Consider the following 144,179-nt stretch of genomic DNA (forward strand, 5'->3'; position numbering starts at 1 on the left):
CAGCACTTGACTCACTGAAGGAGTAGAGAAAAAATGTATCAAGTGCTTAGCACTGAATTTTTTTAATTATTATTATTTTTTTTTTTTGAGGCAGCGAGAGCTCCCATCTACTGGTTCACTCCCTAGGAGCCAGAAGCCCAATTACTGGGGCCATCCCCTCTGCCTCCTAGGGTCTGCATTAGCAGGAAGCTGGAGCCAGGAGCCAGGAATCAAACCCGCGCATGATGAGGAATGTGGCCTCCTAACTCCTAGGCTGAACACCTACTCTATTTTAGATTTTTTTAAAAGCTCGCCCACAAAAACCTTAGATTTTATCTTGATGGTTACAATACAAAAAGAGAATTGCCTAGAAGTGGGAAATGCTGAAGAGACCTTGCTAATGAAATGATCCAAAACATTTCAGGAGCTGGTGCTGTGGCATAGCGGGTAGAGCCACCGCCTGCAGTGCCAGCATCCCGCATGGGCGCTGGTTAGAGCCCGGGCTGCTCCACTTCTGATCAACTCCCTGCTATGGCCTGGGAAAGCAGAAGATTGCTCCTTGGGCCCCTGCACCCACGTGGGAGCCCCGGAGGAAGCTCCTGGCTCCTGGCTCCGGATTGGCTCAGCTCCAGCCTTTGTGGCCTTTTGGGGAGTGAACCAGCAGATGGAAAACCTCTCTCTCTCTGCCTCTCTGTGACTCTGCTTTTCAAATCAATAAAAATCTTTACAAAAAAATACATTTCAAAGTAGAAGCTATTATTCTATGCCAATTTTTTAAAAGTAGAAATTGGAAATGTTGTATTTTGTACTCTTCTTTTCTTGCAGGATCCTGGACTCTAGGCCGTGACTCCATTTCCCTTTTCAATTGAAATATATTAACAAGCCTGAGTCTGAGAGAGCAGCTCAGACCCTCAGTCAGGTCTCCTGACGCGGGCCAGCTGTCTGCTGGCCCCGTGTTCCTGCGCCTGGTGCGTGGGGTTGAAGGCTGAACTGCCTCCAGCAACTCCAGCACAGTCAGTTTTTGCTTAAATTTGTAAAAGGAGACCTCTCAGAAATGTCCCAAGTAACAGGAAACAATGAACCTGATGATCCAGAATAAAAGGCAGGATTTGTAGGAAAACTGTAATAGTAACAGTACTAGCAACAAATGAGTAACTGAGTAACTGAATCCTAGACACGGGAATCAGTTTGGAAAGATCTCCCAGTTCTACCCTTGAGGGGCGTACTCACTTGTGTAACTGAAGGCTCACACTGCTCTGTGCAACAGACTGTATCCAACTCGGCAGGTTCTATACAAGCCATTTATTTGAAATGCCAACTATACGGAGGATAAAGTCAGTGTTACATGCTTATCAGTAACAGTAGAAAAATAGAACCAGTGAAAACCTCTGTACAACTGCAATGGTACTCAAAAGAGAAATGTATCGTTTTACAATGCTTCACACAGACGAATTCAAGTTTGGAGGTACCTAAATAAAAATACTATATATTTCTTTAAAAAACACTATGTACAATTGAAGCGTAAACAAGTCTTACAAAGTACTGGTTATGCAGGTTGTAGAAAACACTTGCATAGGACATGAAATCAGGTTAAGAAAAATTTCTGAGCCTTTAGCATTGAAGGCACTTGACTTTATACCAGTTAACAGCACAACCACAGAAATGCAGAGTTGAAGACCCCACCTCTGGGAAGTAAGTGTGGATGCGAACGCACACGGCAGGTGGAGTTCAGGAACCTAAATCAGCCGCCCGCCTGAGGGCAGGACTCTGGATCGCCTGCCCAGCTAACTCAGGTGCACGGTCACGGGCAGGAGTGCATGGAGCTTCCCTGGTCTCAGACAGAAGCCACACGAACACAAGAGGCTGTGTTCCAGAGACACACCTGTGAGTGAGCTTTCTACAGAAACAGCCACAGCGTTATAATATTCAGAAGATGGAAGAGGGATGTGTAGTCAGACTTTTTCTAGAGGCAAAAAAAAAAAAAAAGAGAGAGAGAGAGAAAGAGAAAGAGAGAAAGAAGAGTGAGAAAGAAAAAAGAAAAAAAAAAAACCAAAGTTATTGCCCAGGCGGTAACTACGTAACAGTTATCGCGCGAGAGATGACAGAAAAGACAGTGTTTTATAAAAAAACTGTTCATACGACAGGGTTCATGGAGAAGAGTTAACAGTAAAATTCTTTGCGTGGTGTGCACGGTAACTCTCTCAGTAAGATTATCTGTGATGAGGTTTCAAAGCCAATCAGCTAGTGGACGAAGCAGACCACCGCAGACCGGGAACAGCACCCAGCGCTGCTGCTTCCCCAGTGACTGCACAGAGGGGCACGGGAGGCCTTCCCTCTGAGCTCAGCCCCAAGACCCAAGCAGCTCGGGCAACGCGACTCCCAAAGGCGAACCTGACCTCGGGAAAACCTCTATCGTGTCGAGCAGTGACGGAGAAATGTGACTCCTTCAGCCCTCGCACACGGCCTGGAGGTGGGCTTCTGAGCGAGCCCCTGCCCCTCGCCCTCCTGTGCCCACTGCTAGCAGCTGAACCAGGGCTGAAAGAAACCCAGTCAAGGACGCCAGCCGCAACCAGGACAGGACTGGAGGAGCGAGAGACGGGTAGTTTCATAGTGTTTTCTACGAGAACAGCAGAATACTTAAAAACTCACTAAAAACCCTTGAAGCCCAACAAGTGACGGATGTGCTGGGCTGGCTCGGGTCTAGGCACACGTGCCTGGAAAGGAAGGAAAGGGGTGTGGGAGGACGGCGTGGCGCACAGGAAACCCGAGCCCCACGCTCCAGGGCTTGTCTTTCCTGCTGCTGCTTTCTTCCCTGGGAGCCACGGGGGACTCTGAACTTAAATTACTCATCAAAACCACGCAAGGAAAACAAGATTAAGAAAACACCTCCAGCACCTTTAAGGAACCTGGATCTTTGCACGACGGTGTCTAGACAGGTCGTCCTAACACCAGCACGGGGCGGGCACTGGAAGCGGCGATTGTCCCAATGGCCTGATTGTCCACGGCCTCAAAAGGAGATCTGGTTTACTTCTGTGATTTGGTTCCCATTAAATTTCTATACCAGGTAAAACGCCAGTTCCCGGGCCTACACAGTATATTATACGCAGATCTAGACTTCTTAAGGGAGCAGCCTTACTCAGACTTGGCATTTCTCTCTGAACAGCATTTTAGAGAGATGTGATAGGTGGATTCCAAAACCAGAGGCACGTACGTAGCTATGTTCACCTTACCCTATTCACCACACTTCACAAGACCTAGCAGAAGTACACTAACACCTACCCTAAAGCATACAAAACCCACGTGATTACCTTCTGCACGTCACAGCGGCCCACAATCCCCCAGACCAGAGCGGGTTCTCCCTCTATACACAGTTTAGCCAGGTAAACTACTAAGTTATTAAAAGTGAACTTGGTAAGTTAAATAATATTCTAAACAGTGGCCAAAATTTATAAATTTGGGGGACATGAAAGGATATTTAAGGACTTTTCAGAAAAACCAACATGTGAGACCCAACAGTCCTGGTCTAACACACGGGAATAAATCAGAAACAGAGACAGAGCAGGTCTCGCCTGCCCACACCGCGTCGGCAGCACCAGCGCAGCAGTCTGACTCAGAAGAGGAGTCGAAGCTTTGATCAGAACAATTCGCGTGGACACATGCACACAAACACTTATTAAGCAACACAATGGAACGAACAACTTGTGTTTCTGCAGACGGAAACTGGGCTTTCAGAGACACCCGCGTCTGCTGGAGCCAGAGTTAAGCCTCTTCGAACTGAGAACGGAGGCTTGAGTCTTTCTCTTAAAGAAAGAGCCCTGCGGGTGCTGTGCAGCCGACCCTGCGGCGGCTCGCTGTGTCCCCGGCAAGGCCGGCGCTCGGGACGCGAGGTCACCACCGTCCACAGACGCACCCGCGGAGCTGGCGGGGCGGCGGCCGCCAGTGGTACAGACACACTGACGAGTGCCCATCTTTGACACTATCTATTGTCACGCGTTCTTAAAATGTCACGTAATTCCTGAGTGTATATCCACAGGGTAAAGTAGGAAAAGACTGTAAGAGAAACTACAGTTTTGGGAGAAATCAAGAGTTGGTGACACCCAATAGAAATCTATTACTTCAAAGTGCACGTATTTCATGTATGTGGTAGCTTGTAACGGCTCCCTAGCCCTGCATAGTTTGAGAGTGAGTCTGAGTGATTCCGTTTGTACATAAACATATAGAGAAGAGGCTCCAGAATCTTCCTCGGAGCTAAGCTTCTGAAAGTCTCTTTCCTGCTAAGTGCTACGGCTGTGTGTGTATGCGTCTGGAAAATACAAAGTAGGTGCTCAAATAATGTTGAGGTGATTTAAAAACTCAAACACTACCATATTTACATCGGAGTGTTAGGAAAAGAACAGTCCTCAGCTTACGCATGGCCCTTCAAGGGAGAGGGTCTGAGGAGACCCCATGTGCTCAGTGGTTCAGTAAATGCCAAACCAGCATCCCCACTGGAGTTCAAGTAGGACACGCAGTGTGTACCTGAAAACAAATGTCGCCATCTTCTTTTTGTTTTTTGGTGACAAAGCATTACACAACTTTTTAAAGGACACCAAAATTCCGACAAACTTTGGAAAACGTACGGAACACAACATACACTTACAAACACCAAATGACATGGTGAGACTGAAGCCCTTTTGCTTTGCTGTTTTCCCACAGAGAGAGCAAGACAACCGAAGGCAGCAGGCAGCAGGCAGTCCCTCCTCCGGGCAGCTGAGTCCACGCGCAGCAGGAGCCACGCCGGGGCGACCTCTTCCACCAGAGCCTGAGAGTGACGCTCCATCCGCAGCCCAGGGCCCGCAGCGATCCCGACGGCGTCCGTGCTGGGACGCCCGGCCTTGCTCCTCCCTGTCCTTCACTGAGCCAGGACACCTCAGGACCCTGGCTGGCCCCTGATGGAGCAGGGAGGACCAGCTCCCAAGACTTACTGAGAAAGAACGACATTAGGTTTATGGAGATTGAGCACGGGGATCTCTGAACTCAAACAACTACTGAGAAAAGCATTGTGATGTGCTGTTCTTTGGAATTTCTATAATTAAAAAATAAACACAGACTATTTTATAAGAAAATACATCTCGGTGTGCAACCCAATGCACGTGGAAATTGGTAGATGAAAGATAAAATGCAAAAAAGTATGAAAATACAGTCCTTTAAATGTGGCAATAAATTTTAACATACTGATATAAAATCAATACAGGTAAAATGTACAAGTGCAAAAAAAAATCCATCATTTTGAAAAGAGGAAAAAAAGTGCCAGCTTGCTTGCTTGCTTCCCCGAACGATCGCTCGAACACAGACAGGCAGACGCAGCACTCGGCAGCCGCGTCTCACACGCGCACACAGACACAGGTACAGGATGTGGACCGGAGGGGTCAGCTGGCGCCGAGACTGCTCTGCGAGCTGCCGGCTTCCGTCACCCACGCGCACGCCGCGCTCCGCGGGCGCGGCTCTCAGAGGGCAGACTTTCGGTAGAGGAAGTCGGGCTTGCTGGGTGACCTCCTGCCTCTGCTCACCGAATCCTCCCTCTCCAGGTCTGCACTTCGCGGCGCTCCAGGGCCCAGGGCCTCACTGTCTGCCAGTCTTCTACTGGATCTCTCTTCTGGCGCGTCAGAGCTGCTGCACGCAGAGTGTGCAGAAGGTCTGTTGGGAGTGAGCCCAAAGGTCAAGTCTGTTTCTACCGTGGATCGTCCCCTGGCGTGGGCTGGGCCGCTGCCGGCACTTTCTGGGGCCGCCAAAGCGCAGTCTGCCCGCGGGGGAGGCTGCGCGACAACATCCAGGCGGATGGGCTCACTCTTCTGCCGGGGAAGGTGCCCGTCAGGGGAGAGCGGGGACTCTCTCCTAGCTTCCTCCTGCTTCTGCGGAGAGCTCTGGCTGGGTGCGTAGGCTGACTTTAAGCCACTTGGTGATGCCGTGCTGTGGCTGTACAGGTCAGGACCGAAATACCCACCTGGTGAGGGGGAGGGGGTCCGTGTGCCAGGCGCAGGGGTGGAAGGCCTGCAAGCAGCGCTGGAGAAGTCGTAGAAATCCGGGTATTCCTGCTGATGCTCTCGGGCGTCTGCTTTTTGCTCTAGTGTGTGTTTCTTTCGAGAAGTGTGTGCGTGCCTCTGTGACATACATGAGAGAGGCTGAGGAGGCCCGGGCCCTGCTTCGGACACCGACTGGCTTAGCTCCGTGTCCACTGCCAGCTCTGGAAGCCTCCTGTCCTTCAGCGACAGCGTGGACACACCCATGGCAATGTCCGGCATCAGGTCGTTCAGCACAGGCTGTGCACCCTGTGGACACAAACCAAGGGGCAGGGGTGAGCAAAAGGGCGCACGGATGCCTTGCTGGGAGAACGCTGGCTGCTGCTTCCGTTTCCTGATTATAAAAGTGACTCGTGCTTACTTTCAAGAATGACAGAAATGCAGGTGACCGTAAAGAAAGAAAAAAAAACCTACCCTAACCTTCCCTCAGGGTAACCACTGTCGGCGTTCTGGGGTATTTCTCTCATCTTTTATTTCTCTGCACGTATATTAATTTTCACAAAGTTTCACTCTCCTGTTACCGGACACATAGGTGGTTTCCAATTTTTCATTATTATAATCAAAACTACCACGAACATACAAGTAAAATGCCCTCTGGGGACTTTTACTGCAGAACTTGGGCCAGGCCAGCAGGATGGGCACTGGGCTTATCAAACAGTAGCGAGTGCGACTGCTGGGGCGCGGCAGCAGGGAGGGGGGGACAGCAGGGCGGGCGAGGAGGGGAGGGAGGGCCATACCCGGACTCGAGCGTGCACTAGTCCGTGGCTATCAGTAAGCCGCACTTTAATGGGGCAGCCCCTAATTCACAGCTGTAACTTCTGTTTCTCTCTCTATTGAATGCTACTGATAGCATGGGACTGTGTAGAGAAGGAAGACTTAAAAATCATTATTTTTTTTCCAATGTATCATTTAAAACACAAGTCTGACCTCAAATGCTGTGCAAAGTCAGGCGAGGAGGCCTCTCTTCACGTCCCTTTGACCTGCCCTGCATCTGAGCTCCCGGACTAGGGGCTGAAGGCCGAGCAGCCCAGGGGTGCAGCCGAGCACGAGGCCCAACTGCTGCCCATCCTCTGCCCTGTCCTGTCTTGTGCTATCACAGCATCGGTGCGTAGCTTCTACAGAACCGCTGTGCAACAGGTCTGTGCACTTGCTCTACTCGGTGACCCCATTCCTCCTCACGCCGGGCCAGGGACCCCGAGATGGGGGACGCTCGGCTGCTCCCACCGCACACCCCTCACGTCTCTCTCCTGGGCTTTCTTCACGTCCACGTCTGGTTTTCCTCTGTTCTCCGTACCCCTCACAGGGATCCTTTCAATCTCAGGGACACTGCAGAGCACTCCTGAGTCTCGGGGCGGCTCTCGCGCCAAGGGGACCGCTCTGAAGATTCCCTGAACTTCCCGTCTTGGCCAAGTTACTCGAGGGTTCACTTACCACTTGCTTCTCCGCCGTCCCCGCCGCAGAGGCGGCAGCAGCAGCGGCGGCGACTGTCTGTCTCCCCAGCCCGGGGACGGCGGTGCAGTCAGGTGGTGCCGCTTTAACACCTGGCAGGTAGACGGGGGGCGGGCCAGCTTTAGGAGCTGTTCTAGAGTGAGACAGTGATGGATTGCAAGGGTAAGAAAAAGATCGGGAAGGGTGCTGGCTCGGAGGTCTCTGCTTCCAGCCTGCTTTGAGCTGGTTATGGATTGGGGTAGCGGGGGGGTGGTAGGGAGGGGGAGGAGGCGGCAAGGGTGGACGGAAGGCCACGAAAGAGTCCAGCTCTGTAAACATGGTCTCTGCAGCAGGGGTGCTGTTAACACGACATCTCCCGGGCTGTCTCACTGTCAAGAGTGGGCTTTCGTCTCCAAAACGTTCATCAGGAAAGAACTTGTGAGGATTCTGAAAAGATCAAAAACAGTTAGGAATTTATTAGTGGTTTCATAGATGGAAATTTACAGGCTGAGAAAATCAAGAAAAGTATCTAAGAAAACAGTCAGCAAGAGTAAAAGGCACAGCACAGTTTTCTAGGACAGAAGCCCAAGAGAAGATGACCTTAATCACAAGTACAAAGGGACACAGTACAGCCCAGGCAGCAGAGGACACAGCTACCAAGGACAGCTGCTCAACTGAACACCCCGACAATCGGTCATCTCTTGCAAGACTATGTGACAATGCAAAAACAGGCAATAAATCCTAATTCAGGAATGTCTTTGCTAAGAGAATAAGACTGACATTAAAATCAAAGAAAGAAAAGGTGTGCCACTGAGGACCCCCCAGAAAGTTTGACAAGGATCCATAAACACTCTGTCCACAGAACACTGTTCCTTACCTATGACATGGTTGATTGCTGTTTTGATAAACATTGTAAGAATAGCTATCTTCATACAATTTAAGACACCAAATTAAGATACAATTTAAGATGGCAAAAGGAATAAAATGAATTGAAAACCAGAGTATGTAATGTATTTTAGAGATGGAAACCATAGCAAAAACAAAAATTAAGAACCTAAAAATGGGCCAGTGCTGTGGCGTAGTGGGTTAAGCTGCTACCTGCGATGCCAACATCCATATTGGGTGCTGGTTCAAGTCCCAGCTAATCCATTTCCGATCCAGCTTCCTACTAAGGGCCTGGGAAGGCACTGGAGGATGGCCCAAGTGCTTGGGGCCTATACCCATGTGGGAGACTCAGAAGAAGCTCCTGACTCCTGGTTTCAGGCTGGCCCAGCCCTGGCCATTGTGGCCATTTGGGGAGTGACCCTAGTGAATGGACGATTTCTCTCTCTCTCTGTTTCTCCCTATCTCTGTAACTCTGCCTTTCAATTAAATAATTAAAAAAACAGCCTAGTGACTTGCCAAACAACACTGTATTCACACTCACCCTTTGAAAACGTAAAGGCTAAAGGAATGTGAAGTCAGCAGCCAGAAAATTGTAGATTCTGTGACTGGATGAAATTCAGCGGCCGTGACCAGCAAGCTTATCAGTTCTATTTTAGTTGTAAAGGACAGTTCTCGCACTTACACCTAATCATTACTACAAACGAAAGGAAACCAAAAACCCCACCCCTTCCTTGATTCTCATGCTTGGGTTTGACCCTCGCTGCAGCAGTTCTTCCCTGGGAGAGAAGGGGAAGGGTGTCTGGAAGATGTCCACGGGGAGGGGACCAAGTCCGAGCCCAAGTGAGCACTCCAGCGACAGCAGGGCAGGCGCGGCGTCGCCTGCGAGACCCGCACACCAGGAACTTCTCAGCAGTCTCCATTTGCGTGCTTGTCAGGCACAGGTACAGCGGCTCTAGACAGCGCCTGGCATGGTCCTAACAACCCACTTTGCAGTGACTCAGTTACTTATTCTCAGTTCACCCAGCAGTAAGCAGCCAGGCTGGCTCGTGCTGCAGAACTGTGTCCTGGTCACTCCACTGTACCGTCTCTCCCCAAGAGGCCCCCACAGTTATGAAAGACACTAGAGGAGTCAGAGGGCCCCCTGTGATGTCTCAAACGCTGCCGGGCTGCCGGTCAGGGCTCCCTGCAGGGACCGGCTCAGAGTGTGTACTACCTGCAAGAGCTCTGCGGCGGCATCTGCAAGCCCAAACTCCCGCAGCACTCGGATCTGAATCTCATAGCTGACGGTGGCGCCTTCCCCGCAGTTGAGCGCGTAAGCTCTCTGCACCTGCTCCGTGTGCCGCAGCTCCTGCAGCCTTCTGACCATGTCCTTCATGATGAGCAGCCGAGGAACTGGAGGAGAAGACAGTGAGCGGACAAAATCTCCATCTCCACAAAGGACCGCCCAAGCAAGCGTGAGGAAAAAATCTTCCTATATATATTTTTATATAGTATTTCAATTTCCTGGCAACACATTAATCTATATGCCTCTGATTTATTTCTTAAGGTTTTAAAACTTCACTGTGCTAATGGCTCAGAACAGCTCCTGAGTTGTATTACTTCATCAGGGTGGCGAAAAGTCCAGCCCGTGGGCCATATAAGGCTTACAAAATCATTTGGTCTGGCTCTGCTAAGGCAACCAACTGCGGGCAGGAATTCAACAAATCTGTAACAAGCTAATTTTAAGCTGACCATTTTGTATGGCCCATGAATGATGTTATAAATATACAATGGCCCTTGCCAGAAAGCAGGTCCCCCACTCCGGCTTTAGTTCATAGCTCAAGTGAACTTTTCCTTTTCCTTGCACATAGTCTCTGAAGCTCAGGGTATTTACAAAGTCTTTTAAATATATTTATTATTTTTTAAACTAATTTTTGGAGCCTGACTATGCACCAGGGATGAATCTGGGCATTAGTTGTATGGAATGAAAAACATAATCCCTGGTCTCAAAAAGCCGTGGCTTTGGAGCCAGCACCGTCGCATGGCGGGTTAAGCTGCCGCCTGCGATGCTGCCATCCCACACTGGAGTGCTGCTTTGAGTGCCAGCTGCTCTGCTTCTGATTCAGCTCCCTACGAATACGCCTGGGAAAGCGGAAGACGGCCCACGTGCTTGGGCCCCTGCCATTCCCAAGGGAGACCAAGATGGAGCTGTGTTCCTGTTTTAGACCTGGCCCAACCCTGGCTGCTGCGGCCAATTGAGGAGTGAACCAGTGATGGAAGCCGCCCCCGCCCCCCCCATGTTACTCAGGCTTTCAAATAAATTAAAAAACAAAACAAAACCTCTGGCTTTGGTGATGTGATGAAGTAAACGAGAACAGTACAACGTCACAAATGTGCATGGAAAAATCTATACAAAGGATCCTAAAATGATCTGGAGGAAGAGGCACCTTGTCCAGACTGGGGGTAGAGAGGAGGGACTTCCTAGGTAAGGTGGACCCAAGCACACCCTTGATGAAGGAGAATCAGGCACACAGGAGGTGCAGGTATGTGTGAAACACGCAGGGGAAAGACAACAGGGCCCAAGTAGCTGACACAGGCAGGAGAACTCAGGAACAGTGTTCAGAGAGGAGGCCACAGAGACGGGCAGGGGAAAGATTACACATGAAGAACGTGAAGGGCATCCCATCTGCACAGGTGGTTGCTTGTGCAGGCGATGGCAGGGTCAGAGCGTGAGTCAGGAAGCGGACTCTGACACTAGGTGCAGGGCAGGGAGGGCAAAGTGGCCAGAGGGAAATCAAGCCCATCCCTACCTCCATGGGCAGCTTTTCTCACTCATTAGCTAAGAATTGTCCAAGACCACTGCCTGAGAGTTTAAGTAGTTGCAGTAGAGCCTCTATGGCTCACAAAAACTAAAATAAGAATTCTTTGGCACTACACAGAAAGTGTCCAACCCCTGGTGTAAAGTTCAGAATGGAAGCGAGTTGACGAGAGGCAGCAACACCAGTCAGGAACCTGAGCTAGGGCTGGGGCAGAGGGGAAGAAGTCCATATATATTTATGACAACAGATTTGGTGACTGATTATTATTTTTTTGGGGAAAACCAGAGCTAGCACTTTTTATTTTAAAGATTTATTTATTTTACTTGAAAGTCACAGTTACCCAGAGAGAGAAAGAGAGGCAGAGGAAGGAGAGAGAAAGGTCTTTCATCTGCTGGTTCACTCCCCAGATGGCCGGAGCTGCACTGATCCAAAGCCAGAAGTCCGGGTCTCGGACATGGGTGCAGGGGTCCAAGGACTTGGGCCATCTTCTATTGCTTTCCCACGCCACAGCAGAGAGCTGGATCGGAAGAGGAGCAGCCAGGTCTCGAACCGGTGCCCATATGGGAAGCCAGCACTGCAGGTGGCGGCCTTACAGCTACACCACAGCGCCAACCCCGAAGCTAGCACTTTTTGAGGCCTCACTGTGTGCCAGGCCATCTCCTAAGCATGGTGATCATTCAGTGCTCACGGCAACCCTGGAAGGGAGATACCGTGCCCACTCCACCGATGAGGAAATCAATGTTCAGGGAAGAAAACAGCTTGGCCAAAGTCGTACAAATGAAGTGGCAGCAACAGGATGTGAGTCCGGGGCTTCTTGGCCTTTCATTAGAGCATGCTGGGCAAGGACATGAGGAGAACCTGGGATGCCGCACAACAGATACGGGCTTGTTTCCCTGAGCACATCTGCTCTGAGAGTCTTTAGGTTTTGGAGGCTAAGTTCTAAGATTAAATCCTGCTGATATTCAATTGCATTAATTCAGGCTAAAAAAATAAAAAAACCAGTGCTCATTAACAAAGTTTCAAAATCTGCACAAATCAGCTAAAGAAATACTTCTCTTCATACTGCCACTCAATGTCTCCTTTAAGCAAACATGTAGTGGCCAAATCTGATAAGGCAACAGCTGATGAAAGACATCAGTCTGAATATAAAGTGAATACATTCGATGAAAAATTGTCATGTGTCCTATTTTTATTTTTTAGTTTATTATTTTTTAAAAAGATTTATTTATTTATTTAAAAGTCAGAGTTACAGAGAGAGATGGGGAGACTGAGAGAGGGCTTCCACTTGCTGGTCACTCTGTAATGGCCAGGGCTGAGCCCAGCGAGGCCAGGAGGCAGCAGCTTCATCTGGGTCTCCCACATGAGTGGCAGGGGACTAAGCACTCTGTCCATCTTCCGTTGCTTTTCCCAGGCCATTAGCAGGGAGATGGATTGGAAGTGGAGTAGTCGGGACCTGAACTGGAGGCCAAATGAGACACTGGTGTTGCAGGTGGCGTTTTTATCCACTACACAAAATTCTGGCTATCTTTTATCTTTAATTAAAACAGACATTTAGAGCAGAAATGAATGGTGCTATTTACACTGCTGGGATTTGCTGGTTTTATTTTTTATCTTACAATAGTAGTTGTCAAGAGCTATAGAGTTCTAACCACCAGACACCTGTTTTCCTGACTTTAGAAATTTACAGTCGGAGTTCTTTGGTTGAAGTCAACATTCACTGGTTCTCAGATGTTTCTGGACATGACAGTCAAGCCTCTACCTCAGGCAATTCCCCCAGAGCTCAGCAAACTTCACAGAGATTGTGTGGATCTGGACCCCTAGGGAGCCATCACGACCACACCTGGGGCACAGGCAGACACGAGTGCAGGCTCGTCCTGCCCTCCCAGGCTCTGATGTGAGAAAAGCCCCTGCGACAATGAACAATCTGAATTCCTCTCAAACAGTGTTTCTCAACAGCGATGATTTTGCCCCAGCAGCACATCTGGCATGTCCAGAAATAGAAAAACCTTTCCAAACGGCTGTTACACAGGGGCAGGCCTACGTCTCCCAGCAGAGTGCCTGGGTTTGACTCCCAGCTTCCTGCTAATGCAGATCATGGGAGACAGTGATGATGGCTCAAGTAACTGGGTTCTAGCGAACCGTGTGGGAGACCTCGACTGAGTTACGGGCCCGTTCCTCAGCTGTTGGGGGGCATTTGCAGAACAAATCAGCAGATGAGAGCTCTGTCTCTCTGTATAAGCCTCTCTCTCTGCCTCTCCAACAAATAACAGAAATACAAGTGAAAAAACACGGGGGGTGCTTGGCACAGCGGTTAGGTCCCTGCTCGGGATGCCGACATTTCACATTGAGTGCTAGGTTTGAGTTCCTTGCTTCTCTGCCTCTGAGCCAGCTTCCTGCTAATGCACGCCCTGGGGGACAGCAGGTGACAGCTCAAGTTCTTGGGTCCCTGTCACCACAGGAGACCCAGACGGAGTTCTGGGCTCCTGGCTTTGGCTTGGCCCAGCACTGGCTGTTGCAGGCATTTGGAGAGCGAATAAAGATAGAAGATCTCTCTCTCTCTCAATCTGCCTTTCAAGTAAAACAAATAAATACAAATTTAAAAAGAAAAGACAAAAAGAATTACTCAGCTTTTAATTTTCAATAAGGCTAAAGTTGAGAAAACCTGGGCTAAACCTTGAAAAACTATGTTCATTTATGTACATTAACATAAAATAAAAACCAATATTCTTAACGTTACAACTATTCATTCCTTAATAACAATGCATCTGAAAGGTGGCAAGTTAGCATATACAAAACAATTATAAAAAACAGTAAGATTATTCATTTAAATGCAAACGCCTGATAAATGGCGACTGTCTCACCTGGGATTTCATTGGCGACCACGGAAGGAGGGCTGGACTGGTTGCTACTGATCTGCTGGTGGCTGATCACGTGACAGCACTGTGGGACAGCATTGTTGACCATGTACAGCGTGTCTGGCACATTGGACATTCTGACCATTCGCAAACGCACCAGATCTGTCTGCTCCACCATCATTTCATCTAGCACCGACTGAAACAGCCAATCAACAGACCCCGTCAACCCCCGTAGTGAAGCGCATGTGGGAAAGATGGCTACCTTCACCACATAAAAAGGGAATCAAGCTACTCTTTCTAACTTTTGAAGTTCAAAATTAGCAGTGAAAGAAGAAAGTATCACTGCTTCTTTAATTTTTTATCTTTTTGGTGCATCCTTGAAAAAATATAAACATCTTTTGAAAAGTTGGCTTTTAATCAGAAGTATTTGGAATTTTAAAGGAAGACACAAAATTAAGAAGAAACCAAGTATTATAAGGAAAACAACCCATACATGTGCTAATTATCAAACCTAAAAAATCAAAATACACAATATTTTTCTGAATTAAATACAAGGTTCAATTTGGATCGAGTCTCAGGTTTTAAACAAAACCAAAAACTATTTTTCCAATATTACTTTTTATTTTTTATTTTTTTTATTTTTATTTATTTTTTTATTTTTTATTTTTTGACAGGCAGAGTGGACAGTGAGAGAGAGAGACAGAGAGAAAGGTCTTCCTTTGCCGTTGGTTCACCCTCCAGTGGCTGCCGCGGCCGGCGCGCTGCGGCCGGCGCACCGCGCTGATCCGATGGCAGGAGCCAGCAGCCAGGTACTTTTCCTGGTCTCCCATGGGGTGCAGGGCCCAAGCACCTGGGCCATCCTCCACTGCACTCCCTGGCCACAGCAGAGGGCTGGCCTGGAAGAGGGGCAACCGGGACTAGAACCCGGTGTGCCGGCGCCGCTAGGCGGAGGATTAGCCTAGTGAGCCGCGGCGCCGGCCCCCAATATTACTTTTGCCAGCTACTATGGAGATATTTTACAAGAGATCATGGCTTTTCTTTATTTTATGAAGCAAGACAAAAATGTCTACCATCTTTGAGAACAGTCCACCATCCTCAAGATCACAACACACTCAGTAAGACGTAACCATATGTGCAAGGCAAACAAGATGAGGAAAATGTAAAACGCATCTCAGTCTGACTCAGGTTTTAAACATGCTTGATAATGGAACAACTCAGAAAACCACTCTGTCGAGTAGTCGAACCATTACTTATTTTCATTTTCCCTATCACTGGGTATTTAGGCTTTTTCCAGTTAAACACTTCTGGGCACGGGTTCAATGACACTGTCTAAAGTACTCAAATGGCTTTTGTACCTTTGCTTCTTCCACGTAGGGAGAGAACAGTCGAGGACGAACATAAATGCCGGCATTTTTTTGCCGTAACCAGGCATTTGACTTTCCACCTTCGGTCGTAGGAAGCATATCTGATGGAGGAGTACTAATCAAGCCTCTTTTCATCTTAAAAAAAAAAAAAAATTGTTTTGATAAACTAGAGATCTGTGTAGACTGCAGTACCATTAAGATATCAGTTGGGAGCATACGGAGATGCAAGCCACAATACCTAAGGGAAGGCTCAGTAAGACAAAGCAGCTATTCAACAACAGTTTTCCAAAATGACTTGTGCTTGACACCAACTGGGCTAACCTTATTACATCATTTCTTAGAGTCTATGATATACAAATAAAAACATTTTCCTTGTATCTTAAAAGACTAAGATACAAATACAATTAAAAATGCACAAAATTTACCAATTAATAAAAATTTAAGAACATATGTGACATTCAAAAATACCTTAAATGTTTACTAGTATTTAAAGGATTTAGCAATAAAAACATATTGTAACTCCAAGTTTTCTCTAAATAGAGAAATGTTTTTAAAAAGAGACCTGTTAATTAAAATGGAATTAGTCTGACCAACTTTCAGAACGTGTAACGAAACTTGATTTTTTATTTTTTTCCTGGCTCATCTAGAACTGATTTCATCGCCGCCTTCGCCCTCCACCAAACGAAGCAAGAACATCTGACCAGGCTCGTGTCTGCACGAGAGCACAGCGCTCAGCAGTGTGGGCTTCAGAGGAAGGCAGACTTGGCTTCATTCCGACTCCCACTCAACAGCCAAGTGACCACGGGCATCTGGTCTTAGCTGGGCCTCACTCTATGAGCTCCTGCGTGGCCCTGGACGCAGGGCACTCACAACTGAATGTGGTGGCCCTGATGCTTCCTCATGGATGGTAGGACAACATAAATCAAGTCCTATGGTTCCCACAGTGGTTTTAGGCATTAAGGTGAACAGTCATTATGAGCAAACTTCTCCTGGGGACTCACTGGGCTAGAAAGGGATGAAGAGCAGAGAGGGGTACTTTCTGGCCATAGTTCTAAAATATTTTTCTGAGCAAAATACAAGGTTCAATTTGGATTGAACCACACATTGTTTTCCCAATATTACTTTTGTTAAATATAAACAGGGGCTGGCGCTGTGTTGTAGTAGGTAAAATTGCCACCTGCGGTGCTGGCATCCCATATGGGCACCAGTTTGCATCCTGGCTTCTCCACTTCCAATCTGTCTCCCTGCTAATGTGCCTGGAAAAGCAGTGGAAGATGGCCTGAGTGCTTAGACCCCTGCAGCCAAGTGGGAAACCTGGAAGAAGTTCCTAGCTCCTGGCTTTGGATCAGCCCAGCTCCAGCTGTTGCAGCCATTTGCAGATTGAACCAATGGTTGGAAGATCTTTGTCTCTCCCTCCCCTTCTCTCTCTCTGTAACTCTGCCTTTAAAATAAATAAATAAATCTTTATGAAAAAAAAATCATAAACATCGGCCAGCGCCGCGGCTTAACAGGCTAATCCTCCGCCTTGTGGCACCGGCACCCCGGGTTCTAGTCCCGGTCGGGGCGCTGGATTCTGTCCCGGTTGCCCCTCTTCCAGGCCAGCTCTCTGCTGTGGCCCAGGAGTGCAGTGGAGGATGGCCCAGGTCCTTGGGCCCTGCACCCCATGGGAGACCAGGAGAAGCACCTGGCTCCTGGCTTCGGATCACCCCACTTGGGGGGTGAACCAACGGAAAAAGGAAGACCTTTCTCTCTGTCTCTCTCTCTCTCACTGTCTAACTCTGCTTGTCAAAAAAAAAAATCATTAAAAAAATCATAAACATCAAGTTGCTGAATTAAAATTATTTTTAATAAAACATAACATTACATGGTATTTAGAAAATAGAAACTCAATACCCTTATTATAACTGTAATAATAATAGGAGCCTGCACTGTGGGTCAGTAGGTTAGTCTTCCGCCTGCACCGCTGGCATCCCATATGGGTGCTGGTTCTAGTCCCAGCTGCTCCTCTTCTGATCCAGCTCTAAGCTGTGGCCTGGGAAAGCAGTAGAATATGGCCCAAGTCCATGGGCCCCTGCACCCGCATGGGAGACCAGGAAGGGGCTGGTCTGTTGCTGTCTCTATAACCATTGTTCAGAGCAGCAAGGTATTCTACTGAACACTTATAGTATAATTGTTTCTGATTTCTCGTTATTCAGAATTTTGCCTATATCCAAACAGTGAAATAATGCTAAACATCTTGTATACACACACAAGAGGTGAAAAATGAAAATTTATTGTTCTATTTGCTTTCTTCGGGGTGTGTGCTTATTAACAATGCTGAACATTTTTTCTAATCAGAGACTCCGTTAATACTTGTTTTCCTTTTGTTTCTGCATGTTTAAATTTAATACATAATTCTTCATTCTAACAGGGATTAATTTTTTGTGCAAATGCAACTTTAAATGAATTTCCTCCTCTCCCACTAATCAATGAATCTAGTACCACGCTTTTTAGTGACAGCTTATTTATGTTTATTATATTAATTAAGACTTTCTTCTGAGCTGTTTTGTCTTCTCTAGTATGCTAGCATTGCAGATTAAATATAAGTGTTTTACAGTAGTTTTTATATTCTAGAAGTTACGCTTCTTCATTATGTCTTTTAAAAATTTTTTAAAAGGATTTTATTTACTTATTTTAAAGTCAGAAATACAGAGAAGGAGAGAGAGAGAAATCCTCCATCCACTGGTTCACTCCCCAAATGGCCACAATGGCCAAGGCTGAGCCAGAATGAAGCCAGGAGCTTCTTCCGGGTCTCCCTCACGGGTGCAGGGGCCCAAGGACTTGGGGGTCATCTTCCACTGCTTTCCTAGGCGCATTAGCAAGAAGCTAGCTGGATCAGAAGTGGAGAAGCTGGGTCTCAAACTGGCACCCATATGGGATACCAGTGCTGCAGATGGAGACTTAACCTTCTATGCTACAGAGCCGGCCCTAGTTATGTCATTTTAAAAGAACTTAAAAAATAAAACTTGTGAGTTTGTTTTCCCAGATGACTTCCATAATGTTTCTATGCAGTTAAAAAATTGTACTATGATGACTGCAAGCATCATATAAGATTCATAAATCAATCAGTGAAGAACTAATATTCTGTCACACTTTAATTCAATCAATTATACTAGTCACCCAACCATATTAGTTTTTAAAACTTTAATTTTTTTAAAAAAATATAAAAGTAGTATGACCAGCTTGATTTATTTTCAGGTGGGTCTGAACTACAACCACAAGATCCATACACTGCTCTAAGACTGAATCAATAAGCCTTATGCTTTCTGACCCAGTGCATTCTTGAACAGTCTCCAAAAGTATAAAAGACTGCATTCACCTCCCGAGAAATGATGCTCCTGCAGAAGGAAGACCTCCCTATCCCTCGACCCACTCTCCTCCACCCACCATTCATCTGTGCGCTGTGACAGACACCTGGGGACACAGGATTAGACAAAACACACCCGAGTCCGTCCTCGTGGAATTTATAGCTTTGCAGTACTTCATTAGCAGCACAAATTATTTACAGTGACTAAAAGAAGAGGCAAGACTGGCATTTTTCTTTTCATGAGAGGAATAAATGAAGAAAGACGACACTTACTGCATCACTGAAGATTTCACTGTTTATAGGTAAGATGTGTTCAATTCGCACAAAGGGCAAGAGAGAAGAAAGGATCTCTCTCAGCTCTTCGATGTCCAGGTCCCGTCTTTTTACTCCTCTTTTGTTCACACTATGGGCAGTGCCACTCAGTAAGTTTGGCTCTAAGACCGAAAAAATGAAAATTCTCCAATCAAATTCAAATACCCAGAGACAGACTTTCTTCCTTCCCTTGTGCACACATTCTTGGCACCACTCTATATACGTCAGTACACCTGCTTTAAGAAAGATCACACATCAGCTCCTTTCCAGCCACAGGAAGTTTACTGAACAGAGGTGTTCTCGGAGAAAGAAACCATTGTAGCAGCAGTACACTAACATTCTTTTCTGATTGTTCTGCACTAAAGGATAAAGGATTCTTTTCTGGACACTGACTCAAAGGAGAAGTGATAACTTGGTAGTTAATCTGATCAAGGGTTTTTCTTAAACTTTTCAAATTTTAACAGTTTTTAGTACAATAAGGGCATGGCAAGGCATATGCTGTTTTCTGGTCACTATAGGTTATCGACATGTTCATTAAACTATTTTATGCTTAAAAGCAATTTAATGTATTTATCACTTGGTGCCCAAAGCAGCACAACCTAATGTGTACTCCAGTTTTAAGATTTTGATTAAGTCTCCTAAACTTCTGTGACATGGAAATATGACTGCCTAAACGTAGACCTTTTGACCTTTGAAATGTCCTGTATGTCCCTCCTGCAGGCCAGAAGATGAAGATTTCTTCACTGGGGATTAGTGCAAGAAGAGCTGAAGTATTCATGTGCTTATTGGATATTGAGGGAGGAAGAAAAATCACACAATTTTGAAAATTCTTGACCATGTTTTTAATCTAGAAGGCAGCAATGTTTTCTCAAAAACAAAGAAAAAAAGAAACCAAAACCACTGAATAAGATAATCATTCACAAATGCAAATGCTGGAGTTCTGCAAATATTCTATAGCCAAACTGCTATCCCCTTAAATCATGTGACTGACATACAGACATACATATACATACATATCTATACACGTACATATAAAATATACACATACATATAAGATAAATATATATGCATATATATAAGATTATATATACAGATAAATATAAGATATCCATGTATCTTAAACTGTTTTTAAAAGCTGAACATATTTACAGGGTACCTTGTATTGTTCAATACATGTCTGTTTTCAAGAAGTGAAGTTTATTCGGAGTCATTCAAAATAAAATTGTTCAAAGCATGTGGAAATTGGACTTTTTCCTTTGCCTTACTATGATTTAGTTTAATACTTACATAAGGCATTACCTTTTTTAAAAAAACTTTTTTTTTAAAGTAGTGGCATCCTGTTTTCATACGATATATCACACAAAACTCCCAAATGTACAAGTAAGGTCAAAACCTTTATATCCAAAGGTGATTGACACAAAGGGGTGGCTTGATGCTTTTAGCTTCATTATTATCCCTACAAAACCTACCATTCTAACCCATTTTGAAAAATATTATTATTATTATTATTTTTTTTTTTTTTTGACAGGCAGAGTGAACAGTGAGAGAGACAGAGAGAAAGGTCTTCCTTTGCCGTTGGTTCACCCTCCAATGGCCGCCGCGGCCAGTGCGCTGCGGCCAGTGCGCTGCAGCCGGCGCACCACGCTGATCCGAAGGCAGGAGCCAGGTGCTTCTCCTGGTCTCCCATGGGGTGCAGGGCCCAAGCACTTGGGCCATCCTCCACTGCACTGCCTGGCCACAGCAGAGAGCTGGCCTGGAAAAGGGGCAACCGGGACAGAACCCGGTGTGCCGGCGCCGCTAGGCGGAGGATTAGCCTAGTGAGCCGCGGCGCCGGCGAAAACTATTATTTTAAAAGAAACTTTATCACTCTAAGGATGCTTGTTATCTGCCCAAAATAAGTATAACATTTCATAATCACCAACCTTACACCAATGAACAAGTCTATGGCCTGTAATGATTATTACATTGTATTAATCAATTGTATACAATCAATTCTTGCTATTGCAGCAGTTACATTCTACAACGCTGACAAACAACAGAAGAGCAAACATGAGTGTACTTCAAATAGTTTGTAGAAAATGGAATTACAAGGTAAGTTTATTTTGGTGCAAAAAAATTTGAATCTGTCCATCTGAGGGCTCTTGAAATAGTTCATGGAAAACATATACTATGACAAAACTATGCACAGATTTCAAAATTTTTTATACCAAAATAAAATTACTTTAAAATATATACATATACTTATGTATTTGGAAGGCAGAGTGACATAAAGTGAGGGAGAGACAGAGAGAGAAAGATCTTCCATCCATTGGTTCACTTGCCAAATGGCCACAACAGCTCGGGTCAGGCCAGGCTAAAGCCAGAAGCCAGGAACTCCATGTCTTCTACCTGGGTGGCAAGAACTCACGCAACTGAGCCAACATCCGCTGCTTAGCAGTGAGCTGGATGACAGGTTAGCCGGGACTCACCAGTCTCCAAACAGGATACGGCTGTCCCAGGCTGCAGTTTACCCAGCTGTGCCACAAGATCTGCCCCTAAACTTACACTTTTTTAAAAAACAACAACAACAACAAAAAACACATAATTTATTTGAAAAGCAGAGTTATTGAGAGAGAGAGGGAGACAGAGATAGAAATAGAGAGAGAGAGAATTTCATCTGCTGGTTCACACCCCCAGTGACTCTAATAGGCAGCAGGGGTCAGACCAGGACAAGGCCAGGAGCCTGGAACTCCACCAGCATCTCCCACGCAGGAAGCAAGCGTCCAAGGACTTGGGACATCTTCCACTGCTTTCCCAGGCACACCAGCAGGGAGCTGGACTGAAAGTGGAGCAATCAGGCCTTGAACCAGTGCTCTGATAGGGGATGCCAGCATCACAGGCAGCAGCTTAACCTGCAATGCCAGAGTGCAGGCCCCTAAACTTCCATCTTTTAATTCCACTTTCCACTTTGATTTTTTCAAAGCATTCTCATATTGGCATTCAAAATACTTTCCAAATTAATTGTAATGGTTTTTATATTTCAAAAAAAGTTCAAATCTGAGAATTGCTAGAGGCTTTTGCAGGCCACAGAAAAATGAATCAGGAGAAATAAAATTGACAGCACAGCTCTGTAAATGTACTAAAAACCAGTGACTTGAATACTTTAAATAGGTGAACTTTGTGGTATGTAAATTACACCTAAAAAAGCTACTGAAAAATGTCAGGAAAGGGAAATCTGCACTTGATTTTTTCTAATTAAAAGCTGATGGTAGCGCCGGCGCCGCGGCTCACTAGGCTAATCCTCCGCCTAGCGGCGCCGGCACACCGGGTTCTAGTCCCGGTCGGGGCGCCGGATTCTGTCCCGGTTGCCCCTCTTCCAGGCCAGCTCTCTGCTGTGGCCAGGGAGTGCAGTGGAGGATGGCCCAGGTGCTTGGGCCCTGCACCCCATGGGAGACCAGGAAAAGCACCTGGCTCCTGGCTCCTGCCATCGGATCAGCGCGGTGCGCCGGCCGCAGCGCGCCGGCCGCGGCGGCCATTGGAGGGTGAACCAACGGCAAAAGGAAGACCTTTCTCTCTGTCTCTCTCTCTCACTGTCCACTCTGCCTGTCAAAAAAAAAAAAAAAAAAAGCTGATGGTCTGGGTTCAGTTTGTAGAAGAACACAATACTACATGAGGGGAAGAAGGAGTTGGGCTAACCCTAGACACAAATAAAATCCTGGTGATTCCGAGATGATATGACTTGGATGTGATCCCACCTGCTGCTGTGCAGCAACGCCAGCTGAGGTCAGAAATACTGTTTCCCTGTCACCTCCTAAAACGTGTGAAACAACGCGATCCTTGGTTTTTAAAAATATTCATATATTAAATTCACCACTTCACTCATATCAGAGGCTTTTAGTACACTGACACCAAAGTGCAACCACCACTAACTCCAGAATATTTTCATTAACAAGGTGCTTTATAAATCTTCAGTCATTATACCAAATTCTTCATTGTGATACTTCCATGAATCAGTCAACATACCTTATTAGACACATAAAAAAATAGTGAAATTTTCCTTTTTAAGGTTATCAAAGCTTCTGATCTATTTACTTTAACAAACTATACCTCTCCAGCGAATTTTCTGAGCTTACCTCTGTCTGCTATTCTTTTCATCAACTGATGCTCTCCCCATTTAACCAGATATTTAAGGATATCTTGTTCACTTGCCTACAATAAAAAAATGGTTGATATTTGTTTAGTGAAAGTAGATAAATGGTAATTCCGTTAATGACATTTCCTGTGCCCTTATGTAGACAGAGAACGCAGCTCACCACATTTTACTCTTTACACTGAGAGTTAAACCTGTGGTCCAACAACAGCCAACACACACAACACTGTGCTACATATGCTTTATCCATCAACCTCACTCTCAGCTCCAACTACATTTTTATTCTTAATTCCACCTTTTTTAAAAATCCTGTTCCCTTCTAATCATAAATCCATTTTATCTTACTGTAAAGTTTCTACATATTGCCTTAAGTTCTTTCTTTTGGAATGAGACAGCGAGAGATAAATGAGACAGGGAATGACAACTCTCTCCTGGAGAATGAGACCCGCAGCTTGTCCTGGGAGAAGACGCCTCCACTGATGGTGCAGGACCTGGGAGCACACCTGTGAAATGGCACAGCATCCGTGCTTCGCTGTGCTTTACGGAAAATCTTAGCGCAAACCACTCTGCTCTTCGGGTGTTCTCTACTCTCTAAGAAAGAACGCAGAGCTCCTAAAGACAACAACCTGAGAGAACTGAGAAGTCCTAACTCCCAGAAAGCCTCCAGTCTTGATCAGGATAGTGCAACAGGTCTGCTAATAACACAGACCCTCCACAAACCAAGCCCAAGGGTGGTAACATGTGCCCTGCAACCAAAGCAATCGACAAAGGAAAAGCACAGCTAGCTGTTCAATGGATTCTTAACTCTTAATTGCATTTTGGACTGGGATGGTAGCAGTTTATAATTTTTATTGTACAAAGAAATGATAAATTATCAATGGGTTTATAGCTTTTTCAGGAGCAGGTGCTTAGCCTAGCACTTAGGATGTCTTTGTCCCACACCAGAGTCCCTGGGTTTGATACCTGCCTCCAGCTTCCTGCTAACGCAGAGCCTGGGAGACAACAGTGATGGCTCAAGAAATGGGTCCATGCCCCTCACCTGGGAGATCTGGATTGAGCTCCTGGCTCCTCCCTCCAAGCCCTTAGCTTGTCGCTATGAGCATGTAGGGAATGAACCAGTGGGTGGGAGTTCTTTGTTTCTATGTCTCTAAAAAAATTTTTTTTAAAATTGCTATAGCTTTTAGCACAAAATTCATGCAGCCAATGTAAGAGAAAATTAAGCTTGAAAACATAATTTTCCTGAAAGCTTTTTTCTGCAATATTTAAATCTAATTACCAAATTAGATTAACATATAAAAGCCAAGGACACAACAATCTGCTAAAAATGACTTCTGATTAAAAGTAAGTAGTTGAAAACATTATTATACCTTGGCAAAAACACGTGTGATCCTTACTCAGTGCTGCTTAAGCTAATGTCTGCAATTCAAGTACCTGAGACCCCACCAAAAGGAAAGAAACTGCGTCAGCAAATACACATGAGGAAACCAAGTGGATCACCGTTGGGATGTGTTTCTGACCCTGCCTACTGCCTCAATCTCACTTGGGTGTAGCTGGTTACGACCTGGGCTTGTTCACAATCAAGTCATGGTAGCAGCGTGCATGGAGGGCCAGTGAGTCGCAAGGCTTTTGCTGTATAAGTATGAAGAGGGCATTCACGGGTGGTTCGATCACTGTCTGTTTCGCTCCCCCTGCCTTGCCCTCGCTGGAAGAGTAAGACACAGATGGGCTTCCTGGCGCACATATGAATGACAATGAATTTGAGAGGTGTATAAATGATTACCTGTAGGTAGTCAGACTGGATAGCAGTAAGCAGATGGTCTTTGCTGAGTTCATAAAAAACATCCGAAGCCATGACCTGGGAAAATTCCTCACAGAGGAAATGCAGCGCTTGTCGGTGGACCCATTTAGAGCCGTATGGATGAGAGCTCCACTTGAGGATGGCAATTAAGGTATCTAATGAGATGCTCTCAGCAATGATATCCTCACAGCCTGAAAGAGAAGGCAAATAACTTCTTGAGATTAATCATAAATATTACTTTTTGAACATTAGAGTGCTAGACACTATATTTGAAAGTAGCAGTAGTTAAAAAAAACTCAAGATAAAATAAAATCCATGGAAATCACCAAGACTTGGTAGGATGAGGTTACTGTAGATTATGACATCCATGGAAATCTACTGCCCCACAGACAGACCAATAGAAAAAGGCAGTGAATCTTTCCAATTGGTCCAGGAAATAAATATCTTTGTACAAGTCCAACAATGTGAGTGAGATCCTAGCGTGGAAAGCAATGGACGAAGCAGGAAAGGAGGTAGGCAGAGCTGACATAGCTGTGGAGCTGGCCAGAGGAAACGGAGATGACAGCTGACCGATGGAAGAACCCGCACCTGAGCAGACAGGTGGGCTGCCGATACAAAGACATATCTGTTCTTTGTATGGTCCTAATAAAAACATAATGCTTTGCACTGGTTTTCATTAATCCCGTAGGAAACAGGCAAAATATCAAAAGTTTCATGCTCACCTGGGCTTAATTCTAGCAAACATGTAAAGAATAAATGGTTTAAGGGAAATGGGCCAGGATCCTGGAAAAAGAAACTACAGCATTCTAAGTGCTCAAGAAGCAAAGAAGAAAATCCGAGGTAGTTAGCTATTGTCTTTAGGAAAGATCGTTTCAAAAGACAAAGATAAGATAGAAGTCAACCCTGAGGGACAAACATTGTGGAGGGGAAATGTCTGGGCAGCAGTTTTTCATTAATGTGAGCAGAAGTTTAGCCTCCACCAGCAGCAGCAACAATGTGGCTCCACATACTGCTAACAAGCTCAGAGCTTTAAGACACGGCTGAAAGAACGGGCACCCACCAGTGCCAAAGACTTTCAGAATCCAAATTTATACGTCCAGCCATGAAAGATGGGAAGAGAAAGGGGGTGAAATCCAGCTTCAGATGATATAAGATTGTCAGTGGCCAATATAAGTAATGCCTCATCCCCTTTTACGAAAGGTACCACATACAAAGCATCACAGGTGTCTAGCATTGTAACAGAATGAATGACAGAAATCTGACAGGGCTAGGCCGGCATCGCGGCTCACAAGGCTAATCCTCTGCCTTGCGGCACCGGCACACCGGGTTCTAGTCCTGGTCGGGGCGCCGGATTCTGTCCCGGTTGCCCCTCTTCCAGGCCAGCTCTCTGCTGTGGCCAGGCAGTGCAGTGGAGGATGGCCCAAGTGCTTGGGCCCTGCACCCCATGGGAGACCAGGAGAAGCACCTGGCTCCTGGCTCCTGCCATCGGATCAGCGCGGTGCACCGGCCGCAGCGCACCGGCCGCGGCGGCCATTGGAGGGTGAACCAACGGCAAAGGAAGACCTTTCTCTCTGTCTCTCTCACTGTCCACTCTGCCTGTCAAAAAAAAAAAAAAAAAAAAAAAAAAATCCGGCAGGGCTGCCATAAAAGCTGAAGCAGTCTCAGGCTTTCAAGATTCAGGCATTCAGTCTTCATCAAGGGGCCAATGCTGCCCTGCTCCCCCGTGGAGTGCTGTGTTGTTCTGGGCACTGATGAAACTGCAGGATCCTCAGGAGGGCACAGGAAGAGCAGAGTCTGAGACATAAGCCAGGAGGAGAGCGCCAAGCAGATGAGATTACCTGTCTTTATGTAAGGGAGGCTGGGGACACACATAAGAGCTTTTACTGTCTGATGGAACTGACATCAATGCCAAGTCCCGGGAAACAAATGTTACAAGTAGGGAGACTTTCGCCTCAGTGTTGGGGAGTTTCTAACAATGAGCAGGTCTCTCTTCTCTTCTGTTATATAAAGGACCCTCTAGAGAAGTGTAGGTGCAGAGGCTGGCTCTCCACACTAGGGACGGAGGACAAGAACCTGATACTGAAGGTTAGAACCATGGCCAGAGACACCCAGGCTGCTTTTGTTACAAAACATAACATTTTTGCAAAAACAGTAACAGAAAAAAATGCAGGATTAATTTATTTAGTCTAAACACTAAAACATTTGTATAAGGAATTCTGAGAGCACCGCAGTGACACCCAAAGGCACACGTAGGCACTGGGGAGAGGAGGGAAGCAGCGGCGAGCTCTGACGTCCGAGCCTGAATGCTGAGCGGAGGGCTTCCGCCGGTCCTGCTGTCTCAGAGCGGCCACTGGAGAAGCACCGAGTGGGAGAGTCAGTCTGGGAGGAAAGGCGATCTCCCAAGATGTGTTTGCAATGCTGATGAAGAGGAAATTTAGATAAAAGGGGGTTATTTAAAATGATAGGTCACATTCCTACTAAACCAGTATATTGGCAGAGGTAAAGAAAGAGAAGTAAACACCATCACACATTCAAATTTCTGAGGTTTAACAAGCAGCAGGATGTGGAAGGAAAAATTGGGCTTTGGAATTAAACACCTTGGACTTGAAACTCCATTCCTGTATGTCACTTAGTAGCAAAGTGACTTGGGCAAGTCACTTAATTCTGAGCCTGAAGTTTCCTCATCTGTAATGGTGGGGCTACATTTCCTAACTCACAGGGTTGTCAAGAGATTTATCAAACTGCACCTGGCTCCTGGCGCAGTGCGCTGGCCGTAGCGGCCATCTGGGGAGTGGGCCAGCGGAGGGAAGACCTTTCTCTGTGTGTGTGTGTGTCTCTCTCTCACTGTCTAAAGGGATGCGTCTTATTTATTCAAATTAATACTTGGACATCATGATAAAGGGTTTCAATAATGATGATACGCCCTTTGTCAAGGCTATTGATAATGGAATGAAGACATCAATACAGCAGGAAGGCAGGAGGGGTGCTGGCAGGGAAAGGCCAGCAGGCGGGATGCCCAGGGCTTCAAACAACGCCACCTTCTTGGTCCATTTGGGTCCAGTTTTGTAGGTCCAAAACATGATCAACACGTCAGAGATGTTTGGATTCTTCGTGACAAAGTGATGTTAGCAAATGTGTCAAGACCAGTGCACACATCAGCACAGCCATCTAGTAAGCAGAGTGCCATAAGTCCTATCTCAGCACTTCTCAAAGTCTCTTGGGTTTCTTTCTTTCCTTCTGTCATGGGCTTGTGACACTTCAGTAAAATTTGGCATGAATGCTGCAAGGTCAAACTGCTCGAAAAGTTTCTAAATGCTACCACTCTCAATTCCTGTACTTAGCTCACCGAATAGTGCTGCTCCACCTGAAGTCCCCTCCTTTTTTGGGAACAGGGCTTTCCCTCTTGCTTTCTGCCATAGACAGAACGTGCTGTGGCCGGCCTGTTGGTCAGAGGAGGAAAACAAGCAGCACTGGAGCAGAGCCACTAGAGTGGAGGCAGCTGCTGCACACTGATGTAGGGTGCCTCAGCAAGTTCTGAGAAGTAACTGTTCACTGCCAAACGCCCTGGAGGTTCGCAGGTGGTTCATTACACAGCACTGGGTGACCAATAAACCATCTAACGTTCTGGAGAGCCTCAAAAGCTTTTATTCACAATTTCCTTGTAATAGAAAAATACCACCCGTAGCGAAAGCATTTATGAATAAAGGGCAGCTTTTCATCATTACTGCTGTGAAGATGGCACAAGGTATGAAGTCAACGTCCTCAAATTCCTTTTGTGGGGTGGGCATTACCCTTGCAGTTAAGGGGCTGGTGAAGACACTTACATCACATGTCGGAGTCCTGGGCTCCATACCCAGCTCCCGCGCCTGATTCTACCCCCCCCCTTTTTTTTTGACAGAGTGGACAGTGAGAGAGAGAAACAGAGAGAAAGGTCTTCCTTTGCCATTGGTTCACCCTCCAATGGCCGCCGTGGCCGGCACACCACACTGATCCAAAGGCAGGAGCCAGGTACTTATCCTGGTCTCCCATGGGGTGCAGGGCCCAAGCACTTGGGCCATCCTCCACTGCACTCCTGGGCCACAGCAGAGAGCTGGCCTGGAAGAGGGGCAACCGGGACAGAATCCGGCGCCCTGACCGGGACTAGAACCTGGTGTGCTGGCGCCGTAAGGCGGAGGATTAGCCTAGTGAGCCGCGGCGCCGGCTCTGATTCTACCCTCTTAAAACACAAATCCTGGGTGACAGCAGTGGTGGCTCAAGTACCTGGGCTGCAGCCACCCATGGGGGAGACCCGGATCACGTTTCTGGCTCCTGACTTTGGCACAGCCCAGCCCCAGCCACTGTGATAATTTGGGAAGTGAACCAGTAGGTGGGAGCTCCCTTTCCATTTCTCTGTCTCTAAAATAAATACAACTAAAAAGGTGGAAATAAATAAAATTCCTTTTGTTTGTGTGATAATCACACTGTACAGATATACCTCCTACTTGCTTAAACGCTCTCTTCTATTCTCTTTCACTGAATATTTTTTCTAATTCTTAATGTGGGCAAAAATGTCTTTCAAAATGTTGAGCTATATAACCATATGAATGAAAAATCAAGGCTGAGATATAAAGAAATAAAACAAATTAATTTGGAATTTAGTAATACAAATGATTGTTACAGCTGCACATTAAATATGGTCACTTTCTGGTTTTATCAAAATTTTTGTTTTTCTCCTCATCGTGTTCCTCTGGTAACTAAAACAAGCCTCCATGCTGCCAGCTCTCTGAATACACCGTCAGGATCCATCTTTCTCCCCCCACGCTCTTCGTAATTCCTAAGCACCCTACTTGTTTCACCAACGCCACTGGGAAACCGCTTTTCAACAGCTCATCAGGAAACGTGTAAGGCTCCCAGGTTCAGAGTCTCACCCTGGGGCTGAGCTGGGAACAGGAGGAAGGAGACAGGAAGTGAAGCTGGCAGGGAATGGCTGGTGGTGATTCTCTCTCACGTGATGTGCACAGCATCACAGCGTCACAGGCTCACGGCACGGTCAGCCTTACATGGGTATGGTGATTCTCTCTCACGTGATGTGCACAGCGCCACAGGCTCATGGCATGGTCAGCCTTACATGGGTATGGTGATTCTCACACGACGTGCACAGCGTCACAGGCTCACGGCACGGTCAGCCTTACATGGGTATGGTGATTCACATGACGTGCACAGCGTCACAGGCTCACGGCACGGTCAGCCTTACATGGGTATGGTGATTCACACGACGTGCACAGCGTCACAGGCTCACGGCATGGTCAGCCTTACATGGGTATGGTGATTCACATGACGTGCACAGCGTCACAGGCTCACGGCATGGTCAGCCTTACATGGGTATGGTGATTCACATGACGTGCACAGCGTCACAGGCTCACGGCATGGTCAGCCTTACATGGGTATGGTGATTCACACGACGTGCACAGCGTCACAGGCTCACGGCACGGTCAGCCTTACATGGGTATGGTGATTCTCTCTCACGTGATGTGCACAGCGTCACAGGCTCATGGCACAGTCAGCCTTACATGGGTATGGTGACTTCAGCAGTACTGGAGGCAGGGATGGGACTTCAAAGTGCAAACAGGAAAAGTTGTTTTGATTCTTTCCTAACACATACATGGCTGATTCTGAGTACCAAGGAAAGGAATTATGAATCAAGCAGGAAGTGAGGGTGCCAGGAAGTAGTAAGTACAGCCTGGGCTTTGATTTCCAGCAGTTCTATCACTAACTCTTGACTATCCCACTAGCCAGCTGATTCAAACACACCGGCTGTGAGTCTCAGTCTCCACACAGAGGCTTCAACAATCCACGAGTGTTCTGAGGATTATCTTGGCTACAGGGGAGCCAAGGTGTCTATATACTGTTCTTATAGGCTAGAAATCTTAAATTTCTACTGTGCCTGCCTGCCCTCTTTTAGCTCTTGTATCTTAGTGGGCAGCGTGTCTTACTGACTCTTCTTTCAACACACAAGTAGGCTAGCTGCTCTATTTTCCATTCCCATCAACGTCGTCTGTGTCCCAATCCCCAGCACCTCATCCTGAAAAGCTTCCTCCCATGTCCTTCCCTCCAGTATCCATCCATTTAGCACACTGCTGAAAGGTTTAAGTTTTCTAAAACAGCAGCACCATCACATCACCCCTATATATCTTTACTTTATAAAGTCGACCGAGAATTCCAGCTCCAAGGCACGAAATGAGAGTCAGACATAAGGGCAGGAAGACAAGCCAACCAGCTCCTCAGTGTCCACAGTAGCTAGACATCGCACTTTGAGACTTCTGAGAGCTGACAATAAATTCTCTGCTATTCCTCAGGAGGACCGTACTGAGAACCCATCTGAACCCAGGGCCTCCAGTGTGCGGGGCTCAGCGATTCACTCTCATTCTGCTCTCCTTTCTCAGCCCCCTCTCCCTCCAGTTCATGGGATTACTTTTCAGATAAATGACTGCACACATGCCTTCGTTCCAGCCTGTGCTCAGAGCAGGAATTGTAGAGAACAGGAAGAAACACCCAAAGATAGCTAGCTAACCAGAAATGGCCCTAGAAGTCAGGATTCTTGAATGAAATTCTCAAACTTCTTCTAAATGGCAAAAGGAAGGAAGGAAAAGGAAGGAAGGAGGGAAGGAAGGAAGGAAGGAAGGAAGGAAGGAAGGAAGGAAGGAAGGAAGGAAGGAAGGAAGGAAGGAAGAAGGGAAAGAGGGAAGGAGGGAGGGAGGGGGGGAAGGAAGGAAGGAAGGAAGGAAGGAAGGAAGGAAGGAAGGAAGGAAGGAAGAAAGGAAGAGAAAACCTCACCCCAGACCCCATTCCTACTGGTAAGTGGGGTGACCTCACTGCGTAAGCAGTGAATTAAAATGGGGTGTACGTGGAAGGTGAAATATTAGCTCAGCAGTAGTGGTGGCACATGAATGGAATGGGAACACTAGGCACTATAAGGCCCTGATGTTGGCAGGTTTTAGTTAACAGGTTTCAAAACCATGAAAAAAGAAAACAGATTCCAACTCCCAAATCTAGGCATTCTTGTCTGAAGACTTCCAGGCTAGTATTTAAAGAGAACCTGCTTCCTGCAGCTGCAAGGCAGACAGCCAGCACCGAGGCTCCAGATTCCACTTTAAGGGTATCAGAGCTACAAACAACTCGAGTAAAACCTCAACAAGGCCTGAAAGGAACACTTGGACACAGAAACATGGAATGGGGCGATTTGGGTGGGTGAGTTGAGCATATTTATCGGAATTTTCTGGGCTGGGAAAGCAGCTCCTCTAACTCCTTGCTGGAGATCAGGTGCCTAAAACAATGATACTTGTCCTACTTAAGATCTGCCCCTGCCTTTTCTCACTACCTCCAAACCAATAACCAGAATCAGGTTCACAGCAGTCTAAGAGCAAAAAGCACAGTGCCTGCTCTGGGATGAAAAAATTAGATACCCAGAGCACTGCAAGGCCTGGCTCTGTGGACTGGCAGGTCGTGGAGGTGCACTTGTGGGGGACATCCTGCACACGGTGCACCAGGGTACTAGGGTTGTGATGGAGTCGTGTGCAACCTAAGGGACATCTTCAGGTTGCTTTACCCAGCGATTACTTAGACCTGGCAATTGTAGCACCTACTGATGGGGGAACCAACACATCAGATCCTCTGGGTTGAATGTCTGGGTTAGCTCACCTGGGAGGTTGCCAAGACCGCTGAAGTACCGGCAAAGGCTAGTGCAAATCCAGGTTGGGTAAGGGAAGGAGATTGTGCTGGTTGTTCACCTTGCTTAAGCTAGAACTATTTCCCATCACCTCTATTCCTGCATGGTTCCAAAGCTGAATGGGAGAGGGAAAGAGAGGGAGGGAGAGGAAGGGAGGGAGGCAGAGAGGGAGGGAGGCAGAGAGGGAGGGAGGGAGAGAGGGAGGGAGGGAGGGAGAGAGGAAGGGAGGGAAGGAGAGAGAGACAGACAGACACCTGGAAGGCAGAAGGGAGCAGCAGCCATTACTCTGTCACTGCGGCTAGATGTAGTGACAGGCAGATGCAGCAGAGCCCATGGGTCCAAGCTTGTCCTTGCTTCTCCATTTCTCTGCACCCACCACCACTTCCTCCCAACCCCAGCCCTGCTGACCAACATTGGTGCCCAGCAGCTGCAGACCCATGGACAGGTCCAGTGGTTGCAGGCGTTTAGGGAATGAACCGGCAGGTAGACGATCTCTCTTTTCCCAGTTACTATGCCTTTCAAATAAATAATAAGTAAAACTTAAAAAAATACACTTTATGGGAATGGGAAAGAACATTATGGGAAATGCAGAAAGAACAACATCCATTGTGTGATAGTTGTTGAAATTTTAAGTGATCATGAAGGGCCAGTGTTGTGGCATAGCGGGTAAAGCTGCCACCTGCGATGCTAGCATCCCATATGGGCACTGGTTCCTGTCCTGGCTACTCCACTCTGATCCAGCTCCCTGCTGATGGCCTGGGAAAGCAGCGGAAGATGGACTGAGTGTTTGGGCCCTGCACCCACGTGGGAAACTTGGATAAAGCTCCTGGCTTTGACCTGGCCCAGCCTTGGCCGCTGCAGCCATCTGGGGTAAGATTTTTCTGTCTCTAACTCTTTCAAATAACTAAATAAATCTTTTTAAAAAAGTGATCATGAATAGAGTGTCTGATTTCAAGAAATAACTTATTGGGGCCGGCGCCGCAGCTCAATAAGCTAATCTTCTGCCTGTAGCGCCAGCACACCGGGTTCTAGTCCCAGTTGGGGCACCAGATTCTGTCCCAGTTGCTCTTCTTCCAGTCCAGCTCTCTGCTGTGGCCCAGGAGTGCAGTGGAGGATGGCCCAAGTGCTTGGGCCCTGCACCCCATGGAGACCAGGAGAAGCACCTGGCTCCTGGCTTCGGATCAGCGCGGTGCACCGGCCGAGGCAGCCACTGGAGGGTGAACCAATGGAAAAGGAAGACCTTTCTCTCTGTCTCTCTCTCACTGTCTAACTCTGCCTATCAAAAAAAAAAAAAAAAAAAAAAAAAAAAAAGAAAGAAATGACTTATTGGAAAAAAAGAATATTCAAAAATACAATCTAGGTTTCTACTAGTTGCCTATAACTCATCAATATTGTATTATCAATAGCGATTCAAATAGTTTGAACCTATTTTCCCAGAAATGAGATCATCAAATGTACTCTATAAAAACCGAAGTAGAAGGGTACTTCAAAAGTTCATGGAAAATGGAAATAAAATTTATTTTGGTGCAGAAATTTTTTTGAAATCCATGTATACTTGTACTTATCTTAGATGTTTTGTCAAATCTGCTTCCTTGTAATGATTAAATTAAACCACATGAAGTTGTTGTCGTTAAACTGTTTACCTAAGAAAATAACATCAGAGGGTTAATGAATTAGGTTTTTTTTTTTTTTAAAAAAAGATTTATTTATTTATTTGAAAAGCAGAATTAAAGAGATAAGGAGAGACAGGGAGCTCTTCCATCAGCTAGTCCACTCCCTAAATGGCTGCAAAGAGCTGTGCCGATCCAAAGCCAGGAGCCAGGAGCTTCTTCCATGTCTCCCATGCGGGTACAGGGGCCCAAGGACTTGGGTCATCTTGTACTGCTTTTCCTGGCCATAGCAGAGAACTGGATTGGAAGTGCAGCAGCCAGCTGGGACTCGAATTGGTGCCCATATGGGATGCCAGTGCTGCAGGTGGAGGTTTAACCTACCATACTACAGTGCCACCTTTTATATATATTTATATACATACATATTTTTTGAGATTTATTTACTTGAGAGGCAGAGTAAGAGAGAGAGGGCTTTGTTTTATTAATGTACCTACATAGTAAGTGTCTACTGGTCCTATCATTGGACTTACTTCAATCTTAAGGCTTGACATATGCTAAGGACCCACAGGTGTTTACTAAACGGATAAAGTACAGGAGATAGTGTTGATTCTGTATCAATGGTCTATTTGAACTGACAGAACATCTATTTTTTGCCTCCAATCTTCCATCTGCTGGTTCACTCCCCAGATGGCTGCAATGGCCAGGGCTGGGCCAGGCCGAAGCCAGGAGCCTGAAGCTTCTTCTGGATCTTCCACTTGGGTGCAGGGTCCCAAGCACTTGGGCCATCTTCCACTGCTATCCCAGGAACATAAGCAGGGAGCTGGATCAAAAACGGAACAGCCAGGTCTTGAACCGGTGATCACATGTGACACAAGTGGCAGTTTGACCACTATGCCACAACACCAGCCCCCTATCTATCAGTTTCTATATTCCTTGGAAAAGGGGAGCAGTCAAAAAGTTTCACTATAACAAAGTCAGAACAATGAGCTGGGGCTCTATGATAAAGTGACAATTGGGCCATTTCTCTTAGTGTTTGTGAGAGAAGAAGTTCACAACCAATAGCTCACCACTAAGGGGAGGCTCTAAGGACAACTTTTTATTTTTATTTATTTATTTTTTTAAATTTTTTGACAGGCAGAGTGGACAGTGAGAGAGACAGAGAGAAAGGTCTTCCTTTTCCGTTGGTTCACCCTCCAAAGGCCGCCGCGGCCGGCGCACTGTGCTGATCCGATGGCAGATGCCAGGTATTTATCCTGGTCTCCCATGGGGTGCAGGGCCCAAGCACTTGGGCCATCCTCCACTGCACTCCCTGGCCAGAGCAGAGAGCTGGCCTGGAAGAGGAGCAACCGGGACAGAATCCGGCGCCCTGAGCGGGACTAGAACCCTGGTGTGCCGCGCCGCAAGGCGGAGGATTAGCTTATTGAGCCGCGGCGCCGGCCTCTAAGGACAACTTTAATGACCCTGTTTGCTCCCTAAGACAGTAATCCTACAAGAGCTGATGCTGAATATAATATACACAGAAATGTTTAAAAAAGCCCAAACCTGATAACTTTTTAGACTTCGGAAACTTGGAACTGAATTGTCAAATGAAGTATATAGAAAATAATCCTTACCATTAGAAAAATGCTACTAAACAGTTAATTCAGCTTTTAAAACATTTATTTAAAATTGATAGGAATTATAGACTGTAATTTTAATGACTCTGTGACTACTCCAAAAATTACATGAGTGAAGATGAACATCTGTTCATCTGCTCATTGCTCCTAGCCTCTGTATTTTCCTGCTGGACTATGGTTTCTCCCACTTTTTATTTGTTGAACTTGTTACTTGCTGGCGCCATTAAGCCTTTGGCTATAAGCTAAATTAAAGATACACCATCTCAAAAAATAAAATACTAAATTGAAACAAGCACACACAATTTGCTTAGGCCCATGTGAATGTGACCCAGGCATCTCTCATCTATGAGGAGGAGGAAATGAGTTCAAGCTGAGGATCTCAGTCGGCATTTAAGATTTATTTATTTAAAAGGCAGAGAGGCACAGAGAGAATCATCTTCCATTCACTGGCTCACTCCGCGAATGGCCACAACTGCTGGGCTGGGCCAGGCTGAAGCCAGGAGCCAGGAACTCCATCCAGGTCTCTCATGTAGATAGCAGGGACTCTATACTTGGGCCATCAACTGCCTCCTCCCAGAGGCTATGGAAGTGGAGTAGCACTCTAACATGGGACATAGGTGTCCCAAGCGGTGGCTTAACCTGTGGCACCACAATGTCCACCCCGCCCAGACAGAACGTATATGGTTAGTATGGGGAAGAACCAGGATGGAACACAGATCTGAACTCAAAATTCATCTTTACAAAATGTCATTTTTCGGAGGCACTGTTATTTATCTTTGAGCCTTTCTGCACAAATGGGAAACCCAGTCTCCAGTTTTTAGAGGACTGTAAGGACAAGATCAAACAACTATGAAGTGCCTACCATGCAACTAGATGGGTCTCATTCACAGGCCATTTGTCTTAATTTTCTTTTCCCTGGTATGGTATGGCATCTTGCATAGCAATAAAAACTAACCTGAAGTCTGTTAAAAAACTGTCTCATTTAAACTATTTCATTTCACATTGAAAATCATCTAAATGGTACTACATGCAAGGTGTAGTGAAGAACAGGCATCTTAATAATTCAAGCAAAACGTGATACCCTAAGTTTACAAGTCTTCTGCCATTTCACCTTTTTTCTCCACCTGTCCTTAGAATTTCATTATCACCAAGAAAAAGTTTTGTTTCTTGTTGATAAAAGGCTTCTAATTAAACTCTGCATAATTATGAATAAAAAGAAATAGACATTCAATAGACTTCACTGTAAATGAATTACATGTAATTTAGAAATAATAGAGAGGAAGAAAAACTGTGGGGACCCATGAGCCGGCCATGGGCCCCCATGCTAAGGCTTGGCTTGCTGACCGTTTGCAATAGTTACTGCCCTGTGGATGTTTATGGTTTCTGTTGAGCTGCGATATCGATATCGGGACCCTTCCATGACCCCAGGGTTGAGTCTACAACTACGGCCTTGGGGCTTCCCATACTTCTTTTCCCACTGACCAAGTCTGAGAAAACACCAGGTGGAAGCTTGTTGTTAGCACCCAAGTCGCCTGCTACGTGACCAGGAGCTTGATTGGATGAAGGCGCGTGATCACCTTTATGGTTGGACAAGGAGCGCATGGACTGTGCGTGATCAGGCACCCGATTGGATCGCCGCCGCATGGACTGCAGCATGGACTAAGCTTGCATTACATGCTTCTGCAATGATAAACTGTATAAGCTGTTTGTGAAATAGTAACGGGAGCTTCCCCTTTCTTTCGGAGCTCCCCTTGCTCAAGGGTTTCTCTTTCTATCCTGTTTAAATAAAGCCTACTGAAGGCCAAGAAGCAGCATCCGAGTATCTGTTTTTCCCGAGACCCCGGGAACCACAAAAAACTTTAATCTGCATGTGCTGAGCACTGTACTACGTTCTTTGGGTGACCTCAAGTGATCAAGATCCTGTCTTTAGGGGGGTACATAATACATGAGGTAACAGGAAATGAAACAGGTACTCGGGTCATCGTAAAACAAGTCAGAAGAGATACAATCTCAAACATAAAAGAAGTGTTTTACAAGCTCTCAGGAAGTAGAATATACTTTTAACTTGGAATGGCTAAGACAAAAAAAGAAAAGTAGTACGTGAGGCTGGTCTTAAAGGTTAGGGTAGCACCTGGACACTCAGTGATCAAACGCAAAGAAGCAAAGAAGCGTGACAACAGACTAAAGGCTAGAGGCTGAGTTTGTGGTCTATATGAAAAATGGCCATGTTTTAAAATAAAATGGAAAATGATATATATTTTAAACATTTAGTCATAATGTTAGGTAAAAAATGCTTTTTAAATGCTACATTTCATTATGTTTGGAGATGTATAACTTCAGAGTCACTTGATCTGCCATTCATGAACCAGACTAATTCTTCGTCTGTGTTGCACGTTTAACTGATCTGTTGACAATGGTCTTCAGTTCAGCTCTATTATGCACTAGGACGTATTTGCAGAATAATTTACTGAAAAGGAAACAATGACAATAGAAGCAAAATGAACTGCCAGCTCTACTGAACCGAGACAGAGGCAGCGTCCACGGCAGGACAATGGAGAGGGTGGGCAGCTGGAGGAGGGATGCCTGGGCAGGGACAGTGAGTCTCTGCTAGTCTGCATTTGTTTCAAGCCACACTCTTGGAACCTGACCAAGTTGTCAAGGGAAAAATTAGGTCATTGCCTTCAGTTGCTTCTCTATTCAATTTTTAATTCAATATAATCACATCCATTATGACTAAAAACATGAGTAAATAGAAGATCTATTTGGGAATAAAGTTATAAATAAGTATCATACTCCAAAGATTGAAAAATATGTTTTTGATGAAGCGGAAAAACAGACTACAGTTTAAAGTCTACAGTAAAATGCCCAGCACTAAAACATGCTTGTAGATACTGGTGCCAATTCTGGGTCATTTTGTTTTGATGCCAACAGTATTTACTCATGGGTTGTTAAAGTTCATGGAAAAAAAGTTTTCCCTGAGAAGTAAAGTTTTCCTCAAAATATTATAAATCAATAGTGTACTTGCACTACTGCTCTCACATTTTCAAAGGTGCTTACCCAGTGTATGCTAGGGTCATTGTGAAAAGTCAGTGATCAAACGCCTAGCCATCTACTTTTTGGAATTTTATACATTATCAACAAGCTTCTTAGGCTGCAACCTCAGAAAACAACGCCACTTGTTTCAAGAGAAGGAACTGACCTGAAAGGACATTGTTAGTCCATAGCATTGCTGGGAAAGCTGGACACTGGGCTGAGCAAACCAACCAGGACAAAGGCAGGCTGCAGCCGGAGGGCTGGCACCTGGCCACTGCAGCCCCACTCTGTCCCTGGACAAGAACGGCGTCACTGGCACCACTGCTATGGTCCTGTCTCCTGTCCCAGTGGATGCTGCTGCCCGCTCCATGCTTCCAGAAAGAACTCTCTCCAGTCGCCACTTTTCTGTGCTGTAACTTTCACTTCAAACGCCCAGTCATGTGCTGAAGCTCTCTGTCCACAGAGAAGGCTGAGGAAGCAAGGATCTGATCTTCAGGCTTTTCTACTGGGAGGGGGGCTCTGCCCTCTATCAACCTGCACAGTGAGGAATTCTCCAAAACTAGGTGCTGAGTAGCCAAAAAAGCCAAACGACCACACAGGAACACTGTGCTGCCACCATGTCCAGCTCTCTGTTCTCTGCTAACGGATCTGAAGCCAAGTCTGAAGGGAAGCTTTCCCAGGTCCCTGTACCCACAGTTTTTAAACTTCCTTGCTAGGCCCACATAACTCCCATTCCAAGTGATTCAGCCGAGATTCCTCTAGGTTGCTGCTTCAATCATTACTAGTCTACTGCTTGTTCCTATGCCAGGCCATAGCCTCCCACTCTCAACCCTGGAGACTGGTTCTCACATTGCTCCTCTTCCCCACTACATTCAAATCTCACTCAGTGAGAAGAGCTGGTATGAGTCACACCTCCACATGCACAAACGTGGGAGAAGGCGAGTTCTTAATCTCTGAGCTCCGCCACACTCCTAGGCTCTCAGGATGGCCAAATGAGGCACAGGCAAGACCCTCTGTGAACTACAGTAACAACCACGATTTCAGTTAACAGTCCTCAGACAGGGGAAAATTCCTCAGTGCTTACGACTGTGGTGGTCTCTGCGTTTCTCTGAGTGTAATGGGAGCTAGTGCTCTACCTTTCTATCTTTATTTCATTAAAAACAATCCTGCATAATCATAGTAGCACAGGCTCATAATTTTGAAAGTCCGGTAGTAACCAATGCTTACCATAAATCCCATTCACTCTCAATCCTATTACCCAGAGGTAAACTACTCTCAATTCTTTAGTTTTCCTTCTTGAATTCACCTCTCTAAATTAGTGTCATTAAATCAATATTTGGTGTTCATACTACAATGATTATTTAAATAGTGCTTACTGCTGAGTCAAACTGTGTACTAGAATTAGATTTTCTTTTACATGTAACTTTAAATTTTGAAGACATTAATTTCTTCTTTCCCTATCTGTTTCATTTAATTTATTTTTTGAAAGGCAGAGTTACAGAGAGAGAAGAGAGGGAGAAGGAGATGAGATCTTCCACTGGTTGGTTCACTTCTTAAATGGCCATAATGGCTGGACTGGGTGAGGCCAGAACCCAGGTGCCTGGAACTCCATTTGGGTCTTTCACATAGGTGGCAGGGGTCCAAGTTTTTGGGCTATCTTCTGCTGCCTCCCAGCAGCATTTTCACAGTTGTTGGATTGGAAGTAGAGCAGCAAGGATTCAAACCTGTGCTCATTTGGGAAGGCAGCACCACAGGTGGCACCTTAACTTCCACACCATAACGCTACCCCCTTTCTGTTTCATTTTCTATGAACTTATTGCAAATTCTTCATAAATGCACTAAAAGATCCATTATTTTCTTTCAGTGTCATTTGCTACTTAATGTTCAAACATTCAAGTTAACAGATTTCTTCCCAGACACCTTCCACCATTGGATACCTATTTCTTTATATAGAAATATAAAATATACCTATATATAGGTAAATATAAATATACCTATTCATTTACATAGAACCTAAGTTCTTCCTCTTTGCAACATTTTAGAATAGTCTCTTTTCCTCTAGTATTCTGAAAAGGAAGGGACTCTTTGGTGTGGAAATTCCTTTGGTTTTGGCCATATTTCTTGTAATAGTCCTTGGGGACTGCCTTCTCTTTGCCTTTCTCTCATGCACATTTCCACGTCCTCTCTTGCCTGTGCATTTGCTTACTTTTCAGATTTCTTTACCTTTCAATCATTCTATTACATTTTTCATTTCCATACCTTATTTCAAAGAATTATTTTTAAAGGAGTTTAAAAAGATTTTTTAAAATTTATTTATTTGAAAGGCAGAGTTAGAGAGTGAGAGAGTGACAGAGGAAGAGACAGAGAGTAAAATACTCCATCCACTGGTTTACTCCCCAGATGGCTGGAGACAGGCCAGCCAAAGCCAGGAACCTGGAATTCCATCTGTGTGTTCCAAGTAGATGCCAGGGGCCCATCTTCCACTGTTTTCTCAGGTGCATTAGCAGGGAACTGGATCAAACTGGAGCAGCCAAGACTTGAACTGGCACTCATGTGGGATGCCGTGTCACAGGCAACAGCTTAATCCACTGCAAAACGACAGTCCCAGAACTTGTTTATGCCTTTATGGCATCCTACTTATGATCCACCAAGTCTATAAAATATTATTTGATACAAGGTTATTTTGAATCTATCGACATTTTCTTCTATTCCACTGTACATCCTCCAGTACTGTGCTGTTTGTGTTCTGATCTCTGTTTCAATTTGAAAACTTTCCTCAAACGTCCAGCAATCCTGGGTGGGTTTTCATCTGTGAGAGTGAGGCAATGAACAGCTGTTTGGAAGCTCTGCTGTAGGAGCAGCCTTGCTGTCAACTTCTCTTGCAGAACAACTGGAAGGCAACTTGGCTTTTCCACTGCGTAACTCCCTGCATAGCTTCAGTGTGGAGCCCAAGCAGCATATCCTACAGGTGCCTGGAATTCCGGGATGCTCACCGTTTCTGGAGTTCCAGTTTCCTCTTGCACCTGCCTGCCTGGTACTCAGCTGGAAGAAGAGTTGGTGATTTCTCCACCCGGTTTGTGGGCTTCCACATAATTCCAGATTTGAACTTTATCCCCACCCTGATCTGTAATGGTCTCCAAATTTGGGCTTTTTCTAGTTCAACTGCTTTAAAAATTTCAGAAAATCTTAGAAAATCTCAAGTCTCTTATGTTTGGTTGGGGGAAGGCAGTGCAGAGGATAACTGAGGGGCTGGACAGGGTTTGCCACCTGGCTGCAGGAGCGATCAACAGCAGAGCAGACAGGTGGGCTACTTGGACCAAATGCGGAGAATGAGTACCAGCACATGTATGAAATTCATGGGAACAGAAATAAAGCATGGAGGGTTGGGAAGAGATCATTTAATACAGAGTACTCAGCTTGCTTATGGAGGGAAACAAACCCACACTCTTTCCAGCACCATATATAAAGTGAATACTAGCTTGCAGAGAAGAGTCCACTCAGTATTGAGACTTTCTTTTTTAATTAAAGATTTTATTTATTACTTGAAAGTCAGAGTTACAAAGAGAGAAGGAGAGGCAGAGAGAGAGAGAGCGGTCTTCCATCCACTGGTTCACTCCCCGATTGGCTGCAATGGCTGGAGCTGCGCCGATCCGAAGCCAGGAGCCAGGAGCCTCTTCCGTGTCTCCCACATGGGTGCAGGGGCCCAAGGACTTGGGCCATCTTCTACTGCTTTCCCAGGTCATAGCAGAGAGCTGGATCATAAGTGGATCAGCCGGGACTCGAACCAGTGCCCACATGGGATGCCGGTGCTGCAGGCCAGGGTGTTAACCTGCTGCGCCATGGCGCCGGCCCCTCAGTATTGAGACTTACAAGAGAACCCATCTCTAGTTCTACACCAGGCATCTCCCTCTCTTGCAGAGTACTTGGTGCCACCTGGGTGAACCACTCCACACAGGGGCAGACACTCCACACAGGGGCAGGCAGGGCTGCCAGCCTTCTCGGGAGCCCCACCTGCTCTGCAGGTACACACTGCAGTAGCCATTCTCAATCTGTTTCCCATCCTCCCAAAATTTCCACTATCCTTTCTTCCACTCCCTGCTGTCTTCTTCCTTTGTCCTTGAGAGTTTCTACTTGTTTTATGCTGTTATTATGGAAATCAAGTGAAGTCAAATGTGGTCCTAAAATGCCAGGCCTATAGCTGAGGCCTTCTGCTTATTCCAGAACTAAATCAAACATGTTCTCTGTGTAAGCCAGGAACCCTCTCCTCTCTTTTGAAAATTACCAAACCACCTGGCTGGCTGCCTATACTGACTCCCTGCGATGCTCTTGAAGCTACCAGGTCACCTTTCCTACCATGGAGAGTATATCTAGTCTGGGTTTCAGCCTTTACTGGTAAAATCTGTCTACTTTTCAAACTGGCTTCAATTTTTTTTTCCATTTAAAAAACTGTGGTGAAATGCACATAACTTAATTAGCCACTTTGAAGTACACAGTTCAATGAACCAAATGCATTCATGCTGCTGTGCAGCAATCAGCACTGTTCACCTAACTCTTGCTCTGCGACGCCCATTCCACATGTTCCCTATCTCCCCCTCTTCCAGCATTTTTGGCAACTACCGTTCTAACGCTGGCTCTAAGGTTTTGACTATTCACCTCCTGTAAGTAGGATCACACAGTATTTGTCTTTATGTGACTGGCTTCTTCCATTTTGAATAATGCCTTCAGGGTCTTTGAGTCACTGGCTAAGACTGGGTTGTTTAATTTCCATAAATACGTGGACTTACTAGTTTCACCTGTTATAATTTCTAACTCCATCCTGTGGTTGGAGAAACGGTTTTGTAACAGCTATTTTTAAAAATCGGAGACTTCACCTGTGTGCCAACATGAGGTCCTAGAAGATGTCCTGTGCTAGTCCATTAGATTTAACGTTCTCTTTACATACCTTCTGTCTGGCTTTTCCAATCATTACTGACAGCAGGATCCTGAAATCTCCAACTATTATTCCGGAACTGTCTATTTAACCTTTCAGTTCTGTCAGTTTTTGCTTTGTATATTTGATGATCTGTCTTGTGGTATATAAGTGCTTCTAACTGTAGTATTTTCTTCCTGAACTTTTAATTGTCTCTTGTCACCTTTTAAAATTTCATCGGATATTGAAAGAGCCAGTCAGTTCTGATTACTATTTGTTTACAATATTGGGCTTTAACTTACAGTTATTGACTTAAAACATTCACTGTATGCCTATTCTGTCCTGGACACTGGGGACACAAAAATACGGAGAACACAATCTTACTCTCAAGTTGCCCAAAGTCCTGTCTCAAAAGCCTGGGACTCTCCATCTAAATCATGGAACACAAAACATGATTTTCACCCAATTCTCTTCAAAATGGTGTAAAACTGAGGCAGGCATTTGGCATAGCAGTTAAGACACCACTGGGGATGCCTGCATCTCATACTGGAGTGCCTGGGTTTGGTTAAGTCCTGCCTCCACTTCTGACCCAGCTTCCTATGAATGCACTCTGGGACACAGCAAGTGATGGCTCGAGTCCTTGGGTCCCTGCTATTCACATGGGAGACTGAGATTGAGAGCTGGGTTCCTGGCTTTTGCCTGGCCCGGGGCTAGCTGTTTTGGGCATATGGGGAATGAATCAGTGGTGGGAGATTGATTTCTTTCTTTCTCTCTCTCTCTCTATATATATATATCTATCTCTGTGCCTTTCAGCTATAATGAGCACACATTCAAAAGAAAAAAAGATCCATAATTAGTCCATGCTGGAGGCATGGGAGAGACACTAACTCTTTAAACATAATAAATGCCTCAGCAACGCAGTGGGCTTAATCAACTCACAGAACTGCTGAGAAGATCTGACTGCAGTCTAGTGACAAATGGAGTGATACTTAATAATAATTTGGTAAGTACAATGATAATAGATCAGCTTTATAATGATAAAATTATAAGGCCTTTTTAAAAAAGATTTTTATTTATTTAATTGGCGGTAGAATTATAGAAAGTGAGACAGAAAGACAGAGAACAAGGTCTTCTAATCACTGGTTCACTCCCCAGATGGCTACAACGGTTGGAGCTGGGCCAATCCTAAGCTAGGAGCCAGGAGCTTCTTCCAGGACTCCCTATGGGTGCAGGGGCCCAAGCACTTGGGCCATCTTCCAGTGCTTTCCCAGGCCACAGCAGAGAGCTGGATGAGAAGAGGAGTAGCCAGGACACAAACTGACACCCTTATGGGATGCTGGCACCACAGGCTGAGGCTAAGCCCACTACGTCACAGTGCCAGCCCCAAGGACATTTTAAAATCATTAATTTCTGTCAAGTCTTTAGAATACAAATACAATAAAATTGTTTAAATTTAAATAGTGATTTTTAGACAAGACTATGTGGTAGTAAAGATACACACTGTGATTATCATTTGGCAGCTAACATTTCCTGAATGCTTAGTATATGCCAGGCACTACTCAGATCATTTAATATATATTATTTTCTTTAATCCTCATAATCTTACCTTACAGGGTTACCATTCTTAGTTTATCAATGAGAAAACAGGGACTTACAGAAATTACATGACTTGCTTAGGGTCAAACAAGTTACGAGGTAGAGGATTCAAACCCAGTTTATCTGGTTCTAGAAACTGAGCTCTTAAGTGTTATAAAAACATTTCCAAGTGACCGAATATTCTCCCTCCATGGAAATGAGGCAAAGATTGGTGAAGCTATGTACTATAAACCCCAACAGTAACACTTTTGGGATAAGAGAGAAACATGCTTCATATGTAGTAAGCAGAATAAACCATGTTGAAATCACGAAAGATGGTAAGACCATGCATACCCAAATTTGAGAAACAGCTGTACACCATTTCTTAAGTAACCAGGTGAAGGAGATGCAAGGAGTGTTGGTTTGTATCTTTAAATGCACTTAATAAAATTCAATTTCTAGCCAAATTACAGAAAAAGAAAAGTAACTCATGTAAGAAGAAAAAAGAACTCTAGAGAATCAAGTATATCATAGACCCAAGAACTTGCTGACAATTTTACTTTTTTCATTCAAAATTTAAAAAAAATACATCAAGAAATGCTTTCTGATATTTAAAAACAGTACATATTAATAGATTTGGATTATTGAAACACATCAAATAAAAACAATTTGAGGAAAACAGAGACTATCATGTTTTTGTTAATGTTGTAATTTAAATTTTTCTGTAGGAGTATTTTCCCTATAGTCTATCCAAGTAGTCTGCTATTATTTATAACATTAATGATTCTCACTTTAAAATAAGTCAATATTTTAATAACATTTTTATTATTAAAACAAAATCTAGCCTATTCCTAAAAGATAATGGTAAAATAAAATTTTAAGACTCGTTATGTAAAAGAAATGTCAACATTCATAAATGCCCTTCCTATTTTATTACTGACACTGCTATTTAACTGGGCTATTTAATAATTTCTCAGAGCCTTATTAATGGGTTGGCTTAGCCATAAAATACATATTATTTTCAAATTAGAAAAATGTTTTTGCTTTATTTAAATTCACATCTTTTACCCAAACTATTAACACTGTCTTCTAATGGCAGCTTGTTAACATTTTATTTAGTTTTATTTCTTTGAAAGGCAAAGAGATCTATCTTCCAACCACTGGTTCACTCCCCAACTACCTGTAACAGCAAGGGTTGGACTCTGCCAAAGCCAGGAGTCAGAAACTCCATCTGGTTATCCCAGTGGATGGCAGGGACTTGGTTCCTGAGCCATCACCTGCTGCCTCCCAGGGTGTGCATGAGCAGGAAGCTGGATCAGAAGTGGCAGTGCAGACAGGCACTCCAACATGGCTGTTTAATACCTGCCCCCAGTGGCAGCTTCTAATGTTCTTTCAGCTAACATGCATCAGCCGAATTAAATTTCTCAGGTAATCTGGTGTCATACAGCTTGCTCCCCCTTTCACAGGGCCGCAAACTCCCTCTGTTCTCCCCAGGAAGGGCTCTTTCCAGCTCTGAAAGGTTAAAAGTCTAACATTTACCAGCAGACACATGCTTCTTTTAATATAACTTTCACTTAGTCATTTTCCTGTAAGACAACAAATGTATGGTCCTAATTTAAAAATTTTTAGTTTAAGTTAATTGAAAAAGGCACAAAAAAATCTAGCACCTTCAAGCTCACTGGAGAAGCATAACGGCGTCAATATCGACTATCCTACAGAATTAGTGTTGCCCTGAACTAGCTACGCCCCCTCTGCCTGCCCTTAAAATGTTTATGCCTGACTGTTAATAAACGGATGTGTTTACTGAAACTCGTCTCGGTGCTTCTTGTAGAACGCCGTCGCCCCACCATCCTGACAGTGCAGACCCCGCAGCACGAGTCTGCAGTGGACGAGCGATCATGTGTTCCCACACCTGTCATCTTCTGTCAGGGCAGAAAGAGCCTCAAGTCTCCCCGAATGCTCTTAGTCACGAGTATTGTGAAGGATTTGTTTTGGGAGGAGGAGCGTGGTGGGGGCAAGAGGCGCAGAGTCACCACACAGACCCCGCCTCTTGCCCCCACCACGCTCCTCTCAGAAACAAATCCACAGCAGCACACGAGTACCGAATGCTTGATTTTTATACTAAAAGAGTCACGTTAACACTGATCCTTAATCTGTCTCATGTTATAGCTCCAGGTTCAAAAAAACAGATCTGTCACATCTCAAACCCTGAAATCGCAGAACACCCTGGTTGTGTTTTCAACTTGGAAGACAAATACGTACCTTTAGACATCACCATGAACAACTAGAATCCCTACCTTGTGCGAGCATGTTAAATTCCAGGAACAGTGCTATGTGGTAAAGCTCCATGGCTTCCTCTGCCCTGGTCATGTTCGGCTTCCCTGCGACGAGAGCCTGCACTTCACTGAGACTCCCCACGGAGGGGCTGCAGTGTAGCACAGAGAGGTCCACCACGTCAGTGTACATGCAGTGCAGTATCACTTTTGCATATTTTTTTGGTATAATAGACTCGTCTAATATAATTCTCGTGGGCGTCCTCAAAGTTCGGTCTGTGATTTCTTCACCAGTCCGTATCCTCCTTTGTAATAAATTCCGAAAAAATGGGGATCTTGCAGAAATAATAGCCTTGTGGGCTTTGAGCTCTTCGTCTAAACAGTTCTGATTTCCACCAAAAGCTTCAACCAGTTCAGAGTCTGAAGAAAAACTCAGGACAACATCATAGTAGCACATGTAATCAAAGAGCCCTCGCATATCGACATCAAGGGAATTTGGTGTGCCGAACTCTTCACTGAGCTGAACGAGGATATCGACGTTTTCAAACCTCGAGTCCTCCATTCCAAACTCTCCTGTATACAGGTAGTGCAACAACGCAGAAAACATGGGCATGTCGATTCCAGCTGTCGTGATGTCCATTATTATCTCCGCCCCGTACTCTGGTGAGGAGGAAAGCAGTGTTTTAAAAAATGGACACCTTGCTGCCAAAATGGCACGATGAACAGGAAAGCAAGTTTCTTGAAATATTAAGTCTACATCAGTACAATACTTGTACTCATAAAGCTCAGCCATGTCTCTCTGCAATGTCCGGGCTTCTGGCCGAGCCAAACTGGCTTGGAGAGAAAGCTCCTTCAAGGCTGAGGTGCCCTCGTACTCCTCCACCAGCGCATTGACATCTCTGACATCCCACCCAGAGAGGAGCTCTCGCATCTGCTTGGCGTGATCCGCAGACCTATTAGATTTTCGACGCTTGATAAACTTCTTTTTGAGGGTTGCAAGGCCAGAGGTTCTCTTTTTTTTGTCTTGTGGTTTCTCATGGCCGTGGTCAAGGCTATACAATTTTGATTCACAACCATAGCCTTGCTGGGAATAAGATGATGTCCCTAAGAAGAAAATGAAACAAATGAAAATCTGTTTATTTTTTCCTTAACATTCATTTTCAATGAATTTTGCAAAAGACATTCCTGAGCCACTCAAATAACACTGGCTTTTGCTTTTATAAACGGAGATGAAAATTCAAATAACTCATCTTCATATTAAATACAAAAAGGGACAGACAGCAAATAGTTTGAGTATTCTGGCATGGGGGTGTAGTGCTGGTTCACTCCCCAGATGCCTGCAGCAGCCAGGATCCCGCCCTGGATCTCTCACGGGGGTGCAGAAGCCCATCTGTCTGGGTATCACTGCTCCTTGCCAGGATCTGCAGTAACAGCTGACTGACATCAGGAGCAGCTGGGTATTGAATCCAGGCACTCTGATATGGACCACAGGTACCTTAATGACTAGCACAAATGCCCACGCATCAGTCTGAATTGTTAAAAATGTTTTTGGTTCTCTGGCTAACAAGGACCAGGTATCATAGATCTTAATTATGTATTTTTAGAAAATGAGAAATAGGCAGATTGGTAAGCTAAGAACATTACTTGTGGGGCTAGCGCTGTGGTGCAGCGGTAAAACTGCCGCTTGTGGCATCGGCACCCCCTATGGGCATTGGTTTGAGTCCTGGCTGCTCCACTTCTGATCCAGCTCCCTGCTAATGTGCCTGGGAAAGCAGGAAGGGATGAACCAAGCCCTTGGGCCCTGCACCCACGTGGGAAACCTGGAAGAAGCTCCTGGCTCCTGGCTTCAGTCTGGCCCACGTTGGCTGTGGCAGTCATCTGGGGAGTGAACCAGCAGATGGAAGATCTCTCTCTCTCTCTGCCTTTTAAATAAATAAATAAATCTTTTAAAAAAATATTGCTTATGTATAATTGTAAAATGTTTCTCCTTTTAATTACACAAAGGCTGCATTTGTACAAGCAAAATAAGTGAACCAAGAAACACATATTTTACTGTTTTTACACCAACGGATATTAGATTGTTGGTTTGCCTAACATATTGATAATTATGGTTAAGACACCAAAGAAAACACCAGTTGGGCCCTGAGAGGTTTGTTTAGGATACATCTCAAACAAATCTAGATTTATATTTGCTGGAGTGGGGAGATTTAGATGCTGCAGAATTATCTACAAGGTTTCCACAGCTCAGTTCTCTTCATCCACAAACACTAAAAATACAAATCCATTTATAGCTATAAAACAAAATGAAATTAGAAACACTGAAAATTACCTATAAAAGTCTGCTGGGCCTGCGAATTTCCCCCTGCCCTTGGGGAACACGAATGAGGACAGTTAGATGCATTAGCACCCATTTTCTTCAGTCAATCGGGCATTCCATCTGCTGGTTCTTCAGAGCAGAATCCCAGAGGCCTTTATGAGCCTTCAAGCCTGGATCCAGCAGCCTCCTTTCATCCATTTCTTGATACGAAACAAAAATAATTTAAGTCATGTTTTTCAAATATATCTAATATCACACAGGTAAGAAAGAAGTATGCTACTATTGACAACTGCATGAATTTGCAAAAAATGATATAGTGCCAAATTTACAGTAAACTTTCCAGAAAATACAAATCCTTAAGTTTGAACTATGAATTTGTATTAGCTATAATTATGAGCCACAAAATGTATAATTACATACTTTGTATGACATCAGAAAGGTAACACATCATGTTAATTTAAAAGTATAGAAAGAGTATTTCAAAACACGAGGAAAGTACTTGGACTAAAAAGAAACATTTCTATTTTTTTTTAATCCTTACAGACCACCACTAGGTATTATAATCTAACTTTCCAAGCAATTTACAAACATCTAAGAGACAAAGAGCAAATAATTAAGTGATTGGTTTATTTTTCTGCTTCAAGATGAAACTGCTTAAACTGATCTTTAATCTGTGTAACTGGGCATTTTACCAAAATAAGGGGGATGAAAGGTAGACAATTAAAACTACCTTTAGGCTACTTGTTCTATAATAATTTTGAGAAGTTTTTATTAATAGAATGAGATACAAGAAAAAGCAAAAAAATTTTATCTTCCTCCTAGAACCCTGAAATAAAAATACAGCTTTCTATTATTTGTTACTGTGACTGAATACGGGTGGACAGGGCAGTAGCAGCAAGAGATAACTTTTAGCAATTGTAGATTAAATTCCAAATCCAGAACCTAACTCTCAGCTGCCAGCACAAAAGAGAATCATAACAGAGCACAGGGTTAATAGAAATACTCCTAAATCTGTACATTGCCTGACCAAAAACGGCAAGAGCTTAAGAACAGACACAGTTTAAAATTGATTATTAAAACTGCCAGCAAAAAAATTAGTAGGCAGTTAATTTAAGCTTATAATGAAGAAAATCATCACAAAAAACTTGCTAGAAATCACAACTGTGTAAAGAATCCTGACGATCATTTGTACCTCTGCTACTGACCCAGCAGCAATTAATATTTGAGAATATCACTGTTTACATGTGATATTTCCTCTGATCTTTTATAAACATGAAAATTTATTTATTTAAGCACATAAATACCATCGTGTTCAGGATAAGAGCGAGAAACTTTTGATTAAATAGATACACACATCAGGCAAAGTAGCAGTAACTGCAAACAAATCGTATACTTACACAAAGGTATTTCCTATTTGAATACACTATACATAAACGGAAACTGACCCATGAGGACACGGTTCCTTAGACTCTGCTTTCGAGCACACTCTGGGAAGGCTGAAAGGCTTTGGGAAACCCAACGCATGATGGTACGCTTCATAAAAAGAAGACAGCAACAAGCCCAAAGGCATTTTAAAGTTCCATTTTTGGCGGACTGGCATTGTGGCATAGCAAGTTAAGGCACCATCTGCAATGCCAGCATCCCATGTAGACACGGGTTCAAGTCTCAGCCACTCTACTTCCAACCCAGTTCCTTGCTAATGTGCTTAGGAAAGCAGTGGAAGATGGCCCAAGTGCTTGGGTCCCTGCACCCCCGTGGGAGAACCAGATGAATCTTCTTGCTCCAGTATGGCCCAGCCCTGACCACTGTGGCCATTTGGGGAGTGAACTCACTGATGGATGAACTCTGTCTCTCTCTGTAATTCGGCCTTTCAAATAAATAAGTCAAGCACATGCTTGGATTTACCCCTAATGGAAGAGCTAGAAACGTGCCATGAGATTCCAAATTCCATTAAGTTGGCAGGTACCAATGCCATCTCACTAGTTAAAGTGACCATTTTAAGTTTATAACCAATGATAAAGATAAGATTAACTGTCAAAGGGATCACATAAATAAGACTAGTGTCTGCTAATAATAACTGATAGAATTAAAAGGCGAAAATGACCCAATATGGGAAGCAGGATACACAGCAGACTCACAGAATGGTAAATGCCCTGAACAGCACTGTGGCCTCAGAATCAGCCCTTAAGGCATTAGGAGCTGGCTAAAAAGTCTAGGAGAGTTTCTCAGGCATGGAAAGTCAAGACACTGAGGCAAAAAAAAAAAACAAAAAACAAAAAACAAACAAACAAAAAAAAAACAAACAAACAAAAACAAAAAACAAAAAAACACACCTAAATGAAAGATTTTTGTGAATGAGATCTCAGTGGAAAGAAGGAGCCATCAAAGAAGGCAGTACCCTTCTCTGAAGGGAGGAGAGAACTTCCACTTTGATTATGGCCTTGTCTAAATAAGGTCAGAGTTTGTGAGCTCAAGAGGCTTCCATAGCCTTGGCAGCTCATGACAAGAGCCTTGGGTGATTACTGACATCATAAGTAAGATTGTCAATTGTTAAATCAACAACAGGAGTCACTGTGCACTTACTCCCCATATAGGATCTCTGTCCTTAATGTGTTGTACTATGCGAATTAGTGGTAAAACTAGTATTCGAATAGTACTTTATACTTTGTGTGTCTGTGTGGGTGCAATCTGTTGAAATCTTTACTTGGTATATACTAAGTTGATCATCTGTATATAAATATAATTAAAAATGAATCTTAATGAAGAATGGGATGGGAGAGGCAGTAGGAGATGCAATGGTTTGCGGGTGGGAGGGTGGTTATGGGGGGAAAAACTGCTATAATCCAAAGTTGTACTTTTTAAATTTATATTTATTAAATTTTTCTTAAAAAAAAACAAATAAATAAGTAAAACAAATGTTTAAAAGATTTTTATTTATTTATTTGAGAGGCAGAGTTACAGACAGAGAGAGGGAGATGCAGAGAGGAAGGTCTTCCATTTGCTGGTTCACTCCCCAAATGGTTGCAAAGACCAGAGCTAGGCCAATCCAAAGCCAGGGGCCAAGAGCTTCTTCTGGGTCTCCTATGTGAGTGCAGGGGCCCAAGCACTTGTGCCACCCTCCACCGCTTTCTTAGGCCTTAAGCAGAGAGCTGGATTGGAAGAGGAGCACCTGGGACTTGACTGGCATCCATATGGGATGCCAGCGCCCCAGGCACAGGCTCAGCCTGCTTTGCCACAGTGTCAGCCCCAATAAAATAAATCTTTAAAAAAAAAAAAAAAAAAGTCTCATGTATTTGGAAGGCACAGAGACAGAGACAGATCTTCCATCGGGTGGTTCACTCCCCAAATGCCTTCAACAGCTGTGGATAAGTCAGGCTAAAACCAGGAACTCAATCCAGGTATCCCTTATGGGTGGCACAAAGTGTTTCTAAAGGTACAACTGCATGATGTCACCTCTACGGTGGACTTCTTGCTGCATTTTAAAGTTCCATATTGCTTCATTTTCTGCTTTGTTTTTCAAAACAATTTCAATTGGCTGCAGAGAAAACTCACTAACAACACAAAGTATGAAAATGGCACAAAGTATACTGAAAGAGAACAAAAGAAGCTTTGCTTCCAGATGATGAAAAATCAGATACATGCACAAAGTGGAAAGTTCTCTACTCTTATTTCACACAGATACACACACATATTAAAGTTGTTTTCAACTAAGAACTCTACATGGTTTGTATAGACTCAACATAGTACTATACTGGTCAACTGGAGATTTGAACCATGCAGAAAATGCCTTTTTTAAAAATTTCAATTTTGTGGTGAGCATAATCAATACCCTAAAGCAACCATATGAGGGCTGTAAGATATCAACAGCTCCGATGGAGAAATAAAAGCAGGCACCAGAGAAATCACAAACTAAACTAGGGTTCCTGGCCACTCATCGTCACGAAGAGCCGGTTTCTTTACCCTAGAGAGGCAGCTTGAAATGAAGCTGTCTTTGGGATTTAGGGACAGTCTCTTCCTCATCACTGGGAGTCCTTCAGGATGAACTATCTGTGTGCCATTTACCCAGGGAGCTAAAAGAAACACAGACCCTGGGAAGAAACTAGGGGAGGGAGATACAACCCTAAAAGCCCTATGAAAATTCTTAAAAAAAAAAGAAAAAGTCAACTCCTTTTCTCATACCCCCTTAATAAGCAATCAAACAAAACTCCTAGGACAGCATTTTCCAAAGAAAAGTTCCCCAAGTTTGGAAAATATATGATCATTAAACAAAGCCAGAGAGGCTTCCTCACTTCAGAACTTTTTAACACCTTTCAAGTGTTAAGGAGCACAGTGTAGGCTAGAAAGCATTTAGCAAGATTTAAAGGAGACCTCTTGCCATACAAAGAACAAAAGGGATGAATTTAGATATGTACTCTGGAAAATAGTGATCTTTATCGTAAAAATACTTCGATTGCTTTATTTAATGCAAAGAATAGTAGAGGTCAAACTGAGGTGGTTTTTTTTAAGATTTATTTATTTGAAAGCAGAGTTACAGATAAGGAGATGGGGAAGGGGAAGGGGAAGGGGGAGGGGGAGGGAGAGGGGGAGGGACAGAAAGGGAGAGGGAGGGGGAAGGGAGGGGGAGAGGGAGGGGAGGGAAGAGATGGATTGATTTTCATCCACTCTCCAAACCGCCGCAATGGCCTGGACTAGGTCAAGTCAAAGCCAGGAGCCTGGAACTCCATCCAGGTCTCCCACGTGGGTGGCCAAGGTCCAAACAGTTGGGCCATCTCCCACTGTTTCCCTGGGTACATTAGTAGGGAGCTGGATCGAAGTGGAGCAGCCGGGACTTAAACTGCACCCATATGGGATGCTGGCATTGCAGATGGCAGCTTAACCTACCGTGCCACAAAGCTGGCCCAATGAGTTGAGATTTAATTATTAATTTGAAAGTCAGAATTACGAAGAGAGTCGAGAGCAGAGAGAGAGAGAGAGAGAGAGAGAGAGAGAGGTCTTGTATCTGCTGGTTCATCCCCAATTGGCCACAATGGCTGGAGCTGCGCTGATCCAAAGCCAGTATCCAGGAGCTTCTTCCAGTCTCCCATGTGGGTGCAGGGGCCCAAGTGCTTGGGCCATCTTCTACTGCTTTCCCAGGTCATAGCAGAGAGCTGGACTAGAAGCGGAGCAGCCGGGACTTGAACTGGTGTCCATAAGGAATGCTGGCACTGCCGGTGGCGGCCTTATCTGTTCCACCACAGCGCCAACCCCCGAGACTCAGTTCTGGCACTAACACACTCTGTAGCAGGACAAGCTGCACTTCTATGGGCCTCAGTTGCCACATGTACAGAAGGAATCTGAAACAGGGCTCCTGAAATTCAGTGAAGCTGCCCTACGGAATGGGAAACGAGGATGACGGGGACGGGAGTGAGTTCCGTGTGAAATGTTAGTCCATGACGGGGAACAAAGAGGGGTCTGGATTTTGGATTTTAAGCACATTTTCCCTTTATCTGATTATCAGATGGAAGGATAGGACTGCAGAGCAAATATGAATATGAAAAACAATTAACAAGGAAAGAAAAGGGCAAATTATAGTATTACTCCACTCCCAGCAAAGTGAAGGAGTCATATAATGTACCATTCAAACTGTAACCAGGTATAAAATAACGTAAGCAAACAATTTTTACTACTTAAGTGTAAATAAAGCTGGGAAGTTGATGCTCATGGTTTTACTAGCTTTCCACCTGCCCATATCCTAAGGCACAAATTACCTTGTTCCTTATCTTATTTTCTTTTCCAGAGCATGGAACCTGGTCAGGCTAGATCTACTCTCGTCATCTGTGGACTTCAAGGACCACCATGTCCAAACAGAGAAGGAATGCATTGTCATGTGTGTACTGAGAAGCCATGGCACCTGACACCAGAGAGCTGCAGCTCTGTGATTTTATTACCAATACCTCATTCCCTGTAGCCCCCAAACACCCTCAGCCAACAGAGCAATTCTTGACACCTGGACGTCTGCTATCCTCTCATCTGTCGGCAGATTAAATGTTCCTTTTCCTTCACCCCAAAACCTTGTCCTCGTTAATGTTGATTGGCACCAGGAACAAGGTTTTGGTAACAAAACTTGTTCTAGAGTGGGAAGCTACACAATGCAGACAGGATTGCAAAAGACATGTGAAACCCAGGTCTGACCAAGACAAAGTGGGATGAATGGTCACCCATTTCCAGAGAAGCTATAAATAAAACAAAGTTTAAATACAAAGAAAATTTTTAAAAAATTAAAGTTAAAAGAAAATGAGACTTCCTAGACTCTGGATCTCATATATGATACATGTTTTGTCTAACACAAAAACTAACATTCAGGGGCCAGGAGTTTGACAAAGTGGGTTAATTCACCACTGGCATCCTCTATGAGTGCCAGTTTGAGTCCCAGCTGCTCTACTTCTGATCCAGCTTTCTGCTAATGTGCCTGGGAAACCAGTAGATGGCCCCGTTGTGGCCATTTGGGGAGTGAACCAGCGGTTGGAAGATCTGTGTGTGTGTCTTTCCCTCTCTATTAACTCTGCCTCTCAAATAAATAATTCTTTAAAAAAAAAAAAAAAAAAAAAAAAGCCTGCCCGGCATGGAGGATGGCTCCGCTCCTGCTGCAGCTGGCGGTGCTCGGCGTGGCGCTTGCGGCCGCAGCACTCATACTGATTTCCATCGTGGCATTTATAACTGCTACAAAAATGTCCCCACTTCATCGCCATGAAGAAGAGAAATTCTTCTTCAATGCCAAAGGCCATTGGGAAGCCTTACCCAGCATATGGGACTCAGCTACCAAACAACTCTCTGTCCTTGTGCCTTCATACAATGAAGAAAAACGGTTGCCTGTGATGATGGATGAAGCCCTGGGCTATCTAGAGAAACGACAGGTATCACAGGTATCATGTTTCCTCTTTGAATGTGATGTCTCCATTTAAAGACTACACCAGGTCATCAACTTGAGGACCCCAGGCTAGATGCACTGTGAGAACCGCTGTCCCTGGGCCACTCCACTACTCAGTCTGTTGCTAATCCTCAGCCCTCAACAGGCAAGCCTAACATATAGCCTGCCACCAAGGCAGGCGGGTGACCCCACGACAAATCAGGAATCCGAAATTTCTCTATGCACCTTACTGCTTACTTTTTATCCTCTCTTGCATGATGCTACATTAAAACTGAATGACAATGAAAAAAAAAAAAAGCCTAACATTTATTGAAGGTTTACCACAGGTTCTTAGAGCTTTCACATGTATTAACTCATTTAATTTTCCAAACTTTTTACTGATTAGGCAGATATGAGTAACTTGCCCAAGGTCACACAGCCATTCAGTGAAACAGCTATGGTTACTTTGTTTCACTGTAAACCTTTAGTTCTATACTTGGATACATTTCAAGAGCAACAAGATAAAAAGAGACTTCCAATAGCAAGCAGAAGCAGAGTCAGCAATAAATCTTTGCCTTTGAAGGGATCTTCAAAAAGATGAGACTTGAGGGGGAGTTTAGAAAGCCACAGCTAGGCTAGAATGTCTCTCTGGGGCCACCCAGTACAGTGGCAGATGACCTCTACTCAGCACCAAAAAACCCTAAAATAGCCAAAGGCACACAATACCAATATTGACAATAGCAGCAGTTCATTAAGGAAAGGTCAAATATGTGTCCTATTAAAAGGATTAATTAAGGTAAGGATGTCAGAATCACAGAGTTGGAAAGAGCTATCCAGCTTATTTTGGTCAACTTCACATTTAAAAATTAACTATAAAGCCACAAAATGCAAGAGAAAATATAAATCATATCTGAGAAGAGATTCATATCCAGAATATACAGAGAACTCTTAAAACTCAACCAAGCAAGAAAAAAAAAGCAACTTGATTCAAAGATGGGAAAAGGACTTGAACAGGTATTTCTCCAGAGAAGATCTATGAATGGTCAAATAGGTACAAGAAAAGATGCTCAACATAACTAGTCTTTAGGGACACACTAACCAAGACAACAGGATGAGGGGCCAACTTTGTGGTGCAGTGGGTTAAACCTTTACCTGCAACACCACCATCCCATATGGATGCCAGTTTGAGTCCCTGGCTGCTCTGCTTCTGATCTGGCTTCCTGCCAATGGCCAAGGAAAGCAGTGGAGAATGGCCCAAGTTCTTGGGACTCTGTATCTACATGGGAGACCAGGAAGAAGCTCCTGGCGTTGGCCTGGCCCAGCCCTAGCTGTTATGGCCATCTGGGGAGTGAACCATCAGATGAAAGATCTCTCTCTATATATATAATGCTACCTTTCAAACAAATAAATAAATTAAAAAAAAAAAAACAGCAAGAAAAAAAAAACCACAGCAAGACATCAGTTCACACCCATTGAGTGACAACCAACAAAAGCAAAAAACAGAATGTAACAAGTGTTGATGAGGATGTGAAGAAATTGGCAGACTTCTACACAGTGGGTTGGAGAATAAAATGGTACAGCTGCTGTGGAAAACAGCCTGGCAGTTCCTCAGAAAATTAAAAATAGATTTGCATTGAAAGCAGGGTGCTGAAGATACACCTGTACATTTATGTTCACAGCAGTATTACTTACAGGGGCTAAAAAATGAAAGCAACCTAAGTGCCCATCATCAAATGAACAGGTAAGCAAAATAAGGTATACACCGTATACACAGTGGAATGTTATTCGGCTTTAAAAAAGGAGAGGAGGCACTGTGGCACAGCTTTTTTTTTTTAATTTTTTTTTTTTTTTGACAGGCAGAGTGGACAGTGAGAGACAGAGACAGAGAGAAAGATCTTCCTTTGCTGTTGGTTCACCCTCCAATGGCCACCGCGGCTGGCACGCTGCGGCCGGTGCACCACGCTGATCCGAAGGCAGGAGCCAGGTGCTTCTCCTGGTCTCCTATGGGGTGCAGGGTCCAAGGACTTGGGCCATCCTCCACTGCATTCCCAGGCCACAGCAGAGAGCTGGCCTGGAAGAGGGACAATTGGGACAAGAACCCGGTGTGCCGGCGCCGCAAGGCAGAGGATTAGCCTACTGAGCCGAGGCGCCGGCACTGTGGCACAGCTTTAAAGAAGGAGAAAAGGGTACTGTGGCACAGTGGGTAAAGCCACCGCCTGCAGCGCCAGCATCCCATATGGGTGCCAGTTTGAGTCCCGGCTGCTCCACTTCCAATCCAGCTCTCTGCTACGGCCTGGGAAAGCAGCGGAAGATGGCCCAAGTCCTTGGGTCCTTGCACCCATGTGGGAGACCTGGAGGGAGCTCCTGGCTCCCGGCTTTGGATCAGCGCAGCTCCAGTCATTGCAGTCATCTGGGGAGTCAATCAGAGATGGAAAGCCTCTCTCTCTCTCTCTCTCAGTAACTGACTTTTAAGTAAATAAATAAATCCTTAAAAAAAAGGGGGGGGGGAGTATTGGGTGTTTGACCAGCAGTTAGGATGCTGTTAGAGACCTGGCACCCACATCAGTGTACCTGGTTCAATGCCCAGCTCCAGTCCCTAACTCCACCCTCCTGCTAATGCAGACCCTAAACGGCAGCACTGATGGCTCCAGTGAGCAGGTTCCTGCACATGAAGTATTCACAGAGTTCCTCTCATGGTCTGGCATGAGGCCATGGCGTGCATATGGGCCTGATGAGATACTCTCCCTCCCTCCCTCCCTCCCTCCCTCCCTCCCTCCCTCCCTCTCTCACTCTGTGTGCCTCTGCCTTTCAAATGAAATAAAAGGATGGATATTATGACAAAAGCTACAACTGGAGGACATTATGGTAAACATAGTCACAAGAAGACAAGCAAGCACTACATGGTTCTATGGAGATCAGGTACCTAGAGCAGTGACACCATAATGGCAAAAGTAGAACAATGGTTGCCAAGAACTAGGAGGAGGGGAGAAAGGGAAAGTTATTACTTAATAGTTATGGTATGGCTTTCAGTTTGGGAAGATGAAAACAATTCTGGAACGGATGTTGGTAAAAGTCTTACAATATGAATGTAGTTAATACTACTAATCTGTATACGTAAAATTAGTTAAGAAGGCAAATTCTGTTATGTGTATTTTACTACAATAAAAAATAAATTCTAAACATTTTGATGTTTTGGGGGCCAGTGCTGTGGCATAGTGGGTAAAGGCACCGCCTGCAGGGCTGGCATCCTATATGGGCACTGGTTCAAGTCCTGGCTGTTTCACTTCTGATGTCGCTCTCCGCTGTGGCCTGGGAGAGCAGCAGAAGATGGCCCAAGTCCTTGGGCCCCTGCACCTGTGTGGGAGACCTGGAAGAAGCTCCTGGCTCTGGACTGGCTGTTGCATTTGTTTGGGGAGTGAACCATCAGATGAAAGATCTAACTCTTTCAAATAAGTAAACTGAAAAAATTGTATCAGAAATATTTCAAAAATATGCAAAAGAGCATGTGAGGTCCCAAATAACCATCTCAGAGATTGCAAAATTATCAAAATCATCCTAGCTTCCATTTAAGTGATAAAACTTAACGGGTACACTGGAGTCCTAGAATGTAAATGTCAGTTATCATTATCTTCATATAGAAAAAAAGATATAAAGATATACATATGTACATCCATATTATGATTCAAAAGAAAATCATGTACATGAGTTATGCAGACACTGAACAGTTTACATGAATTAACCCCTTTAATCTTCTGGGTAACATAAGGTGTAGAATTTTTTAATTCTCACTTTATAAAAGGAGATATTGGGCAATCAGGAAAATGAAGAAAATTTAGGTGCTTACCAAGGTCACAGAGCTGGTAAGCTGCAGAAGCTGGCTTGGAATTCAGGTTGTGGTATCTATGAGTAATTTTATCTTTGCTTATTTCCCCCTCGTAAATGTCTGAAGGAAAACTGTCCATAGCAGACAAACGTAGTCCCATTCCAGAAAAGGGAAGTGAATACACACTGACAGCGTTACTTGCGGCGCTTAAAAGATCTTCCACATACGGCCGGCGCCGCGGCTCACTAGGCTAATCCTCCACCTAGCAGCGCCGGCACACCGGGTTCTAGTCCCGGTCGGGGCGCCAGATTCTGTCCCGGTTGCCCCTCTTCCAGGCCAGCCCTCTGCTGTGGCCAGGGAGTGCAGTGGAGGATGGCCCAAGTGCTTGGGCCCTGCACCCCATGGGAGACCAGGAAAAGCACCTGGCTCCTGGCTCCTGCCATCGGATCAGCGTGGTGCACAGGCCGCAGCGCGCCGGCCGCGGCGGCCATTGGAGGGTGAACCAATGGCAAAAAGGAAGACCTTTCTCTCTGTCTCTCTCTTTCTCACTGTCCACTCTGCCTGTCAAAAAAAAAAAAAAAAAAAAAAAAAAAAAAAAGATCTTCCACATAAAGCAAAAGCAACTTACGTGGAAGGAGAGCGTACGAAACCAAAGCAAAAGGAAGGTGCTGTTTGAATATTTATAGCTAGACCTACCTGTTCCTTGGTGGCAGGACGACACTGCCTTATGCTTAACCGTCCATCTACCATCTGGCTTTAAGAACTAACAGAAGTGTACCACATAAAAAAGGAAAGGTCATTCAAGGTGGAAGTCCTACTGCAAGTTCTCATAACCCGGTACTTTATTTATGTAATAAATTAGAGCATAATAACTTACACTTGCACTAAACTGCTAAGTTTCCCAAAAGCAGGTGGCTCTATACTTATTCACTACAAAATCCTTACCATCCACTATGGCACACAAAGTAGGCACACAATACGTGAGTGAATAAATGTTGGCTATTACTATGAATGCTGATGAACAGCAGGAGAGAAGCACCATTACATCTGGGTTTCAGAAAGATCATGAATGGCTTAAAGGAAGAAGACACTGGATGCTGGAAGACTTTATTTATTTATTTATTTATTTTAACAATTTATTTGAAAGAGTTACAGAGAGAGGTAGAGACAGAGAGAGGTCTTCCATCCGCTGGTTCATTCTCCAAATGGCTGCAATGGCCAGAGCTGTGCTGATTCAAAGCCAGGAGTCAGGAGCTTCTTCTGGATCTCCCACTTGGGTGCAGGGCCCCAAGTACTTAGGCCACCTTCTACTGCTTTCCCAGGCCGTAGCAGAGAGCTGCATCGGAAGTGGAGCAGCTGGGACATGAACCAGCACCCATATGGGATGCCAGCACTGCAGACAGGGGCTTTAACCTGCTGCGTCGCACCGCCGGCCCCGCTGGAAGACTTTATTAGAGGATTCTTGCTATAGTCTATGAAAGTGTTAATAAGGACATGTCTTCCTTCATATCTAAGATGATGATAACACAACATATTTACAAGGCTGTATGAAGAATTAAGTAAGATAATATGGGAAGGCACCGGCGCTGTGGCACAGGATAATCTTCCACCTGCGGCTCTGGCATCCCATATGGGCACCAGTTCTAGTCCCAGCTGCTCTTCTTCCAATCCAGCTCTCTGCTGTGGCCTAGGAAAGCAGTAGAAGATGGCCCAAGTGCTTGGGCCCCCGCACTCGCATGGAAGACCAGGAAGAAGTTCCTGGCTCCTGTCTTCGGATCAGCTCAGCTCTGACCACTGCGGTCATTTGGGGAGTGATGGGATGGAAGACCACTCTCTCTGGCTCCACCTCTCTCTGCAACTCTTTCAAATAAATAAAATAAATCTTAATAAATAAATAAAATAAAAATATAACTTTCTTAAAAAAATAGTAAAAAAAGATAATGTGGGAAGGGCATCTGGCCTGGCCATGAAGATGCTGAAGGAAGCCTGTGTCCTATATCAGAGTGCCTGGGTTCCTTACCCAGCTCTGCTTCTGACTCCAACTTCCTGCTAACTTAGCAGACCCTGGGAGCAGAGGCAATGCCTCAAATAACTGCATTCCTGACATCCATGTGGGAAAACTCGTTTGAGTTCTTCCTGACTTTGGTTCCTGGCCTGACATGGAGCTACTGTAGGCATTTGGGGAGTGAACCTGGGGATGAAAGATCTAATTAATTTAAAAAGATAATCAGGAGGGCAGTGATGTGGCACAGTAGGCTAAGGCCCTGTCTGCAACTTTGGCATCCCATTTTGGTGCACAGCTTGGAGTCCTGACTGCTCCACTTCTGAGCCAGCGCCCTGTAGGAAGCTGTGGAGGATGGCCCAAGAACTTGGGTCTGTGCCACCCCCAAGAGAGATCCACATGGAATTCTGGGCCCTGGCCATTAGAGGAGTGAATCAGTTGATGGAAGATTGATCACCCTCGAGCTCAGATTCTCTCTCTCTCTCTGACTTTCAAACAAACATTTAAAGTTGAGGCCCAACTCCTGGAAAGTAGTGAGTAAGTGACTGATCTGGCTCCATTGTGAAGACAAGAAACGGCCTCTCAAACTGGTATATAACACAAGGAGGTGGCTCTGGATGATTTAAAGGTAATGAGACGTCTGAGTATAGATTTGAGTTTACAGAGGATGTGCAGAGAGAAATACATTAAAACTAACCAAATTTAATGAGGAAAATGTAATTTTTTATAAATTCCACTTAAGGCCAAAATATGCGGATTTTCTGACATGAACATATCACATGTTAAAAATACCAGGGTTGGGGCCAGCACTGTGGCATAGTGGGTAAAGCCGCTGCCTGCAGTGCCAGCATCCCACGTAGGCACTGGTTTGAGACCCAGCTGCTCTACTTTTTTTTTTTTTTTTTTTTTTACTTTTCCAGTCAAATGTTTATTTATTTTTTTTTATCTTTTATTTAATGAATATAAATTTCCAAAGTACGACTCATGGGTTACAATGGCTTCCCCCCCATACCGTCCCTCCCACCCACAACCCTCCCCTTTCCCACTCCCTCTCCCCTTCCATTCACATCAAGATTCATTTTCGATTATCTTAATATACAGAAGATCAGCTTAGTATACATTAAGTAAGGATTTCAACAGTTTGCTCCCACACAGAAACATAAAGTGAAAAATAATAGATGATTTTTTTTTAAATGATGATGAAATCAGATCAGACCTATTGTCATGTTTAATCCCAGTGAGAGTCAAGTTGGGAATTGATAATTTTTTTTTTTTTTTTTTTTTTTACAGAAGATCAGTTTAGTGTACATTAAGTAAAGATCTCAATCGTTTGCACCCCCATAGAAACACAAAGTGAAATATACTGTTTGAGTACTCGTTATAGCATTAAGCCTCAGTGTACAGCACATTAAGGACAGAGATCCTACATGAGGAGTAAGTGCACAGTGACTCCTGTTGTTGACTTTACAAATTGACACTCCTGTTTATGGCATCAGTAATCTCCCTATGCACCAGTCATGAGTTTCCAAGGCTATGGAAGCCCTTGAGTTCTCCGACTCTTATCTTGTTTAGACACGGTCATAGTCAAAGTGGAGGTTCTCTCCTCCCTTCAGAGAAAGGCACCTCCCTCTTTGAAGACCTGTTCTTTCCACTGGGATCTCACTCACAGAGATCTTTTTGCCAGAGTGTCTTGGCTTTCCATGCCTGAAATACTCTCATGGGCTTTTCAGCCAGATCCGAGTGCCTTTAGGGCTGATTCTGAGGCCAGAGTGCTATTTAGGACATCCGCCATTCTATGAGTCTGCTGAGTATCTCACTTCCCATGTTGGATCACTCTCCCCTTTATTTATTCCATCGGTTAGTGTTAGCAGGTACTAGACTTGTTTATGTGCTCCCTTTGACTCTCAGTCCTTTCATTATGATCAACTGTGAACTGAAACTGATCACTTGGAATAGTGAGATGGCATTGGCACATGCCACCTTGATGGGATTGAATTGGAATCCCCTGGTATGTTTCCAACTCTACCAATTGGGGCAAGTCAGCCCGCCAGCTGCTCTACTTCTAATCCAGCTCTCTGCTGTGACCTGGGAAAGCAGTGGAGGATGGCCCAAGTCCTTGGGGCCCTGCACCCACATGGGAGACCCGGAGGAAGCTCCTGGTTCCTGCAAGATGTCCGGTGCATAACAAATCTTCCCAGGCAGACGAATCAATTAATTCACAGGCTTTTATTGGGGTTCCGCTCCCGGGCAAGGTTCCCCGGTCCCAACAGAGTGGGGGGCCAGAGAAGTCGCGCGTCAGAGGTTGGGAGGGCTCCTTTTATAGATTCAGGGCATGGGGGTTAAAGGTTGAGGCGGTCTGATCCTCATTGGTTGACCTTTAGGCACCCGCGGGGACCTTGACAAGGACTTCTCTTCCCCGGAAGTCCAGGTAGGAACTTTCCATTCCTGGAAGTACAGGCCTTCCCTCCTTGCGGATCCCAAAGCCACCAGTTCCTGGCTTTAGATCGGCTCAGCTCCAGCTGCTGTGGCCATTTGGGGAGTGAACCAGCGGATGGAAGAACTCTCTCTCTGCCACTGCCACTCTGTATCTCTGCCTTTCAAATAAATAAATAAATAAATATTTAAAAAAATACAATGGTGTATTTCTTGCTGATAGTTACTGCTGGTTCTACCAGTAGAGAAAATCTACCTGATGAACCTGAAGGCAAGCCTGAGAGTATGGCCGCACGTGCAGGAGGGGAGGATTGACAATAGCAGAAGCATGAACACAGACAGTGCAGGATGCACTCATCCAGACAGTCTTCGTTAGGATCACCGAGGGACACAGCCCTATGAACGGTACCATCAATTAGTCAAGTTCTTAGAAATAAGATGACTAATGGTTTAGGAGCTGAAGATAATTCTATAACAACATTCTATTTCCCCTCAGGATACCAAGACTGAGAAAGCACAAATAAAAGTGGGTGGTGGCAGCAGTGGGGAACATCACTTTTACTTTTCAGTGAAAAGGAACTAGAGTGCCTCTAATGGCTCCATAATGGCCACTCACAGGACCTGCCCTCTACATAACCATAGCCACTCATGAGACCTGCCCTCCTCAGAGTCTTTGCTGAGGTGTCCAGTGATGACGTGTGCTTTAGCTACTTCTGAAATCCAGTTAGGAAAGATCTTGTATCCAGTACTCCTAGTGGAAGAAAGACTTGTGGGTCTGAGTAGGAGTAAGTTTTGAGAAACTTCAGCTATGAAAGAGCTCTTAGGAAAAAGCAATAGACAGCTACAAAACTCTTACCCTCTTAAGGATTATTACAGGTATTTCTTGCAATTATAATAGTTTTTCCTCAACTACATTCCTCATCCTGTGCTACCCAATCCTCTCTGTGTGTGTGTGTTTTAAATGTTTATTTTATTTATTCGAAAGTCAGAGAAAGTGTTTCCATCTGTTGGTTCATTCCCCAAATGGCTGCAACAGTCAGGCAGAAGCCAGAAGCTTCATTTGGGTCTCCCATGTGGGTACAGGGGCCCAAGCACTTAGGCCATCTTCTGTTGCTCTCCCAGGCCATTAGCAGGAAGCTGGATAGTAAGCGGAGAAGCTGGGACTTCAGCTGGTGACCATATGGGATGCAGCAGATTCACGCCACAGGTCCTTGAGCTACCCAACTGTAGCAGGAACACTGGGAGAGGATATGACAGACCAAGTATGTCAGGCTGGATCAGACATTCTAGGCCATGTTTACGCAATGAAAGTCTGCATCTCAAAGCACTACCTTACATGTGTTTAGGACGTCTAAAATAAGAAATCAATATATATGAAGTTCTACTTTAGAACACATAAAGGAATGATCATCAAATGGTGAGGAGTGCTGTGAAGATGAAGGAAAAGATGGCTGAGGTATCCACTTCTATGACTGGGCGGTTAGCAATGTAATGAACAGAATATATTAATTACCCCTAACATTTTTCTTTTTTTCTTTTCTTTTTTTTTATTTGACAGAGTTAGAGAGAGAGAGAGAGAGAGAGAGGGAGAGAGAGAGAGAAAGGTCTTCCTTCCGTTGGTTCACCCCCCCAAATGGCCGCTACAGTCGGAGCTATGCCAATCCGAAGCCGGGAGCCAGGTGCTTCCTCCTGGTCTCCCACACGGGTGCAGGGCCCAAGCACTTGGGCCATCCTCCACTGCCTTCCCAGGCCACAGCAGAGAGCTGGACTGGAAGAGGAGCAGCTGGGACTAGAACCTGGCGCCCATATGGGATGCCGCGCCACAGGCGGAGGATTAGCTAAGTGAGCCGCAGCGCTGGCCCCCCCTAACATTTTTCTATCTGTAGTTTCTCCACACTTTCCTTTCTAATAAGCCATCTCAAGCCAACTCATCTCCTCCTGTGGGTACCAGCTGGAATACACAGGCTCTTGCTTGATTCCCGAGTTGCCACCTTAAAAACATTTCCTGTTCCTACCTCAGGACACCTCTCTTTGCCTGGAACATTTCCTACACAGCCTCCACATGGCTCACATGTCCTCTTATTCAAGTCCGTGCTCACACAGAGACTTCCCTATTTACTATCTGGGGTAAAACCACATCCTACCCCAGCATTCTCCATCCCCTTTGTTCATACTTTATATCCCCTTTCTCCATACTCTTTTGCTTGATAACTGTCTCTCACACAACATAAACTACATGAGGGCCAGAACTGCATTTATTCAAACACAAAATCCTCACCACAAAGAACAAGTACCTAGTACTTAGGAGTCATTAGGCTGAAAACCGCTGAATAAAATCAGTTTTAAAAAAATAAACATTTAGTAAGGAAAGATTGTTTGTAATCATTCTTTAAGCTTTTCAGTCCAAAATCTGTTTCTTGGGATCCATAATACTGCTTATAGTCTAAGCCTCTTGGATGTTTGATTAAAAAACTGCATTAGTACTTGAGAGTACATTTCCTAGAAAAAACATTCATGGATCACAGGGTACATACAGTCTGAAACACGACTCTGCAGGGAAGGCATTTAACCTTGAAGTTAAAACCCTGCATAGGCCGGCGCCGCGGCTCACTAGGCTAATCCTCCGCCTTGCGGCGCCGGCACATCAGGTTCTAGTCCCGGTCAGGGTGCCGGATTCTGTCCTGGTTGCCCCTCTTCCAGGCCAGCTCTCTGCTGTGGCCAGGGAGTGTAGTGGAGGATGGCCCAAGTGCTTGGGCCCTGCACCCCATGGGAGACCAGGAAAAGCACCTGGCTCCTGCCTTCAGATCAGCGCGGTGCGCCGGCCACAGCGCGCCGGCCACGGCGGCCATTGGAGGGTGAACCAACGGCAAAAGGAAGACCTTTCTCTTTGTCTCTCTCTCTCACTGTCCACTCTGCCTGTCAAAACAACAACAACAACAACAACAACAACAACAACAACAACACCCTGCATAGCACATCAGTGCTTGGGTCAACTCCCCGCTCCTGATCCAGCTTCCTGTCAATGCCGACCCTGGCAGGCAGCAGTGATGGTTCAAGTGATTGGATTGCTGACACCTACATGGAAAACCTAGGTTGAGTTAAAATTTAAGAAAATAAAAATAAAGCATACTGTTTCCTAAAAAGTTAAACATAAAATTATCATATGATCTAGTAACTCCACTTGTGGGCATATATCCCAAAAGTGATAACAGGGACTCAACTCAGCATTTGTACACAGCAACATTATTCACCATAGTCAATGGGCAGAAGCAACTCAAGTGTTCGTCTCTGAATAAACGGATAATATAAAAACACACAAAATGGAGTATTATTTTCAGTCTTACAAAGGAAGGAAATTATGACAGGCTATATCAATGAACCTTTAAAACATTATAGTAAGTAAAATAAGATAGTAGCAAAAATATAAATACTCTAAGATTTCACTTATATGAGGAATCTAGAGTAGTCAAAATCAGAGACAGAAAGCAGAATGGTGGCTGCCGGGGGACAGGGGTGGACATAACAATGCAAATGGACTTAAATGTCACAGGACTATATACTTCAGACTGGTTAAAGTGGTAACTATTATATGTTGCTTTTTAAACCACAACCAAAAAATGAGGGGAAAAAAACAGTATTAAAATAGAAAACCAATGACAGACATATCCTCCTGCCCATGTTTTACATTCCTCCCAACTTCAAGCTCCCTTTTAACAACTATAGTAGAATCTTTTTGTCATTTTTTAAAAGATTTACTTATTATTATGGGATACAGGTAATGAACAACTTAATACATTATCCCTCTTAGTAGTTTTTTTGTCTGTTCTACTTAATACGACTGGTTTAATTCTGTAATTAATACACAGTTATTCTTAAGTGTTAAAAATTAACTGAAATGTGATCCCTGTTAAACATAAGAGTGGGAATAAGAGAGGGAAGAGATGTATAATTTGGGACATGCTCAAGCTGACTTGCCCCAAATGGTAGAGTTAAAAACATACCAGGGGACTCCAATTCAATCCCATCAAGGTGGCATGTGCCAATGCCATCTCACTATTTCAAGTGATCAATTTCAGTTCACAATTGATCATAATGAAAGGACTAAGAGTCAAAGGGAGCACATAAACAAGTCTAGTACCTGCTAACACTAACCGATGGAATAAATAAAGGGGAGAGTGATCCAACATGGGAAGTGAGATACTCAGCGGACTCATAGAATGGCGGATGTCCTAAATAGCACTCTGGCCTCAGAATCAGCCCTAAAGGCACTCGGATCTGGCTGAAAAGCCCATGAGAGTATTTCAGGCATGGAAAGCCAAGACACTCTGGCAAAAGATCGCTGCGAGTGAGATCCCAGTGGAAAGAACAGGTCTTCAAAGAAGGAGGTACCTTTCTCTGAAGGGAGGAGAGAACCTCCACTTTGACTATGACCTTGTCTAAACAAGATAAGAATCGGAGAACTCAGAGGGCTTCCATAGCCTTGGAAACTCATGACTGGTGCATAGGGAGACTACTGATGCCGTAGACAGGAGTGTCAATTTGTAAAGTCAACAACAGGAGTCACTGTGCACTTACTCCTCATGTAGGATCTCTGTCCTTAATGTGCTGTGTATTGAGATTTAATGCTATAACGAGTACTCAAACAATATATTTCACTTTGTGTTTCTATGGGGGTGCAAACTGTTGAAATCTTTACTTAATGTATACTAAACTGATCCTCTGTAAAAAAAAAAAAAAAAAGAAAAAGAAATTATCAACTCCCAACTTGACTCTCACTGGGATTAAACATGACAATAGGTCTGATCTGATTTCATCATCATTTAAAAAAAATCATCTATTATTTTTCACTTTATGTTTCTGTGTGAGAGCAAACTGTTGAAATCCTTACTTAATGTATACTAAGCTGATCTTCTGTATATTAAGATAATCGAAAATGAATCTTGATGTGAATGGAAGGGGAGAGGGAGTGGGAAAGGGGAGGGTAGTGGGTGGGAGGGACGGTATGTGGGGGGAAGCCATTGTAATCCATAAATCGTACTTTGGAAATTTATATTCATTAAATAAAAGTTAAAAAAAAAAGATAAAAAAAAAAGATTTACTTATTATTATGGGATACAGGTGCTTCAGGCCAGGGCGTTAACCCACTGTGCCACAGCACCAGCCCCATAAATAAATCTTTAAAAAAAAAGAAAGAATGCAGGGGTGGATATTTGGCCCAGTGGTTAAGACACCAGTTGGGAGACCCACATCCCATACTAGAGAACTTGGGAATGAGTCTCAACTCTGCTTCTGCTTCTAGTTTCCCGCTAATGCTCATCCTGGGAGGCAGTGATGACAAGTACCTTGGTCCCTGCCACCCATGGGAGACATGAATTGAATTTCTGGCTCCTGATTTCACACTGGTCCAGGCCTGGTTGTTGCAGGCATTTGGAGTGAATTGGTGGCTGGAAAACGTTTCTCTATCTCTCCACCTTTCAATAAATAATTTTTTTAAAGAGTATAGACCAATAGTTTTGTCGAATTTTAAATAGCTATTTATCCAACTTGTTTAATTATATTTCTAATGAAAGGCCACTGTGTTTTTATGAACATTTTCAGGGGTATCTATCTGATCATAACACTAAATGTACCATGGTCACAGTCTACATGCACTGCTGTCAAAAAATGCACTTTCCTTTTCTTCCCTTCTCCCACTCCCCTCTAGTTTTGCTTTTTTATAAGATTAAAATGTAATTTTATCTTATTAAAATTTTGTCTCTCTTTCTCTTCCCCAGAAATGTTTTTGCCTTCCATCACTAAGAGTTTGAAAAGTTGGGATTTCTGCGGTTGGGCCTTAAAGAAAATTTAAAGGTTACAGAACAGATCAGCAAGAGAGCACAGTTGATAAATGTTCTCTTCTCCACCCACCACAAAACCTTAATTTTTCCCTGTTTGTTTATGAGAATAATACGTGTCTGTTAACAGGTTTTTTTTTTTAAATACACAGGAGAATATGGAGAATAGTAATTCTCTAAAAATCTGCCTTTTCCCCCGCAATGGTGACTTCTAACAGTCTGGTTTCTAATTTTCTAGGATTTTGACATAAATTAACCTCAGTTTTAAAAAAGGATATTGTATGCACATTTCTATAAAAAGCTATTTTTAAAAAAAAATTTATTTTATTGACTTGAGAGGTAGAGACAGAAATAGCAAGATTCTCCATTCACTGGTTCACTCCAAAAATGGCCACAACAGCCGGACCTGGGTCAGGCCAAAGTCAGAAGCCTGGAACTCCATTTGGGTCTCCCGTGTGGTTGGCAGGGGCCCAAGTACTTGGGCCCTCCTCCACTGCTTTCCCAGGTACATCAGCAGGGAGCTGGACCGGAAGTGAAGCAGCCGGGACTCCAATCAGCACACTTACAGGATACTGGCATCTCAGGTGGTGGCTTAACCTGCTGTGCCTCAACAACAGCCCCCAAAGCTGTTTCCATTACACACCACATCAAGACTGCAGAAACATGGCTGCATACGAAACTGTGCTTCACCCTTACTAGATTCCAACATAAAACTGCACTGGGTAGACTATAGTTTACTTAAATTCATTTTAGGATATTGTCAGATATTATACACAATGATGCAATTCTACATATATCTTTGCTCACTGTAAGTTAAGTCATTAGAATAAATTTCAGGAAGATTACTAGATTAAAGAGTGTATTTCTATTTTTAAGAACTGTTTATTTTAATCTACTTGAAAGGCAGAGGACAGAGAGACACAGACACGCATAGACAGGAAGCAGGGGAGGAAGGAGAAAAGGAGGGAATGAAGGAAACAGATCCGTCTCGCATCCACTGGTTTACTCCACAAATGCCTCCAACAGCCGGGCTGGGCCGGGCTGGGCCGGGCTGGAGCCAGGAGCCAGAACTCTAGCAGGGCCTCTCTCAGGCGGCAGGAAACCAAGTACTTGAGCCAGCACCTGTACTTCTCGGGGTGTGCACTAACAAGAAGCTGAAAAAGTGCAGATCAGTGGGGATGGGAACCAGGCATTCATACATAAGATGTGGGCATCCGAAACAACAGCTTAGCCAGCTGATCCACAACACCTCTGAGGGAATGCACATTTCTAAATTGCAGATTCCCTGTCAGAAAAGTTGCAGTTTGGGGCAGGTATCAGGGACAGTAATTAAGGCACTCTTAGAATGCCTGGATTTTGTATCAGTTCCTAAGCTGGAGTCCCAGCTCTGCTTCTGATCCCAGCTTCCTGATAAGGTGCACTCTATGGGACAGCAGCTGGGTCCCTGTCAACCACATGGGAGACCCAGAGTGAGCACAGAGCTCTTGGCTTCAGCCTGGCCCAGCCCCGCTGTTGCAGACATCTGGAGGGTAAACCAGCAGATGGAAGATCTCTCTCTTTCAAATAAAATGAAAATAAAGAACAATTTATTTTTAAGTTGCAATTTTACATTCCCATTCAGCTTAGTGTGGGAATATCCAAATGCTGGGCATTACTAATCTTTGTCATCTGATGTAGGAAAAATGATCCTGTTGTTATTTGAATCTTTCTTATTAGTCAAGCTCACCTCTTTCTTGAACCATCAGAGTGAGCATTATCAGGAAGCTAAAATTGGGAGAAGTGTCAGGACTCAAACCCAGGTACTCTGATACGGGACTTGGGCAGCCCAAGTGGCATCTTTACTGCTGTACCAAACACCCACCTCCTCTTTTTTCTACTTGGCTGTTCTTTTTACTAATCCGTCACACTTTCCATATTAACGTTCAAATATCAATTAAGAATACATTAGTCTTTTAAATTTATGAAAGCTTTTGCATAAATGTTTAAATTTTCTATGTAATCAGTTCTCTAAGTCTTTTCTTTGTAACTTCTGGTTTACTGTTTCTTACTGTAAGCATTTTTACAATAGAAAACAAATTTATATAGAGAGGTAGTTGTGACAGTATTTGATAATGCTCTTTCAATTTGTGTTGTAACCTTCAAATTAGACTGCATCGGTTTACAGTCTTCAGAGTGGAGAACTGACCTAAATGTTCACAGCCTAACTATTAGCATGTAATTCAGTATACTAATTTTCAAAATTTTATTAAATCCTAAAAATGAAGAAAACTTAATTACTTGGTATTGCTGGGAAACAAGATGGGTAAATTTCCCAGGTTAACTGGAGGGTGCTTTCAGTGGTCAGTGAGGTGTACAATGTTAGGTCTCTCAGTGGTCAGTGAGGTGTACACTGTTAGGTCTCTCAGTGGTCAGTGAGGTGTACAATGTTAGGTGTGTCTGTAAATGAATTTCCCGAGAGCTCTATGCTTAACTGACATCATTTTCTCCAATATTTGTGCAACAGATACTTTTCCTCAGCCATCAGTGGGTCTGGCATCAAGAGTTCCAGATTAACCCTTTCTAAATTGCTTTCCCTAATCTTTTCTTGTTGCTTTTCTCTTTTGTTCTCCAATCCGAATTTAGAAAAAAAATGACGGATGTTACAGGTCAGATGACCAAACACTAAGAAATGTCCACTGTCAAGTAATGACAGAGTATGTAATCCTAGTCACTAGACTGGTGGGATTTGGACTTTTATTATAATGTGACTTTTAAAAAGCTTGCTTAACTTTCCAAGCGTTTATGTAAGCTGAAGTTGCCAAAAGTTTAGCAAATAAAAGGGAGGAGTGTTAAAGGTTTTAACCTTCAAACACGGGAAAACTCAACAATGAAAGTAGTGCTAGTTATAACAAAAAAGCTAATATGCTAATCAGGTTATCACATCCTGGTAAATTTTAGACACTACTGGAAAAATTATGCTAGAATAATTTCTCAATATAATTTACATTTTTACATATACCATACTTTAAGTTTTAACTCAAGTACTAGCCAAAAACATTTTATTTGGCTCCTAATGTAAACACAAGTAAATGGTTTTAATAGAGTTAAGCAATTTCAAAATAAAATTAAAGAACTATTAAATTTCCCACTGGGAAATGTCCTAGAGTCTGGCTTAGCAGGTGAGGCTGCCACCTGTGATGCTGGCATCCCCTATAGACACAAGTTCTTGTCCCGGCTGCTCTACTTCTGATCCAGCTCCCTGATAATGGCCCAAGGGTTTGGGCCCCTGCCACCCACCTGGGAGACCAGGATGGAGTTCCTGGTTCCAGCTTTGGCCTGGCCCAGCCTTGGCCATTGTACCCATCTGGGGAGTGAACCAGCAGAAAGAAAATAGATCGATTGATTTCTCTCTCTCTCTCTCTCTCTCTCTCTCTCTCTCTAACTCTGCCTTTCAAATAAAACAATCTTAAAAAAAAAAGTCTGACAGCCAACTTTCAGCTTTCTTGGGAAAAAGCCATACAACAGTAAGAGGAATTTACAGAACTGCAAACATAGTAACTGGAATATGCCCTCATGTTTTTCCTAGCAGACATTATGTAATATCTCCTACACTCACCTTTTACCACTTTTCCTCTTTGTTTACCAACATCACCCTCCTTGCTTTGCTTTAAACATGGCCAGCATTTTCTCACCTCAGAGTTTTCATGATTTCTGTCCTTCCTGCTTGGAAAACTCTCACTCATGTGTATCCAAACAGCTCATTCCCTCTCTCCCCTCACATGCTCCCACCTGCCAGAAACCTTTTCAGCAGGCCTATGGAAAAGGCAACCCCAACCCCGACTCCCACACTCAGAGATCCTCACACTGTCTGGTTTGCTACACTCCCTCAGGAGGACCTGACACACTGGTTTGTTTTAAGAAACACATATATTTAAGCTTTCACAGTTCCTTCCTGCATGTCTGACTTGAGGAGTGGCATCTTTGTTGGTTCCGAAGGAACATATGGTATTCTCTTGCACTAAGGTAAGGTTCAGACTGCTAGTCCTATAAAAAGTACTGAAATCAACCTTGAAAAAGGGAGGGTACAAATCCTAGTTTGAGAAATATCACTTACTATAGTCCAGTTTTATAGAATTATTCATCACTCCATTACTGGAGTACCAACTATATGTCTAGCACTATGCCAAATGCTACAATGATAGATAACCTAGTCTTGGTTCTCATTTGTTTACGGGCCAAGTAAAAGAAATGACATTTAAACAAATCAATAAAATAACATGGAGGGCTGGTGCTGTGGTGTAGTGGGTAAAGCCGCCACCCGCAGTGTTGGCATCCCATATGGGCGCCAGTTCAATTCCCGGCTGCTCCACTTCTGATCCAGCTCTGCTATGGCCTGGGAAAGCAGTAGAAGATGGCCCAAGTGCTTGGACCCCTGCACCCATGCGGGAGACCCAGAAGAAGCTCCTGGCTTTGGATCAGTGGAGCTCTGGCCATTGCAGCCATCTGGGGAGTGAACCAGCAGATGGAACATTGAGGTATGAAGTTGAGGTACGAAGTGAGGAAAGTTTGCACCGGGCTAATGCTGAAACATTTTAAAGAAAATAACACAATATGAAAATTGATTTTATTTAGAGTTAAAAATAATCAAAAGGTATTATGTAGGAAAGACTCAGCAGGTCTGAGCCTGACACCCTCAGAAAGGTCTGCTCACAGGGTGGCCCTCTATCAGGTCTCAGGGAACCAGAATTCTGGAGTGTTTGCACCATTCTCTAATTATCTGACAAAGGTCACCCACACTGCCAACAACATGACTTATGCTGAGTTCCTGCTTTCCTTCTGGGAGCCTGGAATTTCTGAATGATAGGCAGAGGGAACTTACGTAAACATCGCAATGAAGACTGCGGGCATTGGGACTGCTATTGTGGCACAGCAGGCTATTATTATTCTAAAGCTGACACCATCTTGTCCATTAAACAGAATTCTATGAGCATCCCAGAGGTCCTTGGCAAGTTTAACAAACTTGAGACACCAGGCATACGGTATCAAGAGTGCTGATTCAAGTCATGGCTGCTCCACTTCCAATCCAGCTCCCTGCTAATGCACCCGGAAAAGCAGCAAAACATGGACCAAGTTTTTGGGCCCCTGCAACCCACAGGGGAGAACTGCATGGAGTTCCAGGATGGAGTTCTAGGCTCTTAGCTGCAGCCTGGCCCAATCGTAGCTGTTTCAACATTTCTCTGTCACTCTGCCTTTCAAATAAAAATAAATCTTAAAAAAACAAAAACAAACAAACAAAAAAACTCCGGACACTGAGTCTCCAAGGAGCTCCCCTGGTAGATGACACTTCACACATCCTGCCCCAACTTGATGCAGGAGGAATTACGTGGGACTCCACTGGGAGAGGACTCTGGGAAGCTTGTGCCCGGTTTCCTCAAGACTTTGTCCCATGAGCCTTCTCCCATTATGACTTTGCTTGGTGTCCTTTGCTGTAGTTAACTCTTAGCTGTAAGACGCTTAATATTTTGTGGTCTCCTGAACCACAAAAACTAGGGGTGATCTTAGGGACCCCAAAGCAGGTACAAAATGGGTATGTGAAATGTGTGCCTCTACTATATTGTCTTGGGAATAAATATATGGTTGGTATCCAGATATGAAGGCTATTTTAAAAACCTATGAAGGAATCATTCAACAAATCAGAGCACTGGCAACCTTCAAGAAAACACAGCAGGCGCTGACGGGGAAGAGGAATGCCAGGGACTTCTGGGGATGCTCACAGCATTCTAATGGACAAGATGGTGTCAGCTTTACAGTAATTTGTCCTAAGAAAAAGTAAGTTAATTTGTTTAATGTACTTCTTTGTATGAACACTTTTACAGAATAAGGAAAATGTTTTGTGTGAGTCCAAATTTAAAGTTTCAGTCAAAGCCTTGAAAGTAAATTCATTTCCTGAGAAAAAGGATACAGATGAATGAACGGAAAGCTAAGTGCTACGAGCCACAGGAAACGCTGGTGATTCCGGGGCTGGAAAAGGCAGAGGACTGGTGAAAAGCGTGGAAAACACAATCAACAGGCCAGGTGCTGACCAGGACTCGGTGCCTGTGAGAAGCGCGACTAGAATGACGCTACTCCAAACCAGCAATCATTCCTTTCTGTTCTGCTGCCAGAGTCTGGACACTTCACTCTCAGTCCCTCAAACTCTGAGAGACAATTAATGAAGATTTCTATGTCCTCAAACAGAATAAACTCCTAAAGCACTGGAACTGTGTCCTAGTTCAGTAATTATGTTTCCCTAAGACCCTAAAGAGTCCCTGGCTCATAACGGACCCTTTAAAACAAGGTGCTTAGAAAGGAGAATAAAACCAGGAAGCCAGGAAATACAGGATGTAAAGAATTCCTGTTCACATTTTCTTCATTTTCCTTCTTGATTGCCTCCCTCTAGCAACCTCTCAGTTTATCACTAAGTTCACTTAATCCTTTCCATCCCACTGCTCGCATCCCATCTTTGCCTTGGCAACTGCGTGAACACTATGAGTATGTGCAGCACACTTAGCCAGGCAGTGCGAGGGGTACGAAAAGAGCTTACATGCTAGTGCAGGCACATATTTCTGGGGACAGAGAGAAAGAACGTGATCGTGGCATGGAACACACAGGAAGGTGCCGGGGCTTTCATGAAAAGATGGCATCTGCTCTAACTCTTGAAGAATGTCAGAATTTAAATATGAGCAAACATAGGTAAGCGTATTTCAATGAAGAGAACAGCTCAAGAATGAGTAAGTAGGGGCAAGTGTTGAGGTGCAGACAGTGAAGCTGCTGTCCACAGTGAGGTTCAAGTTCTAGCTGCTGCACTTCAGATCTGGCTCCCTGCTAGTGCAGATTTGTTTTTCTTCTTGAAAGTTTGGAGTATTCTGTAAGTCTGGACCTGAAATTTTGATTGTGTGAGTTTTTCTTGGTTGGGTATTTGGAATTGAGAGAGCATCGAAGAATGGCCCAAGTGTTTGGGCCCCTGCATCCACGCGGAAGACTGGATCAACACCCTGGCTCCTGGTTTGGCCTGGACCAGTGCTGGTCATTATGGCCATTTGGGGAGTGAATCAGGGTATGGAAGATCCCTCTCCCTGTCTCTCCCTCTCTCTAACTCTGTGTTTTTCAAATACCTCTTAAAAAAATAGTAAGTAACACAATGGTCAAGATATGGGAATAACTCAATGTCTGCTGACAGATGAAAGGAGAAAGAAAAGGTGGCATCTACATGTGAAACCTGTATTGTGATCCTGGCTCCTGGCTTCAACCTGGTCCAGCCCAGGTCATTGTGGGCATCTGGGGAATGAACCAATGGATGAGAGTTCTCTCTCTCTCACATAAGATAAAGAAAGAAAATATGGTAAGTAATATACAAGGTAATACTATTCAGTCTTAAAGAATGAAATACATGACAACATGGAAAACATTATGTAAAGCAAAATAAACGAGCCACAGAAAGACAAATACTGCCTAATTCCACTTACATGAGCTATGTAGGCCTGGCCACTACCCAGAGTGACTAGTGACTGTCTACACTAATCAAAGTCATAGAATCAAAGCATGGAATGGTGGCTGGGGTGGGAAGGTGAGGAGTCATCAATCACCAAGCACAGTTCCAAATTAACAAGGGGAACAGGCTCTGCACACCTGCAGGATACAGAGCACCCATAATTAACACTGTGCTGTGCACTTAAAGAGGGCAGACCCTGCATTCTTACAATCAAATTAAATTAGGAAAAAAATGAATAGGTATATGAGGGAAAACATGTAAGTGCTAGGAAATAAGGCAAGAAACAAAGGCTTAAGAGTTGATGAGGCAAGCGAGAGCAAGAGAGAAGCAAAGATGCTGCCATGGTTCAATTAGGCAGAGTTGACAAAGGAGACCAAACAGAGCAGCCAGTGAGGGAGAGGAAAATGAGACGTGGTCTCAGAATTCAAGGGGAGAAAGCTGGACTGGAGGCGAAAACTCGTCAACAGCACATGTATTTTTGTAACTCCTTTCCCAAGTGTGGCTGCAGAAGTGGGGCAGTAGTAGAAAGGGATTTGGAAGTCTTAAAAAATGAGAGGGAGGAAGGTATGGAAGCAAAGGAGTAAGTGGATAGGAATGATGTAGTCAAGTTGTATTTTCAGCTGGGGTGTCTGTCATGGATACACTCGGCAATGTCTGGAAACATTTTTGGTTGCCACAACTAGAGAGAGGGGGAGGGGAGGGTACTACTGGCATCTAACAGGTAGAGGTCAGGAATACTGCTCAACATTATATAAGGCACAGGACGTCTCCTACAACAAAGAATTATGCGGCCCCAGATACTAATAACCCAAGGCTGAGAAATATGTAGAAGAGTGTGAGGGATACAACAGAAGAGTTAACTAGAGAAACGAAGCTTTTGGTAAAGTGAGAGCATTTGGGGAGGAGGAGTTTTGGGTTCTCTATCTAGCGACTTAATTGAGAATTACAGCCTGAGGCTAGAAGTAGCTTCAAGGCTTTATCCATTTGCCAAGTCTGCTTTAGTGGAATGGCATTCCAACTTCCATGAACAGATGACATAAGGGTAGGCTTCAATCATTTCCTGTGATTTGACACTGATAAACCACTTATCTTCTGGGATATAATCAAGGTTAAAAATATGGGATTTCAAAAAAAAATTATTTACTTGAAAATCAGAGTGGGGGCAGTGGAGAGAGAGACAGAAAGAGAGATCGTCCATCTGCTGGTTCACTCCCCAGGGCTATGCTAGGCTGAAGCCAGGAGCTTCATCCAGGTCTCCCATGTGGGCAGCATGGGCCCAAACAATTAGACCGTCTTCTGCTGCTTTCCCAGGCCATTAGCAGGGAGCTGAATGAAATGGAAGTGGAGTAGCCGGGACACAAACCAACACCCATATGGGATGCCCGAGTTGCAGTGGCAGCTTTACCTGCTGCACTACAAAGCCAGCCCCATAAATATGGGACACTTTGAAAGCAATTCTATATATACACAGAAGTCATGTCCATTAAAAGGTTAACAGAAACGATCATTTCCTGCTCAACTGTGGATTTTTAACATTTTATTTGTTGAAATCTTTTTTCAGTAGAGATTAAGTCATTGACTATAATGAAATTAAAGCCTGCGCCGCGGCTCAATAGGCTAATCCTCCACCTAGCGGCGCCGGCACACCGGGTTCTAGTCCCAGTCGGGGTGCCTGATTCTGTACCGGTTGCCCCTCTTCCAGGCCAGCTCTCTACTGTGGCCAGGGAAGGCAGTGGAGGATGGCCCAAATGCTTGGGTCCTGCACCCGCATCGAAGACCAGGAGAAGCACCTGGCTCCTGCCTTCGGATCAGCACGGTGCGCCGGCCACAGCGTGCCAGCCGTGGCGGCCATTGGAGGGTGAACCAACGGCAAAGGAAGACCTTTCTCTCTGTCTCTCTCTCTCTCACTGTCCACTCTGCCTGTAAAAAGAAAAAAAAAAAAAAAAAAAAAGAAAGAAAGAAAAGAAAATAAAAAATATGTCATTGCAGGGCCGGCACTGTGGCATAGCGGGTAAAGCTGCTGCCTGCAGTGCCAGCATCTCATATGGGTGCCGGTTCGAGTCCTGGCTGCTCCACTTCCAATCAAGCTCTCTGCTATGGTCTAGGAAAGCAGTGGAAGATGGCCCAAGTCCTTGGGCCCCTGCACCTGTTTGAGAAACCTGGAAGAAGTCTCTGGCTCCTGGCTTCAGATCGGCACAGCTCCATTCATTGTGGACATCTGGGGAGTGAACCAGCAGATGGAAGACTTCTCTCTCTCTGTAACTCATTCAAATAAATAAATAAATTTTTAAAAAAATATTCTATCACAAAAAAAAAAAAGTTGAAAAATATACCAGCATAAGAAATTATCAGTTCATCTACCAGCATCATTTTAATTGTTAAAATTTTACATATTTATTTTCATTTTATTTGAAAGATGCTGATTTACTACCCCAAATGCCCACAACAGTTAGGTCTGGGTCAAGCTGAAGCCAGGAGCTCAATCTGAGTCTCCCATGGGGGTGACAGGACTCCAAGTACTTCGGCCACCTTCTGCTTCCTCCCAGGAATTGCATTAGCAACAAGCTGGATAAGAAGGCGAGGAGCCAAGACTCGAACCAGCATTCCAATATAGGAATTAGGCATGCTAAGGCTTTTAACTACCGCACTGAACACCTAGCCCTGTAATTTTATGTTAAAAAATTTCCTGTTTCTTTGAAAACTAATTATAAAAGATCTATATTTTAACAGCTCACAGGGGGATAATATGAAAAGGAGACCTACAGAGTACCAGTTTTAAAGTTACAATGTGATACTGTTAAATAGGGCAAGGAGGAATTAACAGTGGCTATAAAAAAAATGGAGCTGGAAGTATCTTTGGTGGGTAGCGCATTATATTTCAGGGCCACAACTGACTAGGTCATAAGGAAACACAAAAAAATACTATTTACTGAGTTACAGGAAAGGTATCAAGAGGAATTTAATCAAAATACGATCTGTTCTCAAATAAGAGCATTTTTATTCATTTAAATATTTTCTGAGCCCTTACTATGCATGCACAGGGATTTGGCAATGAACAAGACAGGCATAATTTCCCCTCTAAAGGGGCTTAACATCTAGCGGGAAGAACTGGCAAATAGGCAGGTACCATGTGGAAGCAGCTCCGATCAGCGGTGATGACGACTCTGGGGCCAAGCTACTTGTGTTTGGACCCAGATCTGCCATTTCTAAACTGTATGATCTTGGGCAAATTTTTTATTTCTGTGTCTGGTGATAAAAGTGTCCACCTTTCAGGGTTGTTGAGAAAGTGACATCTGAGATGGTAGCTAGGACTGATAATAAAGTGTGAACTTTTCCCTTTTCTTGGTGAAGATGACAGCTGAGGGAGAGACGCTAAAACAATCCTCTGAACACAGTAAGTCCCGAGAAGAGAACAGAAGCCGCTTCACTGACAAAGTAGAAGAAATTCCATTTCAAATGCAGGGGATTAGCTCACTAGGCTAATCCTCTGCCTGCAGCGCCGGCACACCGGGTTCTAGTCCCGGTTGGGGCGCCGGATTCTGTCCTGGTTGCCCCTCTTCCAGGCCAGCTCTCTGCTGTGGTCCGCGAGTGCAGTGGAGGATGGCCCAAGTGCTTGGGCCCTGCACCCTTGGGAGGGAGACCAGGAGAAGCACCTGGCTCCTGCCATCGGATCAGCGCGGTGCGCCGGCCGCAGCGCGCTGGCCGCGGTGGCTATTGGAGGGTGAACCAACGGCAAAGGGAGACCTTTCTCTCTGTCTCTCACTGTCCACTCTGCCTGTCAAAAAAAAAAAAAAAAAAAAAAAAAAAGCAGGGGCTTAGCAGGTAAAGTCGCCACCTGCAGTGCTGACATCCCAAATGGGCACCAGTTCTAGTCCTGGCTGCTCCACTTCCTAACCAGCTCTCTGCTCTGGCCTGGGAAAGCAGCGGAAGATGACCCAAGTCCTTGGGCCCCTGCACTCGTGTGGGAGACCAGGAAGAAGCTCTTAGCTCCTGGCTCTGGCTTCCGATCGGCGCAGCTCTGGCCGTTGCGGCCAACTGGGGAGTGAACCAGCAGATGGAAAACCTCTCTATCTCTTCCTCTCCTTCTCTGTGTAACTCTGATTTTCAAGTAAATAAATAAATCTTAAAAAAAAAAAAATGCAGGGGAAGGGTTTATGGCAGCACCAAGGTATGAGACATAAGATCCAAAACAAGGCATTAGGACCTTATTTTACAGAGAGAGCCTTCTGTTGCCTTTTTTAAAAAACATACACTATTGCTTAAATTAAGCGACCAACTTTTTCTTATTCAGGAATTAATGAGCCTACAGACATAAAGGACACATACAAAATATGGAAGAGACCTTACATACTCAAAAGTTGAAATACAAACAGCATTAAAGATACTAATTTTGAAAAGCTGATGGAGGAAAACAGAATGTCTGAGCTTCTACCTTCCAAACACCACATTTGGCATTTTCACATAAATCACCTTAATTACTCAACACAAGAACCTTGAGGAGGAGGATTTATTCATTTTATAGATTAGGAAATTAAGACTCAATGACATTAACTATGGCTTAGTAAAGGAAAAGCACGCAACCACACATCAGAACAAGAAGGCTCTTCACCTGCAAATATGACAAATGCATCTTTTCATAAGCATCCAATACATGATATTCCAAATTTCTAAATATACACTCTATTCCTCTTTTCCTTGTTTTAAAAATAACTGCAAATTACTGTGTTAAAGTTTCATTTTTTGACTAAAGCAACACATGGTGAAGGAAACTAAGTCTGTACATTTTCCGTCTCCTTCCTGCCTCTCTGACATTACTGTTGAAGCATGTGACAGAACTACGACTCCATAATTAAGGCTATTATGAGACTGCTCCGTCACAAGCTACTACTAACTTTTGCTACAAACTCATCTAGTTTTGCCACAAAGCTTTTTGCTTACAAGAAAATTCTTATGTCTAGTCTCCAGCAAAAAAATATTTTAGGAAAGTCTGAAGAATAAGTAGTTCTTAAGAAGTATATTATAGATTTTTTTCTCTTAAGAGTAATTCACAAATGAATCCCGGATAAAACTGACCTACATATGATTTTAAAACAATAAAAGATCCATTTTGCACTTGAAGTTAGGTAAGGCATTTAAGTCTTTCCCTACAAAGGGAAGGAAACAGCACAACAACGGCATGGTTGCTTACTGCACCTCCTTAAAGGACCACTGCCAGAAAATACTGTTATGTCTTTAAAAAATTATATTTACTGAAAAAAAAATTGTTAACATGTAATATTTGTATATTTGTCCCATTTTCTCAGCTACTGAAAATTTCCAGATAAGAAGGGTAAATAAAAAACTATGGTATAACTGATTTTCCATTCTCACTTTAAAGACAGTAAAAAACCTATTTATTTAAAAATGGCTTACTAAGCACTCTTCGATATTTCACCCCAACAACTCACTCACTGAATACCTACCACAGACCAGACGCTGTGCTATATCCTGTACATCCGGGTTCCACACAAACAGTCGCGTAGAGGAGTCAGACATACACGCAATTGACTGTAATACACTATAGTAAGGGCAGGGAGAGAGGTCCAAAGTATCAAGGAATGTATGGCTACTGATAAAGGTAACATAACTAGGTCTTGAATAGAGAGGACTATACTAACAGGCAGGCTTTTAATGGCAAATAAATTCAAAGAACTGGCAGAACCGGTAAGAACATTATCCATCATAAGAAGTTCTATGGTAGGGAAGGCTCAAGACTCTGTATAAAACCTGGCTGTTTGATGTTAACCAGGACCTAGATTCTTTCTACCTCTTTGCCATCGTCCAAGATGCTTTCTCAAGGCAGCTGGCAGTGGTAATGGGGTCTTGTGTTTCTGTGTTCATATACGAGAGGAAGAATCCTCCACCAGAAATAGAATGTCTCCTCCTTATCTGAGAGAAATAACTGTTTACAGGTTCTGGACGTGGTTTGCCTCTGCCAAAACCAATGTTGAATCTGTATGCCAGTGTAGCAGTGCTGGGAGGAGGGACCTTTAAGATGGATTAACGTCTTTCTCATGACAATAATAAGCTCAGCCCCTTTGTCCCCGCCTCTTCTGCACACACTCCTGCCTTGTTATGCCAGCTACCATGTAATGATACAGTATGAGGTTCTCACCAGATATGGTTGCCTTATCTTGAAACTCCCCACTCCAGAACCATGAGCCAATAATAAAACTCTTTCTAAAACAAATTTCCCAGTCTCAGGTATTCTGTTATCATAATAGCAGACAGACAAAGACACAGGAAACCCCATGAGTTGATTGGCTTGGATTCAATATCCACCCCAGAAGCTGGTGTTGAATCCCCTCTCCAAGTCTTCTGAAAGCATGAACAAAAGCAGATTCTGTCAGGAAAGAAAAGTAGCCACAAGATGTGCAGCTAACAGAATTAATGACAAAAGATAAGGAGAACTCCAAGCACTGGGATAAACAAATGAAAAACACAGAAGCACATGGAAGGAGAAACAGCTTGGAATGGCTAGAATGATAATACATCTAACGTCAGACAGGGTCCGTAAGTTTGGACTTCGTACTATAGAAAACGCGAAGTTAAGTTTTTTAAATAGGAAAATATCGTGCTCTTTAAGGAACACAACTGTAGGAGTAATACAGAGATGGTGACGGAGAGTGAAGAGCCAGCAAGCAGCAGAGACTTCGCTAGAAGACTGTTCAACAAATAGTCCAGACTGGTAAGGCAGGCCTGAAAGAGGGAAAAGATGGAATAAAAACCAACTAACAAAACACACAAGATAGCAAGGCTGTTAAGTAAGACATTTCCATACTTTTTTTTTTTTTTTGACAGGCAGAGTGGACAGTGAGAGAGAGAGAGAGACAGAGAGGGAAAGGTCTTCCTTTGCCGTTGGTTCACCCTCCAATGGCCGCCGCTGCAGCCGGCGCACTGCGCTGATCCGATGGCAGGAGCCAGGAGCCAGGTGCTTTTCCTGGTCTCCCATGGGGTGCAGGGCCCAAGCACCTGGGCCATCCTCCACTGCACTCCCTGGCCACAGCAGAGAGCTGGCCTGGAAGAGGGGCAACCGGGACAGAATCCGGCGCCCCGACCGGGACTAGAACCCGGTGTGCCGGCGCCGCTAGGCGGAGGATTAGCCTAGTGAGCCGCGGCGCCGGCCTCCATACTTATTTTTTAATAGATCAAGAAATCAAACTTCAGACAGACTAACAGACTTCCTTTACTAACCTAGAACTGTAACAGCGGTCAGAATCTGAATGGAGGTGATTCCCAGTCCAGGTTATATTGCATCACAACCATATCTAAAAACCCCACTAATACTCAAAAAAGCTATCTATTTTGAATCCTGCAATTTAAAGGATTTTCTGTGCATTGGATTAAAGTGATTCCTATTCAGGCCAGTGCTGTGGCACAGTAGGTTGATCCTCTGCCTGTGGTACCCGCATGCCAAATGGGTGCCAGTTCTAGTCCCGGTTGCTCCTCTTTCAATTCAGCTGAGTGGCACGGGAAAACAGTAGAAGATGGCCCAAGTCCTTGGGCCCCTGCACCCACATGGGAGACCTGGAAGAACCTCTTGGCTCCTGGCTTTGGAGAGGTGCAGCTGCGGCCCTTGCGGCCATTTGGGGAGCGAACCAGCGGAGGGAAGACATTTCTCTCTCTCTCTCACTGTCTATAACTCTACCTCTCAAATAAATAAAATCTTTAAAAAAAAGTGATTCCTATTCATTTCAACCTTAATGTTCACACAGTGTCATATAATGACACAGATATGCCAACTCATAAAACTGCATTATGTTGCTAACATTTCACTGTGTGAGATAGTAAGAGTATTTGAAAGACTCATTTGTAATATAAAATTTACAGATGGTCAAAAATTTAAAAATTAAAAAAAAAAAAACACTAAAAACCACCATGGCTTGCACTAAACTTTTAAAACTCACTTTGGAAATAAATTAGGCACTGAATGGTTGCGTTTCATTATAAATCTGGAGTCAGCAGGCATTTGAAAAATTTTTTCTAACTTATACCTCCTCTTGAAATTTTGAACTCTGAAAACTAACTTCCACTAGTATCAACTATTCTAAGTTCTTTTAAAAAGATCCCTGTTATAGAAAAGGTCACTTGTATATTTTTAGAATAAATTTTATTTTACTTTGCTAGCACTGTACCAAGACTGGGTGAAGATGATTTAAAATAAAAATTTTCCATGAAAAATGATAAACAATATACTTTTCAGTTTACTGGGTTAAACCTTAGACTTCTTCTTGATTCAATTTGTAATATCAGGGGTGTGCATTTGCCACAGGGGTCAAGATGTCACTTAAGAGACCTGCATCCCATACTGGAATCCCTGGGTTCGAGTCCTAGCTCTGATTCTGATTTGATTCCAGCTTTCTGCTAATGTACACATGGAGAGGTAGCAGGTGATGGCTCAAGTACTTCGGTCCCTACCAACCATGTGTGAGACCTGGATTGAGTTCTGGGTTCTTGGCTTTGGTTTGGCCGAGAGCCCGCCTGTTCAGGGCTTTTTGGAAATGAACTAGTAGATGAAGATCTTTTCATCTCCCTTTGCCTTTCAAATAAATAGAAATTAAAAATTACTTTTGGTGAGTACCTATCTGTCAGGCAATATACTAGGAATATAGCTGTGAGCAAAACCAAATAACAATTAGTCAGGCATATATTTGTATTATTTGATTAATATCAGTCTTGCCCACTGGGTAACTATAGCACTATTCTTTCTTCAAACAGGTCTGCAAATGTACAACGATAATATCTAAAGATATCAAGTTCACAGAAATACAGCATTCTCCCAATGACACCAGAATTTTCTCATTCACCAAGCTAAAAACACTTTCAGCACCCATAGATGACTTTTAATACAGACTTGCTAAAATACTCAACAAACCAGGGTTAAAAGAAAACTGTCTCAACATCAAAAAGGTCATATATTTAGAAAATCCATACAAACACCAAACCCAATGATCAAAGATTAAACATTTTTCCTCCAAGAACAGAAACAAGTTGAAGATGTCTGCTTTTGTGTCTTCAAATCAACATGGTACAGAAGCCCTAGACGAACAATTAGGCAAGAAAAAAGTGTCATTCAAATTAGGAAGGAGTAAGTACCTTAACTGTCTGCAGATGACAAAACCTTGTATGTAGAAAACTAACTATTCCACCAAAAGCTTCTTACAACAACAAATAAATTCTGCAAAGTTGCAGAATACAAAATCAACAAGCAGAAATGAGTTGTGTTCTTATGCCCTCAACGAACGTTCCAAAAGGGAAAGTAAGAGAATTGTCCCACTCACAGTAGCCGCAGATATAAAACACTTGGGAATAAACTTAACGAAGACTTTCATGCTGAAAGCACTATGAATGAAGCATTGCTGAAAGAAATCAGACAAAATAAACAGAAAGACATCCTGTGTTCATTAATTGGAAGCCTTAATATTGTAAAAATGTCAATACTACCCAAAGCAACCTACAGGTTCAATAAAATGCCTAACAAAATCACAGTAGCATATTTTTGCAGAAATAGAAAAAAATCCATCCTAAAATTCATATAGGATCTCAAAGAATTCTGTATGCCCCCCCCCAAAAAAAAACAAAACCAAAAAAAAAAAAAAAAAAACAGGAAAAAGAATAAAGCGAAGATCTCACAATTTTTTATTTCAAATTTTACTGTCAAGTTATAGCAATTAAAACCACATGTTACTGGCATAAAGACAGACTTACAGACTAATGGAACAGTGTAGAAAGTCCTGAAATAAATCCTTGCACTTATGGTCAGATGATTTTTGTTTTAAATCATTATTTGTATTTGAAAGGCAGAAAAAGAGACAAAGATGTTCCATCTGATGGTTCATTCTCCAAATGTCTGCAACAGCAAGGGCTGGGCCACGGCAAACCAGGAGAAAGGAACTCAATTCAGGTCTCCCAGGTGGGTGGCAGGGACTCAAGTACTTGAGCCATCACAGGCTGCCTGCCAGGGCATACATTAGCAAAGATGGGAAGCAGAGGCAGGATTCAAACCCAGGCACTACATGCAGGTGTTCCAAGCTGTGCCAAATACACACCCCCAGATGACTTTCAATAAAGATGCCAAGATCATGGGGGTAAGAACGGTCTACTCAACAAACGGTATTAAGAAAGCAAGATATCCACAAATAAAGACCTAAACTTAGGAACCACAATTACAAAATTCACTTAGATGAGAACACAGAAAAAGCTTCATGACACTGAATTTGGCAGTGAATTCTTGGATATGATAGGAGGAAGCAGAAGCCACAAAAAACACCAGGTAAGTTGGATTTAATCAAAATTAAAAATTTGTGTGTGTCAAAGGACAGTATCAACATACCAAAAAGGCAACCACAACACGCAGATCATGTCTGATAAGGGATTAACACGTAGCATACAGGAAGATATGCAAAATATACAACTCCTACGACAAAAAATAACTTGATAAAAAACGGGCAAAGAGCTTGAACAGATGTCGCTCCAAAGATGACACACAGACACATATCCCTTAACGATTTCTGAGAAACGCATCGAAATGCGTCATCACGCAACTTTGTTGTTTGAACATCAAAGAATATATTCACACAAACTTAGATCGCGTATTTCTCCACACATCTAGGCTACATGGTATAGCCACATCGGTATATGCAGTCCCTGCCTTTGACTAAAATGTTTGTGGCGTGACTATACAAACAGCTGATAAGCATAGGAAAAGATGGTCAACATCACTAATCTTTAGGAAAATGCAAATCAAAACCACAATAAGATATCACACACATTCATTAAAATGGCAATTATCAAAGCAAAACCACATGAGGCTGTAGAATAAGTCAACCCTTGCATATTGGTGATGAAAATATGTAATTTTCTGGGCCTGTACCCAAAAGAAATGAAAGGATTTGAATATTTTTATACCCACGTTCACAACATTACTCACAATAGTCAAAATAGTCACAATGGTTAACAGTCAAAAGGTGAACGTGCTCACTCGTCTTTGAAATAAATAAGTCTTTTTTAAAAAGTGAATGCAATTCATATGCCTATCACTGGATAAATGGATAAACAAAATGTGGTATATACATATAATGGAATATTATCTAGCCTTTAAAAGGTGAAAATTCTGATATGTGCTACAACACATATTTGGACCCATATTAAGTAAGCCAGTCACAAAAATGCAATACTGTATGATTCCACTTATGGGCAACACCTAGATTTGTCAACCTTGCAGGGAAAGGAGAATGTAGCTGACAGGAGCTCAGGTAAAGGAAGAGTGGGAGTTAGTGTCTAATGGATACAGAATCTCAGCTCCAGAAGACAAAGATAACTCTACAGATGAATGGTAGTCATGCTTGTACAACAATGAGAATGTATTAAATGCCACTAAACTACACTTAAAAACAGTTACGATGGTAAAATACACCTGCTATGCAATCCTTGTTGCTGAATTTATCAGTCTAGGATCTCATCTCTTCATACTCCAGCAACTGCAACAGCTACTGTCTACCCAGGCGCACTCCACGCTAAAACAGATCACTGACAGGCTCAGCACTCCTCAGGTTTATCACATTCCTCACTGGCCTCCAAACTTTCCAAGGCTCCCTATACCTTGCACAAGAGGACAGAATCCAACCCTTCTTTGCAACTTCTAACATTTCCCAGGGAAATCAGCTGTCACTTCATCCTAGGCCCCCTTCATTCCTTCCCCACAAAGCTAGCCTCCACTTCACTCTCGCTTTTCTCTCACAAAGTAACTGTTCCACATTCTCTGTAAACTGGAGGCCAACCCAAGTTCCAAGTGTTCCAGGAAGTTCTTTGGACTCCTGAGGCCTCACCCCTCTCCCTCTTCCCTGATCACCTACAGCATTCTTTGTGCTGGATTCACCAGACTGTCTGTTGGATTCTTGCAGAAACATCTTATCTTTGCCATAAGAACCCGAGGGCAAAATCCATACATTATGTTTCTTTCATTTCTCCCATAGCACTAGCATAATACAAGACAAAGCAGGTCTCCAATAACCACTTGTGTAATTCTGGATGTGTTTCAGTGACTAGAATATGAAATCAAAATGCTAGGGTTTTATTGAATTTCCGAAGGTTAACTTGTGACACATTACAAATAAAACTGCTGTGACTCAACAAGAAGATGAATGGAGACTAGGCAGCATAGCCAGAAAAACAACACAGGTGTTTCAAACCCTAAAATTACAGTTTGATACCAAGAACTCATTGAAATGCTGGTACTGGGACAAAGAACAACATCCTAGTTGGGTTTTGTGGGGCGGAACAGTGTCCTACAGAATTTAATGAATACATACAAGGAAGAGCCAAGCAGCAACTGGGCCAAAACATAAGTCATGGGCCCTACTGAAAACTCTAAACAAAATGTCTCAGTTTTTTACTCAATTCAGGTTAGGAAAAAAGTCTTCACGGGACACAAGGTAGCTGTCAGCATCAGGGAGAGGCTCTTTCCTATCTGCGTGCAACTCTACTGCACAAAGACCACGGGACAGCCGTGGGCAGTGGTGGTGAAGAAAGCAACGCGGGAGTGCAGTGCCAAGAACTCCACACAGGTCTAGGTCCTGGTCTGGCGAGTGCCCGCCAGCTGCAGCACCCGCAGCAGGTCGCTCGCCTCGCAGAGCCTGGAGACCAGCTGCAAGACAGTCACATCTGATCCCAAAGCATGCTCCGACTCCGAAAGTGCAGGACAAGTCTAATCACAGCTGCTAACCATGTGCGATTCTTGCACGGCAATTTCAAATCCCTCTTCCACGTTTCAGGAAGAAGGCAATTCATCTCAGCAATCTAGAAGAAACGGATGCTATTCAGCGACAAACGATCCTGCTGGCTTACAGAGCTAAGGACTCCCGTAGAAACGTCTGCTTCCACGACACCGGAGGAGGTTTAAGACAGGAAATCGCTCTGGTCAGGAGAAGCCAGGCGGCCTCTGTGAATCAGGCCTGCTCCACAGGACTCATTATCTGCGCTGGAGTGTGAAGAGGTGCGGCACCCCTCGGAGTTTCTCCAAAAACACGGCGAGAAGTTCTCATCCCGGGGGTAAGCCCAGCGCAGGGCAAACCCGAGCGCTCGCACAGGCACGGCCGCCGCCTCGCGCTCGCGTCCTCGCAGCCTGTCCAGCCCGGCTCCAGGTCCGTCCCGCACCGCCACTTGCCCGGACCGCTGCGCTTCGCGCCCACCGCGCCCCCCGGGAGCGGCCGGCCCCGGAGCGCCCGCTCCCACGCCCACCCGGGCGGCCGCGGCCCCGCACCCGGGTACTCAGCGCCCGCGTCCCGGGAGCCGCGGGTCCCGCCCCTCCCAGCCTGGGACCGGCCACCGCGGCCGCCTCGCGCCGACCTCTCCGCGAGCGCCACGCCTCGCGCCTCGGCCCCGGGGACGGCGGCGCGCTGCCCGGCCCGCCCCTCGCGGCGCCCAGGGACCGGCCAGTCCGGCGCCGCCGCGCCTCGGCCCCGCACCGACGACTCCCCGGCCCCGGCCCCGGCCCCGGCGCCCCCACGGCACGCATCCTCCCCCGTTCGCTCGGACGCCCCGCGCCGCGCCGGGCAGACCTCGGTCCCCAGCCTAGGAGCCACTGGGGGACACTCACCCCGGAGGCTCCTCCCGCCGCTGGGACCGCTGCCGTCGCCCCCGCCGCCGCCGCCGCCAGCACCGCCGTCCGCACCGGCGCCAGCACCCCCGGCCATCCTCCTCCTGCTGCCGCCGCCGCCGCCCTCTCCTCTCCTGTCAGGGGCTCAGGCTCCGGGACCGCTCCAGGCTCCCCTCGCCGCCATTTTGACTCCTAGAGGGAGCAGGAGGGGCTGGGTTCCGCGCGGCCCTGGGGCGCCTGCGCGGGGCTGCGGAGCCAGCCCGGGCCCCCCGCCCGCCCCCGCCGTCGCCGTGCCCGCGGTCACGTGGCCCGACGTCGGCGCGCACGCGCGCCGGGGCGGGCCGGGAAGGCGCGTCCCCGGGACCCGGGAGCCCGAGGGAGCCGGGCGGGCGCGCGCGCGCGTGTTCTCCCCGGTCGTCGCCAGGTTGCCCGGCGCTTGCCGCTCGTGGCGGCGTCTTGCAGGTTCCAGGACGTGGTGCCGCGTTGCTGAGCGTATCCGAGGAGAACGGTCGTCCCCGCGGCGCCGCTCGGCGCGTCCGCCGCCTCGGTGCGAGAGGTCCGCTCCGCCCGCCGCGGCCAGCCGCTGGCGGCTTCTTACTGCGGGGCTTTTCGGGCTGTGTGGTCGGTTTTTAAAAACCGTAACCTCGCAGGAAAGTTTTCCTCAAGAGAGACTCGTGAACAAAGCGCGGGGTTGTGACAGCCCGGCGCCACGTGGGCCGCCGAATCGCCCTCTGGCGGGTGCCCCCGGCCTGGGCGTCCGCGACGACTGCTTTCCGCGGTGCGGGAACAAAACCCTTGTGTTACAGGGCACCGTCCAGGTTTCAAAGCGCCCGTAAGTGCAGGGTTTCCTTTGGACGCGAAAGCCGCACGGCTGTCATTACCGCTGTTTTGCACAAAGCGTGCAAGCCGAGACTTGCAGCCCGCAGCCGGCCTGGCCACCGAGCACCCAGCACCCTGCCCCGCCCTGCCGCCCACGGGCCTGAGCCCTACACGGCGTATTTTTCTGGGATTCTTTAAAAAAGCATTTCGCATTTTCAATCTCTACCCATCACTTGAGAAACCAGTTTTCTGTTGTCTTAAAAGGAGTTTTTTTTAAAAACTTATTTGAAAGGCAGAGAGACAGAGACAGATCATTTATCTGCTGGTTCACTCCCCACATGCCTGCAACACCCAGGGCTGAGCCGGGTTGACATCAGGAGCCCTGAACTTGGAACTCCTGCTGAGTCTCCCCTGTGGGTGGTGGGGACCCAAAGTGCGTAAGCCATCCTCGTGCCCTCCCGGGGCGCCCGTTAGCAGGCGGCTGGCCTCAGAAGCAGATTTGGGGCTCCAGCCAAGGCTCTGTGACAGGCCTCCCGACTGGCATCTTCTGTGCTGCCCCCGAGACCTGCTCCTGTTGTCCTTAACCCACCTCGGAGCATCAAAGGGTAAGAGGAATTTGGTGATGTATTTTTAACCATCCTTTGCTCCTCTGTTGTTTTACACATTTTGTCTTTGGTTGGAGGAGTTTATTTTTTTTTTTTTTAAGTATTCTTCAATGGGAGGACCGTAACCTGTTGCTTTCCTCTCGATTTTCTTAATTTGTCATGTTGTCATTGTGTTTGTTCAGCACTTATTTCCTTGAAAACAAAGCCTTTTCCAGTTTGTATTACTTCATTTTTCCCCCCTTTCTACCTATGTGTCTTTCCTACCTCAATCCTTGGAGGTTTGGAGATTGTAATAACCCCTCTTCCAAAAAAGAATTCCTCTCTAGCTAGTAACAGTCTTCTCAACTGAGTTGTGGGCCTGGGCAAGAAATGCCTGGAAAAGTGAGAGCATTCGAAGGAAATAGGCCCATCCGGTTGGAGTCAGTGATTGTCTTAGATGCCCACCTCTTATTCCCCCATATTGCAATACTTCCCCTAACTACGTGATTGAACCTTATCTAAATTAAGGCCACCTACCATTATTTTGCCTTTTGTCTTCATCAGCTAAATAATGTATTAGCTAACAGCCCTGCTAGGAGTATATGCAAACTAAATATTCCAGTGTCCACCCCTCTTCCTGATAATTTGTTTAAAAGGTCAAATAAGATCAGTACTTACACTTTCTCACTCATTGCAAACATTCATTACTCGACTGGTTCTGCTTCCTAGCCACATGTAAAAAACACTAAGTTTAAATCATCTCCACAACAATTGCCTTCTGACTAATTTGAGGGTAATACCACTGTTCTAAGAGCCTCTGATGTAGCACTCTCCCACAGGCCTTCTTTTGTTTTCTTAACCTGACAGCTAGCTCCCATCTGCTGGTTCATCTCCCGGATGTCTACAGTGGCTGGCAGTTGGGCCAGGCCAAAGCTGGATCAAGGTCTCCTATTTGAGTGGCAGGGACTCTTATTCCTTGAGCCATGTTGTATAATCATAGGAAATTGGAATCAGGAGCCAGACCCAGGCATCAGACCCAGGTGCTCCTATACGGAACATGGGCGTCTACTCAGTATTTTCATAGCTAGACCCAACACCAACACCAGCAGAGGCTTTTTGAAGGGACTGCTGTTGTGGCATCGTGGGTTAAGCCGTAGCCTGGGACACCAACATCTCATATGGAATCCAGCTTCTCTACTTCCTGTCCAGCTCCCTGCTATTGTGCCTGGGAAACTGGCTGAAGATGGCCCAAGTGCTGGGGCCCCTGTACCCATGTGGGAGACCCAGATAAAGCTCCTGGCTCTTGCTTCGGCCTGGCCCAGCCCTGGCCATTGCAGCCATTTGGGGAATAAACCAGTGAATGGAAGATTCTCTCTCTCTCTCTCTCTCTGTAACTCTGCCTTTCAAATAAATAAATAAATCTTAAAAAAAAAAAAAAAAAAGAAAAAGAAAGGCTTTTTGAAAACTCAAAGAGCCAGTGCTGTGGCTCACTTGCTAATCCTCCACCTGCGGCGCTGGCACCCCGGGTTCTAGTCCCGGTTAGGGTGCCGGATTCTGTCCCGGTTGCCCCTCTTCCAGTCCAGCTCTCTGCTGTGGCACGGGAGGGCATCAGAGGATGGCCCAAGTGCTTGGGTCCCTGCACCTGCATGGTAGACCGGGAGGAAGTACCCAGCTCCTGGCTTCGGATCGGCACAGTGCCGTCCGTAGTGGCCATTTGGGGAGTGAACCAATGGAAGGAAGACCTTTCTCTCTGTCTCTCTCACTGTCTCTAACTCTGTGTGTGTGTGTCTCTCTCTCTCTTACTGTCTAGCTTTGGCAAAAAAAAAAAAAAAAAAAAAAAAAAAAAAAAAAAAAAAAAAACCTCAAAGAAGGTTTTCTGGTTCAACCTTGTCCTTTTGTCTATCTGCACATTTGGAAAACTCTAGTACATTATTTGGGTCTAGAATAATTTAATACATTTTACTTAAGTGTTTCAAGGGTTTCTACCCTTCAATTTATCTACATTGTGTTATTATATCGCTTAGCTGTACTTTTGAGATGCTGAATTAATTCAATTTGTATACTGTGATATTGTGAAATATATATTTGGTCTTCATCCTCATTTCCTGGCATATGATTCCTAAAATCCTTGGACTCTTCACAGTGTTTGTTTTCTGTATTCTAATGAGTTGAGTAGCAGCGTGTGTTGCTTCAGGACTGGGACTGGTCACTGGAAAGACCAAGGCAAGACTAATGGATGAGGGGGCCGGCACTGTGGTGCAGTGGGTTAAAGACCTGGCCTGAAGCACCAACATCCCATATGGGTGCCAGTTCTAGTCCCAGCTGCTCCTCTTCTGAGCCACCTCTGTCCTATGGCCTGGGAAAGCAGTAGAAGATGGCCCCAACTCCTTGGGTACGTGCATCTGAAGAGCCAAAGTGACTCCATTTAAAAAAGATAAAATAAAAAGCAGCCTCTGTTTCCCATAGCAGACCCGAGTCTTTGTAAAAGCAGGCATTCAGGCATTCCGGAGATATCAAAGCTTACCAAGGACAGCTAGCTCAGCAGACCAAGGGCAGCCCAGTAGAGATTACCAAATGAGGTAACTCCCTGAACCCAAGCCAAATGGAGACCCCCCCCCCCCACTTCAACTAAGAACAACCCGGAACAGCCCTGTCCAGTTATCAAAAGCCCTGTACTGTGAGCAGCTGCTGATGTAACCCTGTGGTTTTTTCCTTTAAAAGTGCTCCCAAACAAAGGCCTGGACTTTTTCCTCTGACCTCCGCTGTGTCGGCTGGTCAGACGAGGTCCCTGCACGGCTTGTACTTTCAAAATAAACCTTGCTTTTGCATTTCAGTGTGATTGGATTGCTGATAGCTTCTTGGGGATCTACTTATCTGGGCATAACACATCCGTGTGGGAGACCCAGAAGAAGCTCCTGGCTCCTGACTTTGGATTGGCGCAGCTTCAGCCATTGCAGCCATCTGGGGAGTGAACCAGTGGATGGAAGACCTCTCTCTGTGTCTTTGCCTCTCTGTAACTCTGTCTTTCAAATAAATTATATATATAAAAAAGAGATTAATGGATTGGGACTTGTAGCCTCCCCCACCCCTGACATTTTGGGAGGGAAGAGGGGCTGAAGGTTAAGCTGATTGCTAATGGCCAGTGATTTAATCAATCATACTTGTGTAATGAAGCCTTTTAAAAACACCAAAAGGACAGGATTCAGAGAACTTCTAAATAGCCAAATGTGTAGAGGTTCTTGGAGGGTGTACACCCAAATAGAGCAAGGAAGCTTCATACCCTTCCCCCATACCATTCTCCCTCTATGCATCTGTTCATCTGTGTCCTTTGCAATATCCTTTATAATAAACAAGTAAGCATGTTCCTCTGAGTTCTCCAGGAAATTAACTGTACCCAAGGAGGGGTTTATAGGAAGGCCAGTTTATAGTCAGTTGGTCAGTAGCACAGGTAAAACATCCTAGGATTTAGAATTGGCATTCGAAGCAGGCAGCAATCTTGTGGAACTGAGCCCTCAACCTGTGGGATTTGATGTTGTCTCTGGCTAGATAGTCTCAGAGCTGAATTGAATTGAATTGAATTGGAGGACACCCAGCTGGTGCCTGCTGCTACAGCCTCCATTGCTTCTTTGGCAGGGAGAAACCTCCATGTAATTTGTCACAGAATTCTTCTGTGTTTATTGCTGAGTGAGCGTGTAGGAGAAATGGAGTTTGTTTTCCTCTGTATTGTAAGACATGTTCATCAGAGAATAGATTGTTTCTGTTCATTTCAACAAATGTTTAAAGCATCCAGTGCTGTGTGCCAAGCATAGGGTTAGATGCTAGAGGTAAAAATTAAATGGATCTTTGCCTTGGAGTAAATTAGGATTCAAGTAGGGATGTGGAGTGGAAAGCAATTTGTATAAAAGGCTAGTGCTAAGGTGGTACTCAGTAGAAGTGAGGAGTAGTTTCTAGTCGGACAGTTCTGGGTGGGCCTGTGATGCGAGTAAGGCCAATCAGAACTTCAGGGATTTCTCCCAGTCTCTCAAAGGAAATAGTCCTTTTGCCCTATTTCTGTGGGATATTGACCTTGAAGGATGATGTAAATTGTCTTTCCTAGCCATGAGGAAAAAAGCCATATGTAGTGGGAAAAAAGAAAGACCATAAACAAAAGGAAACAGAAATTGAAAGGGAAGCATTGACGTCGTTGGAAAATCTGGACCTAGCTGTCCCAGATGCCTGCCATCCATGACTTTTTGTTTTTAGAAGCTAATAATTTGCCCTAACTCCTATTTTTTTTAAAAAAAGATTTATCTATCTTATCTATCCATTCATTCACTCATTCATTCATTTAGGTAGAGTGACAGAGAGAGAGAGAGAGGGAGAGACAGAGAGAGATCTTCCAACCACGAATTTACTCCCCAGATGGCAACAACAGCCAGATCTGGCCAGGCCAAAATCCATCCTGATCTCCTACCTGGAAGGCAGGGGCCCAAGACTTGGACCATATTTTTCTGCCTGCCCAAAGTGTTAGCAGGAAGCTGGTTGGGAAGCAGAGCAGCTAGGCCTCAAACTGGCCCTCTGAAATGAGATACCCACAGTGCAAGTAGGGGCTTAAACTGCTGTACCACAATGCCTGTGCCCCCACTCCTCTTTTTACCTTAAGCTAGTTCAAAGTGGGTAAAAACCATGGTCTTCTGTTGCTTGCAATTGCAACCCCTGAACTTGGATTCCATTCTTCCTGCTCCTTCTGTTGGTAAATGGCTCTCCGTCAGCCTGGTCACCTAAGCTGATCAGGTCACCTAACTCCACTTCCAGCCACCTAGTCTTTTCCTTTCTTTGTACCACCTATTCTACCATACATTACATCAAATAAAGCTCCTTCCCATGCCCAGTTTCCTGTAAATATAGCATGGAAACTGGTTTCTCTTGAAATCGTGAAGAAAAGACAAGTTGTATTTCCTCCTGGTTCTTGGCATACAATGATACTGTTTTCATGCGTTTTTCTGAATTTCCTGAAGTCTTAACAGCCGAAAAGGTCTGAAAACACACGTTTCAAAGTTCTCGGGACAGTCAATTGTTACCTTGTAGGTGCTTAATAAGTTAAATAATTAATACCTGAATATTATTTATGAAATGAATAGATAATAAAATTACTACAAAGATTTTAAAAGATCATGTTGGAGGATGCCTTCATTGCTTTGAGGAAGAAAAGACTTTAAGCAAGGTACAAAAACATTAACCATAAAGACAAGATTTATGGCTTCAGCTACATTTAAAATGTGACCTTGAATTCGCCAAAATACACAGTAGAATGAAAAGAAAGCCACACAATGGAAAAAATATTTATAATACATGAAACCAAAAAAAGAGATTCTAACAGCCCTAAAGAATACCTGATACAGGAGTGAGCATTGTGGTCCAGCAGGTTAAGCTGCTGCTTGGGGCACCTGCACCCCTCATTGGAGGCATGCCTGTGATAAGTCCTGCCTCTCCTTCAGATCCAGCTTCCTGCTAATGTATGGAAAGCAGCAGATGATGGGCCAACTACTTGGGTCCCTGCCACTCTTGTAAGGGACCTGGAAGGAGTTCTTGGCTCTTACCTTTGGGCTGACCTAGCCCTGACTGTTGGACGCATTTGGAGAGTGCACAAGCAGATGGTAGATCTCTCTCTCTCTCTCTCTCTCTCTGTCTGCCTTTCAAATAAATAAATACATACATCTTGAAAAAATACCTAGGGACTGATGTTTGTGGCACAACAGGTTAACTAGCTGCTTGCAGTGCTGGAATCCTGTGTCCAAGTGCCTGCTGGAGTCCTGGTTGCTCCTCCTCTGATCCAATTTTGTGCTAATATGCCTGGGAAAGCAGCATAAGATGGCCCGCCCATGTGGGAAACCAGGATGGAGTTCTTGGCACCTGGCTTTGTCTTGGCCCAGAACTGCCTGTTGCAGCCATCTGGGGAGTAAACCAGTATATGGAAGACATCTCTCTCGTGTGCCGTCACTCTTGCTCACTCTCTGCCTTTCAAATAAATAAATATTTTTTTTAAATAAAAGTATCAGTTATTCAGTAAGAAAAAGCTGGTAGAAAATGGCTATTACTTGAATAAATGAGGCATATGGAAAGGTACACAGCCATGTTAGTACCTGGGTGGTACAGATTAGAGGCACAGTGAGTTTGGTTAGGAAAACAAGAGAGAGAATTCTAAGTGTTCATGAAGGTGTGTATTAACAGGAATTCTCTGTGTTACTGATGCAAGTGAAAATGGGTAAAACCACTTGGGGAAAAAAGCAGGTTGACATTATAAAAGAGGAAAGTTGGCTTGTCCTGTAGCCTTGCCATTCTACTCTTAGTTATATAGAGACCCTTATACTGATATGAAGTAGGAAATAGGAACAAGAATGTACATAGCAGCATTGTTTTTATGAATCAAAAACTGGTAACACCCAAAATATCCATCAACAGTAGCATGGATAAAAATATGTGATATGTATTTTTAAATTATTTTAATTTATTTAATTGAGAGGCAGAGAGATAGAGATTGCATATTGTGTGTGTGTGTGTATATATATGTGTGTGTGTGTGTGTATATATATATCTATATCTGGGGGAGCAGTGGAGGAGCACTTCCATCTGCTAGTTTACTCCTCAAATGCCTGTAATTAGCCAGGACTGGGCTGTGGCCGAAGCCAGGAACTGGGGAACACAGTGCAGGTGTTCCCACATGAGTGGCAAGAACCCAGTTACCTAAGTCATCACTACCACTTCCCAAGGTCTGCATTAGTGGGAAGCTGGAGTCAGGAGCAGGAGCCAGGAATCCAACGCAGATCCAATTTGGGGTGCTGATGCCTTAATATCTAGGCAAAATGCTTGCCCCCAAAATGTGATATATTCATGCATCAAATGAACCTGAGCCATAATCAACTTGGATAAATCTTTCAGACATGTTATTCAGTCAAAGAAGCAAGACATAAAAGTAGACAATTCCATACATTATATTTCATTCATACTAAGATGTAAATTTTTAAAAACCAATGCTGAAATTATGTCAAAATAGATGACTTCAAAGTATTAAGTCATGATTTAAACTGATGTGTGTATGTGTGTGTGTGTGTGTGTTTAAAGATTTATTTATTTGAAAGGCAGAGTTACAGAGACAGATCTTCCATCCATTGGTTCACTCCCCAAATGGCCACAATGGCCAGGTCTGGGCCAGGCTGAAGCCAGGAGCCAGGAGCTTCTCATTTTCCCTTGTGGGTGCGGGGGTCCCAGCACTTGAGCCATCTTCTACTGCTTCCCAGGCACATCAGCAGGGAGCTGGATCAGAAGTGGAGCAGCCAGGACATGAACTGATGCCCATATGGGATGCTGGCATTGCAGGTAGCAGCTTAACCCACTACACCACGATGCCGGCCCTAATTTTTTTTTCTTAGTGAGATACCAAATACTGGCATCTAAACGCCATAGAAAACAAAACAGGCAAAGATAAACAATTATATAGAAAAACACAGGTGAGTATTGGTTATACAGTCTTGCTGTACAGGAAGCCTGCCTTACGGTAAATCTGACTCGGCAGAAATCAGGGCAAGGAAACCAAAAGAAAAAATTCCCCAGAGAGGTATCACTACAGATGCTTTCTCAGGCTTCACCTGAACTCAGTCCTGCCTGTGACATTTTCATTTGTGTGAGCCAATCAGTTTTATTTATTATTAAGTTTTCTGTGACCTTCTTCCAAAGTAATGTTAACTGAAACATGTATTATCTCATTAAATGTCCATATCTACATTCTAAGAGAAAAATTATACTTAATTTATTTGCCTTAGTTTATGAAGCCAGTAAATGATAGTGCTGGAATCTGACCTTTGATGTTTAGGCTCTGATTGCCAATCTCTTCACTTGGTAAAATGGAAACAGTAGTTTGATGCAGCACTTTAAAATACTGCTTGGGACTTTCACAGAGAAAAACTTAAAATACTTGATCCCATAGTCCCTATCTGTGTGCCTGGGTTTGAGTTTTGGTTCTGCTTTCGATTCCAGCTTCTTGGAGGCAGCAGGAGATGACTCATGTTTGAGTCCTTGCCACCCCCATGGGAGAACTGGATTGAATTTCTGCCTCCTGGCTTCGGCACAGCCCCGCCCTGTCCATTTTTGGGGTGAATCAGTGGATGGGAGCTGTCATTCTTTGTCTATGTCTGTCGGTCTCTCAAAAATTAAAAAAATCTGTTGAAGAATTTCTGGGTGTAGTTCAGGGGAGGAAGAGAATGTCAAATTTAAAAGCAGATGATGGGGGCCGGCGCCATAGTGCAGTGGGTTAATCCTCCACCTGTGCAGCTGGCATCCCATGTGGGTGCAGGTTTCCGATCGGTGCAGCTCTGGCCATTGCGGCTATCTGGGGAGTGAACCAACGGAGGGAAGACCTTTCTTTCTGTCTCTCCCTTTCACTGTCTGTAACTCTACCTCTCAAACAAATTAATAAAATCTTAAAAAAAAAATAAAAACAGATGATGAAATTTAAAAACAGGTGATGAAGACTTTTCATAGGTAATTTTGTGAAGAAAGCACTGATATAAAAATATTGCACATTTTAAAAAAAGAGTAAACTTGGAAAGCCAAGATTGTATTTTGAACTGCCTAAGAGCACTTTTGCTCAAGATTCTTCGTAATTATGGACTGCGGTTTTTTTGGATCTTCTTATATTACCATTGTGTTTGCAGTTCAGAAGTGTGTTACTGATGTTGCCAGTTGCATAATTTGAGTGTTTTTCCCACCTTTGTGATTCTTTTGCTCTTATTGCTTGCTTATCTGAGTTTCTCTGTCATTGAGGTCATGCAATTGTAAAGACACAAATAGAGAGAGGCATTTTATTCCTCAAAGACCTTTGGTCCTTGAACAGCAATTAAATGTGTTTTTCCAGAGAGGAGAGAATTGAAGATATTTGGGCCTGAAGTAGTGCAGTCTTAACTCATTATGTAAGGTTCTAGAACCTTAACAAAAATTTTCTTCAAGAATGAACATTTATAAAAATCACATTAAAAAGAGGTAGGTAGGAAAGAGTGTTTTTCCTTATATACATAGAGCTCAAAGAATCTGATATCCAGACTCTATCTGTAGTTGTGCCCTTTTATGTAACTGCAGAAGGAAGGCCTTGCATTGTAGGTCATTGAGAATACATTGAATCTGGGCCCACTAAGCTTTGTACTGAAAATTGTGGAGGTTTGAGTTAACAATGCTAGTCTTTTGTGACTTGGAGAAATCCAGTGAACGAAGGTTGTTTGTACCTGTAATTTGAACAGCTAAAGGAGCCATCTTCTGGGGTGGAGGTGGGTGGCAGGGAGCTTAATTGTGTTGTGGCTGTATTTGGAGTTACTTTTACTGACACTGTCAAGAGTAATTTAAGACTTTTGTCGCAGAGAAAGACTTAAAATACTGATCCCCACATCAGCTGCACTCTGTCCAAATTTCTCAAGATTAAGATTAATTCATCCAGGCTCATCTGTTACTGAGCTCTTTCTCAGTTTACTTCAGTATTTTTGTTGCCCTTTAAACATTAGTAAATGGGGTTCCACCCTGAGAAAATAAGACTTGACTAATCAAGTTTTCATTAAGAGTGTTTTGTTGCAAATGAAAGAAATCCAGCTCCTACTGGTTTAAGCCAAAAGCAGGATTTATGATTGAAGAATACAAAACATGCCCCAGAATTCATACAAAGGAAAGCATCCTAGCTTCAGAAGAGTGAGATTCAGGGATTTGACCACATGGGGATGTTCCCCCTGGCTCTTATCTCTGCTTCTTTGGGCAGCTTGGCTTCATTATTAACTCATTATGAAAGGGCTTTTTCGTGGGTAGAAAGACATGTCTCCCAAGTCACACCATCCATCGCTACGAGGATACCAGGTTCCAGTGCAGTGGTCTTGAGTGATAAGAGAAAAATTCTGAGATGTCCTAAATATAATTATAATGGCCAGAGGATGGAGGGGAGGACAGATGTAGGAGGCTAATCAATGAATAGTTATGGCTAAAAACAACTAAAAACATCCTGAATGTATGTTAAAACTTTATCTCAAATTTCATCACAATACCTTAGGACCAAGTCCATTCTACTTACAACACCAACCAACCAGGGGCACAAGTACTTCTCCTTATGGACTGTTCTCCTTTCCTAAAGTTTTCCCGGCTTTGTATAATCCCACCCTTCTGTAGCCAATGTAAGTTGAATGAGAACAACGTATGCCTTCCTTCCCCAAATATCTATTATTAAGAAGTGCTCTTGGCCGGCGCCGCGGCTCAATAGGCTAATCCTCCGCCTAGTGGCGCCGGCACACCGGGTTCTAGTCCCAGTCGGGGTGCCAGATTCTGTCCCGGTTGCCCCTCTTCCAGGCCAGCTCTCTGCTGTGGCTCGGGAGTGCAGTGGAGGATGGCCCAAGTGCTTGGCCCCTGCATCCCATGGGAGACCAGGAGAAGCACCTGGCTCCTGGCTTCGGATCAGCGTGGTGCGCCGGCCGAGGCAGCCATTGGAGGGTGAACCAACGGCAAAAGGAAGACCTTTCTCTCTGTCTCTGTCTCTGTCTCTGTCTCTCTCTCTCTCTCTCACTGTCCACTCTGCCTATAAAAAAAATAAAAAAAAAGAAGTGCTCTTAGCTCTGATCTGGTGGACACATTTCCAACTGCTACCTAGCCCTGCTGCTGGTCGTTGCATAAACTTACTCCATGGCCTGCTCCTTTTTCTGGCTAGCATCTGTAATAGGTCAATTAATAAATCAATCTGTAAGAGTTCAGAAATCCCTCAATTTAACACAAGGATAACCTCCCTGAGAAGGGTCTTTGGATGAATATTTGAATCAAGAAACCAGTCTTAGGCCAATCAACTGGAGCAATGAAACCAACTCTTACAGGACTCATTATATAACCAAAAGGTGCTCAAATTATTATCTGGGTATTCCAAGGCAAAATTAGAATTTAGTTGGTGTAACTGGAGCAGGAGAGCAAAGAGAGTAAAATCAAAGAGATAAGCTTAGGGAGGTGGCCAGCTACAATTCATGCAAGACCTTGATTGCTTAGGGTGAGATAGCAGGGTGGACAGTAGAAATATAATATAAACCACATATAATTTTTAACTTTCTATTAGCCATATTAAAAGAACTATTAAGAAATGGTTGCAACTAATTTTTATGGTATATTATTTTTAAATGTATATATCCAAAATCCTATCAGTTTAGTATATAATCAGTATAGATACTCTATGAATGAGATACTATGCTTTCTTTTTTCTCACTAAATCTGTATTTTGCAGTTACAGACACATCTCAATTTGGGTGTTAAGTTTTCATGAGAAATAATTAATCTGTATTTAGATTTCACAGTTTATAGTTGAAAACATTTTCCCAACTTGAACAGTTTTCCAATAATGGAGTCAAATACCAATTTTTAAATAAAAATTATATAAAAGCAAACAACATAGTTCTTTAGGGTATTTGCTACATTTCAAGGACTTGGAAACCACATGTGACTAGTGTGAAAGGTACTGGACATCATGTGTACCTAGTGTGAAGGTAGTATCACTAGGTACATGTGGAACATCACACGTGGCTACTGTGGATACTTCAGGATGTTGCGTATGGCTAGGTAGATGATGCTAGACATAGCATGTGGCTGGTGTGGCTGGTGTAGATGTTCTGGGACATCACACATGGCTGGTGTGAATGATGTTGACATCATATGTGGCTAGTATGGATGGTGTTGGACATCACATGTGGTTGGTATGTATGGTATTGATATCATGTGTGGCTATTGTAAATGGTACTGGACATCACGTTTGGCTAACGTGGATGGTTCTGGACATTACATGTGGCTCATAGATAGCCACTGCTGGGATGATTAATTTTATGTGTTGATTTAGGTGGGTAAGGGAATGCCCAGATTAAACACTGTTTCTTGGTGTGATTGTGAAGGGTTTCACATGACATTAGCATTTCAATCAGTGGATTTAGCAAGCAGGTTTTTCTCCCCAAAGTGGGTCGGCCTGAACAGAACAGAAGGTGAGGAGGGAGGAAGTTCCCTGCCTTACTGCTTGAACTGGCACTTCATATCTTCTCTTCGCTTGCCTTTAGACTGAGATTTTTGTCATCAGTTTCTTGGTTCTCAGGCCTTTGCACTTTAACTGAATCACACCTCCTGCTTCCCTGTGTCTCTAGCTCGCAGACGTCACGTTGTGGGAGTTCTCAGCTTCCATGAATGCTGGGGCAATACCTCATAATAAATATCCTTTTATATTCATATATATTTATATATCTTACTGGTTTTGTTTGGAGAGTGCTGACTAATACAACCTTCTCACCCTGAACTTCTGTTCTCTACAGAGTGCCCAGGGTGATAGTTAAAAAAAAATGGAAATCAGATTGCATCATTCCTGCTTGGAGCTTGTAGTTCCTTCCCATGATATTTAGTAAACTCCAGTGATTCATGTGTGGTATCCACACTAAAGAAGGAGCTTATGCTTACCAGTCTTTCTTCCTGAAAATCCATTTCAATGGCAATAAAGACGCACAAGAAGAAATGAATCCATGAATGAAATGAGAAGCGGGGCTACACTGGCAAACCAAAGATTTTGGTGAATTTCTCTAAGAATGTAAGTCAACTCAGTTCTTACTGATGGGTAAAGAAGAGAAGGAGCCATAGCTCTGGGCAAACAGAGGTTCCAGGGGACAAGAGAGGCGCTTTCCATGGCAGAACTTCTCCTTCTTGGCCAATTAAATCAATAGCTCTGAAGACCTGGAGTGAGAGGAAGGCACAAGTTCAAGGTAACTGATGGAAGAATGGTCAATAGAAAAGATGTGTGAGTCAGCTGCTCCTCCTCCACCCCAAACATTGTGCATATTTTGGCAATGTTTGTCTAAGGCTAGAGAGAATCTTTTAAAGAAACAGAATGATTTCCTGAGATGGCAGAGAAGTAGTTGGGAGGCATGGGGGTGAAGGAGGGTGCCAGCCTTCCTGCCAATTGAAATACTAGGTCCACAGACAGAACATGCAATCCGTATTTTCACTGTGGGGAGAGACTGGTAGTTGCTGCAGGCTGGATGTGTCCTGGTGTGATGGTTTTGGAGACAGGACCTTTGGGAGACGTATGTATAAGCGTTTCATTACTGTCACTAAAATACTTGAGAGGAGCTTCTTGGGAAGGAAAAGGTTTATTCTGGCTTACAGTCTGGAGGTTCCCATTTCAAGATGATGACCCAATTAGTCTGACATCTGGTGGAGCCTGGCAGTGGCCAAGAGTGTGTGGACAAGAGGAACCCTCAAGGAGAGGGAACTAGGTGGAACTCAGCTTAAATAACCAACACTCTGGCAAGAACTACCTTCCAAGGGCAAGCCACCAATGACCTAAAGACCTACTGGGCCCACAACCTAGCCACCATGATTATATCAAGTCTCCACCCTACTTCCCCAACCATTAGCATTAATCTATTAACATAAAATTTGGGTTTATTTATTTATTTATTTTAATTTATTTGACAGGTAGAGTTATAGACAATGAGAGAGAGAGAGAGAAAGGTCTTCCTTCCGTTGGTTCACTCCCCAAATGGCCGCCTCGGCTGGCGCTTCACTGATTTGAAGCCAGGAGCCAGGTGCTTCCTGCTGGTCTCCCATGTGGGTGCAGGGGCCCAAGCACTTGGGCATCCTCCACTGCACTCCCGGGCCACAGCAGAGAGCTGGACTGGAAGAGGAGCAACCGGGACTAGAACCCGGTACCCATATGGGATGCCAGCGCTGCAGGCAGAGGATTAACCAAGTGAGCCACGGCACCGGCTCAAAACTGGGGTTTAAACGTCTGTGTCAGTTTGGGGAGCCAAGTCCTGTTGAATCTATAACAGGAGGTGAGTTGGTCATCAGGGCTTTCATGAATGGGATTAGTGCCTTATAAAAGAGGCCGAGAGAGCTGCCTTGTCCCTTCTGCTAAGTGAGGACATTTAGAGAAGACAATTGTCTGTGAACCAAAAAAGTGGGCCCTTACTAGACAATCTGCTAGCATCTTTATCTGGGACTCCCCAGACTCCAGTGCTGTGAAAAAAATGTCTGCTATTTATAAGCTACCAGTGAATGGGTATTCTAGCAGCCTGAATGGATGAAGACAGAGATAGAAAAGAACCTGAGTAATGCACCTGATTTCTCACATTCATAGCATGAAATGACAACCCTGGGAAAACCAGCAGGACCAAATGAATAAACAAAAATCACCCCAGAAGAAACAGATAGTCCTTGGAATGGAGGTGAACTTTTACAAAGTTTGGGTTAATCTTCTTAGAGAAATTTAAGGTGCTAGTACATTTAGAAAAATACTGATGATAAAAAAAATAGTTTAGGGGTAGATATTTGGCATAGCAGTTAAGCTGCTGCTTGGGATGTCTGCATCCCATATTGGACAGAGTGCCTCAGTTCAAGTCCCAGCCCTGCTCTCCATTCCCGCTTCCTGCTAATGTGCACCATGGGAGGCAGTGGATGATTGCTTAGGTCCCGCCACCCACATAGGAGACCTCTATTGAATTCTGAGCTCCTGGCTTCGTCCTGGTCCACACCTAGCTGCAGCTGGCATTTGAGGAGTAAGCCAGAGGATTGGAGATCTCTACCTTTTCTCTGTTTCTTCAGCTTTCAAATGAATAAACAAGTTTTAAAAATGGAATTCTGAAATGAGAAACTCAAGGAATTGAATAAAAAGTCAAAGAAATCTTCCAGATTGTAGACCAAGGGATACAAAGTGAGATAAAAGTTTAGAGACATTGATACCCCATCACGCTGTAATCCTGGCTACTTTACTTCTGATCCAGCTTCTGGCTAATGCACCCTGCGAGGCAGCAGGTGGTGGCTCAATTGCTTTGGCCTCTGCAGCTCACATGGGAGATTCAGGTGGAGTTCCAGGCCCCTGGCCATGTCCCCGTCTAGCCTTGGATGTTGGTGGGCATTTGGGGGTTGGATGGAAGATATCTGTCACTCTGCCTTTCACGTAGATAACAATAAACATTTAAGAAAGTAACTTCAGAGTTGACAGTATATTCTTGTGCCTTCAAGATACTAGTGACAGGAAATTGCATCATCTCTCCTGGATCCAGATGCCCTGTTTGATGCTGCCATGGATATTTCTTACAGGACCAGACTACAAATACGTTCTCTTTATCTTCAATAGAATTAACCTGTAGAGGACTTATGTAACGTTTAATTCACATTAGAGAGCAGGGTCTGAGTGCCACGTCAAGCAGCCGTTGATTGAGCTGCCCCTGTGTAGACGAGGAGAAAGATGAGCGGAGACACCGAGCTCTGACCCCACAGAAAAGCAGAGAGAGTGGGTGTGAGGAAGGGGTGGGCTGGCATGGACAGGGAACCTGGAAACCTAGACCAGGCGCACAAGAGCAGGGGCAGGCGCCACAGGGCTGGGAAGACTGTGTCCAAGAGGCGGCGCTAACGGACGGAAGGGGCGGGGCTTAGCGCGGGGCAGGGACGCCAGCGCCCCCTTCCGGCCGGGTGCTGCTTGGCCAGACGAGGCCTCGCGTGGCTCCGTAGCGGCGTCCTTGCCCGCTTCTGCTACCCTTCCTGCCCGGACGCGCCATGCCGCGTCTGCTCGTGCTCTGCCCGCTCCTCCGCCGTCGCCGCTGCCTCACGGCCTTCCTCAGCCTGCATCGCGGCCGCCGCCTGCACAGCTCGGAGCCCTCGCACGGGGGTCCCGCGTCGCCCGTGGTGGGTGGGTGGGGGCCCAAGGCCTGGGGCCGCAGGGGCCGGGGGTCGCGGGAGGACAAGGTGCGCGCGGGGCCTCGGGGCGCGGGCTCGCCTTCGTGGGTGGCGGGTGGCAGGAGGACTGGTTCGCCGCGTGCGAAGGCCGCTGCGTCGCCGGGACCGGCCTTCGCCCGGCCGCGGAATGCTGGGCCGCGCCGGGGCTCCGGAGCCCAGAGGTGGCAGCTGCGGGACCTAGAAGAGAAGTGTTCTGCTTAAAAAAGTCCAGTGAGGTCATCGATGAGCTGCTTCCCCGGCACCCGCTTCTGGGACAGCTGCCAAATTCCTCAAAATGTGAGAGGCGGGGAGTCGTGGGCCCGGGAAGCGCCCTCATTAACAGCGTGTTTGTCTCCTCTTCCAGGAAATGGCCGTCGGGGTTGTGGTGATTTTTACGGCCTTTTTAGCGCCGAGCGCCTACGTGCTGAGCCATCTGAGCCAGTTCAGAAGAGGGTAGATGGAAGCTGCAAGCCAGCTGTTCACATACCGAGGCTTCCTGCAATGAGAAGTGCTTAACTGGGTTGATGCTTCATGACTGTGTTTACTGTACCACATTCCTGCTCAGACGCTGCTCACTTCCCCGGATTGTCTCTTTCCCTCCCAGCGTGAGAAGTCCCCGTTTATAACTGCCTGTTGCCTGTTCTGTTAGCATCCGAAAATGTGGAAGGCCTCCCAACCACGGTTTCTGCTGTATCCTTAGGATGTACAGTAAAAAAAAATATAGACCTAACAGTTTCTGTTATAGAATGGCTTTTATTTACTTAAAAATTAAAAAAAAAATTTAAAAAATGACTTTATGGCAAATATTGTGTGTTTCGTTAGTACTGCCTGTTATATAGGTGTAGTCAAAAAATACAGTTCAGAGATGTTAAATAAAATGGAAGCACTTATTCATGCTTGGTGTTATGTGTGCTCACACTGTTTTCTACACATAATGAAAGCTGATGAACATTTACTGGTGGAAAATAGAGAGAGGCAGCAGGCGTTTGCCCTTAAATGGTTGAGATTCCTGTATCCCATACCTCGGTGTATGGGTTCAATACCCTGCTGCTGGCTCCTGACTCCAGCCTCCCGCTAATGCACACACTAGGAGGCAGCAGGGGTTAATCTCAAGTAATTGTGTTCCTGACCTCAAAAGGGAGACCTGGATTGAGTTCTTGGCCTCTACTTTCTCTCCCCACTTCCTATTGTGGGCATCTGGGAAATGGGCTGTCTCTTGAAAAATAAAATGAAATAACAATTTAAAAATATTTTATAAAAATACAGTGAGGGGGCCAGCGCTGTGGTACAGTAGGCTGAGCCCCCACCTGCAGCACTGGCATCACATGTGGGCTCCGGTTCATGTCCCAGCTGATCCATACTGATATTGCGGGGAAAGCAGTAGAAGATGGTCCAAGTGCTTAGACCCCTGCACCCACATAGGAGACCTGGAAGAAGTTCCTGGCTCTCAGCTTCGGATCGACTGAGCTCCTGCCATCGTGGCCACTTGGGGAGTTGTGGCCACTTGGGGAGTGAACCAGTGGATGGAAGACCTTTCTGTCTCTGCCCCTCTCTGTCTATAATTGCCTTTCAACTCTGCCTAAATAAAAATCTTAAAAATACAGTAAGAACTGTTATGAAAAGGTCAGACTTCCATAGGTTTGGAGAATCATAAATGTACTTTGTAATTTTAGCTCACTCTGCTAATTTTGCTGTGGTTGTGGACAGCGTAGCTCAATTCTAAACCTTGGTTTCTTTACCTCTGAAGTAAGGACTTTGAACAAAGATAAAGCACCTCCCATCATAGTGCCTAAAACAGACAATAAATTATTATTAATAGGATAGACAAATTCACTCATAATCATTCAACAAATATTGCATCCCTGTGCTATACCAGTATTATCCGAGATCAAGAAACCAAAAGTAGACCCTTGCCCTTGTTGGACTTACAGATAGCAGAAGTCTTTCATTTTGTTTCTTCAGTATTGTATTTCTAATCTCAAAATTTGTATTGGTGTATTAGTCAAGGTTCTCTTGAGAAGCAGAACCATGAGAAGCTAGTTTTGAACATGGTGGGGAGGGAGAGATTGGTTTATTTTAAGGAATTGGCTTATATGGTTGTGGAAATACGTGAGGTAGATCGGTAGGCTGGAGACACGGGAGAATTGGAGCTTGATCTTAAATCTTATGGCCTTCAGCCTTAGCTGGTTGGAGGAGACCCACCACATGGAGAGCACTCTGCTTTACTTAGTCTACCGATTAAAAATGTTAATCTCAACCTTCACAAAAAGATCTAGAAGAGTGCTTGACCAAATATCTGGGTACCATGGCCTGGCCAACTTGATACATAAAATTAACTATCATAGATAGAGTAAAAATAATTTGAGTACAGTGGCTAATCACAATCATGCTGATTTTTTCTCGAGCTTCCCTATTCACTGCTGGCAAATGTGCACTTAGGCCTTCTGAATGAAATCTGGCCCATCAGAACACATCCTGGTTTCTTGTCTCCAACAAGACCTTGCTCCTGCTGCCCATTCTGGACTTAACTGTTTTCCCTGACTTGATGGCTTTGTGTTTCAGTTTCTGATGCCTGCCTCCATATGTTCTAAATGGCAAAATACTGTTTTATCTTTGTCTTGATGGAGAAGAATATAGAACTATGGGAGTCTTTTTGATAGAACTGCAGCACTTAATTTTCTGATCATGTATTTGACTCTCATTTATTTAATACATACTCTCGTGCCATAATACTATGTATTGGGAAATACTAGCTCATTTTGGTAAATGAATTCTGTTTCTCTCTCTCATTAATTTTACATGTATAGGGTTGTCACATTCAAGGTATAATTGGTTTTTATTATCTGGGGTAGTTATGTTCTGTAAGGTCCCTGTGAACACAGAATTCATGAGTGCTAAACCGTTGGTCCTAGGGGAAATATAGGGTTAAGTTCCTGTGAGCTTCTGGTTCTGTTTTTTTTTGTTTGTTTGTTTCTTTGTTTTTGTTTTTGTCAACCTGTCTGTACGTGATTCCTTTTAAACACATTTTTTGGTATATATTGTTGATTTCTTAGTTTTGGACTCAGCCAATAACACTATCACCATGCCTGAATGAAGCTCATCTAATAATACTTATTTTTCTCTATAAGGCATACATCACAGCTTTCTTACACTTTTAGAGAGCGCTTTAGTCCTGTGGTGCCCTTTTGAGTAGGGAAATCAAATGTACAAAATGGGAAAAAGAATATGGCATAAATAGATCATGAGAAGGACATTTGTTTACAGTGTGAGGACCGAAGCAAGAAGGCAGAGTGTTGCCTTGTTCAACTCTAGCCAGGGATGTGCACATCAGGTGACCTACATTTTTTGCTACTCTATGTCTGTCCTTAAATTGCCGTGAAAGTGCTGCAGGTATTGACTTTGGGATTATAAGTAAGATTTAGCGATCTGCAAATAAGGATAGGGAGTATATTATCATTTCAAAAACTTTCCAAACCAATTGTTGTGTCTTTAATATTTTAAAAATTCAAATCTGAGAAGTGTTACAGGCTTTTTCAGACCACGGAAAATTCATTAGGAGAAATAAAATGTAGGTTTTATATTGATCCAGCATATTTTCTCTGACAACTTTTGGCAGACAGGGGAAGGTGTTGTGGAGTAGTGGGTTAAGCGGCCACTTGGGACACCCACATCCCTTATTGGAGTTCTGGTTCAAGTCCTGGCTTCTCTGCTTCCAATCCAGCTTCTGGCTAATACATCTACAAAGCAGCTAATGACGTCTCAAGTACGTGATTCCCTGCCACCCATATGAGAGACCCAAACTGAGTTCCTGACTCCTGGCTTCAGCCTGACCCAGGGCCGCCTAGTGGAGTAAACCAGCACACAGAAGATCTTTCAGTGTCTGTCTCTGTCACTTTGCCTTTCAAATAAATAAATCTTAAAAAAAAAAATTGGCACAGAAAGACATGGAAGCAGAAATTCTAATAATTATAATTTCATATCTTTAGGCATGAAGAACACAGTATTTGTGGAAAATGTATGAAAAATGTGTAACTGGGAAATACTTGATTTCAGTAAAATCAGGAAAATGCTATCTATAAAGTTCTATTTATTTTTGAAGTTCTGTTGCCATGGCAAATCACTTAATTTTGGAAGTGTGTTTCCTTATTTGTGAAATTAACAGGTTGACCCAGACTAGGGATTTTTGTTTTTACTTTATTCAAATCAGTGTATCACTGGAAGATTTTGCAGCTTACTGTGTAAGCAGGTCACTTTGAACTTTTTTTTCTATAGTAACCTGAGGCTAGTAGGAATTAAACTGTATCCATCAAATGCTGTTTAAAATAGCATCTATTTATGACTTGTGCACACATGAGTACTGAGGTGGGTTCGTCATGGGACAGTCGCTTCTCTGATGGCACATGCACGGTGTTGAAACCGTCTGTCTGCTCAGTTTGCTTATCCCGCTGTTCCCAGTGTGCCCTGACGTGACATCACTGAGGCTTCCGTTTCTGTTGTCCTCCATCAGAATCCTGCTGCTTTTCCTTTTTTTTTTTTTTTTTTTAACTTATCTAGACTTTCCACTGAGATTTACATGCGAATGTTCTGTTGCCCATACCTTTAAGTCCTTTGCCCTTTTAGTCTCTTGTTCATGTACTCACCAAAATAGAAGCACTGGATCAGTCTGTTAGTTTCTTGATTTTGGCACAGGCAAGTGATGCCAAAGGATATCACAGACCACACTGTTAGTTCTACTAAAGACTCACTGTCTCCAGATTCATAATCTTTCAATGCTTAAAAATACTTGCTCTTTTCCTTCACTTTTCATGGTGGTGGCTGTTTAAAATCTCGTGTCTTTTTATTTTAATTTTTAAAAATGTATTTATTTGAGAGAGAGAGAGAGAGAGCACTTTCATCTCTTGGCTAACTCCCCAAATGTCTGCAATAGTCATGGCTGGGTCTGGCCAAGACCAGAAGCCTAATCTCCCATAGGGGTGAAGGGTCCCAAGCACTTAAGCCATCATCTTCTGCCTCCCAGGGTGTGCATCAGCAGGAAGCTGGATATGAAGTAGAGCCAGGACTTAAACCCAGGAACTCTGCTAAGGGAAGCAGGTGGCCCAAGGGGCAACTTAACTGCTGTGCCAACTACCCACCCCAAAATTCTCTTGTCTTTTGACTTGTTGCCCTATTATCCCTCTCATCAATCTTAGCAGATTTCATAGTCTCACCTCGTTTTCACAGAGAAGGTTGAAACTCTCCCTTTATTATTCCTCTTCTATCTACAAATGTAACCAAATTCCACCCCTCTTCCCTGCAATGGCAGCAGAATGACCAGTAGAAGGTAAGTAGTGCTTTAGGTCTCCCATCCTTTTTCCTATGGAACACAAAACTCTGACAGTCATCTATCTTTGATTTCTCCTTTACTGATTCTCTTATAATTTAAACATACTGAGCTCTCATTCTTCCAAAAAGAAAAAAAAATCTTCAATCTCCTTTTAACATAACCATCTCAAGACTTTGGTAGCCTCAACTTTTATCCCAGTTAGTTGAAACTAACTGACAGTTTATTTCTACTATTATTCCATTGAAATGGCTATTAAAGATCATCAGTGGCTTTGTCACTAAATCGTAGTAGACATTTCAGCCTTTATTTTTTTTTTTGTAGTATTTGGCATATTTACCATGTGTTTGAAAGAATATCTCATTTCGAGCCGGCGCCGCGGCTCACTAGGCTAATCCTCTGCCTTGCGGCGCCGGCACACCGGGTTCTAGTCCCGGTCGGGGCGCTGGATTCTGTCCCGGTTGCCCCTCTTCCAGGCCAGCTCTCTGCTGTGGCCAGGGAGTGCAGTGGAGGATGGCCCAGGTGCTTGGGCCCCGCACCCCATGGGAGACCAGGAGAAGCACCTGGCTCCTGGCTCCTGCCATCGGGTCAGCACGGTGCGCTGGCCGCGGCGGCCATTGGAGGGTGAACCAACGGCAAAGGAAGACCTTTCTCTCTGTCTCTCTCTCTCACTGTCCACTCTGCCTGTAAAAAAAAAGAAAAAAAAAAAAAACAAGAATATCTAATTTCATCACAGTTATACTTGTCTCTGTTTTCCTTCCAGCGATTTGATTGTTCTTTCTTGGCATTAGCCTTTCTTTCCTCTTGCATTTTAATTTTTATTCCCCTTATATATTCCCATCCCTTTGGATAGCTTCCATTACTGTGTACTTGTTGATTACTCCCAAATCTGTCTTTTTTTTAAGTTAATTTATTTGAAAGACAGAGTAACGGAGAGGGAAACACATACACACAGAGAAAGCTCTTCTAACTGGTTCATTCTCAAATGGCCCCAACAGCCAGGTATGGGCCAGGCCAAAGACAGAAGTCAGGAATTCCATCCTGGTCTCGGATCCGTGTACCTGAGCCATCATATTTGGCTTTCCCAGGCCATTAGTAGGGATCTGAATCAGAAGTTGAGCAGCCGGAACTCAAACCAGCGCTCCAATATGTGACGAAGGCGTCATAAGCAGCAGCTTAACCTGCTGCGCCCTAACACTGGCCCCCTGGAATCCACTATAAAAAACAAGCTTTACTGAGATGTGATTTATGTAATTCACATACAATTCAATGGCATTGGCTTCCTGACTGACGTAAATCTGGGCACTAAGAGGTGGGGTATTCTCCAGGGAGCTGCTGCTACTAACTTCTAGAAGGAAGCTCCCCCCGACCAACAGATTTTTAGAGGTAGTTTAACATTTGCTTGTTTATTTGTTTATGTATTTATTTATTTATTTTAAAGGCAGAGAGACATAGAGAGGGACAATGAGATCTTCCATCTACTGGTTTTCTCCCTAAATGTCCACAACAGTCAAGGCTGGGCCAGGCCAAAAGGAGGTACCAGGAACTCAATCCAAGTCTCCCACATGGGTGGCAGGAATTCAAGTACTTGGACCATCACCTGCTGGCTCTCAGGCCATTAGCAGGAAACTGGACCTAAAGCAAAGGTGGAATTTGTTCCCAAACGCTCCAATATGGGATGCGGGCATTCCAAGTGGTGGCTTAACCCAGTGACCACAGTGCCTGCCCTTTTTGAAAACCGAAAACACTCGAAGTTTATTTGGCTCACAGTTCTGGAGGCTAGGATGTCCCCAAGATTGAGGTCTACATCTGGTGAGGGCCTTCTGAGACAGGCTTCTTATGAAGGAAGAAAGCTTAATTAGACTCAGTTTTGGAGATTCCTAGTTCAAGACCTGGTGGTCCCAAAGTCTGGCATCTGATAAGGATGGTGAATGGCAGAATGTGCGAGGTGGGAAGAGCACTTGGTGAGCCAGGAAGTGGAGAACCAGAGAAAGATTTTGAAACTGCCATTAGGTGCTACATGTCCTGTTCCTCCCCTACCTTTACCAGAGTCAGCTCACAGTAAGCATAGACATTCTCAAGTACAAAAGTGATCAAATCGGCCGGCGCAGTGGCTCACTAGGCTAATTCTCCACCTGTGGCGCCGGCACACCAGGTTCTAGTCCCAGTTGGGGCGCTGGATTCTGTCCTGATTGCTCCTCTTCCAGTCCAGCTCTCTGTTGTGTCCCAGGAGTGCAGTGGAGGATGGCCCAAGTGCTTGGGCCCTGCACCCCATGGGAGACCAGGAGAAGCACCTGGCTCCTGGCTTCGGATCAGCGCAGTGCGCCGGCCATGGCGGCCATTGTGGGGTGAACCAACGGAAAAGGAAGAGCTTTCTCTGTCTCTCTCTCTCTCTCTCTCACTAACTCTGCCTGTCAAAAACAAAAACAAAAACAAAAGTGATCAAATCAAATTTCAACAAATACTTGAAGAAAAACCCATGAAAACATGGAAAAAGAATTACCAAATTTAATAAACAGAAGGACTAATACTGAAACATTGACGTTAATATTGCAGACAGAGCAAGACTTTAAAACAAATATACTCACATAGGTTTGACGATGTCACATCCTTGACTGTGAAACAGACTTTGGAAGTTAAAATATGATTGTTAAGAGGAATAACTCAGTATCTGAGCTAAATAACAGAATGAGACAGTAAAACAGCAAATTAGCTGCAAGAGAAAGCTTTGAAATTCTTTGATAACAGAGGAAAGATCAAGGAATTAGAATTGGTGACAGAAAAAGGGCACATGAGATACAGATCTGGGAATTTAAAACCTGTCTACTAGGAATTCTGAATAGAATTTTAGAAAATGGAAGGGAGGAAAGAAAATTAAAAATTTTCCTGGAGTGGGAAAAGGCAAAAGGTTTGAGATTGGAGTAATCCTTATTAAGCACATGTAGAATAAATTGTAAAAGACCTATACCTCAATACATTATGGCGAAAGTTAAGAATAAAAGGACACAGAGGAACTCCTAAAAAGCTTTTAGATGGAAAAATTAAGAAATATTTTCTATAAAGAATTCAAATGTCTTACTGTAACACAATCTTTGGAGGTAATGAAGCAACACATTCAAAGATAGGAGGAAAAATGATTTTTTAAATTAAGATTTATGTATTTATTTGAAAGAGAGAGAGAGAGAGAGAGAGATCAAGAGATCCTTCATCTGCTGATTCACTGAGAGAGAGAGAGAGAGAGAGAGAGAGAGAAAGAAAGAGACATCCTCCATCTGTTGATTCACTCCCCAAATGGCTGCAATGGCTGGCGCTGGGGCAGGCCTAAGCCAGGATTGTGAAACTCCATCTGAGTCTACCACATTGGCAGCAGGAGCCCAGCACTTGAGCCATCTTCTGCTGCTTTACCAGGTGCATTAGGAGGGAACTGTATCAGAAGTGGAGCTTCTGATATGGTATGCTGGCATTGCAAGGGCAGTTAACCAGCTATGCCATAACACTGGCTTCGGGAAAATAAGTTTTAACTGATCCACCCAGCATATGCCTCTCCATATCCACTAAAGGAGCAGAAACTGCACTAAGCCACAGAGGTGTATTTCAAAGATAAAAGCTGTCAGAGGCAAAAACCAGCAAGTGTTTCCACAAATGCCTAAAAACAAGCATAGAAATATGAGAAACATGAAAAAGGAAGCCAATATGACTCCCCAAAAGGAACACAACACTTCAATATTAGAATGTAAAGATGAATGGATTGATGAAACGCCTGAAAAGGATTCAAAAGAATGATCATAATATTCACTCAAAAATACAGAGAACAAATACATGAGTTGAAGAAGTCCATAAACAATATGGATGGAAAATTCTGCTAGGAGATAGAGGTATTGAAGAGAAGTCAAACAGATACTAGAATAAAGAATGTAATATGTCAAATAAAGAATACAGAGGAAAGACTTAACAACAGATTTGGTGAGGCAGAAGAAAGAATATCCAAGCTAGAAGACAAATCTTTAGAAGTATCTAAATAAGAAGAAAAAATTAGAAAAAAATGAAAACTGTGTTTGAGATTTATGGGATACTATCAAACAACCAAACATACATGTCTTAGGAGTAACTGAAGGCAAGGAAAGAGAATGGATTAGAAGTCCTATACAAGGCCGGCGCCGCGGCTCACTAGGCTAATCCTCCGCCTAGCGGCGCCGGCACACCGGGTTCTAGTCCCGGTCGGGGCGCCGGATTCTGTCCCGGTTGCCCCTCTTCCAGGCCAGCCCTCTGCTGTGGCCAGGGAGTGCAGTGGAGGATGGCCCAGGTGCTTGGGCCCTGCACCCCATGGGAGACCAGGAAAAGCACCTGGCTCCTGGCTCCTGCCATCGGATCAGCGCGGTGCGCCGGCCGCAGCGCGCCGGCCGCGGCGGCCATTGGAGGGTGAACCAACGGCAAAGGAAGACCTTTCTCTCTGTCTCTCTCTCTCACTGTCCACTCTGCCTGTCAAAAATAAAAAAAAAAAAAAATAAAAAAAAAAAAAGAGGAGCAGACAAATTAAAAAAAAAAAAAAAAAGAAGTCCTATACAGTGAAATAATAGTTAACTTCCCTAATTTGGAGAAAGACATAGACATCCAGTACAGAAAGTACATAGAACTAATAGACATGGTCAGAAACAATCTTCATCATGACACATTATAGTCAAACTTTCAAAAGTAAAATATAAAGAAAAGATTCTAAAGTATGCCCAAGAGAAATGACAAATTACTTTTAAAGGATCTCCAATTAGACTGTCAGCTAATTTCTTATAAACTCCTACTGGCTAGGAGAGAAGGGAGAGATATAGTTCCAGTACTAAAATAAAATAAAATAAAATAAAATAAAATAAAATAAAAACTTGTCAACCCAGAATATTGTACCCAACAAAGCTCTCAATATAAATTAAGGTGAAATAAAGACCTTCCAAAACAAAGAGAAATTGAAATAATTTGTTACCACTCATCCAGCCTTGCAAATAATACTTAAGGATGTGATACACTCAGAAACAGAGAGATAATCATCATAATGAAAGAATGTGAAGGCAGAAAATCTCCTAGTAAAAATGCAAAAGGAAATCTAAAGCAAACAATAGGAACGTTTATGGAAAAATGGTAGGACTAAGTTGTTACTTATCAATAGTAACCTTAAATGTAAGTGGCCTAAATTTCCCAATTAAAAGATACAGACTGGGGCTGGCATTGTGGTGTAGTAGGCTAAGCCTCTGCCTGAGGCAATAGCATCCCATATGGGTGCCAGTTCATGTCCTGCCTGCTCATCTTCCGATCCAGCCTGGGAAAACAGTGGAAAATGTCCCAAGTGCTTGGACCCCTGCACCCATGTGGGAGACCCGCAAAAAGGCCTTGGCTCCTGGCTTCAGATCAGCCCAGCTCCAGCCATTGTAGCCATTTGGGGAATGAACCAGTGTATGGAAGACCTTTATCTTTGTTTCCTTCTCTCTCTGTAACTCTACCTCTCAAATCAATAAATAAAATCTTTTTTTTAAAAGATGTAGACTGGTTGAATGGATTAAAAAGTGAGACCCATCTATTTGCTGCCTGCAAGAAACACACCTCACCACTAGGATACACAGACTGGAAGTGAAAGGATGGAAAAAGATACTTCTTGCTAGTGGAAATCAAACCCAAGAAGAAGTGGCCAGCCTAATATCTGACAAAATAGACTTTAACACAAAAACTACTAAAAGAAAAAAAGAAGGGCATTATTTAATGATTAAGGGAGTAATTCAACAGGAAGAAGTGATTATACTAAATGTATATGCATCCAATGCCAGGACATCTGGATATTTTTTAAAAAAATATTTTACTTATTTGAAAGGCAGAGTTACAGAGGGAGGTAGAGATAGGCACACACACACACACACACACACACACACAGGGAGAGAGAGAGAGAGAAAGAGGGAGGGAGGGAGAGAGAGGGAGGGAGAGATCGTTCTTCCATTGGCTGGTTCACTACCCAAATGGCCCCAATGACTGGGGCTGGTCCACACTGAAGCCAGGATCCAGGAGCTTCTTCTGGGTCTCCCATGTGGGTGCAGAGGTCCAAGGACTTGGGCCATCCTCTGCTGCTTTCCCAGGTGCATCAACAGGGAGTAGATGGGAAGTGGAGCAGCCAGGACTTGAACTGGCACCCATATGAGATGCTGGTGTTGCAGGCCTGGACTTTAACCCCCTTGCTCCACACTGCCAAACCTGCATGTGGCTATTTAAAACAAGTGTTAATGGATCTAAAGGGAGACACAGGCTCTAATACAATAATAATGGGGGAATTCAACACCCCACTTTTATCAATGGATAGATCAACTAGACAAAATAATCAACCAAAAACAGCAGAGCTAATCTACTATGGACTAAATGGACCTAATTGACATCTATAGAATATTTCATACCACAGCTACAGAATACACATTCTTTTCATCAAAGCATGGAACTTTCTCTAGGATAGACCATATGCTAGGCTACAAAAAAAGTCTCAACAAATTCAAATCATACCATGTATCTTCTCTGACCACAGTGGTATGAAGCTGGAAGTAAACAACTTAAGAAACTCTAGAAAATGTTCAAACACATGAAGACTGAACAACATCCCCCTTCATGAACAGTGTTTCACAAAAGAAATCAAGAGGAAAAATAAAAATTCCTAGAAATGAATGAAGATGACAGCACAACATATCAAAACTCATGGGATATGGCAAAGCAGTATCAAGAGGAATATTTATAGCAGTTTGTGCCTACATCAAGAAATTGGAAATGAATCAAATAAATGATCTAACAATGCATCTCAGGGGCTTAGTAGAACAAGAACAAATGAAACATAAAATTAGTAGAAGGTAATAAATAATTAAAATTTGAGTAGTACCAAAATTGAAACAAAAATATACTAAAGATCAGTGAAATGAAGAGCTGTTTTTTTGAAAATATAAGCAAAATTGATATACCATTGCCCAACTAAATACAAAAAGGGAGGAGACCCAAATTTCCAGAGATGGGAAATGAGATGTTACAATAAATGCCACAATAAAAAGAATCATCATCAGGAATTATCACAAACAGCTATATGCCAACAAATTGGGAAATTTATAAGAAATGGATACAAGCAATCTACCAAAATTGAGTCATAAAGACATAGAAAACCTAAACAGACCCATAACCAAGACAGATATTGAGTCAGTAAAAGACCTTCTCAACAAAGAAAAGTCCAGGACCGGATGGCTTAACTGCCAGATTCTACCAACATTTTACAGAATAATTAATTCCAATTCTTATCAAACTGTTCAAAACAATTGAAAGGGATGGAATTCTACCAAACTCCTTCTGTGAGGCCAGCATCACTTTAATTCCAAAACCAGAAAATGATACAGCAGAAGAAGAGAACTATTGACCAGGATCCCTGATGAACATAGATGCAAAAATTCTCAACAAAATTTTAGCTAATGAATCCAAGAAAGATCATTCACCTGGACCAAATAGGATTTATCCCTGGTACGCAGGTATGATTCACCATTCGCAAATCAATAAATGTGATGCACCACATTAACAAATTACAGAAGAAAAATCATATGATTATCTCATACAACATCCTTTCATGATAAAAAAAAAAAAACTTAAGCAAATTGGCTATAGAAGGAACACTCCTTAACACAATCAAGGCAATTTATGACAAACCCACAGCCAGCATCACACTGAATGGGGAAAAGTTGGAAGCATTTCCACTAAGAGCTGGAAGAAGACAAGGATGCCCACTCTCATCATTGCTATTCAATATAGTCCTGGAAGTTTTAGCTAGAGCCATTAGGGGAGAAAAAGAAAACAAAGGGATACAAATTGGAAAGGAGAAAATCAAACTATCTCTCATTGCAGATGACATGATCCTATATATAGAGGACCCAAAAGATTCCACTAAGAGACTACTGGAACTTAGAGTTTGGTAATGTTGCAAGATATAAAAAGAACACACAAAAATCAACAGCCTTTGTATACACACAAACAATGCCATGGCTGAGAAAGAATTTATGTCTTTGACAAATGAGCTATAATCAATCTGTGAGAAAAAACACAATCCTTTCAACAAATGGTGTTGGGAAAAACTGGATCAAAGATCTAAACCTATGCCCCCTTTCCATCAAATTACTAGATACCATTGGGGAAACTCTGCAAGACATTGGCATATACAAAGACTTCTTGGGAAAGACTCCAGCAGCAACAGGCAATAAAAGCAAAAATAGACAAATGGGATTACCACACGCTAAGAAACATCTGCACTACAAATGAAACATTCAACAAAGTGAAGAGACAACTGACAGAATGGAAGAAAATATTTGCAAACTATTAAATTGAGGAAAGATTTATACCCAGAATAAATAAGGAGCTCAAGAAACCAACAACAACAAAACAAACAATCCAGTTAAGAAAATGGCAAAGTACATGAACTGGCATTTTTCAAAAGATGAAATACAAATGGCCAATAAACACATGAAAAAGTTCTGAGGGCCACTTATCATCAGGGAAATGAAAATAAAAATCACAATGAGGTTTCACCTCACCCCAGTTAGAATGGCTGTCATCCCAAAATAAAAAAATAATAAATGCTGGTGAGGATGTGGGGGAAAAGATACCCTAATCCACTGTTGGTGGGAATGTAAACTAGCACAACCATTATGGAATACAGTATGGAAGTTCCTTAGAGATCTGAAAATAGACCTACCATATGATCCAACCATCCCACTTCTGGGAATTTTCCCAAATGAAATGAAATCAACATAAGAGTTATCTGTAATCCCATGTTTATTGTAGCTCAATTCATAATAGCTAAAATATGCAATGAACCCAACTGTCCATCAACTGATCACTGGATACAGAGAATGTGGTGTGTGTGTGTGTATAATGGAATACTACTCAGCCTTAAAAAAGAATGAAATCCTATCTTTTGAATCAAAATAGATGCAACTGGAAACAATTATGCTTAGTGAAATAATCCAGTCCAAAAATAGGTAAATATCATGTTTTCTCTAATATTTGGTAGTTAATATAGAATACAAAAATATACATAAATGAAAGAGACAACTTGTGATTTCATTCTTGTTCTAAGCCCACCTGTGAAATGGTGGTCTTTCTTTTTACTTGTTGAATATTATGGTTAGTGGTGCATTAAGATCACTTCTCGGCCTTTTGGCTAAGATCAAGTGTAGTATCTGTTCTTATTAGTGGTGCATTAAGCCCGTGGAAAACAAAAACAAGCAAAAAGAACTCAAGTTAAAATACTCCAGGTCATACTAAGACAAAATTTTCTAATGTTATTCTCCCTTCTGTGGCTCACTTTGATTTCAATAATGCACAGAACTAACGGCTAGGTTTGATTACTTGCAGTTGTGCAAACTCACTTTATTGTGTTGGACTTCTCTTTGAGGTACTGATCTTGGCTACATTCTTTCTTGGCTTAGTTAAGGATTTCTTGGCCTGGGATAGCAGTAGAAGATGGCCCAAGCCCAAGTGGGAGACCCGGAAGAATCTCCTGGCTCCTGGCTTTGGATCAGCACAGCTCTGGCCATTGTGGCAAATTGGGGAGTGAACTAGTAGATGGAAGACCTCTCTCTCTCTCTCTCTCTCTCTCTGCCCCTCCTTCTCTCTCTGTGTAACTCCAACTTTCAAATAAATAAATCTTTTTTTAAAAAAGCTTTCTTTTCTCTTGAAAATTTTCCTTAATCTCATTCTTTCACCTGACACTAAATGATTATGTCTCTTGAACACTCAGAGTCCTGGAACCTCCCTCAATCCCTCTCTGTCATAATTGTCCTGTTCTGTGTCCCCCACTGCCCATGACTTGGGGAAGCAGTTGATTTTCTTTCATATCTGAATCCCTAGAGCCTGACCTCTGAAGAGATACCAGGGAAGACCAGCTATGTACCTTTCACTATTTATGTAAGGGAGACTTTCACCAACATTTCCCATATTTTAATCATCAGATTTGTAGAATTTTGAAACATTAATAACATGAAATGTTGAAGGTGGTGTGAAATGTATGCCATTCTATGCTGTTTTTAAGATTTTAGTATCACCTTTTTGGAAGGCCATTATCAATTTTACCCAGGGTTTAAATCTATCTTTTTAACAAGAATTTAATTGTTTGAGAGGCAGAATTTCAGAGAGAGAGAGAGGGAGAGACAGAGAGAAAGGTTTTCCATCCACTGGTTCACTACCCAAATGGCTGCAACGGCCGGAGCTGGGCTGATCAGAAACCAGGAGCCCGGAGCTTCTTCTGGGTCTCCCGCGTGGGTGCAGGGGCCCAAGAACTTAGGCCATTTTCTACTGCTTTCCCAGGCCATGGAGGAGAGCTGGTCAGAATTGGAGCAGCCTGGACTTGAACCAGTGCACATATGGGATGCCAGCACTATGGGTGGCGGCTTTACCTGTTACACTACAGTGCTGCCCTGTGGGGAGCAACTCGGACTAGACTAAGTTACTGGAATTAAGACTTATTCTATGCATCTGCTCTCCCACAATATGGCGCTGGGAGAGGAGTAAACAACTTCTACACAGCTGCCTCCAGTTTGACCAATAACCTGCAGGAGCTGATCCTGCTCCTGATTGGAGGAGAGCAGCGTACTTGGCGTGTGGGTAGCAGAGTTGGGATTGGTGGAAGAGGACTATAAAGGAGGAGAGAGACAACATGCACCAGGAACATCTAAGGGGAACACCTGAGGAACATCTGAGCAGCCCCCGAGAGAGCCGGACGGCGGTGTGCCGCTCCCCCGCGGAAGTGGGGAAAGTGGCAGGGGGAACCGCCCTTCCACGGAGGTGGAAGGGTGGGCAGCCAACCCGGGAAGAACCAGCAGCAAACCCGGGGAGGGCCAAGCAGACAAAAGAACAGTGCAGGGTCTTGTGTTGTTCCTCCACGAAGAGGGGGAGCGACACTGCCCCTAGCTAAATCTATCTTTTTTATTGCTATATAATTCAAGTACAATAGAAGTCATTCTATTAAGGGGTACAAAACTGAGTAATGTGGCTAGTTCGTAGAATGTTTCTCAATCTAAGTGTGATGTGTCTTCACAATTAAATACCGGTTGTGTTGTATTAGGAAAAAAAGAGCTACTTCCCACATTTAATTGAATTATTTGTTTTTTTGTGAGGGGGCATTTGTGTTTTGCTATTGAGTTGTCTGTGTTCCTTATATATTCTGGATATTAACCCCTTGACAGATGTATAACTTGTAAATCTTTCCTTCCATGTTGTAGGTTTTATCTTCCATCTGTTGATTGTTCTCCTTTGCCGTGTAATAGCTCTTTGGTTGATGAAATCCCATTTATCTTTTTTTTTTAAATTTTATTTCCTAAGTTTCTGGAGTCTAACCTAGAAAATTCTTGTCAAATCCAATGTTCTGAAGTGTTTTACCTTTGTCTTTTCTAATAGTTTCAGGTCTCACATTTGGGTATTTAATCCATTTTGAGTTGATTTTTGTACGTGATGTGAAGGATTTAGTTTCATTCTTCTATGTGCAATATCCAGTTTTCCCAGCACAATTTATTAATAAGATATCCTTTTTCTAATGCATATTGTTAGTATCTTTGTCAATGATTACTTGGATGTAGATTTGTGAGTTCACGTCTTGGATCTGTAATCTGTTCCTTTGGTCTGTGGATCTGTTTTTATGGCAATACCGTGCTGTTTTAATTGCTGTAGCTTCGTATTTTAAAGTCAAGCCTCTTGTTCATTTTGCTCCAGCTTGGTTTGGCAATCTGGAGTCTTTTGATGTTCCCTACAAATTTTAGTAGTGTTTTTTTTCTTGTTTTGGTAAAAATGTTCTTGGGAATTGATAGAGATTGCACTGAATTTGTAAATTGCTGTGTGTAGTTTGCACATTTTAATTATCTTGATCCTTTTGAATCCATGAGCACAGGATATCTTTCCATTTCTTTGTGATTACTTCAATTTCTTTCATCAATGATGTATAGTTTCACTATGGAGATATTTCACTGCTTTGGCTAAATTTATTAGCAGGTTTTTTGTAGCTATTGTGAATAGAATAGATTCTTGATATCTTTTTCAGACAAATCATTATTAGTGTATAACAATGCTATTGATTTTTGTACATTGACTTTGCATTCTACAACTTTGCTGAATTTGTTTATCCTAATAACTTTTTGGTGGAGTCTTGGAGGTTTTTTGTATATAAGAACATGTCATCTACCAGCAGTGACAATTTCTTTTTTTTTCTGACAGGCAGAGTGGACAGTGAGAGAGAGAGAGACAGAGATAACAGTGACAATTTCATTTACTCCTTTCCAATTTGTAGAGTCTTGATATAGCTAAGACCTCCAGTAGTATTTTGAATAGAAATTGCAACAGTGGACATCCTTTTCTTGTTCCAGATTTTAGAGACAGCCTTCAGCTTCTCTGCATTTAATATGATGTCAGCTGTTGGATTGTTATATGGCCTTTTTTATGCTGAGGTATATTCCTTCTATATTTAACTTGGTCAGAGTTTTTTTTTTTTTTATCATGAATGGATGTTGAATCTTATCAGATGTCTTTTCTGCATCTATTTAAATGATTGTACCATTTTGACTCTTCATTCTATTGATGTGGCTTATCAGATTTATTGATTTGCATATTTTAAGCCATCCTTCCATCCCTGAGATGAATGCTATTTCATCATGGTGCATGATGTTTTTAATGTGTTGTTGAAGGCAATTTGCTAGTATTTTGTTGAGGATTTTTACATCTATGTTCATCCAGGGTATTTGTGTGTACCATTCTTTTTTTTCTTTTTTTTTTTTTGACAGGCAGAGTTAGTGAGAGAGAGAGACAGAGAGAAAGGTCTTCCTTCCATTGGTTCACTCCCCAAATGGCTGCTACAGCCAGCGCACTGTGCTGATCCGAAGCCAGGAGCCAGGTGCTTCCTCCTGGTCTCCCATGCGGGTGCAGGGCCCAAGGACTTGGGCCATCCTCCGCTGCCTTCCCGGGCCATAGCAGAGAGCTGGACTGGAAGATAAGCAACCGGGACAGAATCTGGTGCCCCAACCAGGACTAGAACCTGGGGTGCCGGCGCTGCAGGCGGAGGATTAGCCTAGTGAGCTGCGGCGCCTGTACTATTCTTTTTAAAATGTGTCCTTATCTGGTTTTGGTATCAAGGTAATATAGACCTCAAAGAATGAGTTTGGAAGAGTTCTCTTCCCTTCTATTTTTTGAAATAATTTGAGAAGTATTGGTGTTCATCTTTAAAAATGTGGTATAATTCAACAGTGAAGTCAGCTGGTCCTGGGCTTCTCTCTGATGGATTTTTTTTTTAATAATTGATTCAACCTTGCTGCTCATCATTGGTCTCTTTAGGTATTCTATTTTCTCATGATTCATCTTGGTAAGGTATATGTGTCCAAATTTTGTTCGTTTCTTCTAGGTTACTGAATTTGCTGCCCTATAATTGTTCAGAGCAATTTCTAACAACCCTTTGTATTACTGTGGTGTCAGACATAATGTCTCCATTTTCATCTCTGATTTTGTATTTGTATTGAATCCTCTCCGTTTTTCTTAATTTAGCCAAATGTTTACCTTTTCAAAGAACCAGCTCTTCATTTAATTGATTTTCTATATTTTTAAAAGTCTCTGTCATTTATTTTTCCTCTGAGTTTTGTTATTTCTCCCCTCCCACCAATTTTGGATTTGATTTGTTCTTGTTTTTTTCCTAGTTCCTTGAGGTACAGTGATAGTTAATTGCAATAAACTTCCCTCTTAGTATGGCTTTTGCTTTTATCACATAGCATTTGGCATGTTGTATTTCCATTTTCATTCATTTCGAGATGTTTAATTTCCTTCTTGATTTCTTCCTTGGTTCATTGATTGTTCAAGAGTAAATTATTATATTTCCATGTATTTGTGTACTATCCAAAGGTTTTCTTGTTTTTGATTTCTAGTTTTTTTCACTGTCATCAAAAAAGACACTGATTTTTATGAGACTTCTTTTGTGACCTACTATATGATCCTGGAAACTGTTCCTTGTGCTGTTGAGTAGAAAGTATTCTGCAGCAGTTGGATGGGAAGTTCTGTAGATGTCTTAAGTCCATTGATCTATGGTGCAGTTTATTTCTGCTAGTTCTTTGTTGACTTTCTGTCTACATGATCTATCCATTTCATTTTTTTTAAGATTTTATTTATTTGAGAGTTATTTTTAAGATTTTATTTATTTGAGAGTTATGGAAAAAGAGAGAGAGACAGATAGAAAGGTCTTCCATCTACTGATTCACTCCCGAAATGGCTGCAACAGCTGGAGCTGAGCCTATCTGAAACCAGGAACCAGGAGCTTCTTCAGGTCCCCCTTACAGGTGCAGGAGCTTAAACACTTGGGCCATCTTCCACTGCTTTCTCAGCCCAATAACAGGGGTCAGAAGCAGAAGAACCAGGACACAAAACTGCACCCATATGGGATGCTGGCACCATAGAGGGAGGCTTAGCCTACTATGCTACAATGCTGGCCTAATCTATCCATTTATAAATGTTGGTATTAAAGTTCCCTACTATTATTATATTGGAGTCCATCTCTTTCTTTGGATTTATTAATATTTGCTTTGTCTGGTCCTGGTACAAAAACAGATGTATAGACCAATGGAACAGAATAGAAACACCAGAAATCAGTCCAAACATCTACAACCAACTTATATTTTTATCAAGGAGCTAAAACTAATTCCTGGAGCAAGGTCAGCCTATCCAACAAATGATACTGGGAAAACTGGATTTCCATGTACAGAAGTATGAGCAAGACTCCTACCTTACACCTTACACAAAAATCCACTCAACATGGATTAAAGATCTAAATTTACAACCCGACACTTACAAATTATTAGAGAACATTGAAGAAACCCTGCAAGATATTGGCACAGGCAAAGACTTCTTGGAAAAGACCCAAGAGGCACAGGCAGCCAAAGCCAAAATTAACAATAGGGATTACATCAAATTGAGAAGTTTCTGTACTGCAAAAGAAACAGTCAGGAAAGTGAAGAGGCAACCGATGGAATGGGAGAAATTATTTGCAAACTATGCAACTGATAAAGGATTAATAACCAGAATCTACAAAGAGATCAAGAAAATTCACAACAGAAAAACACATAATCCACTTAAGAGATGGGCTAAGGACTTAAACAGACATTTTTCAAAAGAGGAAATCCAAATGGCCAACAGACACATGAAAAAATGTTCAGGATCACTCGCCATCAGGGAAATGCAAATCAAAACCACAATGAGGTTTCACCTCACCCTGGTTAGAATGGCTCACATACAGAAATCAACTAACAACAGTTGCTTGTGAGGATATGGGGAAAAAGGGACACTAACCCACTGTTGGTGAGAATGCAAACTCGTAAAGCCGCTATGGAAGACAGTTTGGAGATACCTCAGAAATCTGAATATAGCCCTACCACAAGAACCAGCCGTCCTTCTCCTCAGAATTTACCCAAGGGAAATTAAATTGGCAAATAAAAGAGCTGTCTGCACCTCAATGTTTATTGCAGCTCAATTCACAATAGCTAAGACATGGAATCAACCTAAATGCCTGTCAACGGGAGACTAGATAAAGAAATTATGGAATATGTACTCTGTGGAATACTAAACAGTGGTAAAAAAAAATGAAATCCGGTCAACTGCAACAAAATGGAAGAATCTGGAAAACATCATGTTGAGTGAATTAAGCCAGTCCCAAAGGAACAAATATCATATGCTCTCCCTGATCTGTGACAATTATCTGAGAACCTAAGAGGAAATCTTTAGAAGTGAAAATGACACTATAAGAAGCAATCACTTTATCAGCCCTTGTCCTGACTGTCGAGGAACAGCTTACTATTTTATTCTTTTTACTATTTTCTTTTTCTACTTAATACCATTGATTGAACTCCTAACACAGAATTATTCTTAGGTGTTTGAATCCAATTGAAAATTGATCCCTGTTGGGTTGGCACCGAGGCTCACTTGGTTAATCCTCCGCCTGCGGCACTGGCATCCCATATGGGCTCCAGGTTCTAGTCCCAGTTGCTCCTCTTCCAGTCCAGCTCTCTGCTGTGGCCTGGGAGGGCAGTGGAGGATGGCCCAAGTGCTTGGGCCCCTGTACTCGCATGGGAGACCAGGAGGAAGCACCTGGTTCCTGGCTTCAAATCGGCGCAGCACCGGCCATGGTGGCCATTTGCAGGGGTGAACCAACAGAAGGAAGACTTTTCTCTCTCTCTCTCTCACTAACTCTGTCAAAAAAAAATAAAATTGATCCCTGTTATAAATAAGAGTGGGAATAAGAGAGGGAAGAGATGTACAGTTCAGCAAATGTTCCCTGGGACTTTCCTCTAAAGGTGAAGCTAAAGACTTGCCATGGGACTCCAAATCGCATTAAGTTGGCAGGTACCAATGCCATCTTACTAGTTAAAGTGATCAGTTTTAGTTTATAACTGATCATAAAGATAGGATTAAGTGTTAAAGGGATCACATAAATAAGACCACGTGTCTGCTAATAATAACTGATAGAATTAAAAAGTAGAGACAATACAACATGGGAAGTGGGATACACAGCAGACTCATAAAATGACAGATGCCCTAAATAGCACTCTGCCCTCAGAATCAGTCCTTAAGGCATTCATATCTGGCTAAAAGGCCCATGAGAGCATTTCAGGCATAGAAAGCCAAGACACTCTGGCAAAAAATGACCTAAATGAAAGATCTCTGTGAGTGAGAACCCAGTGGAAGGAAGGGGCTGTCAAAGAAGGAGGTACCTTTCTCTGCATGGATGAGAGAACCTTCACTTTCATTATAGCCCTGTCTAAATAAGGTCGGAGTTTGTGAACTCAAAAGGCTTCCATATCCTTGGCAGCTCATGACAAGAGCCTCGGGTGATCACTGACGTCATAAATAAGAGTGTCAATTGTTAAATCAACAACAGGAGTCACTATGCACTTGCTCCCCTGGAGGACATCTGTCCTTAATGATTGTACTATGTGAATTAACAGTAAAACTAGTGCTTAAATGGTACTTTATACTTTGTGTGTCTGTGTGGGTGCAAACTGTTAAAATCTTTACTTAGTACAGAGTTGATCTTCTATATATAAAGATAATTGAAAATGAATCTTAATGGAGAATGGGATGGGAGAGGGATAGGAGGTGGGATAGTTTGGGGGTTGGAAAGCGGGTATGGGGGAAGGAACACTATAATCCGAAAGTTGTACTTATGAAATTTATATTTATTAAATAAAAGATTTCTATAAAAATATTTGCTTTGTGTATTTGGGTGATCCAATATTTGGTGCATATACATTTATAAGTGTTATTTTTACACATAATGCTTTTTAATCCATTCTGTCACTCTGAGTCTTTTAATTGGAAAATTTGGTTCATTGACAGGTAAGATAATTATTGATAAGTAAGGTCTTACTACTGCCACTTTCATACTTCTTTTGTATTTTTATTGTAGTTCCTTTCTTTTTCCCTGTCTTACTGTCTTCATTTGTGGTGAAATGATTTTCTCTAGTTGTATGCTTTGTTTCCTTGCTTATTATTTTTGGTAATTCTGTTTTAGATTCTTGCTTTGTGGATACTACATGGCTTACAAAAAAACTTTTGGCTCTAACAATTTAACATAGATTATCAAGATGGAGAAATAAAAACCAAAAGATAAGAAATACCAACAAAGAGCTCTATGTTTTGGTTCAGTTCCTCCCCACATTTTGAATTTTTGATCATACATTTGGCTCTCTCAATATTGCTTGTCTCATAACATTTTATTGTAGAGGTTATCATGTTTTCTTCTTCAATGTGAAGATATTAATCATTTATACCCCATATTTATAACATTAGAGCATTCTGAATGTGTATAGTTACTATGACCAGTGAGTGTTTTACATTCTGATATGTTCTTTTTACTTGTTTGTGTCTCTCTTTTTTTTTTTTTTTTTTTTTTTGGTTTGAAGACTCCCTTTAGCATTTCCTTTAACACAGGTCTGGTGGTGATAAATTCTTTCAGCTTTTGTTTGTCTGGGAATGTCTTTATCTCTCTTTCGGATTTGAAGAATAGCTTGGCTGGATACAGTATTCTTGGCTGGGAATTCTTTTTCCTTCAGTACTGTAAAATATCACCCCATTCCCTCCTGGACTGTAAGGTTTCTGTTCAGAGGTTTGCTGTCTGGTGAATTGTGGCTTCTTTATATTTTATTTATTTATTTATCTTTCTCTTGCAGCCATGAAAATCCTCTTTAATGTTGGAGAGCTTTACTTCAATAGGTCTTAGGGTAGACTTGGTTGCCTTTAATCTCAATCTGACTTGTGATCTTTGATCTTCCTGTACCAGGATAGTTGTAGCTTTCTCTAGGTTTGGGGAGTTTTCTGTCATTACCTATTTGAATATGCTTTTTTTTTTTTTTTTTTTTTGACAGAGTGGACAGTGAGAGAGAGACAGAGAGAAAGATCTTCCTTTGCCGTTGGTTCACCCTCCAATGGCCGCCGTGGCCGGCGCACTGTGCTGATCCGATGGCAGGAGCCAGGTACTTATCCTGGTCTCCCATGGGGTGCAGGGCCCAAGTGTCGCTCCCCCTCTTCGTGGAGGAACGACACAGGACCCTGCGCTGTTCTTTTGTCTGCTCGGCCCTCCCCGGGTTTGCTGCTGGTTCTTCCCGGGTTGGCTGCCCACCCTTCCACCTCCGTGGAAGGGCGGTTCCCCCTGCCACTTTCCCCACTTCCGCGGGGGAGCGGCACACCGCCGTCCGGCTCTCTCGGGGGCTGCTCAGATGTTCCTCAGGTGTTCCCCTTAGATGTTCCTGGTGCATGTTGTCTCTCTCCTCCTTTATAGTCCTCTTCCACCAATCCCAACTCTGCTACCCACACGCCAAGTACGCTGCTCTCCTCCAATCAGGAGCAGGATCAGCTCCTGCAGGTCATCACTCAAGTTGGCGAGAGGCAGCTGCGTAGAAGTTGTTACTCCCTTCTCAGTGCCATATTGTGGGAGAGCAGATGCATAGAATAAGTCTTAATTCCAGTAACAGTCTAGTCCGAGTTGCTCCCCACACCCAAGCACTTGGGCCATCCTCCACTGCCTTCCCGGGCCACAGCAGAGAGATGGCCTGGAAGAGGGGCAACCGGGACAGAATCCGGCACCCCGACCGGGACTAGAACCCGGTGTGCCGGCGCCGCAAGGTGGAGGATTAGCCTAGTGAGCCGTGGCGCTGGTTTGAATATGCTTTCTACATTCATCCCCCTTTAAAAATATTTACTTATTTATTAAAAAGGCAGAGAAAGAAAGGAGGGACACACACACACACACACACACACACACACAGAAAGTGAAATAATCCATTCACTGGTTCATTCCCCAGATGGCACTAAAAACTAAGTCTGAGCCAGGTTAAAGTAAGGAGCCAGGAACTCCATCCTGTTCTCCTACATGGGTGGCAGTGCTTGAACCAAATTCCACTGCATTGCCAAGTACATAACCAGGAAGCTGGTTCAAAGGAGTAGTTGGCACTTCAACATGGGATGATGACTTTGCAATTGACATCTTAACCCACTGTACCACAACGCCAGTCTCTGCTTTCTACCTCTTTGGTATACTCAAGTCCCTCTTGAATCCCAGTAACTCAAATACTTGCTTTTCTCATGCAATCATATATTTCCTATAAGCTTTAATTTTTCCCTTGATTATTGCTTTGTTTCTAAGATTTATTTTTATTTCACTTGCCAAATGGCTGCAACAACTGGGGCTGGGCCAAGTTGCAACCAGGAGGTAGAAACTCTCTTTGGATCTCCCACATAGGTGGCAGTGGTCCATGCACTTGGATCATCTTTTGCAGCATTCCCAGGTGTATCAGCAGGGAGCTAGATTGGAAGTGGAGCAGCCAGGACTCAAGCCAACACTGTGATATGGGATGCCAGTGTTGCAGGCAGTGGCTTTACCCGCTGTGCCACAAAACTAATCCCTTGATTCTATTTTTTTCTGTTTTTATTTTTCTTTCAACTGTGTATTGTCAAATAGCCTATCTTTGATTTCACTGATTCTTCTGTTCCATCTATTCTGTTACTTATGCCTTCTATCCTGTATTTAATTTCACTTAATGTAGTTTTCAGTTCATGGATTTCTGCTTGATTTTGTGTACTTATTTCCGTCTCTGTCAGATCTCTCTTTTAAAATGTTGAGTTGTTTCTCTGAATTCTCTTGAATTTCAATGAGTTTTCTTAAAGCAGCTATTTTGAAATTTTCATCTGAACATTTGGAGATTCCAGTTCCTGTGGTTGGTCTCTGGCACCTTACTTTGTTCTTCAGGTGAAGGTTGTGGCTCCCAGAAGTTCCTGATGTTTGTTTTTTTACAACGTTGTGTGCTCATTGAAGTATTAATGATAGTAATCTGGCTTCATTTGTGGCTGTCTTTCTGGAAATATAAGCATTCTTTTATTTTCTCTAAACCTAGGGGTACTTGTGGTCCACTGGGTACTCCAGGTCCACTGGAAATATGTCTTTTTTTTCTTTTTAAAGATTTATTTTATTTATTTGAAAGGCAGAGTTATATAGAGAGAGGGAGAGACAGAGAGAGGGCTTCCATCTGGTGGTTCACTCCCCAAATGGCTACAATGACAGGGGCTGTGCCAGGCTGAAGCTTAGATCCAGGAGGTTCATCCAAGTCTTACATGCAGGTACAGGGGCCCCAAAACTTGGGCCATCTCCACTGCTTTCTCAGGCACATTAGCAGGGAGCTGGATTGGAAATGGAGCAGCTGGGACTCAAACCCTTGCCCATGTGGAACGCTGGTGCTACAGGTAGAAGCTTAACCAACTGCCCCACAGTGCCAGCCCCCTGATTAATATGTTTTAATGATTTGATCTGACAATAAACCCCAAAGTCAAATATGTTTCAAATTTGCAGTTGATGTATTGTTCAGTATGAACTGGGGAAGTGTCTAAAAAGAAGTAGTCTGTCCCTGAAGCCTCTTCCTGGACCTGTGGTAGTCTCAGACTCTTTGTCCTGTGTCCATAAAGGCCATGATGCTGGATCGCATCCAGAGCCTTCAGCCCACTAAGACCAGTGCAGCCTGGGGATTGGACTAAAGCTCACCTATGCTCTGTCTACTGCTGAAGTGGGCTCAGAGCCTGATCCCACACTGTCAGCCACTGGTAATGTTGGCTAGGATATCAGACTGCTCAGCTGGGACCACGGAACTTCGTAGACATTGAAGCAGGTTTACAGGGTCTGTCTTCAGGCCTTGGCTCATGGATACATATGCCTGGGATCTGCTCAATTCTGGATTTTATCTACCTTGTACTGAGCCCCCAAACAATCCTGTGATTCCATACTGCCTGCCGAAGCTTTTAGAAGGGGTGATAGAAGCAGCCCTCAGATACCCAGGAAAGCTCTGGGGGGGGGGGGTCACAGTCGGGTGTCAGAGTCAGCAGGCCCTCTTGGTTTGCAATGTTGGTGCTGTACATCAGGCCTACAAGACACTGGTGATGACATACACAAAACCAGTCAGTCTGGCCAGGGCACAGGTCTCTGGTGGTTTTTGGGGGCCAGATCAAACACTCCATCTACAGGCACTTGTTTTGGGCTGGAAACCAGTTTGATTTACCCAACGTTGGGCTTTACTAGCCCAGCACTGAGTCCCAGAGACATAGTCCGATGGCACCTGCTGTCTGTCCAGGTTTGGAGAGGAGTGATAAAGGCAGCCCTCTGGTCACTGAGAGTGGCCTCTGGTTGATCACTCTTGTTTCACACCACCACAGACACCTACAAAGCCCCAGATGTCTGCCCAGCCTACCAGAGGCTGGCCGTGTCACCTGCCAGATGAGTCCAATTCCACTGAAGTGGAGCTCCGCCGGACTCTGGGAAGCACTAGCACGTCAGTCTGAGCACCAGCTGGGGAGCAGAGGGCTCTGGGCTTTATCAGGAGCCGGGTCTTAGCTCTGCAGGCCCAGCTCTTTGCTCTTCGATGCAGTCCCAAGCTCCCTCTCCTGGCCTCTTCACACAAGTGAGGCAGGGCTGCCTCTGGAAGCTCCAAATAGTCACTCCACAGGTACAGGTTAGGGGTCCGGGGCAGGAGCCCTCAGTCTGACTGAGTATTTCCACAGTGGGCCTGGCACTGGGATTCAGCTCTCACTCCTAAGCCAGGAAGTGTTTCTCCAGGCCATGCTCCTTGGAGCTGGGGGGGGGGGGGGGGCTGGGGGAGGGGTGACCCGGCAACTCTTTCCTTCAATGCAACTTTTCTTATTACAATGAGAAGAGGCACTGGTTTCTTACCTGGCTGCCAAGCTCCCGTGAAGGCGACTTGGAGCGCGTATAGCTGCTCACGTTGGTGGCTGTGGAGAGTTGGTCGTCGGAGCCGCCAGGTGTTTGAATTTTAGCAAATGCGTTTTCTGTGTTTATTGAAATGATCATACTGTTTCTATTCCTGATTCTGTTAATGTGATGTATCATGTTTATTGATTTGCAATGGCTTACTATCCTTGCATCCCTGGATGAATCCAAATTAATCATAATCTTTTTAATGTGCTGTTGAATTCTCTTTGCTATTTTTTGTGTTTGATAGAGGTGTTTGCATCTACGTGCATCATGGATATCATTTTCTATCTTTGTTGTTGTTGTGTCCTTGTCTGTGTTTAGACTCAGAGTAATGCTGGCCTCATAGAATGAATTTGGAAGAATTCCCTTCTCTTTACATTTTTGAAGTAGTTTGAGAAGTGTTAGTATTAATTCTCCCTTAAATGTTTTGTAGAACTCAGCCAGGACATCATCAGGTCCTCGGCTTTTCAGTCTTATTACTGATAATCTGTCTGTTCATAGCAAGTATGTGTCCAGGAATTTATCCATATATTCTGTATTTTTAATTTTTTGGTCTGTAGGTGTATACAATAGTTTCCTATGATCCTTTTGTATTTGTGTAGTATCAGTTGTAATGCCTTTTCTTTTTTTAAAATTTTTTAAGGTATTCCAATTTCATGTATTTCATATACACAGATTTAAAAACATAGTGATACTTCCCACCTCACCCTCCCTTCCGTCCACACTCCCACCCTTCTTCCTACTTCCTCTCCTATACCCACTCTTAATTTTTACAAAGATCTATTTTAAGTTTATGCTCATTAGATTAACTCTACACTAAGTTAAGAGTTCAACAAATAGTATGAAGAAGAAAACACCATTCCTCAACAGTAGAGACAAGGGCCATAAACAAGCATCAAAACTCAAAATGTCGATTTTACTCTTATACATTGCATTTTAGGTACTCTATTAGTTGCTACAGATCAGGGAAAACATATGGTATTTGTTTTTTTGGGACTGGCTTATTTTACTAGTATAATAGTTTCTAGTTGCATCCATTTTATTGCAAAAGACAAGATTTCATTTTTTTTTACCACTGAGTAGTATTCCATATTATATATAACACATTTTCTTTATCTAGTCATCAGCTGATGGACATCTGGTTGTTTCTATATCTTAGCTATTATGAACTGAGCTGCAATGAACATGGGGTACAGAAAACTTTTTCATATGCTAATTTCATTTCCCTTGGGTAAATTCCCAGGAGTGGGACAGCTGGGTCATATGGTAGGTCTGTATTCAGATTTCTGAGGTTTCTCCATATTATCTTCCACAATGGCTGCACCAGTTTACCTTCCCACTAACAATGCATTAGGGTACCATTTCCCCACGTCCTCACCAGAATTTATTGTTTGTTGATTTCTGTATGAGAGCCATTCTAACTGGGGTGAGGTGAAACTGCATTGTGGTTTTGATTTTCAGTTCCCTGATGGCTAGTGGTCCTGAGCATTTTTTTCATGTGTCTGTTGGCCATTTGAATTTCTTCTTTTTTTGCATCTTTTTTTTCTGTTTTATTTTATTTTTTTAAATTTATTTGACAGATAGAGTTAGACATTGAGAGAATGACAGAGAGAAAGGTCTTCCTTCCATTGGTTCACCCCCCAAATGGCCGATCCGAAGCCAGGAGCAAGGTGCTTCTTCCTGGTCTCCCATGTGGGTGCAGGGGCTCAAACACCTGGGCCATCCTGCACTGCCTTCCTGGGTCACAGCAAAGAGCTGGACTGGAAGAGAAGAAGCCAGAACTAGAACCCGGTGCCCACATGGGATGCCGGTGTTGCAGGTGGAGGATTAACTAAGTGAGCCACCTCATCATCCCTGAATTTCTTCTTTTGAAAAATGGCTGTTCAAGTCCTTTACCCATTTCTTAACTGGATTGCTTGTTTTGTTGTTGTTCAGTTTCTTGAGTTCTTTATAGATTCTGGATATTAATCCTTTATCAGGTTCATAGTTTGCAAATATTTTCTCCCATTCTGTCAGTTGTCTCTTCACTTTGCTGAGTGTTTTATTTGCAGTGCAGAAGCTTCGCAGCTTGATGAAATCCCATTTGTCAATTTTGGCTTCTCGTTTTTTTTTTTTTTTTTTTTTTTTTTTTTTTTTTTTTTTTTTAGAAGTCTTTGCCTATGCCAGTGTCTTGCAGAGTTTCCCCAATGTTTTCTAGTAATTTGATGGTATTGGGTTGTATATTTAGGTCCTTTCTGTGGGTTTTTGTGTAAGGTATAAGGTAGGGGTCTTGTTTCATACTTCCGCACATGTAGATCCTGTTTTCCCAAAACCATTTGTTTAAGAGACTGTTCTTGCTCCAGGGATTTGTTTTAGCTCCTTGTCAAAGATAAGTTGGTTGTAGACATGTGGATTGATTTCCGGAGTTTCCATTCTGTTTTACTGGTCTACACATCTATTTTTTTGTGCCAGTATCAGGCTGTTCTGCTTATAAGTGCCCTATGAGTATGTCTTGAAATCTGGTATTGTGATGACTCTGGCTTTGTTTTTGTTGTGTAAGATTTTTAAAACTATTTGGAGTCTCTTGTGTTTCCATATGAATTTTAGCATAGTTTTTTCTAGATCTGAGAATGATGTTGTTGGTATTTGATTGAGATCATATTAAATCTGTAAATTGCTTTTGGTAGTATGGACATTTTGATGATATTAATTCTTTCAATCCATGAACATGGAGGATTTTTCTGTTTTTTTTTTTTTTTTTTTTTTTTGTGCTCTATATCTTTCTTTAATGTTTTGTAATTTTCATTATAGAGGTCTTTGACCTCTTAGTTAAATTTATACCAAGGTTTTTAGTTGTTTTTGCAGTTATTGTGAATGGGATTTCTTTAAAGTTCTTCCTCAGCCATGGCATTGTCTGTGTATACAAAGCCTATTGATATTTGTGTGTTAATTTTATCTCCTGCCACTTTACCAAACTCTTTTATGAGTTCCAATAGTCTCTTAGTGGAGTCTTTTGGTTCCCATATATATAGAATCATGTCATCTGCAAATAGGGATAGTTGGACTCCTCTTTTCCAATTTGTATCCTTTTGATTTCTTTTTTCCCCAATGGCTCTGACTGAAATTTCTAGGACTATATTGAATAGCAATGGTGAGAGTGGGCATCCTTGTCTGGTTCTAGATCTTAGTGAGAATGCTTCCAATTTTTCCCCCATTCAATATGATTCTGGCTGGGTTTTGTAATAAATTGCCTTGATTTTGTTGAAGATTGTTCCTTCTATACCCAATTTGCTTAAGGTTTTTATCATGAAAGAATGTTGTATTATGTCAAATGCTTTCTCCTCATGTGTTGAAATAATTATATGTTTTTTTTTAAATTCACAGGCTTTTATTGGGGTTCCGCTCCCGGGCGAGGTTCCATGGCCCCAACAGAGCAACAGTGCAGGGGCTGGGGAAGTTGCGTGTCAGAGATTGGGAGGGCTCCTTTTATAGATACAGGGCATGGGGGTTAAAGGTTGAGACGGGTCTGATCCTCATTGGTTGACCTTTAGGCACCCGCAGGAACCTTGACAAGGACTTTTCTTCCTGGGAAGTACAGGTAGGAACTTTCCATTCCCAGAAGTGTAGGCCTTCCCTCCTTGTGGATCCCAAAGCTATCATCCCGACCTTTTGATGATAGGAAAGGGGGAGACGATGAGTCTCTCTGGCTACTTCCTGCTGACTGGGGACATCGTCTACAGGGGCCTGCTGGGGGTATCTTGGGGCTCCGCAGGGACAGGCATGTATGGATAGAGAAGCATCTGGTTGACTGCCTGGTTGCTGAAGGCCTTGCTTCATTCCATTATCACCTGCTGTAAACAAACTGACACTGTAGTATATAGGTCAGGGTGAGAATAGCAACCAATGATCCTAAGAGTGGCATTAACCAGGTAATGAAAGGATTTCATAGAGGAGAGGAAATGAGGGGGGTCTCTGGAACCTTGTGAGGATTGTTTGATGGACATGGTTTAAATCTGATCCCAGCTGAGACCAGGAGAAAGGCCACTCAAATTTTGCAGGTAGAGGGGTTTGTCTGTAGAGAAATCCTGAATAATCATACAACATTAAGTGGAGGAGAGGACCATCAATATGCACAGGTTGGGAGCAGAGCCATTGATGTTAGAGTAGAGGTGGGCTTTAGGCCTTATAAGTTAAGAGGCCCAGACCTATCTCTTCACATAGGGTAAATCCTTAGGGAGGTGTGAACCTCCTTGGGGAAGGCACCCTGTTGACTTCCATTACCTAGCTGGTCTGGGAGGAGAGCTGTCCAGGTAAAGGCAGGTGGCATCTCTAACAGGAAACTTACAGTTCTGCCTGCAATGTTACTGACCCTATTTGGCAGTCTCCTCTCAGCAGCGGTGGTCACCTTGGAAACTGGGCCGAGTGAAGGGCTTTTCAGCTTAGAGCCAATAAGATCTGTGGCTCTGACCTGAAGTCCTTCGACCTCCAGGGCAGGTCCATTTCCAGAGATCTAACTCTTGGCTGGCAGAGTTGCCAAGGCTCTTCATAAGCTGACTTCTGCTGAAGCCCAGGCTGACCACATTGAAAGCCACTGCAGTGGACTGGCCTGTTGGGTCTCCCTGAAGGCAGATCACTGTACAGAACAGCCATTAATAGGCCTGCCACCCATCTTTACATTTTTTATGCCTAGCTTTCTCTTCCTCCTGGTTTTTGTTAAAGCAGACCAGAGGATGCAAGTCAAGGGGGTGCTCAAGTCCCATCTCTAATCTAAAAATCAAATTGTGCACCTTGGAGAGTCCTTCAGAATAGAATTAGTTTCCTACCTCGAAGTGAATAGAGAAATGAGAGAACAAGTTGGACTTAGAATAGAGAAATGGGGGTGCCAGTCCCAGGTCACTTACTGACAATAGCAATATCAAATGAAAACTTAGAAAGCAGTTTAAATCATTAGATAACAAATATAGCAGTTTCAATACTAGCTTTTTAAACTCTTTAACTGTTTTTAATTTACCAATTGATTCGAATTACTTTCTGCTCTTAGTAACCTCAGCTAACCATACTTTCAGTTGGTACCTATAACACATTATTGGCTTCATCTGTTTACAGTGCCGTCCCAAAGTACTGAATACAATAGAAGTGGCTGTAAAAAGTCCATCAGAACCTATAGGAGGACAGCTAAGCACAAAACCAACAACGCTTTAGTTTTATGAGCATCAAATCTGATATATAAAACTGTGGATGACAAAAGACTTTAAGTTGCCACATTTAAAATTATAAACTTATTATAAACTCAACAAGAGGCACTTGATTACTTCACACAACATTTTTGAAAGCATCTGTAGGATTTTACAGAACATTTAACTCTTTAGGCCTCTGTGGCTTTCTCATTAAGATTCAAGATTTCTTTCTTTCATAACCTTCTGTGACTTCCACACACCCTCTTCAACTTACTTGAAACATTCCATCATTTCCATTCCAGTCTAGAGTAAACTAGCCATCAGGATGAAGTCAATCTTAAAAACCTTGTCCTTTCTTTATTCAAAATAACTCTTTCCTTTTAACCTTCCTTACTAAATACACATTTCTATAACATTTTTAACACAAATTTAACATGCTGAGTATACAAGAGTTTACAATAAATTAGCAGTTACACCTAAATGACTTAAGATGCTGATATATCTCTACTTGAATTCAATTAAAATTAAAATTGCATTCATCTAAAACAAGTACTAATTACCCATTGCTGTTTCATTGAGTACTGATTACCTGGAAGCCTGTTAAAATAAATTGCATAAATAAGTTCAGCAAGTTACAAAGCAATATTTTTAAAGGTAGTGATCTTCCTAGATTTAAAGAGAAATTCCTTCAAACTCAGTGTATAGTTATAGTTGCCTTTTTCCTAAGAACACCTTAGGCCCATGATGTCATATTCAGTTGGCCACGTGGGGCTTAGGCACTTGACCTAAAACCCAGCAGACCAGAGGGGTGGGATGAAGAAAGGAAAAAGAGGGAGAAGGAGAGTGTAAAAGAGAGACAAGAGAGGAGAGGAGCTAGTGAGGAGAGAAGAGAGAGACGAGAGGGTGAGCAGGAGAGAAGAGTCATATGGTTTTTGTTCTCCAGTTTGTTAATGTGATGTTTCACATTGATTGATTTGTGAATGTTGAACTATCCCTGAATACCAGGGATAAATCCACTTGGTTCAGGTGAATGATCTTTCTGATGTGTTGTTGGATTCTATTAGCTAGTATTTTGTTGAGGATTCCTCTGTAGAATTTTCACTCAGTTTTCTCTGTAGCTCTCCCCTAAGAATAATATACTTTCTCCACTTTTTTTTTAACCATTTTCCCCTAGCCTGGAGCAGTATGCCTTTTCACTATTCCACCATTTTGGAATCCTTGTAATATCTCATTTTCCATCTCTGATTTTATTTAATTGAGTTTTTCCTCCTTTTTATTTTTTAAGTCTAGCTAAGGTATGTTTATTTATGTTGATTTTATCTTTTCCAAAAAAACCAACTCTTTGTTTTGTTGATCTATTGTATTGTTTTTTGTCGCTATTTCATTTATTTCTTCTCTGATCTTTATTTTTTTCTTTCCTTCCACTTCTTTTGGATTTAGTTTGTTCTTGTCTTTCAAGTTGCTTAAAATGTATTGCTAAGTTGTTAACGATAGATCTTACTATTTTTTGATATGAGAGAGATTATTGACCTAAACCTAAAATAGATTATTTTACTATTTTAGAATTTTATTTATTTATTTTTTAATTTGAAAGGCAGAGGGACAGACAGAAATAGAAAAAGATCTTTCATCCATTGATTCCCTCCGTAAATACCCACAACAACCAAGGTTGAACTAGACCGAAACCAGAGCCCCAGAATCCATCTAGGTCTCTCAAATACCCAGATATTTGAATCATCATTTGCTGCTTTCCAGGGTGCACGTTAAATAGGAAGTTGTATCAGAAGCAAAAGAGTATAGCTTGAACCACGCACTCCAGTTTGGCATCCAAAGTGGTGGCTTACCTGCCAAATGCCCAACCCTCAATGCATTTTAAAATTTCCTCTTAATTTCTTGATTGACCCATTTGTTGTTTAGGAGCATATTGCTTAATTTCCATATATTTACACATTTTTCTGAGTTTTTATTATTTTTATTTCTATTTTTATTCCATTGTGATCAGAAAGGGTCCTTAATATAATTTTAGTATTTTTGAATTTGATAAGACTTGTTTTATAGCCTAACAGCTAATCCTCCCTGGAGAATGTTCCATGTACAGTTGAGAGGAATGTGTGTTCTATAGCTGTTGGGTGCAATGTTCTGTA

General features: G+C 43.6%; 1 protein-coding gene and 1 pseudogene across 2 annotated transcripts; one reads left to right on the forward strand and one right to left on the reverse strand.

Moving 5' to 3' along the window:
- Positions 1–1,266: 1,266 nt before the first annotated feature.
- On the reverse strand, positions 1,267–92,253 carry BTBD7 (BTB domain containing 7). Of its 2 annotated transcripts, XM_051826430.2 has the most exons (11): positions 92,116–92,253; positions 50,004–50,191; positions 47,699–48,778; positions 24,936–25,144; positions 23,139–23,214; positions 18,988–19,148; positions 15,360–15,503; positions 14,011–14,200; positions 9,565–9,743; positions 7,470–7,913; positions 1,267–6,287 (listed from the first exon to the last, which is right to left on the reverse strand). In XM_051826430.2, the coding sequence occupies exons 2-11, from the start codon at positions 50,083–50,085 to the stop codon at positions 5,466–5,468; spliced, it is 3,387 nt and encodes a 1,128-aa protein (XP_051682390.1). In that variant the 5' UTR covers positions 50,086–50,191; positions 92,116–92,253; the 3' UTR covers positions 1,267–5,465. The 2 variants fall into 2 exon arrangements, with proteins under 2 accessions (XP_051682390.1, XP_051682391.1); XM_051826431.2 differs by lacking the exons at positions 1,267–6,287; positions 9,565–9,743 and having other exon boundaries at positions 7,641–7,913.
- Positions 92,254–123,752: 31,499 nt separating this feature from the next.
- On the forward strand, positions 123,753–123,976 carry LOC127484673 (U2 spliceosomal RNA; annotated as a pseudogene).
- Positions 123,977–144,179: the final 20,203 nt, after the last annotated feature.

Source organism: Oryctolagus cuniculus, chromosome 20, assembly GCF_964237555.1.
Source record: "Oryctolagus cuniculus chromosome 20, mOryCun1.1, whole genome shotgun sequence".
NCBI lineage: Eukaryota > Metazoa > Chordata > Mammalia > Lagomorpha > Leporidae > Oryctolagus > Oryctolagus cuniculus.

Coding starts and splice junctions, on each gene's coding strand:
- BTBD7 (XM_051826430.2), bottom strand. CDS start 50,085: ATGGGTGCTAATGCATCTAACTGTCCTCATTCGTGTTCCCCAAGGGCA. Junction 15,504..18,987: donor GTGAAATCTTCAGTGATGCA/GTAAGTGTCGTC, acceptor TTTTTTTTTAAG/ATGAAAAGAGGCTTGATTAG. Junction 14,201..15,359: donor CCTACGTGGAAGAAGCAAAG/GTACAAAAGCCA, acceptor TGGCTGTTTCAG/TCGGTGCTAGATGAAATGAT.